Source organism: Pleurodeles waltl, chromosome 10 (assembly GCF_031143425.1).
Source record: "Pleurodeles waltl isolate 20211129_DDA chromosome 10, aPleWal1.hap1.20221129, whole genome shotgun sequence".
In the NCBI taxonomy this organism is placed as follows: domain Eukaryota; kingdom Metazoa; phylum Chordata; class Amphibia; order Caudata; family Salamandridae; genus Pleurodeles; species Pleurodeles waltl.
The window spans coordinates 896854292-896998470 of NC_090449.1; the positions used below are offsets into that span (position 1 = coordinate 896854292).

The window sequence follows — 144179 nt, forward strand, 5'->3', positions numbered from 1 at the left end:
CATTACAAGTTCATACGGACGAAACATACCATATCTACCACCTCTGTCTTAGAGGTTACATTTTATTAATGTAAAAAAAGAAATCCCCAGTTTTACCCTATGGAAGGGGTAGGCCTCTCAGTTGTGAGAAAGCACATTTGGGAGTGTTTCCCTGCTAGGACATGCACAACCCATACATGTCCTATTTTTTAATTACACAGCAACCTGACCTATGGGCTACTTAGGGCCTCTCCTATGGGTGACCAATGTTTAATAAAAGGGGAGTTTAAGGCTTGGCAATGGTTTTTAAATGCCAAGTCAACATGGCAATGGGACAGTGCCTTCAGGCTGCACTGGCAGGCCTGATACACATTTTAAGGTGCCACTTAGGTGGTTGGCACAATAAGTGCTGCAGGCCCACTAGTAGCATTTAATTTACAGGCCCTGTGTATATTGTATACCACTCTAAAAGTGACTTACATGCATTTAAACACTGCTTAGCAGTGGTAAAGTGCACAGAGTCCTAAGGCCAACAGAGCAAAAATCCAGAAAAAGTGGAGGAAAGCAGGCAAAAAGTTTGGAGGAAGACTACCCTAGGGCTGACAGGTCTAACATGTACCCCGCTCAGCTGAAAGTAGGTACATATACCCTACATCCTGGGAACTCTCATCACAAAGGTGGAAGAGCCTGGAAAGACCATCAGCATTAGTGTGGTCTGATTCAGGTCTATGTTCCACCCTGAAGTCTAGATCCTGTAAGAAGATGGACCACTTCAACAATTTTGGATTCTCACCCCTCATTTGTATTAGTCACCTGAGGGACCTGTGGTTGGTCTGAACCTTGAAGGGAGTCCCAAACAACATGTATGGTCTCAGCTTCTTCATTGCCCACACCTCAGCAATAGCTCTCCATAGCACTCCACCTCTGTTCCCTAAGAAGTAGCCGCCTTGAGATTAAAGCTACAGGTTGGTCCAGGCCCTCATCATTAAGCTTTGAAAGTACTGCCTCTAGACCATGCTCTGAAGCATCTGTCTGGACTATAAATTCTTTTGAAAAGTTAGGGGCCTTGAGTACAGGGGCTGTGCATAAGACCTGTTTTAGGAAGTTATAGGCTTACTGGCAGGCCTCTGTTCAGATCACCTTTCTAGGCAACTTCTTTGAGGTCAGCTCAACCAAGGGGGAGCAATGGTGTCATACCCCTTGACAAATCTCCTGTAATAACCTGTGAGACCTAAGAAGGCCCTCACCTCTGTCTGAGTTTTGAGGGGTTTTCAGGCCAGAATGGTCTCTATTTTGGCCTGGAGGGGCTGCACCGTACCCCCACCAACCACGCGTCCTAAGTACACCAATGACCCCTGCCCTTTCTGGCACTTACTGGCCTTGATTGTCAATTACAAAAACAACAAGGAGCCCTGGGAGTACACATTAAAACTCTAATCTCCTCACTCATCATATATATACATGCAACATTACCTTTCACTTATCACAATTCTTTTTTTACAAATACCAAATATATAGTTCTTTCATATACTTATAATTTATAAAGTCCCCCATCATATCACAACAAAAGAAACTAGAATAGAACCAAGTGCAAAAGAAGGTACAGTGATCGTGCTTTAGAAAAGAAATAGATTTTGCATCAAATAATTCCAGACAAAATTCTCTTATATGTATATGAAAGAAATATATATTTGGTATTTGTAAGTGAAAGGTAATGTTGTATGTGTTTATATGATGAGTGAGGAGATTGGAGTTTTAATTTGTACTCCAAGGGATCCCTGTTGTTTTTGTAATTAAGTTTTACCCAGACCCTTTGGGGTTTTATTGGGTTACCCTCTGTGGTTGGTAAAAGGCCTTGATAGTCAGGCCTGATCCTGCAGGGCCTGAAGCACTTCCTGAAGGTGGAAGAGGTGGTTCTTCCACCTGCTATTAAAGGCAGCTATATAATCTAAGTTGGCAGCACTGAAGGCCTCCATACCAGATAGTACTTGGTTTACCAGCCTCTGTAAGGTGGCAGGGGCATTCTTTAGAAGGCTGCCCTTTTCTCAGCCCTTTCATTTAGGAAGCTGCCAGTAGCCTGAGGTTAACTCAAAAGTGCTGAGGAACCTAGCAGTCCCTAACCCTTGAATGAGCTCATCAGCTCTAGGTATGGGGTGAGTATCAGTCTTGTTGACTGAGTTGAGCCCCCTGTAATCCAGGCAGAACCTGAGTTCTGCAGTAATGCCCAGAGAGGCAGCTTATTGTACCAGCACCACAGAACTGGGCCTGGGGCTACTGGAGGGATCATTCACCCCCAACTTCAACATCTTGAAGATGTCCTCTTTGATGTTTGCGCTTACTTTATCAGACAGCCTGTACATTTTATTTTTAATGGGGCACTGTCTCCTGTATCAATATCATAGGTACACAGGTGTGAAAGCACAGGAGTGAGGGAGAACAGAGAAGAAAACTGTCCCAATAACTGGCAACAGTCCCTCTGTTGCTCTGGGGTCAGGATAGGGGAACGATTCACACCTTCCACTGACCCATCTTGCTCTCTTGATTATAGGAGGTCGTCTTCCTCCCCATGATCTATCACCAACAGCATGTGACCTCAGGCATCTCATAGTAAAGTTTGAGACAGTTGATGTGAAGGACTCTTAAAGGGTGCCTGGGGGTCTTGAGGTCCAATAGGTAGGAGGCATACCCTGTTCCATCAACTATCTCAAAGGGCCCAGCCCAACGTCTTGGATGGCCCTGTGCACTACTGGCTCCAACAGCAACACTTTCTGTCCAGGGTGGAATTCCACAGAGGTAGTCTTGTGGTTGTACCACTGCTTTATCGCCCCCGCCTTGCCTCCAAGTTCTCAGAAGCCTTCTTCGAAGAGATTGGCTATCAGGTTCCTGAGAGTTAGCATGTATCTAACCACATCCTGGGGAGGTTTCAACGGGGCTTGCTCCCAACCCTCATTAACCAGACTGAGATGTCCCCTTACAGGGTGACCATACAGAAGTTCAAAGGGGCTGAATCCAAACCCCTGTTGTGGTACCTCCCTGTAAGCAAAGATCAGACAGTGCAAGAGGACATCCCACTTCTACCTCAGAGGGTCAGGTAGACCACCAGTCATGCCCTTCAGGGTCATGCTGAACCTCTCAACAAGCCCATTGATTTGTGGGTGATAAGGTGTATAGAACCTATTAGTGACTCCACACTCAGAGGTCTGGCCTCTGGATATCTTGTAGCATGGTTTACCAAGACCAGGATAAACCTGTTGCCAGAGACTGTCTTGGGTTCCACGGGCCCAGTGTTCATGCCCACCCTTTCAAAGGGGGTGCCAATGACAGGTAAGGGGAGCTTTCTGCTTCCTACCTTACTTTCCACTGGCCTGGCAGATCGCACAAGTCCTGCAGAATGTATCTGAGGATACTTTCACCCTGGCCCAGTAATTGTGGGGACAAGTCTTTCAAAGGTCTTGTCCTGCCAGGGGAATCTCATGGGCTAACTTTAATAGAAATGTCCTGCAGCATTAGGGAACAACTAGGGCTTTTGTTGCCCCATGCAAAGGTACCTAGGGTTCACTGTACAGGAGGTAATTCTCCCAACAAATGCTGTGCTCTCCAGAGGTTTCACCAGCTGCCTGGGCTTCAGCTTGCAATCTCACACCCTCCAGGATTGGGCATTCTTTCTGTGTTTGAAAGAACTCCTCCCTGGTAGGTCCCTCTTCTGCTTGCCATCCAGCAAGTCCAGACAGGTCACCAAGAGAGGCAATGTCCTCCTCAGTTGGTTCTGGGGTAGCCTCCTCTGGCGCCCCATCTATCACCTCTGGGAGATAAACAGGGGCTGGTTTCCCCCACCCTTCCCTCTTCTGGCAGTTATCTTGGCCATTTTTCCAGGCTCCAGACCCTTTTGACTCCCTTTCTGGGAAATAATGGACCTGGTGGTCACACATACCCACTCAGGCAACGCCACATTCCTGGGTGGGACCTGAGCTCCACTTCCTTTGGGGCAGTGTGCTCCAGGTTATTTTCTAGTAAACAGTCTGCAGGCATGGCGGGGTTCAAAGCAACTTTCAGAAGACATGAGACCCCCGGCCCCCACTCAAATGGAACTAGAGCCACAGGGTAGTGGCTTTCCCAGTTGTCTGCTACTACAACCTGCTGCAATTTATTGGGAATGACTTGCTCTGAGGACACCAGATGACACCTTACTTTAGTTATGCTGGCTCCTGTGTCCCTCTGAGTCTCTACCCTCTGCCCACTGATGGTGACCCATTGCCTATATTTTACAGTATTGGAAAGCATGTGGCCTTTGGGCACTATTTCTTTGTCACCCAGGGACACCAGGGTAAGTTCACTTACTTCCTCCTTACTAACTGGGGTCATCTCCTCCCCAAGAATTACACTTGCTAACCCTAGGGTGTTTACCTCCACTGGGAGGGTGTGCCCTCTTGGGACAATTTAAGTCACCCTTTTAGTGCCCATATTAATAACACTCATAGCACCTGGGGTTAGATTTGTTTTTACCTGAACAGCCTTTCTTGTGGTGGACAAATTGGGATGGGAACCCCTTCCCTTGAGAACTATTTTGGGGACCTTTATGGACTCCATTTTATCTCCCTCCGCTTTCTTATGGTGGGAACCTGACCACCCTTCTGGACTCTCTGATGCTGGCCAGAGGCCAGCCTCCTCAGAAAGCTTCCTGGGGTCAGCTAGCTTGCTATCTATCAGGTGATGGCACAGCTCTGTAAAACAGTGTTTGAGCATGTGCTTCCTCAGAATCAGGTTGTACAGTCCACTGAAATCATCCATGTTAGACCTGACAGCCTTAGTGTGGTCACCCCTAACTTTTTGCCTGTCTCCGTCCAATTTTTTGACACTGTTTTTGCTGGTTTTACGACTGCTAACCAGTGCTAAAGTGTATATGCTCTCTCCCTTAAAACATGGTGACATTGGTTCATACCCAATTGGCTTATTTAATCTACTTGAAAGTCCCCGGTAAAGTGCACTACAAGTGCCCAGGGCCTGTAGATTAAATGCTACTAGTGGGCCTGCAGCACTTGATTGTGCCACCCACATAAGTAGCCCCTTAACCATGCCTCAGGCCTGCCATCACAAGGCCTGTGTGTGCAGTTTCACTGCCACTTTGACTTGGAATTTAAAAGTTCTTGCCAAGTCTTAAACTCCTCTTTTCCTACATATAAGCCACCCCTAAGGTAGGCCATAGGTAACCCGTAGGGCAGGGTGCTATGTAGGTAAAAGGCAGGACATGTACCTGTGTAGTTTATATGTCCTGTGTAGAAAAGTACCATCTTTCTTGGCATGTTACCCCCCCAATTATATGTGTATGTCAGCATGTCTTTGCCTGTATCACTGGGATCTTGCAAGCCAAGGCCCCAGTGCTCATAGTTTGTGGCCTAAAAGTGTATACCTGTGTAGTGCCTAACTGTGTCACTGAGGCTCTGCTAATCAGAACTGCATTGCTCATGCTCTCTCTGCCTTTAAATTTGTCACTATAGGCTAGTGACTACATTTACCAATTCCAATTGGCATACTGGACCCCCCTTATAAGTTACTAGTATATGGTACCTAGATACCCAGGGCATTGGGGTTCCAGGAGATCCATATGGGCTGCAGCATTTTTTTTGCCACCCATAGGGAGCTCAGACATACCCTTAACAGGACTGCCATTCCAGCCTGCGTGAAATAATGCACACGTTATTTCACAGCCATTTTCACTGCAGTTAAGTAACTTATAAGTCGCCTATATTTTTAACCTTCACTTGCTGATGGTTAGGTGCAAAGTTACTAAGTGTGAGGACACCCTTGCAATAGCAAAGGTGCCCCATATAGTTCAGGGCCATTTCCCCGGACTTTGTGAGTGCGGGGACACCATTACACGTGTGCACTACATATAGGTCAATATCTATATGTAGCTTCCCAATGGTAACTCCGAAGATGGCCATGTATAGTGTCTAAGATCATGGAATTGTCCCTCCATTCCAAATCTAGTATTGGGGAGCCAATTCCATGCCTCCTGGGGGCTCCACTATGGACCCCCAGTACTACCAAACCAGCTCTCTGAGGCTTATACTGCAGCTACATATGCTGCTACCTCACAGACAGGGTTCTGCCCTCCTGGGGTCTGGGCAGCCCAGTCCCAGGAAGGCAGAACAAAGCATTTCCTCTGAGAGCAGGGTGTTACACCCTATCCTTTTGAAAATAGGTGTTACAGGGTGGGGAGGGGTAGCTTCCCCCAGACTCTGGAAATGCTTTGAAGGGCACAGAAGGTGCCCTCCTTGCATAAGCCAGTCTACACCGGTTTAGGGAACCCCGGTCCCAGCTCTGGCGCAAAACTGGACAAAGGAAAGGGGAGTGACCACTCCTCTGCCCATCACCACCCCAGGGGTGGTGCCCAGAGCTCCTCCAGTGTGTCTCAGACGTCTGCCATCTTGTTTTCAGAGGTTTGAGGACACTCTGGGGGCCTCTGAGTGGCCAGTGCCATCAGGTGACATCAGAGGCCCCTCCTGATAGGTGCATACCTGGCTAGGTAGTCAATCCTCCTCTGAGGGCTATTTAGGGTCTCTCCTGTGGGCTTCTCCTCAGATTATGACTTGCAAAAATCCACCAGGACTCCTTGACACCTCCAAAACTGCAATAAAGTTGCCAGAAGACTACCAGAGACATTGTAGCACCTAATCCTGTCGGCTTTCTCAACTGTTTCCTGGTGGTGCATGCTCTGGGGGCTGCCTGCACTGGAAGCCATGAAGAGGGTTGACGGAATTGTCCCCCTGCTCCAGCAGGCAACAAACTACAGCCTCACTGGTACTCTGAGTTCCCTCTCATCCTGATGAGTGTGGCCCCTGGTACACAGGTGGTGGACCCAAGTGACCCCGACTGTCCAGTGGTCCACCTGTCCAAATTTGGAAGAGGTAAGTCCTTGCTTCCCCACCCCAGACAGTAATCCTGTGCACCGGGTGATTGTGAGAAAGTAGCCTCTTTCTAGCCTTGTTACCCCCACTTTTGGCCTGTTGGTGAGTGTATGTCAGGATGTTTGTCACTGTTTTCACTGTCTCACTGGGATCCTGATGGCTAGGCCCCAGTGCTCATAGTGAAAACACTATGTTTTCAGTATGTTTGTTATGTGTCACTGGGACCCTGATAGTCAGGACCCCAGTGCTCATAAGGTTGTGGCCTATATGTATGTGTCACTGGGACCCTGTCACACAGGGCCCCAGTGCTCATAGGTGTGCATGTATGTGTTCCCTGTGTGGTGCCTAACTGTCTCACTGAGGCTCTGCTAATCAGAACCTCAGTGGATATGCTCTCTCATTTCTTTCCAAATTGTCACTAACAGGCTAGTGACCATTTTTACCAATTTACATTGGCTTACTGGAACACCCTTATAATTCCCTAGTATATGGTACTGAGGTACCCAGGGTATTGGGGTTCCAGGAGATCCCTATGGGCTGCAGCAATTCTTTTGCCACCCATAGGGAGCTCTGACAATTCTTACACAGGCCTGCCACTGCAGCCTGAGTGAAATAACGTCCACGTTATTTCACAGACATTTTACACTGCACTTAAGTAACTTTTAAGTCACCTATATGTCTAACCTTTACCTGGTAAAGGTTAGGTGCAAAGTTACTTAGTGTGAGGGCACCCTGGCACTAGCCAAGGTGCCCCCACATTGTTCAGAGCCAATTCCCTGAACTTTGTGAGTGCGGGGACACCATTACACGCGTGCACTACATATAGGTCACTACCTATATGTAGCTTCACCATGGTGACTCCGAATATGGCCATGTAACATGTCTATGATCATGGAATTGCCCCCTCTATGCCATCCTGGCATTGTTGGTACAATTCCATGATCCCAGTGGTCTGTAGCACAGACCCTGGTACTGCCAAACTGCCCTTCCTGGGGTTTCACTGCAGCTGCTGCTGCTGCCAACCCCTCAGACAGGCATCTGCCCTCCTGGGGTCCAGCCAGGCCTGGCCCAGGATGGCAGAACAAAGAACTTCCTCTGAGAGAGGGTGTGACACCCTCTCCCTTTGGAAAATGGTGTGAAGGCAGGGGAGGAGTAGCCTCCCCCAGCCTCTGGAAATGCTTTCTTGGGCACAGATGTGCCCAATTCTGCATAAGCCAGTCTACACCGGTTCAGGGACCCCTTAGCCCCTGCTCTGGCGCGAAACTGGACAAAGGAAAGGGGAGTGACCACTCCCCTGACCTGCACCTCCCCTGGGAGGTGTCCAGAGCTCCTCCAGTGTGCTCCAGACCTCTGCCATCTTGGAAACAGAGGTGCTGCTGGCACACTGGACTGCTCTGAGTGGCCAGTGCCACCAGGTGACGTCAGAGACTCCTTGTGATAGGCTCCTTCAGGTGTTAGTAGCCTCTCCTCTCTCCTAGGTAGCCAAACCCTCTTTTCTGGCTATTTAGGGTCTCTGTCTCTGGGGAAACTTTAGATAACGAATGCAAGAGCTCATCCGAGTTCCTCTGCATCTCCCTCTTCACCTTCTGATAAGGAAACGACCGCTGACCGCGCTGGAAGCCTGCAAACCTGCAACATAGTAGCAAAGACGACTACTGCAACTCTGTAACGCTGATCCTGCCGCCTTCTCGACTGTTTTCCTGCTTGTGCATGCTGTGGGGGTAGCCTGCCTCCTCTCTGCACCAGAAGCTCCGAAGAAATCTCCCGTGGGTCGACGGAATCTTCCCCCTGCAACCGCAGGCACCAAAAAGCTGCATTACCGGACCCTTGGGTCTCCTCTCAGCACGACGAGCGAGGTCCCTCGAATCCAGCGACTCTGTCCAAGTGACCCCCACAGTCCAGTGACTCTTCAGTCCAAGTTTGGTGGAGGTAAGTCCTTGCCTCACGTCGCTGGGCTGCATTGCTGGGAACCGCGACTTTGCAAGCTACTCCGGCCCCCGTGCACTTCTGGCGGAAATCCTTTGTGCACAGCCAAGCCTGGGTCCACGGCACTCTAACCTGCATTGCACGACTTTCTAAGTTGGTCTCCGGCGACGTGGGACTCCTTTGTGCAACTTCGGCGAGCACCGTTTCACGCATCCTCGTAGTGCCTGTTTCTGGCACTTCTCCGGGTGCTACCTGCTTCAGTGAGGGCTTTTTGTCTTGCTCGACGTCCCTTCTCTCTTCAGGTCCAATTTGCGACCTCCTGGTCCCTCCTGGGCCCCAGCAGCGTCCAAAAACGCCAAATGCACGATTTGCGCCTAGCAAGGCTTGTTGGCGTCCTTTCGGCGGGAACACACTTCTGCACGACTCTCCACGGCAAGAGGAATCCGTCCACCAAAGGGGAAGTCTCTAGCCCTTTTCGTTCTTGCAGAAACCTCAGCTTCTTCTGTCCAGTCGAAGCTTCTTTGCACCCGCAGCTGGCATTTCCTGGGCATCTGCCCATCTCCGACTTGCTTGTGACTTTTGGACTTGGTCCCCTTGTTCCACAGGTACCCTAGATTGGAAATCCACAGTTGTTGCATTGCTGGTTTGTGTCTTTCCTGCATTATTCCTCTAACACGACTACTTTGTCCTTAGGGGAACTTTAGTGCACTTTGCACTCACTTTTCAGGGTCTTGGGGAGGGTTATTTTTCTAACTCTCACTATTTTCTAATAGTCCCAGCGACCCTCTACAAGGTCACATAGGTTTGGGGTCCATTCGTGGTTCGCATTCCACTTTTGGAGTATATGGTTTGTGTTGCCCCTATCCCTATGTTTTCCCATTGCATCCTATTGTAACTATACATTGTTTGCACTGTTTTCTAAGACTATACTGCATATTTTTGCTATTGTGTATATATATCTTGTGTATATTTCCTATCCTCTCACTGAGGGTACACTCTAAGATACTTTGGCATATTGTCATAAAAATAAAGTACCTTTATTTTTAGTATAACTGTGTATTGTGTTTTCTTATGATATTGTGCATATGACACTAAGTGGTACTGTAGTAGCTTCACACGTCTCCTAGTTCAGCCTAAGCTGCTCTGCTAAGCTACCATTATCTATCAGCCTAAGCTGCTAGACACCCTATACACTAATAAGGGATAACTGGGCCTGGTGCAAGGTGCAAGTACCCCTTGGTACTCACTACAAGCCAGTCCAGCCTCCTACATTGGTTGTGCAGTGGTGGGATAAGTGCTTGAGACTACTTACCACTCTTGTCATTGTACTTTTCATAAGAGAAAAATATACAAAACAAGGTCAGTGTATATACACATAGCCAAAAAGTTTTGCATTTCCTCTTTTCACTCTTTTCTAAGTGCTGAAAACTACTCCTAAACTTTCAAAAAGTTCTTAAAAGTTTAAAAAGTTTTTTTCTATCTTTCCAAAAAGTTCTGAAAACTTTTTTCTCTTTTTCTATCACTTTAACTCTCTCTAAAAAATGTCTGGCACAGGCCAAATTGTTGATCAGTCCAAACTTGCATATGACAACCTTAGCTGGAAAAGAGCAAGGAGTCTCTGTATAGAGAGAGGTTTGAGTGTAGGGAAGAATCCTTCCTTGGAACTGTTACTTAACATGCTTAGAGAACAGGATAAGGCCATAGGTGCCCCATCTGTTGAAAAAGTACCTAATAGTTCCCAATCTGATTCAGGGACTCCCCCAGGAAAAGATTTAGGAAAGAAACTTCCTAGCCTGCCCATTACTAGACAGTCTAGCATAGATGGTAATGATGATGAGCCACACCATAGAAATAGTGTTGTCTCACATCATAGCAAAAGCATATATTCTCACCATACTGGTAGTAATGTTTCTGTAAGCCAAGCTGTTAGGGTGGCTCCTGTAAGGGACAGGTCTCCTTCTGTTCATTCCCATCATAGCTCTGTTTCTAGAAATGTCCCTCCCACCAACCCTGATGACAGAATGTTAGAGAGGGAACTCAATAAGTTGAGGGTGGAACAAACCAGACTGAAGCTTAAAAAGCAACAGCTGGATTTGGATAGACAGTCGTTTGAATTAGACAAGGAAAGACAGAAGTTGGGTTTAGATACCCATGGTGGCAGCAGCAGTATTCCCCATAGTCATCCTGCAAAAGAGCATGATTCCAGGAATCTGCACAAGATAGTTCCCCCTTATAAGGAGGGGGATGACATTAACAAGTGGTTTGCTGCACTTGAGAGGGCCTGTGTTGTACAGGATGTCCCTCAAAGGCAGTGGGCTGCTATCCTATGGCTATCATTTAGGGGAAAAGGTAGGGATAGGCTCCTTACTGTGAAAGAAAATGATGCTAATAATTTCCAAGTTCTTAAGAATGCACTCCTGGATGGTTATGGCTTAACCACTGAACAATACAGGATAAAGTTCAGAGAGACCAAAAAGGAGTCTTCACAAGACTGGGTTGATTTCATTGACCATTCAGTGAAGGCCTTGGAGGGGTGGTTACATGGCAGTAAAGTTACTGATTATGAAAGCCTGTATAACACAATCCTGAGAGAGCATATACTTAATAATTGTGTGTCTGATTTGTTGCACCAGTACCTGGTAGACTCTGATCTGACCTCTCCCCAAGAATTGGGAAAGAAGGCAGACAAATGGGTCAGAACAAGGGTGAACAGAAAAGTTCATACAGGGGGTGACAAAGATGGCAATAAGAAGAAAGATGGTGAAAAATCTCAAGATAAGCATGGGGATAAGGGTAAAACCAAAGATCCCACTTCAAATCTTAAACACTCTTCAGAGGGTGGGGATAAAACAAATTCTTCCTCTTCTTCCCAACCTGCACACATTAAAAAGCCTTGGTGCTTTGTGTGTAAAAACAGAGGCCATAGGCCAGGGGATAAGTCCTGTCCAGGTAAACCCCCTGAGCCTACCACCACTAATACATCAAGCTCTAGTGCCCCTAGCAGTAGTGGTACTAGTGGTGGGACTGCTGGCAACAGTCAAGCAAAGGGTGTAGTTGGGTTCACTTATGGGTCCATAGTGGAAACTGATGTAATCAGTCCCAAGACAGTTTCTGTCACACCTAGTGGCATTGGCCTTGCCACACTGGCTGCTTGTCCCCTTACAATGGATAAGTACAGGCAGACAGTTTCAATAAATGGTGTTGAGGCCTTGGCCTACAGGGACACAGGTGCCAGTTTCACTTTGGTGACTGAAAACCTAGTGCCTCCTGAACAACACATCATTGGACAACAGTATAAGATTATTGATGTCCATAACTCCACTAAGTTTCTTCCCTTAGCTATAATTCAGTTTAGTTGGGTTGGAGTTACTGGCCCTAAGCAGGTGGTGGTATCACCTAGCTTACCTGTAGACTGTCTCTTAGGTAATGACCTAGAGGCCTCAGGTTGGGCTGATGTAGAGTTTTATGCCCATGCAGCCATGCTGGGCATCCCTGAGGAATTGTTCCCTCTCATGTCTACTGCAATGAAAAAGCAAAGGAGAGAAGGCCTGAAAACTCAGGATCCCTCTCCATCAACAGGTAAAAAGGGTATCACAGTATCCCCTAACCACCCTACCATTCAGGATACCATTCCTGTGGTGGGAGAAACCTCTCCTGGGGTGGCACCTGTTCCAAGGGAATCATCAGCTGACATAGCTGGACTCCCTGAGGTAGAAGTACCTCTCTGTGGGATAACTAACATTGGTGACAAAAAGAGCACCATTTTAGTTAACATGGAGCATCCCTCCAACCCTCCCAGAGAAACTTTAGTGCAGAAACCCTGCACTGCCTCACAACACTTAGGACAGCATCCCTGCCCTAGTGTGGAGCTCATAGGACAGCATCCCTGCCCTGCTCCAACTCAAGAGAAACAGCATCCCTGTTCTCTCTTCCAGCCAAATGGACAAAGTTTTTGCCCAGCTATGGCTTTACTGAGACAGCATCCCTGTCTGGCATTTCCATCATTACAAATAGGTTCAGTGGATAATTCCCACTGCTCTAAACTAAAACTTACTGATAGAAACTCTGAAAATACATCTTCACATTGTTGCTTAGCTAAAAAACTTCAAACAGGGTGGTTTACATCCCCACAGGGAAGTAACCATATAGTGGATGATAAAGGGAGTAACCAGTCTATTGCAGAGCTACTCTCTACTTATCACCACTTAGACAATAAAGTCTCAACTGGCCAAGGTTAGCCTTATTGTCCTTCGTTTGGGGGGGGGTTGTGTGAGAAAGTAGCCTCTTTCTAGCCTTGTTACCCCCACTTTTGGCCTGTTTGTGAGTGTATGTCAGGATGTTTGTCACTGTTTTCACTGTCTCACTGGGATCCTGATGGCTAGGCCCCAGTGCTCATAGTGAAAACACTATGTTTTCAGTATGTTTGTTATGTGTCACTGGGACCCTGCTAGTCAGGACCCCAGTGCTCATAAGGTTGTGGCCTATATGTATGTGTCACTGGGACCCTGTCACACAGGGCCCCAGTGCTCATAGGTGTGCATGTATGTGTTCCCTGTGTGGTGCCTAACTGTCTCACTGAGGCTCTGCTAATCAGAACCTCAGTGGTTATGCTCTCTCATTTCTTTCCAAATTGTCACTAACAGGCTAGTGACCATTTTTACCAATTTACATTGGCTTACTGGAACACCCTTATAATTCCCTAGTATATGGTACTGAGGTACCCAGGGTATTGGGGTTCCAGGAGATCCCTATGGGCTGCAGCAATTCTTTTGCCACCCATAGGGAGCTCTGACAATTCTTACACAGGCCTGCCACTGCAGCCTGAGTGAAATAACGTCCACGTTATTTCACAGCCATTTTACACTGCACTTAAGTAACTTATAAGTCACCTATATGTCTAACCTTTACCTGGTAAAGGTTAGGTGCAAAGTTACTTAGTGTGAGGGCACCCTGGCACTAGCCAAGGTGCCCCCACATTGTTCAGAGCCAATTCCCTGAACTTTGTGAGTGCGGGGACACCATTACACGCGTGCACTACATATAGGTCACTACCTATATGTAGCTTCACCATGGTGACTCCGAATATGGCCATGTAACATGTCTATGATCATGGAATTGCCCCCTCTATGCCATGCTGGCATTGTTGGTACAATTCCATGATCCCAGTGGTCTGTAGCACAGACCCTGGTACTGCCAAACTGCCCTTCCTGGGGTTTCACTGCAGCTGCTGCTGCTGCCAACCCCTCAGACAGGCATCTGCCCTCCTGGGGTCCAGCCAGGCCTGGCCCAGGATGGCAGAACAAAGAACTTCCTCTGAGAGAGGGTGTGACACCCTCTCCCTTTGGAAAATGGTGTGAAGGCAGGGGAGGAGTAGCCTCCCCCAGCCTCTGGAAATGCTTTCTTGGGCACAGATGTGCCCAATTCTGCATAAGCCAGTCTACACCGGTTCAGGGACCCCTTAGCCCCTGCTCTGGCGCGAAACTGGACAAAGGAAAGGGGAGTGACCACTCCCCTGACCTGCACCTCCCCTGGGAGGTGTCCAGAGCTCCTCCAGTGTGCTCCAGACCTCTGCCATCTTGGAAACAGAGGTGCTGCTGGCACACTGGACTGCTCTGAGTGGCCAGTGCCACCAGGTGACGTCAGAGACTCCTTGTGATAGGCTCCTTCAGGTGTTAGTAGCCTCTCCTCTCTCCTAGGTAGCCAAACCCTCTTTTCTGGCTATTTAGGGTCTCTGTCTCTGGGGAAACTTTAGATAACGAATGCAAGAGCTCATCCGAGTTCCTCTGCATCTCCCTCTTCACCTTCTGATAAGGAAACGACCGCTGACCGCGCTGGAAGCCTGCAAACCTGCAACATAGTAGCAAAGACGACTACTGCAACTCTGTAACGCTGATCCTGCCGCCTTCTCGACTGTTTTCCTGCTTGTGCATGCTGTGGGGGTAGCCTGCCTCCTCTCTGCACCAGAAGCTCCGAAGAAATCTCCCGTGGGTCGACGGAATCTTCCCCCTGCAACCGCAGGCACCAAAAAGCTGCATTACCGGTCCCTTGGGTCTCCTCTCAGCACGACGAGCGAGGTCCCTCGAATCCAGCGACTCTGTCCAAGTGACCCCCACAGTCCAGTGACTCTTCAGTCCAAGTTTGGTGGAGGTAAGTCCTTGCCTCACCTCGCTGGGCTGCATTGCTGGGAACCGCGACTTTGCAAGCTACTCCGGCCCCCGTGCACTTCCGGCGGAAATCCTTTGTGCACAGCCAAGCCTGGGTCCACGGCACTCTAACCTGCATTGCACGACTTTCTAAGTTGGTCTCCGGCGACGTGGGACTCCTTTGTGCAACTTCGGTGAGCACCGTTTCACGCATCCTCGTAGTGCCTGTTTCTGGCACTTCTCCGGGTGCTACCTGCTTCAATGAGGGCTCTTTGTCTTGCTCGACGTCCCCTCTCTCTTCAGGTCCAATTTGCGACCTCCTGGTCCCTCCTGGGCCCCAGCAGCGTCCAAAAACGCCAAACGCACGATTTGCGCCTAGCAAGGCTTGTTGGCGTCTTTTCGGTGGGAAAACACTTCTGCACGACTTTCCACGACAAGAGGGATCAGTCCACCAAAGGGGAAGTCTCTAGCCCTTTTCGTTCCTGCAGAAACCTCAGCTTCTTCTGTCCAGTCGAAGCTTCTTTGCACCCGCAGCTGGCCTTTCCTGGGCATCTGCCCATCTCCGACTTGCTAGTGACTTTTGGACTTGGTCCCCTTGTTCCACAGGTACCCTAGATTGGAAATCCACAGTTGTTGCATTGCTGGTTTGTGTCTTTCCTGCATTATTCCTCTAACACGACTACTTTGTCCTTAGGGGAACTTTAGTGCACTTTGCACTCACTTTTCAGGGTCTTGGGGAGGGTTATTTTTCTAACTCTCACTATTTTCTAATAGTCCCAGCGACCCTCTACAAGGTCACATAGGTTTGGGGTCCATTCGTGGTTCGCATTCCACTTTTGGAGTATATGGTTTGTGTTGCCCCTATCCCTATGTTTTCCCATTGCATCCTATTGTAACTATACATTGTTTGCACTGTTTTCTAAGACTATACTGCATATTTTTGCTATTGTGTATATATAGCTTGTGTATATTTCCTATCCTCTCACTGAGGGTACACTCTAAGATACTTTGGCATATTGTCATAAAAATAAAGTACCTTTATTTTTAGTATAACTGTGTATTGTGTTTTCTTATGATATTGTGCATATGACACTAAGTGGTACTGTAGTAGCTTCACACGTCTCCTAGTTCAGCCTAAGCTGCTCTGCTAAGCTACCATTATCTATCAGCCTAAGCTGCTAGACACCCTATACACTAATAAGGGATAACTGGGCCTGGTGCAAGGTGCAAGTACCCCTTGGTACTCACTACAAGCCAGTCCAGCCTCCTACAGTGATCTGCAGCTGCAAGGGCTTCTGTGCACATTTCCAAGAAATCCTGCATGCACAGCCGAGCCTAGGTCCCCAGCACTCCGTCCTATGATGCTCAGCTCCCTGAGTTGGCTTCCGGTGTTGTGGGACCTCTCTTTGCAGTTTTGAGATGACTGCTGTGTTCAGTCTTCTTGAACCCATGTTCAAGGACTCCTGCAGGTGCTTCCCTCCTTTCAGTGGGCTCTCTGCGTTGCTGAGGGCCCCCTCTGTCTCCCCTCCTGAGTGGCGACATCCTGGTCCTTCCTGGGCCCAGGCAGCACCCTTGTTCTTTAACTATGACTCTTGCAGGTAGCAAGGCTTGTGTGCGGTATTTTGTCAAGGAAACAGCTCTAAATCCTCCAGCACACCATGGGACATCTTCTGCACAAAGCAGAACCTCCTTTTGTTGTTGCAAAACCAGCATCTTCTTCCATCTGGAGGCACTCATTTTGCACCTTCATCTGGGGTTTAGTGGGCTCCTGCCCCCCCTGGACACTTTAGCAACTCTTGGACTTGGTTGCCTTCCTTTACAGGGCTTCAGGTCCAGGAATCTGTCTTCAGTGCTTTGGAGTCTGTTGTGCTCCTTGCAAAAACCTTTATCACGACTTTAGAGTGTTTTGGATCGAATAGTAGTACTTTACTCCTGCTTTCCTGGGTCCTGGGGTGGGGTTTCCTTTACACCCTTGGTGTTTTCTCACACTCTCAGTGACCCTCTATACACTACACTTGCCTAGGGGTGCATTCATGGTTCGCATTCCACTTACTTAGTATATGGTTTGTGTTGCCCCTAGGCCTATTGCATCCTATTCTGTTTTACAGTGTTTGCACTACTTTCTGGCAGTTTTACTTACCTGATTTGGTAAGTTGTGTATATTTTGTAAATGTTACTTGCCTCCTAAGGGAGTATATCCTCTGAGATATTTTTGGCACATTGTCACTAAAATAAAGTACCTTTTTTCTTAGTAATTTGGGGCCAGATGTACAAACCTTTTTGCAAGTCGCAAACAGCAAATTTAGCTGTTTGCGACGTGCAAAAAGCACATCGCAATGCCCAATCCCCGTTTTGTGAGTTAGTAACCTGGTTACCGACTCACAAAATGGGACTGCGAGTCACAATTAGGAAGCGATGCTGTATTGTTTTGTGACCGCGAGAGCGGTCGCAAAGCAATCACAGTTACCACCAGTGTCACACTTGTGGTAACCCATTCGCAAAAGGGAAGGGGTCCCCATAGGACCCCTTCTCCTTTGTGAATGGCATGAAAAAATCAATCAATCAATCAAAGAGATTTATAGAGTGTGCTACTCACCCGTGAGGGTCTCAAGGCGCTTTGGGGGGAGGGGTTTAAGAGGGGGGTTCACTGTTCGAACAACCATGTCTTGAGGTTTTTTCTGAAGAGCAGGAGGTCTTTGGTTTTGCGGAGGTTGGTGGGGAGGGAGTTCCAGGTTTTGGGGGCGAGGTATGTGAAGGCCTTGCCTTCTGTAGTGGTGCATTGGATGTGGGGGACAGTGGCTAGTGCAAGGTCGGCAGACCGGAGGTTGCTGGTGGGAGTGTGGAAGTTCACTCTTTCGTTGAGGTAGGTTGGGCCGGTGTTGTGGACGGACTTGTGTGCATAGATGAGGATCTTGAAAGTGATTCTCTTGTCTATGGGGAGCCTGTGAAGGGATTTGAGATGTGGTGAGATTTGTTTGTGGCGGGGGAGGTTCAGGATGAGGCGTGCGGCTGTGTTCTGGATTCTCTGGAGTTTGCTTTTGAGTTTGAGTGTGGTGCCGGCGTAGAGGGCGTTACCGTAGTCTAGCCTGCTGCTGATGAGTGCGTGGATGACGGTCTTCCTGGTTTCTGAGGGAATCCATTTGAAGGACTTTTTCAGAGTGCAGAGTGTGTGGAAGCAGGAGGAGGTTACTGCGTTGATTTGCTGTGTCATGGAGAGTGAGGGGTCCAGGATGATGCTGAGGTTGCTGGCATTGTTTGTGGGGGTGGGGGCGGGACCTAGGGCGGTTGGCCACCAGGAGTCGTCCCATATGGTTTTGTTGGAGCTGAAGATGATGATTTCGGTTTTGTTGGAGTTAAGCTTGAGGTGGTTTGCTGTCATCCAGATGTCGAGGAGTGCAGCGTGTAGGTTGGTTTTGGCGGTGGTGGGGTTGCGGGTGAGCGAACGAAAATGTTTCATTTTTTCGTTTTGTAATGCATCTCGTTTTCCTTTAAGGAAAACGGGCTGCATTACAAAAAAAACTGCTTTATTTAAAAGCAGTCACAGACATGGTGGTCTGCTGTCTCCAGCAGGCCACCATCCCTGTGAGTGCTGCCACTCGCAAGGGGGTGGCAAATTGCGACCTACCTCATTAATATTAATGAGGTGGGCCTTTGCGACCCCCTTGCAAGTCGCAGAGGGTTCAGGGACACCATCCTACATTCTGGATTGCGACTCGCAAATTGCAAGTCGGTCTGACTCGCAATTTGCGAGTCGCAATCCAGATTTTTGCTACATCTGGCCCTATGAGTATTATCTTTCCTAGTATATAGTACCTATATAATGTAAGTGGTATTGCATGAGCTTTGCATGTCTCCTAGTTCAGCCTTGGCTGCTCTGCTTTAGCTACCTCTATCAGCCTAAGCTGCTAGAACACTACTACACTCTACTAATAGGGATAACTGGACCTGGTATAAGGTGCAAGTACCATTGGTACCCACTGCAAACCAGGCCAACCTCCTGCATCCTGGTAGTGTAGAACTCCTAAATTAGTTTTAAACTGTTGTGAGGCCTGCTCCTTTCATAGGCTAACATTAGGGCTGCCCTCATATACTGTTTGAGTGGTAGATTCTGATCTGAAAGGAGTAACAAGGTCATATTTAGTATGGCCAGAATGGTAATACAAAATCCTGCTGACTAGTGAAGTTGGATTTAATATTACGGTTTTAGAAATGCCACTTTTAGAAAGTGAGCATTTCTCTGCATTTAAATCCTTCTGTGCCTTACAATCCATGTCTGGCTAGGTTACTTGACAGTTCCCTTGTGCATTTCTCTCAGACAACCCCAAACACAGGATGCTTAGTCACACATGCACACATCTGCATACTGAATGGGTGTTCCTGGCCTGGGAGGGTAGAGGGCCTGAGGGTCTCCCCCACTTCAAAGGCACATATGATTATTTAAACAGGGCCTCTGATCCTACCAACTCAGACAGTTCTGGACAAGATACCACTGGTGAAGAAACTCTGAACAACAACCTGCAACCTGCCAAGAGGAACTGACTGGCTGCTCAAAGGACCCACTTGACTGCTTTTCTGTAAAGGACTGCTGTCCTGCTGTGGCCCTGCTGCCTTGCTGCCCTCTGGCTCTGCTGAGAAGTGCTCTCCAAGGGTTTGGATAGAGCTTGCCTCCTGTTCCTTGAAGTCTCAGGACCAAAAAGACGTCCTCCTGCAAAGAACTCCGTGTGTGGCAAAAATACTACACACAGTCTGCCAGAAATGATGCACAGACTGCATCGCAGTGTTAAAATCACAGCATGCCAAACAAGAACGACGCAGCCTGGCTCCCTGAGTGGAGAGCGACGCAGCACCAGCATTGCAACCGGAACTTTGACACACAGCCCACTAGATTGATACATAGCCAAGCGGGAACGACGCAGCCTGACTTCCTGTGAAAAGAATCAACGCATCGCCAGCCGTGCAAAATAAATTTCCCTGCATCACCCACCAGATCGATGCAGCTCTTGTGACTTTGTCCTGCATTCCCAGGATTTCTCCTCCTTGTCCCTGGGGCATCCAAATACCCTGCAACCCGCAGAGGATTCAAGACCGCATGCCGGAAATTGATGCAAAGCCTTCCATGCTTGGAAAATTATCAAAGCATCGTCTGTGTGCGCCCAGAGAAACCGACACACACCTCCCTGTTTTCCATGCATCTCCTTCTCTGTGGTCCCTTGTGGAGAAATTGAACACAAACCAGGTAAGTTGTGCTTGCAAGAGACACTTGTTGTTTTTTAAAGACTCTTTTTATCATTTTCTAAAGTGATATCTCACTGTGCTTATCAAATCTTGATCGCTTTGACCTGCATTTACTCAGATAAATATTCTATATTTTTCGAAACACTGTGTCATGTATTTTTGTGGTGTTCTACTGTGTTATTGAATGATTTATTGCACAAATACTTTACACATTGCTTTCTACGTTAAGCCTGACAGCTCAGTGCCAAGGTACCAGAGGGTGGGCACAGGATAATTTGGATTGTGTGTGACTTACCCTGACTAGAGTGAGGGTCCTTGCTTGGACGGGGGGTAACCTGACTGCCAACCAAAGACCCCATTTCTAACAATCCACCTCTCACCCAGTCCTTCAGTTCCTTGCAAGTATTAACCAGAAAGTCCACCGTAGTCTGTTTGGGAAGCTTGTGGCTGCCCCTGAACTTCTGTCTATACTTTTCAGGGCTCAACCCAAACTTAGAAAGAAGAATGGCCTTCATGGGGATATACGTAGCTGGTCCTCTACCTCTAGAGTCAGGAGTGTGTCCCTTACCTCTGGAGGCATGTATTTCTATAAGCAGCACCCCCTGTGCTCTTCTGGAACCATATGGGCCCTCATAGATAACTCAAAGCACTTATCTATATCATCCCCAGCCCAGAACACGGCACCAGGGAATGCGGACTCTCACCTCTCCAGTAGACACTGCTGATTTGCTGCCACCTTTGCTGCTGGACTCTGCTTGACTGGCTTTAATGTTTGTTGGAGGCTGGCCTGGCTTATAGTGGGTACTTTGTGGTACTTACACCTTGTGCCAGGTTCAGGTATACCTTATTAGTAGATTAGTAGTGTTCTAGCAGCTTAGGCTGATAGATGTAGCTATAGCAGAGCAGCTTAGGCTGAACTAGGAGACATGCACAGCTCCTACTATACCACATATATCATATAGCACTATATCATAAGAAAACACAATACTCAGAGTTACTAAAAATAAAGGTACTTTATTTTAGTGACAATATGCCAAAAGTATCTCAGAGGATACACTCCCTTACGATGTAAGTAATATACACAAATTATATGCACACAAACCAAAAACAGGTAAGTAACAGTTAGAAAAGTAGTGCAAACACTGTAGAATCTCAATAGAATGCAATAGGGAGAAATAGGCCTAGGGGCAACACAAACCATATACTCCAAAAGTGGAATGCGACCCCAGGCCTAGTGTAGTGTGTAGAGGGTTGCTGGGAGTGTAAGAAAACACTAAAGGTGTCCAATATACCTCACCCCAAGACCCTGAAAAGTAGGAGGAATTTACCCTACTACCCCAGAAAGACAGTAAAGTCGAGATAGGGGATTCTGCAAGGACAACAACTGCCAGCAAAACACGGAAGACGGATTCCTGAACCTGATGACCTGTAAAGGAAGGGGATCAAGTCCAAGAGTCACACAAGTGTCCAGGTAGGGCAGGAGCCCACTAAACCCCGGATGAAGGTGCAAAAGGGAAGCCTCTGGGTGGAAGAAGCCAAAGATTCTGCAACAACGGAAGGTGCAAGGAACTTCTCCTTTGGTCAGAAGAAATCCCATTGCGTGCTGGAGGATGCAGAGTTGTTTCCGTGCAGAAAGACCACAAACAAGCCTTGCTAGCTGCAAGAGTTGTGGTTAAGGAGTTTGGGTGCTGCTAAGGCCCAGGAAGGACCAGGAGGTCTCCCCTTGGAGGAGGAGACAGAGGGGGCACTCAGCAAATCAGAGAGCCCACACAGAAGCAGGCAGCGCCTGCAGATGTACTTGAACAGGCACTTAGAATATCTGAGGACATCGGTCGACTCAGAGTCACAATAGAGGGTCCCACAACGTCGGAGTCCAACTCAGCAAGCTGGACAATGCAGGACAGAGTCCTGGGGACCTAGGATAGGCTGTGCACGAAGGAAGTCTTGCAAAAGTGCACAGAAGCCCAAGCAGCTGCAGTTCACGCAGTACACAGGATTACTGTCTGGTGTGGGAACGCAAGGACTTACCTCCATCAAATTTGGACAGAAGGGCCACTGGACTGTGGGAGACACTTGGACCCAGCTCCTGTGTTCCAGGGACCACGCTCGTCAGGATGACAGGGGACCCAGAAGACCGGTGATGCAGAAGTTTGGTGCCTGCGGTGGCAGGTGGAAGATTCCGTCGACCCACAGGAAATTTCTTCTTGGCTTCCAGCGCAGGGTGAAGGCAGACAGCCCTCAGAGCATGCACCACCAGGAAACAGTTGAGAAAGCCGGCTGGATGAGGCGCTACAATGTTGCTGGTAGTCTTCTTGCTACTTTGTTGCAGTTATGCAGGCATCCTGGAGCAGTCAGCGGTCGATCCTTGCAGAAGTCGAAGAGGGAAGTGCAGAAGAACTCTGGTGAGCCCTTGCATTTGTTATTTGGTGAGATGCCCACAGGTGAGACCCTAAAAAGCCCACAGAGGAGGATTGGCTACTGAGAAAGGTAAGCACCCATCAGGAGGGGTCTCTGATGTCACGTGCTGGCACTGGCCCCTCAGAGCTGTCCATTGTGCCCTCACACCTCTGCATCCAAGATGGCAGAGGTCTGGGACACACTGGAGGAGCTATGGGCACCTCCCCTGGGAGGTGCAGGTCAGGGGAGTGGTCACTCCCCTTTCCTTTGTCCAGCTTTGTGCCAGAGCAGGGCTGGGGGATCCCTGAACCAGTGTGGACTGGCTTATGCAGAGAGGGCTCCATCTGTGCCCATCAAAGCATTTCCAGAGGCTGGGGGAGGCTACTCCTCCCCAGCCCTTCACACCAATTTACAAAGGGAGAGGGTGTAAAACCCTCTCTCAGAGGAAATCCTTTGTTCTTCCTTCCTGGGACCAGGTGGCCCAGGCCCCAGGGGGGCAGAAACCTGTCTGAGGGTTTGGCAGCAGCAGTAACTGCAGTGGAGACCCCGGAAAGTTAGCTTTGCAGTACCTTGACTATGTGCTGGAGACCCGGTGATGCATGGAATTGTCCCCCAATACCAGAATGGTATTGGGGGGACAATTCCATGATCCTAGACATGTTACATGGCCATGTTCGGAGTTACCATGGTGACTCTACATATAGGTAATGGTGTCCCCGCACTCACAAAGTCCGGGGAATTTGCCCTGAACAATGTGGGGGCCCCTTGGCTAGTGTCAGGGTGCCCACACACTAAGTAACTTTGCACCTAACCTTCACCACGTGAGGGTTAAACATATAGGTGACTTATAAGTTACTTAAGTGCAGTGAAAAATGGCTGTGAAATAACGTGGACGTTATTTCTCTCAGGCTGCAGTGGCAGTCCTGTGTAAGAATTGTCTTGTCGTAGTTTGGACTCTTGCTCTGAGCAAGACTGCTGGTCTCAGGATGACAGTACTTTCGTTTGTAGGTGACTAAGTTTCTTCCTACAACTAGTTGTAACTGTTGTCCAAACCTTACCGGCTTACTAGCAGTACCTCACCAGAAACACAATAGTAAAAGGTGATTTGTAGCAGTCGCTTACGCATGGACTCAAAGTAAGATCTCTCAGGGTTGTCGTGGTTAAACGGAAATTACCCTTTTCTCACAGATTTATTATGTCTCATCCAAACAAAGGCAATAACACAGATGCAGTAAAGTTATAATAGTTTTTATTCAACATAACTGCAATTTGTGATAAGTTGCAGGAACTGCAATGATTAAGATAATGAATATACCAAGCAATATTATTGTGAAGAAGAGAGTCATTGTTATAAAGACCCCCACCAATATGCAATATATGAGAAAAATATATGTATATGTATAAGATGGAATAAGCCCTAATACCCTAAGGAGAATAGGTCTAACCTCCTACCTAAAAGGAGAGCTGGGTTTGTTAAACCTAATCTGCCAAAGCCGTGTCCATGAGAGGAGCCCCCAACCCTCGTTACCTTGGAATGAGGTCTCTATCTCAGACTCCGCAGGGACACGAAGACTGGGTCAGCGTCAAGATGACTGCAGCATCAGTATCAGTGACGGTGGCGATGCCCTCTGGTCGGAATCCCTCTGATTATCTGTCTAAAAGTGTGTTGTATTTATACAGATCTACAAGGTCCCCTGACATAAGTGTTATCCATAACAATAGATAACAGGCATGCTTGGGACGGCAATTAATATCAACAATCCCTCGAAAGTATAGAGAGGGAAAATCCCTAATTGTGAATACCTACTGTATGTTTGTCTTTCGTGCTTGATCTTGACGCCTTGGCGCAGTGACACTGATAATAAAACCCATAACAAGTGGCCTAACTATAAACAAGGCCGCCATCTTAAAGGAAATAAATAATTAAATGGACTAAGACAGAGCAAGCTAAGTAGGTTAAAAGTCACTGGGTGACGGGGGCACGAGTTTACAAGCCTACGGCTAAGCTAACTCCTGTTAACCCGTTAAAACAAACTAGGATTCACTACAGTCTGAGCTCCCTATGGGTGGCAATAGAAATGCTGCAGCCCATATGGAGCTCCTGGAACCCTAATACCCTGGGTACCTAGGTACCATATACTAGGGAATTATAAGGGTGTTCCAGTGTGCCAATGCGAATTGGTAAAATTAGTCACTAGCCTGCAGTGACAATTTTAAAAGCAGAGAACGCATAAACACTGAAGTTCTGGGTAGCAGAGCCTCAGTGATACAGTTAGGCACCACACAGGGAACACAAATAGGCCACAAACTTATGAGTACTAGGGTCCTGGCTATCAGGATCCCAGTGACACATATCAAACATACTGACAACATAGGGTTTTCACTATGAGCACTGGCCCCTGGCTATCAGGATCCCAGTGAGACAGTAAAAACACCCTGACATATACTCACAAACATGCCAAAAGTGGGGGTAACAAGACTAGAAAGAGGCTACCTTCCTAGAATGTCAGGGTGTTTTTACTGTCTCACTGGGATCCTGCTAACTGGGATCCTGAGTGCTGCGACTCGCATGGGGGTCGCAAATTGTGACCCACCTCATTAATATTAATGAGGTGGGCCTTTGCGACCCCCTTGCGATTCGCAGATGGTGTCAGAGACACCATCCTGCATCCGCCATTGCAGACTCGCAATTTGCGAGCCGCAATGCCGGAATTTGCTACATCTGGCCCCAATTGTGAGGGCACCCTGGCACTAGCCAAGGTACCCCCCCATTGTTCAGGGCAATTTCCCCAGACTTTGTGAGTGCGGGGACACCAATACACGCGTGCACTACATATAGGTCAATACCTATATGTAGCGCCATCATGGTAACTCCGAACATGGCCATGTAACATGTCTAGGATCATGGAATTGTCACCCCAATACCTTTCTGGTATTGGGGGACTATTCCATGAATCCCCGGGTCTCCAGCATAGAGCCTGGGTACTGCCAAACTAACTTTCCGGGGTTTTCTCTGCAGCTACCGCTGCTGCCAACCCTCAGACAGGTTTCTGCCCCCCTGGGGCCTGGGCAGCCCAGTCCCTGGAAGGCAGAACAAAGTATTTTCTCTGAGAGAGGGAGTTACAACCTCTCCCTTTGGAAATAGGTGTGAAGGACCTGAGAGGAGTAGTCTCTCCTGACCTCTGGAAATGCTTTGAAGGGCACAGATGGTGCCCTCCTTGCATAAGTCAGACTGCACCGTTTCAGGGATCCCCCCAGCCCTGCTCTGGCACGAAACTGGACAAAGGAAAGGGGAGTGACCACTCCCCTGACCAGCACCTCCCAGGGGAGGTGCCCAGAGCTCCTCCAGTGTGTCCCAGACCTCTGCCATCTTGGATGCAGAGGTGTGAGGGCACAATGGACACCTATGAGTGGCCAGTGCCAGCAGGTGACGTCAGAGACCCCTCCTGATAGGTGCTTACCTTTCGCTGTAGCCAATCCTCCTCTGAGGGCTACTTAGGGTCTCTCCTGTGGGTATCTCACCAGATAACGAATGCAAGAGCTCACCAGAGTTCCTCTGCACTTCCCTCTTCCCCCATTGACTTCTGCCAAGGATCGACTGTTGACTGCTCCAGGACGCCTGCAAAACCGCAACAAAGTAGCAAGAAGACTACCAACAACATTGTATTGCCTCATCCTGCCGGCTTTCTCTACTGTTTCCTGGTGGTGCATGCTCTGAGGGCTGTCTTGCTTCACCCTGCACTGGAAGCCAAGAAGAAATCTCCTATGGGTCGATGGAATCTTCCCCCTGCCAACGCAGACACCAGACTTCTGGGTAACCGGTCCTCTGGGTCCCCTCTCATCCTGACGAGCATGGTCCCTGGAACACAGGAGCTGGGTCCAAGTGTCCCCGACAGTCCAGTGGCCCTTCTGTCCAAATTTGGTGGAGGTAAGTCCTTGCCTCCCCACGCCAGACAGTAATCCTGTGTACTGCGTGAACTACAGCTGCTAGGGCTTCTGTGCACTTTTGCAAGACTTCCTTTGTGCACAGCCTAGTCCAGGTCCCCAGAACTCCATCCTGCATTGCCCAACTCACTGAGTTAGACTCCGACTTCGTGGGACTCCCTTTTCTTGTACTGAGTTGACCGTCGTGCTCAGAACTTCTGAATGCCTGTTTAGGTGCTTCTGCTCGTGCTGCCTGCTTTTGCGTGATCTCTCTGTGTTGCTGAGTGCCCCCTCTGTCTCCTCTTGCAAGGGGCGACCTCCTGGTCCTTCCTGGGCCCTGGCAGCACCCAAAATCTTCAAACACGACTTGTAGCTAGCAAGGCTTGCTTGCAGTATTTCTGCGTGGAAACAACTCTGCACGCCGTGGGACATCTTCTGACCAAAGGAGAAGTTCCTGGCACCTTCCGTTGTTGTAGAATCTTTGGCTTCTTCCACCCGGAGGCAGCCCTTTTGCACCTTCATTCGTGGTTTAGTGGGCTCCTGCCCCCCTTGGACACTTGTGTGACTCTTGGACTTGGTCCCCTTCCTTGTAGGTCCTCAGGTCCAGGAATCTGTCTTCAGTGCTTTGCAGTCAGTTGTTGTTCTTGCAAAATCCCCTATCTTGACTTTACTGTCTTTCTGGGGTAGTAGGGTAACTTTACTCCTACTCTTCAGGGTCTTGTGGTGGGGTATCTTGGACACCCTTAGTGTTTTCTCACACTCCCAGTGACCCTCTACACACTACACTAGGCCTGGGGTCCATTCGTAGTTCGCATTCCACTTTTGGAGTACATGGTTTGTGCTGCCCCAAGGCCTATTTTCTCCTATTGCATTTTATTGTGTTCTTCAGTATTTGCACTACGTTTCTAACTGTGTACTTACCTGATTGTGGTGTGTGTGTATATTTTGTGTATATTACTTTCCTCCCATAGGCCTGGGGTCCATTCGTGATTCCCATTCCACTTTTGGAGTATATATTTTGTGTTTCCCCAAGGCCTATATCTACCTATTGCATCCTATTGTGTACATATAATGTGTGTATATTACTTACCTCCTAAGTGAGGGTATCCTCTGAGATACTTTTGGTAGATTGTCACTAAAATAAAGTACCTTTATTTTTAGTAACTCTGAGTATTGTGTTTTCTTATGATATAGTGCTAATTGATGTAAGTGGTATAGTAGGTGCTTTGCATGTCTCCTAGTTCAGCCTAAGCTGCTCTGCTATAGCTACCTCTGTCAGCCTAAGCTGCTAGAACACCTCTAATCTACTAATAAGGGATAACTGGACCTGGCACACGGTGTAAGTACCACAAGGTACCCACTATAAGCCAGGCCAGCCTCCTACACTGGGGTCTGGGCAGCTCCCAGCAGGCACCTTCCAAGACGACGCCCAGTACCCTGGGACTCCTCTCACAGCGACGAGCGTGCTCCTAGGGACACAGGGGGTGGAGATCATCGACGTAGACTATCCTGAGGTCCTGCTGGCTCAATTTGGAGGATGTAAGACCTTGCCTTGCCTGATAGCGATGGTACCCCTGTGTACTGCATCTTCTTCGCCTCCTGAGGCCTCTGTGCACTCTTTGCAAAATTCCTATGTGCGCAGCCTGGCCCAGGTCCTCAGCACTCCGTCCTGTGATGCTCAACTCACTGAGTTGTTCTCTGGCGCCGTGGGACCTTCTTTTGTTGTGCTGTATCAACTGCATTTTGCACCTCCTTTGAACCCGAATCTTGTGACTCCTGGGGGTGCTGGCTGGCATCCTGAGGGCTCTCTGTAGTGCTGAGAGCCCCCTCTTCTTCCTCACACAGAGTTGAGGCCCCCAGGTCCCTCCAGGGGTCCATCCAGCGCAAAATGTACTTTTGTTGTAGCCAAGGCTTGTTGGCGACTTCCAACACAAACTGTTATGTGGAACAATCTTCTTGCCGTGGGAACATCTTTTGCACTATGCAGGAACCCGCTGGCATCTTCCTAGGGTGTATTTCTGCAGTCTTCAACTAACTAGGGGCTCTTCTTTTGCACCTTCTTCTGGACTGGCAGGGGGTCCTGTCCTTCCTGGAACTTCTCTCGACTTCTGTACTTTGCAGGTCTTCAGGTCCAACAATCCAGCAATTGTTCTTTCTAGACTTGGTTGGCTGCTGCAAAATCCCCAAAACGAGGCGCAGTGTGTCCTAAGGAAACTTGCTGTACTTTACTCCTGCTTTTCTGGGCTCTGGGTGGGTTAATTTACTTACCTTTACGGTATTCTTACTCTCCCAGCGCTTCTGCACACACTCACTTGTCTAGGGGGGAATTTGTGATTCACATTCCACTTTCTTAGTATGTGGTTTATATTGCCCCTAGACCTATTATCTCCAATTGCATTCTATTGGATTTCCTACTGTTTGCATTGTCCTATGACTATTTACTCATCTAATATTGGTGTCTAGTGTATATATTGTGTATAATACTTACCTCCAGAAGGAGTATTGTCTCTAAGATATTTTTGGTACTGTGCCATCCAAATAAATACCTTTATTTTTGGTAACAGTGAGTATTGTCTTTAGGTATGTATAAGTACTGTGTACTATAAGTGGTATTGCAGGAGCTTTGCGCGTCTCCTAGTTCAGCCTAAGATGCTCTGCTTTAGCTACCTCTATCAGCCTAAGCTGCTAGAACACTACTACATTTCACTAATAAGGGATAACTAGTCTTGGTATAAGGTGTAAGTACCCAAGGTACCCACTACAAACCAGGCCAGCCTCCTACAATGAGTATTCCTGCTCTCCCACATGTTTTCATTGGCTCCACTCTCGAGCAACAGCTTTTTTCTCTCTCTATTTCCATTCACTTTTCACCCACTACCCCACCCCCACTGCCCACTGTTCTTTACCTTGTTGATGGCTGATGTTGACAGGTATGCACTCTGCACTTTCTTTTTATTATAATTTTTGATCTTCATCTCACCCTGCATCAAAGGAAGGATAGTTGTCCCATGCAGCGAATACCGAAACAACTCCTTTTAAATTGTTGCATGATTAATGTGAAATATGCAGTGGCTGCTTCTTGGTGTATTTTCTGACCATTATGTGTTAATGTGCCTTCTCCATATAATTCAGATTGTTTAGTTTCTAAGGTCCAAATGTATCAAAGGGTTTTACCCATTCTGTGTCTATGGGAAAATCGGACTCCTTATCTTTTTGGCTCTGAAGCCAAATAAGTAGACATATGCATGACTGAATGTAAAATCAATTAATACATTTAGTTGTGTGGGAATGTTTACCAAAAACAATGAAGAGATATGAATCCCTAGTAGGTAGTTATAGTTAGGACAAATTTTGTCTATAGACAGAGCGTTTTTTTTTTTTTACAAAACTTTTATGCCACTTGACGAATCATTGTGAAATTTTCAAAGCTTATACTTTAGTTGGTTCAGTTGCTTTGGGGGTGATCCGTCAAGCAGGTGCCGAGAAAATGGGGTTCCAAAACACTTTATCCCCATTCTATGTCAAATGGATTAAAACATTTTTTAACACAACTACACCCTGCACTGCTGGACAGAATTACACCTAATTTGGTAAAAAGCTAGCTCTTCGTCCAGAGAGCATGGTTTTTGTGATTTGCTGTAAATCCGTTCAGTAGTGTTTAGAGATATTAAAGGTAAAAAATATAGCTATCTAGGGATGCAGATCCTCAGTCAATTCAACTGTCCCCGTGCTGATATCTGATTGGCTGCCAAAGGTTCATCAAGGAAGTGCCGGCATACATCTGGGGACAAAGCTTCAGTTGCACTTCAGTTGAGTCGCAGACAAAAAAGAAAAAAAAGAAAAGGCGCCAGAGAAGGGTCACCCTGAGCCCCTAGCCTTGGTCTAGGGGTCCCTCACGGACCACGCAAAGGCTAAAAGGCATTTTTTTTTAATCTGTAGAATTTCCCAACATTTTCAAAAAAAGGACAGTCTCCCTCCACATTTTAATTAAAAATGTCCCTGAATGGGCCAGGTCTTGGGGAGATTGGGGAATTGAAAGAGGAGGAGGCGCACAGGGCCCCTCTCACAGGTCTTATATTAGCCCTGGGGACTACCACCTCCCTGGGAAAAATATTAATTTCAATTGGGGAGGCCTGTGCAGCCTCCACCACAGCCCAGGGGACCACCACCTCCCTGGGGCTAACTGTGAAGAGCATGCAGGGTGGTCCATGCCGCCCTGGAGACCGCTCCAGGGCAATTTAATTGATTGAAGGGGGCTGTTTGGTGCCCCCACAGCCCGAGAGACTGCCACTTCCCTGGGGCTGAAATTAAATCATGGAGGGGGTTCATTACTGATCCCTGGCCCCAGGCACAACCACCTTCCCAGGAAATGTATTCAATTAATGGGGGCGACATGGTGGCCCCCAGAGAGCGCCACGTCCCCAGGTCTGAAAGTAAACAATGAAGGGGGTCCGTCACACATTCTCAGATGAGGAACACCAACTCCTTGGGGCTATTTAAATGTTGGAAGGGGGCCATTAGCCACCACTTCAAGAGGCATTCCGGCATTAGGAGTCTCAGAAAAGTGGTGGAGTGGAATCTATGAAATTGCACTGCACCAGTTTCAGCATCATTTTTAAATACTGCCTAAGGTAAGTGTTTAAATGAGGCTCCCATTGTTTTCAGTGGGCCTCCTTTCACTTTGCAGGATTAGTGTCAAGTTTTGGATCAGGTCCTTTGCGGATGGGCTCAACTCAGAGATGTCCAGGTTGAAAAGCTTGATTTAAATTTGATTAAGGAAAGAGTGACATTTTCTAGCTAAAACCAATCTTTTGGTGGACCCAGCTAGGGAGGATGTCCACTTACATATTCTTTGAGTATGACTCCTCTATCATGTAAAAACATTTCTAGATAAGATATTCAGAAGACAGTCTTTGTACATTTTAAGGGACATATACAAGCTTTTGTTGGGGTTCTTCTTCATGCAAAATAGCAAGGTAAGTCAAGGTACATTTCTGGGATAGAACAGAACTTACCATTAACCAGAGTCCAAATAGAATTGAACTTTGTTTCAGTGAAGAGCTTCACTATTCAGTTTTGAATGATTTGGCCACTGTAGCCCATTGACAATTAGGGGAGTGAGTGTGAAGAAATATTATGAAGTCAAATACTTCATTCAACTAACAAGCATCTAAGGCTAATAGGGTGTGATCTCCAGAGGGGATAGAGGGAGGACTAAGCAATCAATGTCAGGAAAGTTAAGACTGACCTTGAGGAGAGAAACAAAATGGTCACTTAAGTAGCAATTGGTATTTTATTCCTAGCAGTGAATGAAAGTGTTGGAAGGTGGTTTATTAATAAATGCAGGTAGGTACGCACAGCTAGCAATAAGGCCACAATCACATATAAGGTCCAGTCAGAGTCTCTATAAATTAATCTTTGCTCAACCCTTGGTAGCTTGACTGCGAGGAGACAGGCTGTAAAGCATTTAAAAACACCAATACATTAAATAAGTGATACGCCACGCACGTCTTCACTATGCTGCCGCCACCATCCGCGCTCTCAACAATGGCCGTTCTCCTGATTGCCTTCAAGCCTCCCCGCAGACCACCCGCGGACTCTTCTCCTGACAGAATTGCACCTTTACCAGCCTCCACGTTAACAACCCACCCACCAAGGCAGGACGCAACCATCTCAGATGTATCCACCTCAACACCTGTTCTGTCCACAAGCACGCAGTAGAGGTTTGGAATCTACTCGACTCAGCCACCCCAGATGTTGCCTTCCTGACCGAGACCTGGATGAACCCCTCCTCAGCACCTGACATCACCATAGCCATCCCGGATGGCTGCAAGATCACCCATAGGGACCGCTCCAACAAACCAGGAGGATGCATCACCATCATCTACAAGAACACCAACGACCAACCCTGAAGACACCCTCAGCACCACCAAACGCCTGCACTTCCAAATCCACACTGACCCAAACACCACTGTCTGAGGGATCCTCGTCTACAGGCCACGACAGCAGTTCAGCCACTCCATTACCGACATCATCAGCACTCACGCTCTCACATCCACTGACTACATACTCTTCGGAGACTGAAACTTCCTCCTCGAGAACACCAACGACAACAACACCTCCACCCTGCTCGACAACCTCTTCAACCTCTGCCTCAAACAGCTCGTGTCAACACCAACCCACTCCCCAGGACGCACACTCGACCCTATTTTCTCTGCCAGCTATCACGTCTCTTTCAGCCACCCCACTGAACTCCACTGGACAGACCACCACTGCATCCACTTCTCCCTGAAGAAACCCACAACACACCACCACCTACAACGGATCCCCCACCGCAGTTGGAACAAGGTCACCGAAGACCAAATTATCGTGACCCTCTCCCAGAACCCACCCATCGACACCACCGACACTAATGCAGCTGCCCGCAACTTCAGGCAATGGGTCAACACCTGTGCCAATACTCTTGCCCCAATCAAGAATCCCTCCAATTGAAGCACCAACAGAAAGGCCTTCTGGTTTACTGCCGACCTCCACAAATCTAAGCAAAGTTGCTGAAAACTCAAGAGAAAATGGCGCCAAGATCAGATTCTGGACAACCACACAGCCTTCAAAAATGCCATCCATAGACACCACCAACTCATCCCAGCTGCCAAAAGAACCGCTTTCCAAGACCGAATCAACAACAACGCACACAGCCACAAGGAGCTCTTCAAAGTCGTGAAGGAACTCTCCAACCCCAACCCCAGCTCCAATGTCAATGACATCCCACAATCCGAAGACCTCTGTGACTCTCTAGCCTCCTACTTTCACTGCAAGACTGCAGACATCCATGACAGCTTCAGCACCCAGACCCCCCCGGCAACCACCAACACCACAGATTCACCTCCGACCAACCTCCTGCTCTACTGGACTCCCGTCAATGACACCGACACCATCAAAATCATGAACACCATCCACTTCGGCTCTCCATCTGACCCCTGCCCTCACCACATCCTCAACAAAGCAAGCTCCGTCATCGCACCCCAACTACGGAAGATCATCAACAGCTCCTTCGAGTCCGCCACTTTCCCGGAGAGCTGGAAACACGCTGAGATCAACGCCTTCCTCAAAAAACCCAAGACGGACCCAAAGGACCTCAAGAACATCCGGCCTATCTCCTTCCTCCCCTTCCAGGCAAAAGTCATTGAGAAGGCCGTCAACAGACAACTCACCCGCATCCTAGAGGAGAACCGCACCCTGAACCCTTCCCAATCCGGATTCCGCAGCAACCACAGCACCGAAACCGCCCTCATCGCCGCCCCCGCCGGCATCAGATCCATACTGGACAGCGGCTAAGCCGGTGCCCTCGTCCTCCTGGACCTCTCGGCCAGGTTCAACACCGTCTGCCGCCACACCATACACTCACACCTCAGCAATGCTGGAATCTGCGACAGAGCCCTGGTTTGGGTCACCTCCTTTCTCGCCGGCAGAACCCGGAGAGTGTGCATCACCCCATTCCGCTTGGAGACCACCGAAATCATCTGCGGCATACCCCAGGGTTTGTCCCTCAGCCCGACCCTCTTCAACTACTACATGGCCGGCTCGCTAACATCGCCGATCCCACAACCTCAACATCATCTCATACGCTGATGATACCCAGCTGATCCTTTCCCTCACCAAAGACTCCGCCAAGACCTACCTCCACGAAGGAATGAAGGCCATCGCCAAATGGATGAAGAGCAGCTGCCTCAAACTCAATTCCAACAAGATGGAAGTCCTTATCTTCGGCTCCCCCCCCTCCACATGGGATGACTTCTGGTGGCCTGCCGCTCTTTGAACCGCTCTGATTCCCACCGATCATGCACGGAAACTAGGATTCATCTTGGACCCCTCACTGTCCATGACCCAGCAAGTCAACGCCATCTCCTCCTCCTGCTTCAACACTCTCCACATTCTCCAAAAGATCTACAAATGGATACCCACCAAAACCAGAAGAACAGTCACCCAAGCCCTCATCAGCAGCAAACTGGACTACGGCAATGCCCGCTACGCAGGAACCATGGCCAAACTCCAGAAGAGGCTGCAACGCATCCAGAATGCCTCCGCACACCTCATCCTAGACATCTGCCACCACTGCCGCATCACAGACCACCTGAAAAACTTGCACTTGCTCCCAGTCAACAAGAGAATCACCTTTAAACTCCTCACCCACACTCACAAAGCACTGCACAGCACCTTGCCGTCAAAACGTGGAACACACTTCCCACCCACCCGCGCCAGACGAAGGACATCCTTACCTTCAGGAAACTTCTCAAGACCTGGCTGTTCGAGCAGCAGCAGCACCTCCCTCCCCCTCACCTTCTCCTCCCTCACCTCCTCAGCACCTTGAGCCCTCATGGGTGAGTAGTGCGCTTAACAAATCCCCTGATTGATTGATTGATTAATACAAACCGACACCAGTTTCTAAATATAGCTTATATTTCTATGAATAAAACAGATACCAAAACAAGTCCAATGTAGGGAACTGGAGTTATGAATTTGTAAAGAATAGATCAAACAATGTGCTTTTTAGTGCCTAAAAAAATCAGTGCCAACTGAGGACATCTGCCCACACTTGACTGGTACCAAGTCACAATTTGAGGCTGACCGCAATGGAGCCCAACTCGGATATACGGAGCAGGAGGCCTCAGTCAAAGTTTTACCTTCGGACTTATTCATTTTTCTGGAGCTCTTCCTCTCCTTTTGGGGTGATGCTCCTCATCAGCCCAGGATTCTATACAACGTCATCGACTTGGCTAAGTGTGAGCTCCCGGTCAACTCCTGGAAGTCTCATTGTCGGGAAAAAGCTCTGGAGTTTGTGCGGGGTGAACCTGAAATTCAGGCAGGGTTGTGGCTTGCCTCTCCTCAACAGGTCAGTCACCTTATGCAGCCTTTTTCCAAAATTGCCCCACAATTCTGGGTCTCCTTCTAGAAGTTCTCCTTTGGGTCTCCAGTGGTCCACAACACCAACCCACGGGTCTAGAAACTCTGAGATGGCCCTTGAGATGTTGGGACTACATTTCCCAGAATGCACCTGGCAAAAAGTCCACTTGAAGCTGGACAGCTGGGTCCTTGTTGGTGCGGAAGTTGCAGGTGACGCTCTTCTAAACTATTGCTTTCAGGGAGTCCACTCCTTCACTTCTGGAAGTCAGGACTTGGTCTGAGCTGTAGTTCCTCACTGTGTAGCAGGTGCAGTCAAGCAGAGTGCAGTGTTTTGTGGTTCAGACCAGGGCTCCTGCAGGGCAGTCCTTCTTCCCTTTGTAGTTGCAGACAGTGATCTGAGTTACTGGGCTACTCTCCCATACTTATTCAGTGTTATTGGGCTGACAAGCAGGGGGCACCCCTGGCCAATGGGGTGCCGGCTGTCACACTCTGGGGTAACGACTTCCTGTGAAGTGTGGCAAAAATCAATCCCAAAAGCACTATTCTTTCAAAATCCAAAATGGAGAAAGTCTTGCCTTGGCGTTAACCTATGGCTAAGCCAATCCACTGGTGTGGCCTAATTTCCATAACGTTCCCCTTCCAGCCCCTCTGCTAATCTATTTACTGGGATCCCGTCCAGCTGGGGTGGCAGGACTTGAGAGTGATTCTGGGTCTTGTCCTAACTATGATCTCTACCCACCAGATGTATCTTTGTCTCAATGCAGGCCACTTCACACCTCATTAAGGGACTGATTTAGGTCTTGTGAGAGAGAAATACTCAATCACAAACAGGACGGATATTCCGGCTGCCGTATTACAATCCCATTATCTCCTTTGAAGATCGTAATATAGTGGATGGGATATCCGTCATGTTTGTGACAGAGTATCACCTATGCCAAGACCTAAATGAGACCTTAAGGCAGCTTGGCCCAGCCTGGCAGAGGCTGGCCAATCAAAGAAGAACTGCTGGAAGGCTGGATGTTGGTTCATCAGAAAAGCGAGTTCTATTGCTTCTTTTCTGTGGTAGTTGTAAGAAATTTAACAGTTACAAGTTGTTGGATGTATTCTATCATTTTAAGTCTAATAATGACAGTTATAGCTCTTTCCTAGCACTAATTATACTTTAATAATGTATTCCCATTTTAAACTATGGAGCTCATGTACTACAATGGGGAAAACTAAATTGGTGTTTTTTTCGTTCACCAAGGCATATAAAACACATTTCATAATGTTCCTGCTTATTGTTACAAGGCACCCTGTCCCTGGGGCACCTAGAGGAGACCTTAGGGGTGACATATATGCTGAATGGAATAAGGTAGTTTGAAACTTTGGAAGCACTTTAATTCCAAAGTCGAATTTGTATATAAATTTACTTTAAAATCAGCCTGCTAACAAGGCTGGCTTTTAAAGTGACAGCAGGGCACACAGCAGTGCACACTAAGTGCATTAAATCTGCTGGGCCTCTAAACCTACACACCCTACTAAATACTAGGAATGTACAGGTAGGTTGTCATGCCAGTTATAATTATGACTACTTTGCATATACCTTTAATCAGAGACCAGGCCCTGGGTCTGGTTAGCAGAGCTCAGGGCACCCTCAGAGTCAGGAAACCAGCATATAGTAGTCAAAAGTGGGGGCAAAAAGTGGGGGGACACAGCAAAAAGCTCTGGTTTCTCAAACATAGATTATGAGGTGGCCCTGGAAGAAGAGTCTAAGTGCTACCAAAAATATGTGGTCTCCCAAGTTGATGCTGGTCAGCAATCAAGCTTGTCCTGCATGCTTTAGTAAAATTCAGCAAACAAAGAGAGACGGTTGGAAAGACCCAGTGAAATGTCTCAAAAGAAGCCATGAAATATGACAGGGTGGGAGTGTGTTACTAGGACAGGTAAGAATGGATGGCAAGTATGAGAATGAAGCAGAGGTATCCAGACGTGGATGAAGAGGTTGTGCAAGTAAGTAGCAGTGCAAAATAAAGTTAAAAAACAAATATATTTAATCACTAAAAAGTGAAGGAAACAGGAGCTGCCATGTGAACGTAGTTAAATTGAGGTAAGGGAGTCTCTAAATGCCTGATCTAAGCATAAGTGCACAGGCAAATTACTTTCGTGAAATCTGTGCATTTTATATTGTCAAGTAGTCATGTTTTTCTTTTCTGGTATGATCAGAAATACAATAATGCTTATTTCAGTTCTTGCCATAAAATCCCACATGAGAATCAATGATTTCTAAGTATGGGATTAAGCAAATGGTCAGAAGATATCCTCTTTTGTATTAATGAATGCAGTTGGTCTTTGAGGGGCACATGGTTTGCTGCTGCAGGAAATAACACTCTCATATCTTGTGACATACTATGATGTATTTAAATATGTATTGAGTAGCAGATCACAGCTATTGGGACTTCCAATCTAGCCCTAAGGAAGGGGCAGTTTCTAAAGTAAATCGAACAAAACATATGTCACTACATCCGGCATAATTCAGACAGAATGATTGAAATAGTTTATCCAGAGAGAAGTCCTTGCTGCAAGAGACTTTTAGACACTAAGGCTGGTTAAGTGTGGTGGGTTTGGGGAAGCTAGTGAATCCTTTCCAATGATTTTGCTGCAGAAAATGTATGCTTAATCCCTAACAAATAACAATCCCGGAAAGTAGAAAAACACACACCATCCCACGTACATTAGCTGCTAATGCAATTGATTACTTAAGAAAACAGGGGGGTAGAAAGAGAAAAATAATACCATGTCTGTTTGTTTTTAGATTTAATTCCTTCTTTGACGAATAATCTGTTATTCCTTATGCATAAGTGCTTTTTCCACAGGGAACAACAAATATAGACACGAAAGTCACACCTGAGGTTTCCTAGTTGAAAAGGGAACAAAAGTTAGTGAAACAGGCACCTTTTAAGTTATCCTCACTTGAGCGTATTGGCAAGATTGAATCTGATAAAGTGGTCATTTGATCTATGGTGTGGTGTTCTGGGAGGACTCAGAGGTGATGCTTCCAGTATAAATGTAGGTGCCCTGCATTGATGGATTCACCAAGAGTTGGAACAGAGTATTGCTGCCAAATACTCAATATCATCTCATCTCTCAGTCATGAAGATTGCTGTGGTGTTCCTGCTACTGGGCGTTAGCACTTGCTATGGTAACTAACTTATATTTTATAGAGTGCTTTGTAATGGTAATTAAACGATGGTCTGCATTTAATTGTCTGTTAATGTGTTAACTGGCACCTTCTTTCACCTCCCACGCCTGCAGTTCCTAACAGAGTAGATTTATTGAACTTCCAAGGAAGTGGCGTCATGCAAGTTGAATGATGGGAATTTGAAACATAGTAAGCGGGGGATACTGAGATTCACACCACCCATAGCATTACATGTTCACCAGTACAGCTCCCTGTAGTTCAGGCTTGCTGCCAGTGTCTGGTGCATTGGGGGTGAACTGTCAAGGGTTGCGCCCAGAGAGAAAGGGTTCCACATGCTGCAGGTATTTGGAGGAGAAGGTTTGCAGTTTATTTCCCATTTCCAGGAGTTACTTTCTAAATTTCAAACAGGCAGCAGATTTTCTTGAAACCTGTCAGAAAATGACGGCACAGTATAATTATCATAACTGCATCCAGACCGGAACAGACTGTGTTTGTCCGTATTCTGCAGCGTTCTGTTTAGAGGTGACGCAATGCACCAAGAAACATATATCACAGCCTGGGGAGAGTTATTCCAAGTAGACAGTTCTTTGGTGAAGTCTGTCCGAAGGCGGCAGTCAGGATTAGTATACATTTCTAAGCCCGTGCAGACATTTTAAGCCTAGCTCCTTGCCCTGACGCCACCAATAGCAAATAAGAGGGAGATCAAGGGCAAAAGGTAGGATGAGAAGTCAAACGTCCGATGTCAGGGATTAGAAGGTGTGTGATGTCACTTTATATCTAGTATTTTGGTGAATCGATATCCACGAAAGGGTTGCATGTGTTCATGAAGAAAGTATTTAGTATTGAAAGGGCTAATGGCAGATTCATAACTAACTTGCTTAGAAACCCAATAAACATAAGGCCCCAAAAAGGCACATATACCAATTTCTGAGCCAATAAATTTGAATCTGATTATATGACGAAAGGTCCACATGCTCTATAAAGCCAAACCTCCAATATACTGAATTGATTATTACTAATTCTATAGGGATGCTAAAGTGATCCTAGAACTGATAATGGATAGTATATCCATGGCGAACAGCTGCTTTTATCATTAGGCTTACTTCTTACCCCTCAAGCTTGTTATTAACTCTCGCAGCCCTTGTTACACAGGATTTCACTGAAAGTGGAGTTTCCAACTGAGTTCCATGTTACCAATTTCAAACAAATTCAATAATATTTTATGGACAATAAACAGGAATAATTCCAAAAATGTTGTTGTACTTTATGGAATCAAAACGAATGATCTGCATGCACAGTGTCCATTCCCCGATAATTATGATATGAACTGTAGTTCAGAAGCAAATCACTCAAATGATCTCCTACAGAATATGTTATCACTACAGGCTCTATAGAAGTATCACTTCTATTCAATCATGCATCCTTTTTACATTTAGAATAGCTTTAGCAGCTAACTGTTACATACATTGTTTTCAAAATAATGTGTGTGTTATAAAGAATGTTTTAAGCCGACCAACTGATGTTATGACTTGACCTCTAATGCTTTTAGAAGGATAATGCTGTTTATATTCTGGACCAATGTGTGTATATAAAGATTGATACATCAATTCTAAAAGTAAGTGAGTGAATGTGTGAAAAGAAAAATATATTTTGTTGACTACACAAATCTATTTGCGTTCGAGTATTTGAACAATACCAGTAGCAACACATTGTAGACTGAAGTCTTGTGTTTATATTTTTGTTCTAGGTTTTGTTCGCCAACATGGTGGTCATGATTATGTTAATCAAACCGAGGATAGTACAGTTCATAGCATAAAGTGTCTTGTAATAATGACTGAGGTCCTCAAAGTAAATGCATGCACTAAAAATTAAAATCTAATCAAAATCATATTAGAAGGAAATCACTGAAATGATCTCTTACAAGTTATTGTGTCACTGTTGGTAACACAGAAGTAGCTCTGTGATCCAGTTACACATGCTTTGTGCACTTAGTACAATGTTTTCAGCTGAATGTTAAGTCTTTAGAATAGTAAATTTGGTGTTCAGTCATTCCTAAACCCATAAAGTGGAAATGGAGAGATTGAAGAATAGTGTCAGAATCCCATATTTTTTAATGTAGTGTGGGATAGTTCATAGATTTTATGTCTGGCCAATGGAGATGCTCTGTTGTATAATTTAGGCTCATTCTATTTGGACATAACAATCTTATGGCCAATATGGCAATTACCCACTTGTCCTACTAAGTAATCTTTGGTCATTACTGGTAATGACCAAAGATTACTTAGAGGTGTTGGACTTTTATAACTTTACTGCTTCAACGTGATCTTGATATTGAACAATGTATTGTCTGTATTGTTTTAAAGTATATCCAAAGCAGTATCTGAGACAGTGTAGATGAAAGGAAAATATATAACGTGCTTGCAAAAAATGTAATTGGCTTTATCCCACACTGCAGCATATTTCTGAGAGAGGCACTTACACGCTTTTATTATTGTTTCAGGTCATGTACGCCCACCCAGTGGTGGTAATGTCCCCAACACAAACTGTCTTGAAACAATTCTGGTAAGTTCCACCATTTAAAAGGTGTTGCTGATAGCAATACTTGAAAAAAGTAAACATTTTAAATTAGTGTATTGTGTGTACTAATTTGTAGCTTCTATCAGGATCAATTTTTGTGAGATTTTAAGTTCTGAACTGTTCGAGAGATCATTTTATAAGTAGCTCCATGCAAAGAAGGGAGTGTTCAGCGAAGCCTATAAAGTGCTATCACATTTGCTAAGAGTAACTTCAATGAATAACATTCACTGAAAATGAGGATATGTGTCCTAATACAACATTCTCAAAAGTGAGATTTTGATGTAGATGTCCATATAAAGTGTAAACCCTTTAAAAGTTTTAGGAAGGACGTATTTTACCTAATGTGTCACATATGCTTGCTTCATATAGGAAATGTCACTGTTTAATTTTGAATTCTGTTGTATATTGAAATTCTAATAAAAAAAGTTTATGAAAAAAGGTGTAGTCGGGATATGCTACAAAGATGCACACAGAGACACTTAAGCATCATATTAACACACATTGACACATTAACTCCATCCCCAATAATGTTATTCAGACATTCATAATTTAGACATCAGAATGATGCATTAGTGATGATCCTTGGATTTAACATCAAAGACTACGTTATATAGTATGGCACTATGCATCCCTATGGGACCCAGTAGAGAAATCCATATAGACCAGATGACTAATGCATGATAAATAAACTACTTTTACATATTTTTTTTTAATTCTCTTTTAGAAAGAAGATGTGAAAAACCTTCTGGCTGCCCTACAAAACCTTTTCTGCTCTTACAAAAACTGCAAGGTAAAGATATTCTCTTCTCACATTTTGATTCATAGTTACTGTTCACTATTTCCATGAACAGCTCCTCTGGAACTGTGCTGTCTCCACTCAGAGGTTTCAGCGTCTCTGGGGACATTTACATATATATATATATATATATATATATATATATCACTGTCTCTCTGAGGAAATGCTTCCCACAGAGGAATCCACACTACATGTCATTACCTTTCTCTGTAATGGTTGTTAGTCTTCCATGATAGCCCTGTCTGGAATACCTAACTTACAATGAAAGAACCACATCAGTGCCCACTTCCTGAGTGCTCCTTCCCACATCCGGTATTCTTTCAATATTGAATAATCAAATGTTTCTTGGTGCCTAAGTAATTCCTCTGACAATAATAATCATTATCGTAAGCTCATTAATTAGTGATGTGTTACATCACTGAGTTGATTCCTTTTCATAAAAAAATGTTGTGTGCATTTTAGTTCAACAGCTTGAATTACATCTTGTCCATTCAAACTTCTGTCATCCCAAGAGAAAAAAATGGAGTACCCTTAGCACACTGGATTCTATTACTAATTGTTATTTCAGCCCTATAAAATGCTAGACTGGCAGGATTAGCAATTAGTAACAACCCTGATTAGTATAATTACCTCTGGCATTCTTTCAGCCAAAATTCCAAAATCACATCACTGCTTTCAGATGAGTTATCCTGATATCTATGCCTTATCACTTTCCACATGAACAAAATTCCACCTAGTATGCTCAAAAATTTATTCAGTTCTATTCAATTCTACTCAACGGTGAATAATTGTCTTCACATAAGTCTCCCTTGTGAAGTCTCCTTTCAAAGCACCAAGTGCTCCAAAACCATGGACTTTCATTTTAGGGGTTGGAGTCCACAAGTCTGACCTACACTGAATTATGTGTCACTTTGTGTAACCTCTGCCAAATTATTTTCCATGCTGTGTCCCCTATATCTCACTGTTTACCACCTGGAGTTCCTTTCACCACTCTTCATCCTCTGTTCCTTTTGTGTGCCCTGAAACTCACTGCATAGCTGGGTGTGCCAGATACCTTATCGCTAACCACATTTAGTGCCTTGCATCTCAATTCTGGCCATTCTGTGTGTTCTACACCCCATTGCACACAATTCCAGTTTTCCCACAGTAGGGCGTCTCCCACTTTATGTACTCTAAAAACCAGTGCCTTAGAAATGATGTACCCTAGCAGTCAAAAACAATAATTGTTTGGACCCTACAACTCAGTGGCTGTAACTCTGTGCCCCTCTACCAGAATGTGTTTCCTACAACTAAACATACGGATCCATTAATCTGTTTACTCTGTTCACAATGTGAACTACATTATTTAACATATGTATAGTTATTCACAAATCTGTAAAACACTGATGTTAGTGTGAATCAGATAGTATACCCTGCATATCCGAGCGAACCAATGGATGCCTGACACTTCACCATTTTAAAATCAATTTATGAATCCAATAGCAAATGTTATTATTTTGAGCTCATGAATGATAACCAACTGTGAACCCTCCTCAGAACCCAGAACTGATTAAAAAACTCTTTAACTGTTTCTGTGGAGGGTTGGCAAGATTTTCCCTATTAATTCATAACAGTAAAACATGTTGATGACCTTATATAAAATGAAATAATACAAACATATTCACAACTATGATCGCTTTAAAGAATTGATGTTCAGAATTTATTGTGAATAGCCACAAAAGAACCACAGGCGCTTTGCTTCGTAATTAAATTTGCAATACTTTTGCTACAGACGAAATGATCATTCTTTAATGCGAGAAGCTGTACTAAGGGCCCCAATTCCCATCATTCTTTGCCAGGCACCTGAGGAGGTGAGCCCTCCAGCGCGATATAATACAATTGACATCTCTGCAACCCATGATGTGAGAAGCTGCACAGTTGGGCTCCAAGCCCCACCACCCTTTGCCAATGACTATATTGCTATTGTGTAGGAAAGTTGCCTCGTTCTACCTTGGCTACCCCCACTTTTGGCCTGTTTGTCAGTGTGTTTGACTGTGTCTACTGGGATCCTGCTAACCAGGACCTCTGTAGTGATGCTCTCTCCCCTAAATGTAGTTGTTGGTAACTGGTATCACTGTATTTCACCCACAATTGGCACACTGGTGTCCCATTAGAAGTCCCTAGTGCATGGTGCCGAGGTACCCAGGGCATTGGTGTTCCAGGGGATCCCAATGGGCTACTGCATATATTTTGTCACCAATAAAGAGCCCAAGCAAAGGGTTCTGCAAGACTGCCACTGCAGCCTGCGGCCTGCGTGAAAAGGTGCAAACACCCTTTCTCTGCCACTTTTCACTACACAAGGTTACTTATAAGTCACCCCTATGGCAGGCCTTCCAGCCCAGAGGGCAGGGTGCAAAGTACCTGTGTGTGAGGGTACCCCAACACTAGCAGAGATGCCCCCACGAACTCCAGGTCCATTTTCTAGGACTTTATGAGTTCCGGGACGCCACTTTACACATGTACTGTTGGAATCATACCCCAAGGCTTTTGCAAGCTTTGGTTGTATGACTCCATGCACTCTGGGAGTGCCTTAGAGGATTCCCAATATTGCCATTACAGCCTTCTGAGGGATTCCAGGCAGCCCAAGATACTGCCACCTCCCAGACAGGTTTCTCCCCTCCTGTTGCTTGAGAAGCTCGAGCCCAGGAAGGAAGAACAAAGGATTTCCTTTGGGAGAGGGGTGTTACACCCTTTCCCTTTGAAAATATGTGTTGCAGGCAGTGGAGAAATATCCTCCCAGGCCACTGGAAATGCTTTGAATGGCACACTTGGTGCCCTCCTTGCATAAACCAGTCTACACCGGTTCAGGGACACCGAGTCCCTGCTCTGGCGCGAAACTGGGCAAAGGAAAGGAGAGTGACCACTCCCCTGTCCATCACATCCCGGGATGGTGCTTAGACCTTCTCCAGAGGGTCCCTGGGTTTTGTCATCTTGGAATCAAGATTGACAGGGAACTCTGGGAGCATCTGATTGGCCAGTGCCAGCAGGTGACGTCAGAGCCCCATCCTGATAGGTGGTCACTCAGCTAGGTGACCAATCCTCCTTTCAGGGCTATTTAGGGTCTGCCCTTTGGGTGTTTTCAGATTCGGATTGCAAGACTCCAGCAGGTATCCTTTGCTCCCTCTACTTCTGACTGAAGAAACTGCATCTGGACTCTTCAGGACCCTACAAGCTGCAACAAAGAAGCAAGACGCCTTCTGCAACATTGGATCTCTGGGGTCTTTCAGCAACTGCAACATTTCCCTAGTCGTGCATCCTCTGAGGACAGTTCGTCTTCAGCCTGCATAAGAAGGAATCTCCCTTGGAGTGAAGGAGTCATTCCCCTGCTTCTGCAGGCACCAACTGCCATGACAACCGGCTGCCTGTATCCCCTCCCCTGCTGAGCTGCATGGATCCTGCATCACAGGTTGTAGACTGAATTGGTCCCGACCGTCCTCTATTCCAACTGTCCAACTTGGGTGAAGGTAAGCCCTTTCCTGACCACGTAGGACAGTACCCCCATGCACTGTGTCATTTGCAGCTGCCAACGCTCCTTGGTATTCTTCCTTCAAGATCTTTGTACAACTTGAAGCTCCAGCCCCAGCACTCCTTCCTGCGACACACAGCTCCCTGAGTGTTTCTCTGGCGGCGTGGGAGCCTTTTTTGTGGTGCTGCATGGGCCTCATCTGTGACTTTCTTGTACCAGTCCTGTGGGACTTCTGTGGGTGCTGCCTGGTCTTCTGTGGACTCTCTGTGTTGTTGAGGGCCCCCTCTGACTCCCTCTCCTGGGTGGAGTCCAACTGGTCCTTCCTGGTCCACTCACAGCAAGCTTTGAGTGTGCTAAAGCTTGTTTGCGGACTCCGATGACACAAACCTGACGGCAATCCTCCATCAGGCTTTGGACATCACCTGCAGCCTCCAGGAAACCAACTTCATCTTCTTGGGTGCAGTGCTGACTCTTCTTTTCACCGGTGGTTCACCTTTTGCCGATTCATCCAGGTTGGTACAGTCTCCTGCCCTTCCTGGACTTTCCTGTGGTTCTTGGACTTGGTCCCCATTTTCCACAGGTCCTTTGGTCCAGGAATCCACTATTGGTGGCTTGCAGTTTCTTCTGGGTTTTGCAATATTCTTCTTTACTTCTCTGTGTGTTCTGGGAAACTGTGATTTACTCCTGTTTTCCTGGTCGCTGGGTTGGGTCGTGGTACTTACCTTTGGCCTTTCCTAGTACTCCCAGCTCCCCTCTACACACTACACTTTCCTAGGTGGGGGACTGACTTGTGCATTCCACTTTCTTAGTATATGGTTTGTGCTACCCCAGGCCCATTTCTAACTATTGTGATTTTCACTATTTGATTTGTTTTCTAACAATTGTTTTGGCCTATTTCTGCATACTAGTGTATATATTTGTGTATTACTTAGGAGAGTATAGACTCTATGGTATTTTTGGTATTTGTGCCACCAAAATAAAGTACCCTTATTTTTGTAACACTGAGTGTTCTCTTTCATGTGTGTAAGTACTAAGTGTTAAAACAGTGGTATTGCATGAGCTTTGCACGTCTCCTATATAAGGCTTGGCTGCTCATCCACAACTACCTCTAGAGAGCCTGTTTTTTAGACACTGACTACACTACACCAATAAGGGATTTCTGGACCTGGTATAAGGTGTAAATACCATAAGTACCCACTGCACACCAGGCCAGCCTCCTACACATTGATGCACCTGCAGTGCCATGGCTACACCTGTACAAAAGGCAGGGTCAAGGGCCTGCCTGCCCCTGTCAAAGCCAGGATAAGGGAGCGCAGGGGGGGAGGGATAGCTCCCTTGAATGTGTTATTACATCTACTTAACAATGGATGATATTTGCTCCATAAGGTACTGTTTGATTCCCCCACCTCTACTATAACAGGTTTCTTCCCCTAAATCTGTGTTCTTGGTGCAGTTTCTGTGATTGTGACTGTAACTGGTTCTGCAGCTACGGTAAAAAGCAAAACAACCTTCACCCTCAGGAAAAAGACAAATAAACACAATGCAGAACAATCTGTAGCGGAGGTTATAGATAATTTACTCAAGGAGGCAGAATGGTTGTTGAATGAGCATTGTGTGATGGCTGACAAAGATATTTGAAAATTAGAGTCCCCAAAGCCCTTCCATCTCAACCTCTAACTAAGCAAACCTTGACAGAACTAGCCCATGACAAATGATTACAACCAGTCTACAGAGGGCCCAAAGACAATTTAATCAGATGTGGAGGCTGTCTATCTCTAGTCCCATACATCGTTTGTACTAACAGGTTTTCACCTTTGCAGAATGAAGAGTGCAAAAAACCCACAGTTAAGGATTCTGCCCCATGCCAAAACTACATACTCTAGTCCTCCATAGAAGTTGGAGAACTTGACAAGCCTTTAGAAAAAAAAGAGCTGACTTAAAGCAAACTATGGTGATGTTGATTTATTTATTTTGTAGTCAGACCCCAGGCTTAATATTGAATGTCCAATCTACAATTGATATCAGTAATAGCAAATGCCTTAATACTTCTGTGCCTAGTATAGATAGAGCTTTACATAGCCAGAGAATGATGACTGAGAAAGCTAGCACAGCAGAACATGTGCTTTATACAAATGAGAGAGGAATAGTGGGTAGCATCAATACCAAACATGATACTTGAATTAGATGCTAACAATGAAAAGTCTCTGGTGATGGAAATGGTAGAAATGTATCAAATATTTATGACCCCTCAGGGCACAACTGCATTACACACCTATAAACCCATTGAAATGGCCCATGATCGCTAAGACCCATTTTTTTATGCACTAATAATGAAAGGATCTTGAGGAATGTTAACAGTTTTAATTGAGATTTATCTCCCCTCATTTGGATTCACACACCTAGAGCTAGCAATGCCTCTGAGAGTGAGGTCTATATTATTAAGGCCCTTAAGCAAGTTTAGTTGAAGAATGAGGTTTTCTATCATTTAATCGGACATAATTGGTGTGAAACACTATCCACACCCTAGTGGAGGTTGGGATTATATCAAGATGAACCTTGCCTACCCTAGATTAGCTAAGGGATTAGTCACGCGTGGCCTGAGGACCGATCCTGCAATTTAAAATGGCCACCAAAAGTGACAAACTCCCTCACCAAAGAATGCTTTGAAACACTCATGTCCAACTGCTGACACCGTAGAACAGGTCCCAGGTGGAGCACACTGACTTATAAGGAAGGGGATTACCACATCTAATTATGTCCATATCTAATGTATTAGCCGTACCGCAGTTGGGAAGTACGTACTATTAATGATTTATTTCAAGGAAATCAATCCTGTGACTCGAAAATGGTGTCTAAATTAATGGGTAACTCTTCTACACCCTTAGCCTCAGATTATTGCACCCCATGCTGACCATGTGGTATGTCCAAGTTTATATTTTGAGATTAAATATATTTATAACCCCTCAACCATTAACGGTACTCCTTTTGTTCAGTCTAGTGTGGGCAACGTTGATACTGTTGATATTATGCTGGATAATAAAGTGAGCAGATTAAAAGCCATAGTGGTCTCTCAATGTGTAAAACCTAGAAACATCATTATGATAAACTGGAACGTTGTCAGTTTAAAATCAAAACGGTTACATTAAGATTGAGGACATTTTACATCACTATGATAAGATGGAACGTTGTCGGCTTACAATCAAAACTGTCACATAAAGATTGAGAACATTTTACAAGTAGCTTTGTTTTCTGTTTATTCTATGAACTATGAGCTACTGATAGTGCTTATAGGTTGGACTATGGAAACTTCCAAGTTGCAGATGAATATTCAAGTGCAGCCAGGTTTCTGGTGGTTTGGGCATGTGTCTGAGAAACTCCCTACATTGTGATATCTGGAAACGTTTACTGCTCTTCAGAGATACTGGGAAGAAGAGAATTAATAAAGACAGCTGGATTACACAAAGAAAAGCTCTGTGGGTGGCTAAGATACTTTGGGATATACTTCATGGACAAATTGGTGCAAAAAGCCAAGGATAAAAATTCTAAGCAGTTCTTGCATCTGGACACCCATGGAGGCAAGAGGGGCATAATAAGCAAGAGGCATTTGTGCTAGCTGGTAAGCCGTTGGCTCACTTCAGAGCGCTTTACTCCAAGGAATATTAAGAATTTTCTTGCTCCATCTTCTGTGGGCAATCCTCTGATCAATCACCATCTAACACTAAACAAATACTTAATTTTTCCCTAGCTGACAATGCAGCAGCCCTCATGGCCCACAAAACATGGTCTCACAAAGATCTAGGAAACTATCAACCCACCAGTTTAATAGACAACGTGCAAAACATACTCTGCAAGCAGGTCTGGATAAGCCTATATCCTGAATCTCTGTGTACTCAATGATAAGCCACCTCCAAGCAGGCTTTAGATCAAAAACTAGCATGATAGACCAGGCCTTCTTAATTCAACTGATTAGGTGTAAGACCGTGAATATGGGGAAGGGTAGCCTATACATCATCTTTGTTGATTTGCAAGCGGTATTTGATACAGTCCAAATGGCCAAGCTTTGGCAGGTTCATAGTGATATGGAGATTCTGCTAGACATGGTAACTAGGTGGTTATACACTGGCAACTTCGCATGGGCCTGTAGTGACCCTAATAGAGAACTTGCAAAGAAAATAGAAATCAATCAAGGGGTCCAACAGGGTTGTGTTTTGGCACCAACAATATCCGCCTCTCAAAATGACTCTACAATGATGGATGGACTGAAAATCCAAGCATTATTTTTTGTTGATGATAGAATTTTGATTTCAAAAACACAGAAAGGCCTCCTTACTTTGATTGAGAGATTTAGCCAGTTTTGTGGGACTAATGGCTCTGAATTAAATGCCTTAAAAATGAAACTAATGACTTTTAATGTTAAGGATGCACGCAAGTAGATAATACGAATGGGTACTAATTATAGGAAAATTCAACAACTTTGGTTAACCAGGTATAGGACTGTCTGTTAAGGACAGGTGGGGTGAGCAAATTGAGAAAACAGGTGTTGTTTAAAGCGTAGGGCAACCGCCATTGTCAAGTTCTTTAGGGATTGTAAAAATTACCCAGAACCCCCCATACTAAAGGTTTGTAGAGCTCAGGCTGTTAGTCCTGTGATTAATTGATCCGAAATGTGGGGCCATTGTGGAGTTGAAGCTCTTTTACCACCAGAGAGTTCCTTTATGCATTCCTTACTAAGGCTCCCACAGAGCTGTCCTCTCTTCCACTTGCATTTAGACCTAGGTGTTCAGGAGATAAATGAACACACCAGATTGAAACCCGACTTGTACTGGATTTAAGTGTGGTCTATCAAAATACTAGCTCACCACAGAGCTAGACTTCGCAATGTGATCAGTAGAACCCAGGTGTTAAATATCCCCTGGCTAAAGTACATACAAGATTGGATAAATAATCTAGCCTTGAGAGAGCCATGGGAGATTCTAACCTCCATTACCCCTAGTACACGCCTAATTATAAAAAAAATATTTTAGAAGATGTCCTGAACAGAAGAGTGAACACTCCATCTTGGGGGAGTTTAACGGACACTTTTATAAATATGAAGGTTGATTTTTATTTTGAGGAATTCCTAGATTTGTTTTTATCACCTCTATCTAGGAAATTGCACATCCAGTTAAGGCAGGGTACACTTCCTCTGGCCTCTCTCACAATATATTGGTGAAACCTAAAGTTTAGCCAAGGTACATGCTCTGCTTGTAATTTAGGTCAAGAAAATGTTGAACCCATTCTTTCTTTTTTTGACCTGTGTATAGCTATCTGCAGTTAAAATGTATTAAATGCTTATCGTTGTCATTTTGGCTTAAGCAGTATTGGGAGTCCTTGAGGGTTGTAGAGCAAATACAATCCCAATGATTGTGATCCATGACTTCAGCTTTTTCTATACTGCATGGTTGGTAAGAATAAAGCCCTTGGAGGCACATATTTACAACCCCCTGCTCAACCATGGAGTCACCTTTTTGGACGCTCCGGCAGCACAGACTGTGATCCATATCTATGAAGCCATGCAAAACCACTTTGCTTGGCTTTGTCTGGCCTCATAGATACTGGAGTAAGGCAAGGAAGCACAAGTCACTGCTTGCCTTAATCTGCACCAGGGGGGCGTTAAATGAGCGTTGCATTGTGTTTTTCCACACAACTTCCATGGGTTTTGATGCATTCCCTGATTTTACAAGGACATAAACCTGGGAATATGTCAAAATCTTCCACCTCCCCAGGGCAGGCGTAATGAGAAGATATATTTTATTTCTTGTTGTTGTTTCTTCTTTCTATGTGTGCTACATTCTGCAGCACAAAGAGAAGTGATGATTTCTTTTTGAAAAGCAAGGAGGACCTTGCACTGTGATAGAGATTGGGAATGTCAGCATTGGATGTTTTTTTAATTCATTTTAATCTAGTATTTCCCACCTGTCTTTTATCTGTATTGAATTCTATGTTGCTGATGAATCTGTGAAATTCAAACTGGCAAATTAATAAATATACTGGGATCAAACTTACATTTGCTTTAAATAATATTAAACTTTTTTTTCCTAATTAATATTTATTGCAGTGGTGTAGCATTAGTCCCTACAGCCTCTGCAGTTGCGGGGGGAGGCAAGATCCATCATGCCCAGGGTGTAACAAAAGCCGGTTAAACCTGAATATTTCTAAGATATATAAGGCTAAGGGGCCCCTCATCACATTCTGCAGCGGGCTCTATCATTTTGTGTTACACCACTAATATACTGCAGAAGCATGAATAAGTATCCAGTCTCTACCTTTACGTTTGCTTGATAGATTTTTAACCTTTTTAAGCAAGTATTGTCTTATAATTATTTGGGGAGACTTCAATGTGTCATTTGAACCATGTGTGCTGGTAACAGATTTAGCAAAGGATGAGGATTCCTATTGGGGCATCCTGGAATTAACTGCACCTCTGAAGACAGAACTTAACAGGTCAGCACTGCTACTTGTTGAGCTCACAATATTATATGGTCTATGGGCTTACAACGGCCATTTCCCCTCAGAGAGGCACATATAGTTGCAATATTATTTTTTACTTCTTGATGTATGCCTAAGGCAAGAAATGGTTGACATGATGGTCACATGAAAGTGGCCATAACCCTGGGTCCTCCATTTAACTGAATCTTTGATTGATGATTTATCATACACTGGGAACTCTGGAGGCAATGAATAAGTTATCAATAACAATAGAAGGAATGTAAAGTGGGTGGATATAGATGGCACCCCAATGGTCATTATATCATTCTATGAACTTGTAATTTACATTGCGTCCCTCTACCATGCTTGTGTAGGCACAATAACCTGAAATAACGTTTTTGAAAGATATCAGAACAGGGACAGTAGTAGTTTGATTGTGACTGTTGGACAACTAAGAGCCTATTGGTTACTGCTATTAAGCAGGGGAGGGGGCAAAGATAAATAGGAACTAACAGGAAAGGCTTACAAAAAAATGTCAAAGGAGCAATGTTCACATACATACAAAAATATGTTGAAACATTTTGGTTCACAATAAATGCAGTGGGGGGCATAAGAATGCTATGAGATAAGAAGTTCCTACCCCGTGAAAAGAATGGGTTGTGCATCTTAAAGCTCTTTATAGTGATTATTTAGAAGCGGACACTCATAATGCTCAAATAGAATTTCTTTATGGCCAGCAAAAGAACACTTTTACCTTTGCTATTACTTTGACATGTTCTGAAATGTTATCAGTTGTTACCTTATTTAAATGCCCTCTCAAATACCATAGGAACAGGTGGTCTGGTACCAAACTCATGGAAGAGTGCAAAAATAGTACTACCAATTTTTATACAAGGATGTTGTAATATACCTGGCAACTAGCAATCAATCAGTTTGATTGATAATATGCAGTAGATATTCTTCAAGCCTGTTCTCAATAGGCTCATAAACTGGATTAGTGAAAACGAGATTTTGAATTCATACTAGGCCAGATTTAGACCAAAGACAAGTATGGTTGAATAGATCTTTTGCTTCATTTTGGACTAAATGAAGGACTGTGGACATTGGCCTGAGCACCTTATATGTTGCTTCTTCGATTTACAGGCAGCTTTTAACATGGTCATGGGCCCAGAGTTAAACTATGGAGGGTACCTGCAGAGATAGAAGTTTCTTCAGACTTGTTGGATTTTGTAAGAAGGATTTACACAGACAATTATGCTCTGGTCCGGCAAAATCAATCAATCAATGAATCAATCATGACATTTGTAAAGCACAGCGATATCACCCCTAAGGGTATTAGGGTGCTGAGGGTGCCATGCCTCTGTCAAAAATCCACGTCTTGAGTCTCCTTTTGAAGTCTGCCAGGGAGGGAGCTTTTCAGAGGAGTGGGAGCAGGCTATTGCAGGACTTGGCTGCTGTGTAGGAGAAGGAGCTGCCTCTGCTGCAGCTGCAATGGATGCAGGGGGTTTGTGAGAGGTTTGGCAAGGTGGAGCTTAGTTGTCTTGCTAGGACGTAGAAGTGGTTGATGTGGGATGAATAGGTTGTGGAGATCTTTGTATGCAAGTGTAAGGATTTTAAATTGGCATCTCTTCTGGATGGGGAGCCAGTGGAGGTTCCTGAGGTGTGGGGTGATGCGTCAGTGCTTGGGGAGGTTGAGGATGAGCCTGCCTGCAGTGCTCTGAAGAGTCTGGAGTTTTAAGCAGCTGGGAGGACACTTGAGTGTAGAGAGCATTGCCATACTTGAGGTGGCTGATGACCAGGGCATGCATGACTGCCTTTTTGGTATATGTAGGGATCCATATGAAGACTCAGCGGATCATATGGAAGATGTAGAAGAAGAAGGAGGCGACTTAGTTTACTTGTAGATTCATGGATAGTTGGCAGTCTAGGATGATGTTGAGGCTTCATGCGGGGTCTGATGGAGATCACATTGGTCGGAATTCTGCTGCCCGCCAGTTGTGGTCCCATATGGAGGTGTTCTTTACAAAGATCAGGAATTCTGTTTTGTTGGTGTTTAGTTTGAGTGAACTGTTTTTGATCCATGTTTCTACGTTGGTCATGGCATTGCGGAAGTTGGATTTGGCGCTGTGGGGGGTCTTCGATGAGTGAGATTATTGGAGTATTGTCATAGAAGGAGACTATATTGAATCCTTACGATCTGACTATGTCTGTGAAGGAGGTCATGTAGTTGTTGAAGAGGGTTGGGCTGAGAGAGGATCCCGGGGTACACCACAGGTGATTTATTTTGGGTGTAGAAGTGAAGGAAAGAAGGTGGATGCTCTGCATGAGGCCTGAGAGAAAAGAGGTGACCCACTTAAGGGAATTCCATTGAATGCCTATGTTGTGGAGTCTGTTGAGGAGAGTGTTGTTGGAGAGTGTATTGAACACTGCAGAGAGGTCAAGAAAGATCAGAGATTCTGGCTCTCCTTGGTCAAGGAGGGTCCTGATATCGTCTGTGGTGTCAATCAGTGCAATCTTCGTGTTTTGGTTGGCCTTAAATCCTGATTGTGAGGTGTCGAGAAGGTGGTTTCATTCAAGGTAGTCGGTCAGCTGTAGGATGATGGCTTTCTCAAGCACATTGGCCGAGAAGTGAAATAGGGAGCTCAGTCTGTAGTTTTTGATGTTGCTGGGGTCATCAGAGGGTTTCTTTAGGATGGGACTGACTTCTGCATGCTTCCATTCGTCCGGGAAGGTTGACGTGGAGATGGATGTGTTGAGGATAGGGGTTGGTTCCTTGCTAATAGCAATGGCTCTGAGGTTGAAAATCCATTGTGCTTTTTTTGCTGTCTTGATATGGTGGTGGTAGTTGTTGAAGGTTGCCTTGTAGGTGACTCTGTTGGAGGGGACGTTGGTCACGTGCATTGTTTCTCAAGTTGGTGGAAGTCACATGTGGAGATTTGAAGTGTACCATCTCACTGGCTTGGCTGTATTGTTGGGTTTAGTTGGTTTCATTGGGGCGACTCTGTTGGAATAGTTGGTGGTCCGAGAGGAGAGGTTTTTGACAGCCTAGTTGGGATGGAGGTATTCCATGGGCTTGGGTTTAGTGGTGCCTACGGCCTGTGCCCATCGGGTCTTAGTTACCTTGTCACAGCTTAGGTGGGGGTGCTAAGGTGCTTTGAGGTGGTGTTCTGGGAAATGGAGATGGTGAAGCAGATGATAACGTGGTCGGTCCTGGTGAATTCAGTCACATGGGTGAAAATGATCTCTTGCTAGAAGTGAAGATGGCATCCAGTGTGTATCCGGCTTTGTGCCTGGGTTTGGTGAAAAGTTGGGTGAGGCCAATGTTGCTGAGGTTCTTCATGAGGGAAGTGGAGTTGGTGTCGCTGGGATTGTTAAGCTGGAAATTGAGATCGTCCAATAGGAAGCACTGAAGGGAGTCAATGGTGAGGTAGGCAGTGAGGTTGGCAATGGAGTTGCAGAAGGCTGGGCGTGGTCCTGGTCGCCTGTATGCGAGGCTGCCTCACCCCCTGGTGTTAGTATCAGTCTGCAGTTAGATCGTCGTCGGTGATGGTGCATTGGATGGTTTCCTTGAAGATGATGGCGATGCTCCCGCCATGTTTGTTGGTGCGATCTCGGTGTACTATGTTATAGCCATCAGGGGTAGCAGTGGCAATGTCTGGGTCTGAGGAGAATGATTGCCATGTTTCATAGATGAAGGCGATGTTCGGGTCGTTGGTGGTGATGGTGTCCCAGATTTACATGGTGTGTTTACATAAGGAGCAGGCTTTCAGCAGGATGAAGTGGAGTTGTGCTTGGTTGTTTGTAGTCTTCTGTGTAGGTGCAGTGCAGGTGTTAGTGAGTACAGGTGGGTCCGTGTTCCAGAAGAAACAACAAACTGTCCAAAAGGATAGATGTTAGAAGGGCTGATTTTAGCTTTTACCCATATCCTCTTCATTAGTTTACTCTCTGATGATGATTCTTTATTAATATGTAGATCCCAGAAAGGGCTTCAAATTTTGGTACAGAGGTTTGCCACTTACAGTAGCAATGATGTCTTGCAGATTAACACACCGAAGACTAAATTTAATCCCCATAGAAATTTCAGAACTAAAACGAGGCTGAGAGCGATCTTTTTGGAGAAAGTGATGGTGTTCGATTATGTTGACATCACACTTTCCGAATCTCAAACATGGCCTGCGCAAATTTAGAAAAGCACATTGATACTGAAACATAGAGGATATGCAATAGTCAGGTTTGCAAAGCACACAACAACTTTCACTGTGTTTTTGTCTCTCAAGATTATAGAGCAAAGGCAGTTAATTCTGCCATGTATGGTTCATATTTATGGTGGCATAGTGCTGCAGAGTCCCTCGGGAAAACCCAAAAATTATTTTGTGAGATACTGGTTGAAACTTCCCCATAACTCCCCACTAACTCCCCGCTATTGCCATTGTGATTAGACTGGGACTTAAAAACAATAGATAGAGATGCTAATTTAAGGCACATTTTATATTGGTTTCAAATCTTGTGAGTAAAGAGATAGAACCATATAGGCAGCGGCTGTATGACGTCATTTCAAAACCACAAGAGCTCAAGATACTTTGGCTGATGCACATAAAAATAGTTTAGAAAATCTTGGGTTGAGTGAGTCTTCGACTTCATCTATTACATCCAGAGCCTACAACATTGTGAAAGAGAGGTTCTGGTACTTGGTCTCTGAGAAACAACAGACCTCCCTACCACTAGGCAGATAGACTAATTGTTTTCTATCTCAGAAATGTGACTATATATTCAAAGCATTTTTGGATTATATAAATTCTTCCTCATCCAGAACTTGGTACATAAAGTTTAGATTTGGCATCCTTCTCATAGTATCCTTTATGTGTATGTTGATGCCCTCTGAATTTCAGTGTACCCTGTGTCCTGTTTTCCACCAATTTGAGAAAACAGAGGGACATGTTTTAAGGTTTTTTTGCATGGACTATACAAGGCCAAGATCTAGATGGGTTAAGCCACTTTGCCTGGTGCTGGAATTTAGGAACTACCAAGATGCTATAAGAACATGTATGTGTGATCAAGTCTGTGTGCGGCTTTATTCCATCTCAAATATTCTACATGCGGCTTGGCAAACAAGAGCCAAAGTATTACAGTTATGATAATAATTAAATATTGAACTCAATGTATAGATACTAAATTGATAATTTTGAAAATGATTTTACTCAGCAAATTGAATGTCATTTTATATTGAATGTAAATATGTGATTTTATATGTGTCATGTATGGCTCATTCTTTGATGCTTTTCCTGTCACATGTGTGTTTTACTACTGATATTATCCATTGAGTGTGCCACTGCTGGAGTCAGGGAATGATGCCCCTCTTGGAGATACTGGAACGCCTCTACCTTTAGGGTAGAGATGCAAGCAGGCAGTCAGTATTGTGGCCCTTTATGAGTAAAATATCCTAACTGCAGCCTTCTCGTCTCACTCAGACATGAACTGTATATGCTATTTGTAACCAGTTTCTGAACATTTCCCCCAGACCAATGAATGCAGCCTGGAAGAATGGACACAACTTTTAGCTGAAGTCAAAGAAACCATGGTACAGTGTTGCTGAATTAATATTTTATTAACTGCTATATTTTTGGATGTGTTTGAGGGTAATCTTCTACTGCCAATAAAGGAACATAATTTCAGTGTATTGTAATATTGAAATAGTACATCAATGAAAGTTTTACAGTCTTTGATCTTTTAAAGTCGACTCAGTAATGACAGCTTTGTATTTATTGTTTTAGTTATTCACAACATACAGCATATAACATATGCAATTTTCCAATACTGGCTTATTTTCAATGTTTATGGTTATAAGAATATTTTGCATTGTTTTATTATTTCCAGAAAGACACTGGATGTGTGGTTGATCACCTTCTGTTAGGCGGAAATCCAACAGTGGTAAGTTCTTAATTTTTAGCTTGTTCTGTTGTCTGATTCCAGAATTACCGTTCACATCTTATCCCTGATTCAGAGATATGTTCCTAATCCAAATTGTCTGTCTTCAGTAACATCTCCCCTGAGCACCTCAGGACAATACTTAGTGGCTATCTCTGGGGATGTCTCACATCAGTACAGTTCTTGTTGTCTGTCTCTGGTTATGCCTCCCCTGAGAGTCTCAGAACAATACTTGAATGTTTGTCTCTGTGATGTCTCCAACAAGGACCTTAGTTCAGGACTTAGTGGGCATATTTGAAGGGGGGTGGGATACTCTTGAAGATTTTATCATCACTCCAGTGTAGCTCTTTGATAACACTAATGAGGCAGTACCAGCTATGTGCAGATGAAAAGCCTATCTCCCTACCCCAAAAAGTTTAACCCCAGGGTTAGGTCAGCTACAACATTACTCTAGCTTTACCTTCGGGCATAACCTGATGTAATGGAGTGGGTATGATATACCAAGCAAAGTAAATGTTTACTCACACATCCTGATGAAAATGGCACAACAATCAAGCACTTTGTGCAAATATTGGCCTAATTTTAGATTTTGGTGGTTGGGTTATTCTGTCACAGCGGTGACGGATATGCCTTCAACCAAAATATAAATCCCATTTATGTCCTTGAGTTTTATCTTTCGGCAGATGGGATATCCGTCACCCTTGTGATGGAGTAACCCATCCTATGAAATCTAAACCAGGACCATTGTCTGATTTTTTTCTTTTGAGCCTAGTACTGGGTAAAGTGACTATAAGGAAACTGAACATGTGCTTGATGTTCCTGGAGGTTTTTCGCCTGTCTACCAAGATGGTTTCCAGTGAAAATAGCAATGTGTTGATTGTCATTAGACTTTTTTAAATCTTCTGAACTCTTTCAAATAGTTCAGCAGGATCAGGTTGTCATATTGTTGTGGTCAGTGCTTAGGATCATTTAGATTTTTTGAGTGGAGGGTCTCTATGAAAGACGCCAGGCTGATACGTCTCCCTGTTTTTCATGTTAGTAAAAGCCAACATTTTGTCCATCATATTTTTTGCCATGGTCATAAGGTGAGCCCAAGCAGTGCTAAATGAAGATAGCTAACTGATCTGTTAAAAAGTTAAACCGCAGAAGTATTTTCCCACTTACACAGTGGTAAATGGGTGTTTGACACTGGAAATTTAAAAGAGTGTTCCGCCTTTCGCTGGAAATGTAGCAGAATGTGCTGATGTAGCTAAGCTAAACAACAAAACATAGCACAGTGGCATAACCCAAATCCAAATTGGCAACACAACTGACACATAAAGGGATCAGAACAATACAACAGTCAAAGGTGAATACAACACAGTAAAACACATCAAAAATACAATGTCATGCTAGAGGAACAAAACACAGCAGCACAAACAACAAAATAACAAATCATCATCATTAGAACATGCAGCACAACAGATATGTACAAATATTCTTCTCACACAGTACCAGCAATAGAAATGTGTTTTATAAGACAGGGATAAAAGGTGTTTGCACCAAGAACTTCCAGAAATATTTTCACGGACATTTAATAGACCAGGCCAGAAATGCTTTGTGATGCATCCCTATGTGTTTCATTTGTGAGTCTAATGCACTTTTAATCTTTTTGGATTTGAGGACAATCCAGGCTCAAATCATTAACAGTTTGTCTGTTTTCTTCTAGGAGAAAATTGCAGCCAAAGTTGGAAAGGCTCTGCAACAACTTCGTGACCCTGTCAGAAATCTTCTGGTAATGCTAATTCAGTTGGGGTGAATTGGTGTTATATGCCTTTTTCAATGTATTGTGTGACACACTCACATAAACACACCATTTCAGGAGTCTTTGAAATACAAGGTCCATCTTAAGCAAACAATATACAAACAAAGTTAAAGAGAAGGCAGGCCCCGTCCCTGGAAACCCATTGTAAAGGCACAGATTGTTGACTCATAATATAAATATATATAGTATATGTCTAAGGTTTCTCCAGAATGAGCACGCATGGGCTGTCTACAGGACCACCTCCCTCATCACTAACCTTTTAACTTCCTAATAAAGATATATCTCCACTAAATACCAGTGCAAACATGCTAGCATTCTCGACTGTACTGTGTAAGCGAAGAAAGGCTCCCTTAAAATACCACGGTGTTCCTTGAAAATGAAACCATAAGGGTTTTGAAGTCTCATTAGAAGTCACTCAAAAATATAATACCATTAACACATTGAAAATGGAAGACATCCATAGCTCCATATTAAGGAATGCTATCAGTTCAAATACATGGCCAGATTTAGAGTTTGGCGGATGAGTTACTCTGCCACAAACCTGAGGGATATCCTGTCCACTGTGTTACAATGTCCATAGGATATAATGGAATCGTAATACAGCAGAATCCTTCACGTTTGTTACGGAGTAACCCCATCTGCCAAACTCTATACCCTATGTCCTTGTCCAGACATATGTCCATACAATTGCTCCTCATAATCTCTCTCAAGATGAAAATTCAACCCCACTGAAGTCTCTTTCACTCATCCATCATGCCAGGTAATAACCCTTATCCTTCAAGTTTTCTTCATTTGGAGTCAGCAGATTTATTGTTTTGGGGTGAAACCTTCTAAAACTGTATTTTTCACACTGATAGATACATGGTGCACATGCATGACTTTGTCTTGAGGCCTTAGTGATATGCCGTGCCTCACAAATCAGCAAAAAATTAAAATGGAGTAAGTAAGCCTATGCAATTTTCCCAGAGGTGGCTGATCCTTGCAACTTTGTCCACACTAAAAAAATGGTTACTAATACAGGGTATTCTGAACCCGTTGACATACTTGATACCATTCATGACCAAGAATCAGAACCTATGCTGATCTACATATGGTGACTCTGTATTTAGAGTGGCATAGTGAACAATAATATGGTGAACTGGAATGAGTCCCAACATAATTACCAGTGGCTGAGTTTAAATCAAACATACTACTTCTTATTTTTTCGTTTCTCCCATTTAAATGTCCGACCATTTTCAGTTTTTAAAAAGTGCTTATATTTTCTGCTTGAAATAGGGCTACACAAACTAAAAAGATTTATAAGATGGAATATGACCCACCCTGTGTGTGCGCAGAAATCCTTTCCATTTCTCAGAGTTAGACAATATTAATTTCAGTGTAATTGGAGAAGTAAATGGAGAACCACAAATGGAAGATAAAATGAGGTCTGCCTGAACTGATTTATGTGGAGGTGGCCACCAAGGTGATGCCAGTCTTTGCCAACCTCCCTCAGATTTCACTTTTAAGCTATGGTTGTTGTAAGAAATTGCCTCTTTTGACCTGGCAGACCCCCATTTTATGCGTGGAGAATGATGTGATTTCAAACTGTGAGTGCCCTGGGCACCTGCTAAACAGATTCCCAAGGACAGATTTCTTTTCCCAACATTGGACTATGATTGACACTTCAGCCACCTTTGTAAGTCCCTTGTGAATGGTACACCTAGTACCTAGTACATGGGTCCTGAAGAGGGCCCCCCACAGAGCTGCACCACCAATTGTGCCACTCTGAGAGGTCCCACACCAGTCTTATACAGACTGCAATTGCAAGTGTATAACAATGTGTAACCAAAGTTGCAGACTTGACGTGGCACTCACCAAGAGTGCAATGCCCAATAACAATGCATGCAATATAGGTAACTCACCCCTCTGGCAGGCCTTGCAGCTCTAAAGGCAGGGTGCACTATAAAGCATGTGAGGGCATATGTGTGCATGAGCAAATATGTCCCTACTGTGTCTTTGCTAATTCTTAGACATAGTAAGTGTACAGGGAAGCCATAGCAAAAATCATGTGCAGGACACTGGTCATTACAAGTTCCCCAGCTACATGATGGCATCTCTGAACCCTGGGTTTTTTGGTATCAAACAACTCAGAATAATAAACCCACACTGATGTCAGTGTTGGATTTATTATAAAATGTACCCTGAGGGCACCTTAGAGGTGCCTCCTGCAAAACCTAACAGCCCTGGCATGGTTGCTGACTGGCCCTAACTAGTCTGCCACAACCAGACATGATTTCGGACTCCTGGGATGAAAGGTTTTTGCTCTCAGGAACCAGAACACAAAGCCTTTCATGGGAGGAGGTGTTGCACCTCCTCTCCCAAGCAGGCACTCAGGCATTTTGCGGCAGCGGGCAGCTTTAAAGGCGATGCTGCATTTGAAATCTGATATCTGCCTCTGCTGCTAGTAGTAGGTGGCCACCCAATGGTTTTACCCCCACTTTAGCTTGGAAAATCAGCTGGGACCATAGCCAGAATATGAGGAGTAGCCATCCTCAGCCTGCACCACCCCTCAGGTGTGGCAGGTGAGGTGACCACTCCATTTCATTTTCCTCCATTTTGGATATCAGGAAAATATCAAATAAGGGTTATGGATGTGACCCCCTCTCACAGGAAGTAGTCACTTAGTGGGTGTAGCAACCCTATGGTAGGTGGCCCATTGGCCACTACTAGGTACTCCCCCTAACACACCCTAAATACATTATTTAGAGTGCATCCTTGGAGCAAGACCTCATATTTGCTGGACAGAAAGAAGACCAGTACAATGAGGATCCAACGCACAAGAACTGAAGCCCTGCTGCACAAAAAAAGACACCAGACCCTGCTTGCTGCTCCAAGGACTCGACTATTGCCACTGAGGTTTCGCCAGGAAAGCAGAGGGACTCTCCAAAACCCCAGAGCACCTCCAGCCTTCTAAAAATCACCAAGAACCTGGCACTCAGTGAAAGTTTCACTCCATGCACCCAGCAGGTAAGGAAATCACAAATTCCGGTAAAGTGGCCATCTTCTGACCAATGACTCAGAGCCAGCAGCCAAGCCAAATTCCGTACAACAGCCCTTGAGGGCAAGATCTGCCATTATGCCAAGTTTGGTGGCACTGTAACTATCCTGGGCTGTGGCATACCACTATCCGTGGTACCAGACCCCCACCATTGAACACCCAGAAGCAAAGTCCCCTCTAAACTCCCAAAAGCCCAGACGCAAGCACCCGTTGAGGGACTTCAGGACACCCAAGAACCAACCCCAAAGTGTCCCTGCTGACCTGCAGTCCACCCTCCAAGTGACCTGCTCCTGACTCCAAGGACTCCAAGATTCACGACTCATAGCTGACCTATCTGCACTGCATCTGTCTTCCCTGGCCTTTGCATCAACAAACCAGCTGTGCTGTAGGGGTCCTTAACCCCTTGTGATCTCCAGCCTCCAAGGGGCTCCGCTAGACTTATCTTTAAGTCCATCTTTGCAGTGGCCGCCATCTCCTTTGGGCGCCATCTCTAAGACCGTTAGCCAGCTGCTGCTTCTGTTTGAAACGGGAACTGCCGGATGTTCTCTGGCTGGCCCTTTGGACAATTTGATGACCTCAACCTAAAACTAGAAGGTGATTTTTGTGAGAGCATTGCCTGATTTTCTATGCATTTTTAAAGTTGTTCCCATTGATTCCTATTGAGCTTAATTGAGCACAGAAATGCAACATTTTCTAAACTTTGAAAAATCATAACTAAAAAAGTACTTACCTTATATTGGTGTCCTTGGTCTTGAAATATTTTTAAAAACCTGTATCATTTTTTAAAATTGGCCTCAAGTTATTCTTCCGAGTGTGATACTGTACAACAAATGCTTAGCACATCTCCTGGATTATCCTAACTGCTCACCCACACTACATCTAAAACAGAGCATTAGGTGGTCTGCTTTTTTGTCTCTGGATGCCAAAGTGGGGTTGCAAGGACTCTCTGCACATGTCATGTCTTTTTTGTATGCTATATAGAGAGCCGGCCTCCTACAATTGTGATGTACTAGATGCCTTGATAAAGCAATGCATCTGAAGCCTGAGCAAGAACCTCTTGGAAGTTCTTGACAAGTTTTGACCAACCTGAATTGATATGGCAATCAAAGCCTATATACTTGAAGCAGCAAATCTTGAAAATATTGAAAATACATAATATGTAGAAGTGTCCGGATGGCGGCCCTCAGCAGCCCTGACGAAGTCCTTATGAGAACAAATTTTCTCGCAGGATGAAACACGTGTTGGCTGTGTTTGCTGCATGAACAGTTGCTGTACTTCTACATATTATGTATTTTCAATATTTTCAAGATTTGCTGCTTCAAGTATATAGGCTTTGATTGCCATATAAACTGTAAATACAAGAAGGACTATTGAACGGACTTGTTTTTCATATGTAACAACTGGCATTGTTCAAATGAAGATTATACACAATACCATGGATTCATGAGTGCCCTGACTTCTTTTCTCTAGCATTGCGAGTTTCCTTGGAAACATTGGAGGATTTGGGAAGATCCTTCTGCCAGGAGCACCGTGCCGCATACTAGTAGCAATGTTACTTTGGGACACACTGTGAGCGCCCTGATCCTATGACTTTCTTCCTAAGTTCTTTTGCTTTTGTCAACCTGAATTGATACTATAAGGAAGTTTGAGTCCACAACTTCTCTTGGCCCTTTGGTTGATGGAACAGCCTGAATAGGTGTGTGGAGTCCACAATAATGGCCACCTCAGTAGAGGTCGGACAATATGGCATGCTACACCTGGAGACTTAGAGTGGCGGGTAGGAGACTATAAAGGCTGAAGTGACTACTTTATACTTGCCGCATTAGTACAATGCTAGCAATGACTCCTGTCTTGTCCCAACATTTCTATTGTCTTTCTTATGCTCCTGCAACGGAAGAGTAAGTGCATGCCTTCCAAATGTGTCACATTGGGTTACGTCTTAATTGTTCTCTCCACTATATTTTATCTTTTCACATTATGGCTTCTTATACATAGCTCTGGTGTGTTGCCGGACCACAGTTAAGTTATATGAGTGCACTTTTATGATTCTGAAGGGGAGAAACTGGGAGGCAAAGTCATTGCTAACAGACATGCTAGCAGCGAGGTTAATGTGTTTGCGTAGGTTATAAATATAGCAATTTCATGGTATTCATGTTTTCCAGTCCTTTATAGATGGTCCCACTGACACAGCAATACATTTCCACAGTGATACACACCACCCACTCTAGTTACCAGCATCAGCATGCAAAGAGCTGTTCCATGGTTCTATGAAGGTGTAGATGGACCCATGGCAACACAAATTGCTGGAACAGCCCTTGTATTGAACTTCGGCAGCGATGGTTCTACTGACAAGCTTGTGCCTCATCTTTTAAGGCCTGGCATTAGCCAAAACCTTTCAAGTTTATCAAATTTATGTGCATAAATAATGAAGCTTTTGTACAAAGTTGGAGTATAAATTGATGAGGGTGACTACCCACCTCAAACAAAAATTCACAATCCTTGCCAGGATGACCTGCTGGAGTCACTACATAAACCTAAGCCTAGCCCGGTGGGAACATTGCAATATGACCGGGGGGAGGTAGCCTGTATGATGGCTGCCTCCTCCCCACAGCTTTGGCGGTCGGAGCTGTAATGAGGCCCTTAGTCTATCAAATGTAAGTCAGAAATCTTTAGTGGGGCAAGACAGCAGGATATGGCCAAAAGGGGCTCCACAATGTCAGATTGCTGTTGGACGAGGTCCCAGTGAAGTGTTGACTTTTGGCTGGAAAGTTCTGAGCAGTTGTTCAGACTTAGTTTCTTTTCTTTGGACTTGGATTCCTCCAGCAGGGTAAGGCTGTAGGCTGTTGCCGAAGAGGGCCCCGCAATGCCAGATACATTCCAATCGAGGTCCTGCTGAATCAGATTAGAGGTCAGCTTTATAACCCTAAAAGACCACATATTTGTCCTGGGTACACAAGACAGCATGTCCAGCCCTTCATTAAACTTTTCAGGTAACAGACAGCAGGTTTAGACCCTTGTATTTCCACAGGTATAGTAGTGCCTTTCAACATCTTCGTCCAGCAGTGCCTGGCAACAGTCTTTTGGTAGGGTGATTCCTGGCCCCGCCCCTAATGAATAGGGCAAACGTTCACATGGGTAAGCAACATTTCCTGTCTGCCCTCCTGCAGACAATCCCACAGTGCCCCTCTCTGCATAAATTCAAGATGGTGAAACCCTTCTCCCCTTGTGCAGAGCCTGTGTGCCCACCACATTGGTGTGGCAATGGCATTGAACAAAACCTCCTCTGTTATCACTCTAAACCAGTTCTGAGGACAGCTCCCCTCCCCATGTGATTGGAGCCTGCCTTGCTGGGGGAGCCAAGAAGCACCCTGCCCAAGTTCCAGCTATTCGTTGCCTGTGATAGAGTGGGTATTTTTAGAGTTTATCAAGTTCCTGGCCACAGCCTACTGGCTATTCTGTTGAGGAAACAACATCTCCCATACCCAAGGCTTTTGCCTCTGCTCTGAGGACAGTTTCCCCACATCATCAAAAGGGTATTCAACTGCTAGGTGACAGATGGAGCTCATGCAGACTTACTCCCAGAGATATTAGGCAGGGTAAAATGTAACTTTCTAAAAGTACCTTTACCTCAATAATTAATCAAAAACAATTTTACCATTAAATTGCATTTTTCATAACTATTAAAATGAGTCCTTGAATTAGATTTCTGGCTGCTTCCTAACTGAAAGCATCATTTTTAAATGTAATGTTATAAGGTTAACCACTGTATTATTTTGGAGTAGTCAGCCTTGCCACAGTGAAAATAGCTTTTGGGACCTTTTTATCCTTTAATATTTAACTTTTACCTGTAATACTTTTAATACCACAACATCTGCCTTATAAGGCTTACTAAAGGGGACATGTAAGTATTTAAAAGGAAGGTTTTGACCTGACAAATGTGGTTATGTTGACAGATCAAATTTGCAGTTTTAAAACTCTTTTTTGTACTATCACTGTAGTAGATGGCACAAAAGTTACGGTAGCCCAGTAGTGACATTTAACTTACAAGATATTGGTACACTTTGCACCAAATACTACAGTCTTACGGGTAAGTTAAATGTGCCAATTACGAGCATACCAATTTAATCATGTTGAATGAGGGAGCACAGGCACTAAACCACTCATTTACACGGGGTAAAGTGCACAGAGTTCTACAGCCAGAAAACACAGATAAGGCAAAAATCTGGGAAAACATGATGCAAAAGGTAGTCATATAGGAGGTTTCAGTAATCTCTCATCATCTGTTCATTATTCACATTTTTAGGGTGCCCACCAGAAGGTCAGCCAACTTCAGCCATTGATTTGCCTCTCTGTGAGTGACAACATTCTAATCTTGCACAATGTGCACATACCCAAAAAATAGTCCACTTCTACAGTATTACAAAACCATTCCTGAACATTAGCAACACCAAACATTTGACATGTAGCACCAGACCTACTGACTTTACCAATGCTTGCTCATTTTGTAAATTGGATGGTAGCAATGAAGCCTGTACCAGGCAACATAGAGATCCAGGGTCACCAGGTCAGTCAAAGGAAGTAGACAAAAAAACAACCATGATCATAACTAAACAAAATGGCCCAAAAACATTTTCCCTTACCTGTTGTTTGACTAATGAATATTCTTAAACTGGCTTCTCTGACTTTCACAGAATTTTACCTTATTCACTTTGTCTTGGTCATTAGTATCTCCTGCAGCCAGTATAGTTTTTTTGTGTACCTCTGTCCGTCTAAAAACATTGCTATTTTGAGTGTATGCTCTGTCTTTTTGAGCTGGCCTTATGACCCCTTGTAGGAAAGTACCATCTTGCCTGGCATGTTACCCCCATATTTCACTGTATATATGTTGTTTTAGTTGTATGTGTCACTAGGACCCTGCCAGCCAGGGCCCCAGTGCTCATAAGTGTGCCCTGTATGTGTTCCCTGTGTGATGACTAACTGTCTCACTGAGGCTCTGCTAACCAGAACCTCAGTGGTTATGCTCTCTCTTTGCTTTCCAAATTGTCACTAACAGGCTAGTGACCAATTTCACCAATTCACATTGGCATCATGGAACACCCTTATAATTCCCTAGTATATGGTACTGAGATACCCAGGGTATTGGGGTTCCAGGAGATCCATATGGGCTGCAGCCTTTCTTTTGCCACCCATAGGAAGCTCTGACAATTCTTACACAGGCCTGCCATTGCAGCCTGAGTGAAATAACGTCCACGTTATTTCACAGCCATTTACCACTGCACTTAAGTAACTTATAAGTCACCTATATGTCTAACCTTTACCTGGTAAAGGTTGGGTGCTAAGTTACTTAGTGTGTGGGCATCCTGGCACTAGCCAAGGTGCCCCCACATCGTTCCGGTCAAATTCCCTCGGACTTTGTGAGTGCGGGGACACCATTACACGCGTGCACTATACATAGGTCACTACCTATGTATAGCGTCACAATGGTAACTCCGAACATGGCCATGTAACATGTCTAAGATCATGGAATTGTCACCCCAATGCCATTCTGGCATCGGGAAGACAATTCCATGATCCCCCGAGCCTCTAGCACAGACCCGGGTACTGCCAAACTGCCTTTCCCGGGTTGTCACTGCAGCTGCTGCTGCTGCCAACCCCTAAGAGAGGTGTCTGCCCTCCTGGGGTCCAGCCAGGCTTGGCCCAGGAAGGCAGAACAAAGGACTTCCCCAGAGAGAGGGTGTTACACCCTCTCCCTTTGGAAAAAGGTGTCAGGGCTGGGGAGGAGTAGCCTCCCCCAGCCTCTGGAAATGCTTTGATGGGCACAGATGGTGCCCATCTCTGCATAAGCCAGTCTACACCGGTTCAGGGATCCGCCAGCCCTACTCTGGTGCGAAACTGGACAAAGGAAAGGGGAGTGACCGCTCCCCTGACCTGCACCTCCCCTGGGAGGTGCCCAGAGCTCCTCCAGTGTGCTCCAGACCTCTGCCATCTTGGAAACAGAGGTGCTGCTGGCACACTGGACTGCTCTGAGTGACTAGTGCCAGCAGGTGACGTCAGAGACTCCTTCTGATAGGCTCTTACCTGTGTTGCTAGCCTATCCTCCTTCCTAGGTAGCCAAACCTCCTTTTCTGGCTATTTAGGGTCTCTGCTTTGGGGAATTCTTTAGATAACGAATGCAAGAGCTCATCAGAGTTCCTCTGCATCTCTCTCTTCACCTTCTGCCAAGGAATCGACCGCTGACTGCTCTGGACGCCTGCAAAACTGCAACAAAGTAGCAAAGACGACTACTGCAACCTTGTATCGCTGATCCGGCCACCTTCTCGACTGTTTTCCTGGTGGTGCATGCTGTGGGAGTAGTCTGCCTCCTCTCTGCACTAGAAGCTCCGAAGAAATCTTCCCCCTGCAACCGCAGGCACCAAAAGACTGCATCACCGGTCCTCTGGGTCCCATCTCAGCATGACGAGCGTGGTCCCTGGAACTCAGCAACTCTGTCCAAGTGACTCCCACAGTCCAGTGACTCTTCAGTCTAAGTTTGGTGGAGGTAAGTCCTTGCCTCCCCATGCTAGACTGCATTGCTGGGTACGGCATGATTTGCAGCTGCTCCGGCTCCTGTGCACTCTTCCAGGATTTCCTTTGTGCACAGCCAAGCCTGGGTCCCCGACACTCTAATCTGCAGTGCACGACCTCCTGAGTTGTCCTCCGGCGTCGTGGGATCTTCTTTTGTGACTTCGGGTGAGCTCCAGTTCACTCCTCTTCGTAGTGCCTGTTCCGGCACTTCTGTAGGTGCTGCCTGTTTCTGAGAGGGCTCCTTGTCTTGCTGGGCGCCCCCTCTGTCTCCTCACGCAATTGGCGACTTCCTGGTCCCTCCTGGGCCACAGCAGCACCCAAAAACCCTAACCGCAACCTTTGCAGCTAGCAAGGCTTGTTTGCGGTCTTTCTGCATGGGAACTCCTCTGCAAGCTTCTTCACGATATGGGACATCCATCCTCCAAAGGGGAAGTTCCTAGTCCTCTTTGTTCTTGCAGAAACCACAGCTTCTACCATCTGGTGGCAGCTTCTTTGCAACCTCAGCTGGCATTTCCTGGGCATCTGCCCACTCCCGACTTGATCGTGACTCTTGGACTTGGTCCCCTTGTTCCACAGGTACTCTCATCTGGAAATCCATCGTTGTTGCATTGCTGGTGTTGGTCTTCCTTGCAGAATTCCCCTATCACGACTTATGTGCTCTCTGGGGAACTTAGGTGCACTTTACACCTACTTTTCAGGGTTTTGGCGTGGGCTATTTTTCTAACCCTCGCTGTTTTCTTACAGTCCCAGCGACCCTCTACAAGCTCACATAGGTTTGGGGTCCATTTGTGGTTCGCATTCCACTTCTAGACTATATGGTTTGTGTTGCCCCTAAAGCTATGTGATCTCATTGCAATTTATTGTCACTGTACATTGCTTGCATTGCTTTCTATTGCTATTACTGCATATTTTTGGCATTGTGTACATATCTCTTGTGTATATTTGCTATCTTCATACTGAGGGTACTCAGTGAGATACTTTTGGCATATTGTCATAAAAATAAAGTACCTTTATTTTTAGTATATCTGTGTATTGTGTTTTCTTATGATATTGTGCATATGACACCAGTGGTATAGCGGGAGCTTTGCATGTCTCCTAGTTCAGCCTAAGCTGCTCTGCTAAGCTACCCTTTTCTATCAGCCAAAGCTGCTAGACACCTCTTCTACACTAATAAGGGATACCTGGACCTGGTGCAGAGTGTAAGTACCCCTTGGTACTCACTACAAACCAGGCCAGCTTCTTACACCCCTCCTCCCCACTAGCTCTGATTCAGTATCTAAAGTTATGTAGGATTCTTAATGTGTTCCAACTTGAGATTTGGGATATTTCCCATTACTCACATTGAATATTTCACAAACTAGACTATTTTCAGGCTAAACCAGTTCTACCACTCACACACGCTGCTATGGAACTATGGAAAACTCCCAACTACTGATGAAACTTTGAATTGTATGCTGCCCAGTTCATTTTTTGGGCACCACATTTTCTACTCTTGTCCTTCTGTCTCCCTTCTACTTCCACCTGCATAGATCATGTGGCATATAGAGCGGTATCCTGTCTATGCCAGCAGTGGCACGTCATGTTTACAGCTCTGCAATTTATAGCTCATATGTTTTTTTTGCGTTAACATTCAACCGTCTGATATGTGATATTGCTTCCATCTTAATATCATCTTGCCATTTTCTAATTGTTCAAACTTAAACTGCTTTGGAATACTGAGAAAAAGCAAGATGCATTATTTTGAAATAATTTCTTGAGAACTTTGAATTAAATGAAAGGTTTTCCAATTTTTTGTTAAAAATCATTTCTCCCATTTACAAAATGAAACATTATATGATCATTTTTTATTAAAAAAATTAATTCCAGGGAAGAACTTAAAGACTGCAACCCCGTAGAAAACAGGGTACTCTTTGAAGGGATGGCCTCTAAGACTGTGCTGTATACTTACTGCACATTCAGAAATAATTGACCTGACAATCTCTACCCCCTCAGGTTCAAGATGGGGGCTGAACTGGGACCGATGAAAGACAAAGACCGGGAAGCAGTCCTAATGCGTCATCAGGAAGTGATAATAGAAAAAATCGTGAGACTTAGGCTACTGAGGTTCTGCACAGAGTCTATTATCACAAACACTGGTTGTGTAAGATGGGGAGGGCACAGGCTCCAAATTATTTATAATGTAAGAATGGGAGGGGTAATTTTATCTTACCGTTGGGGAATGCTGCCGTAATAAATCATACCGGAAGACATTAACCTCAATGTTGACCTGCGTTGTGGGGATACAGGTCCCTCACACCTCCCACTTCCTTATATTAGGTATACCCAATGCTGTGGACCTACCCAGGATACAGCATCTTTTCAGCACACTAGGTTTTTGCCCTGGCAAAATGAGACATAGCCAGAAGATGGGGCAGGACATCTCTTTCACTGACTTAGTGAGCAATGGGCATGAGACAATATACAGCACACTATATAGAGATGGAGACAGCAGTCTATAGTGCATCAAGCTTACAGAATAAAACGGTGTGGGGACCCTGGAGAGCTATTTTGATCTAGACTAGTATTCCAAAACATATCGAAAAACCCTGATGGGGAGCGATATCCCCCTATGGGAGGAAGACCCCTCAGTGCCTCTCGGACAATGACTTGAAGATTGCTGTGGATGGAGCAGGAGAGGAGGGCCTGTCGTCGGCTAGACCATATCCTTTTGTCACTGTCTATTGAGGCTATATATTACTTCAAAGCAGGATTGCTTCTGTACTTTTATCCAATGTGTGATGATTGTACATGTCATGGTGGTTAAGTTTTTACTGCTGTAACAAGGCAAAAACCAAATAAAACAGATTAAAACAATAAATGGTTGGAAAGCAATGCATTTTGGTATTCTGTCAAAAACACATCTCACTGTGATTGCCTTTCTACTTTTCAGAAAAACCTTAAAATTGAGGAACCAGTTTTTGATCTGCTGTGTGAACTACTGGTAAGTCGCTCCTCTTTTGATTTATCTGATGGTTTCCTAAAAGGAAAGAACATTGGCCTGTCACTTACTTTATATCAGATACCTAGGATGTGTGTTTCATCAGCTATAAGGGTTCTGAACTTCTCTGGCCTATTTATTGTAGTCCTTCTTGTTCAAAACGTTCTGCAGCAGCTAAAGCTTGTGTTTCTGTGCTGGGAAGCCACCTTAAAATAAATTACAGTTAAACCACTCACCTACTTGTCTGGATTTGTATTACAAGTGAATGATGGAATGTCCTCTGACATACACTAAAGACAGTAGTACTTAACTATGATTGTACTTTAGTAAATAATGCATTATCTTATGATAGCACCAAGTCTCATTGCACTCAGGACGGAAGAAAAACCAAGGGCTAGTAAGGCATGCCCTTCATCACAAGGAGCTCTATCCGAAGTCAAAACAGAGTAATTCCACTATATGTGTTATGTATTATATGAACAACAGTAAATTTCGGCCGCCACAGGACTAATCACACTATATCATGTGCAGAAGGCTTACATCTTCTAGCCAATAAAGAAGGCATGTGTTAAGGTCTAGGTGAGAGATCTGATGCATCAGACAAATTAATTGTCTTCATGATAAATGATTATTTTGTTGTCAAGCTACGGATACGTTACCAAAAGGAGGTTTCTTGGAGTCATGACTGCAGAAATATTGGGTGAATATTTGTGCCAATGTTCCAAGACAATGAACAGCTCACTAGTTCTGATCTTCTTGTAGACAATGACCCTTGTTGACAAAACATCCAACTTGGAAGCTGTAGCCATCATGTTGTCTTTTTGATCTATGATCTGGGATAATTTGTTGTATTGTATGCATTCCTCTCCTTTAGAACATTTTCTGCAACACATTTTCTCCCATCATTAATCACCCTTGCATGCTTTAGACATGTGGAGGTCTTTGCTGGATTTTGGACACATAGTGGAATATAGTTTTTTTGGGGTGGGCATTCTGTACCTACAATACAGCATACATCATTTTAGTTGGCAATTACATTATTAATCAACATTTTATGGCAAGACCCAGAAGCTAACATTATGCAAGTTTAATGCTTTTCTAATAAACAACTTGCTACATTCACAACTGGTTTTAAGTAAAATGTCCTAAAAGTCACATAATTTGACCAATTAACACCATGCAGAATATCTTGCAATGAACCTCCCATCATGAAAGCCATAGATGCAGCCTCTTCTCTCACTGAGTGTGCATCAAACACACTAATGGCCACGACTTGCTCTACTCATTATCTGTTTCACCGATTTTGCAAGCATTGGAGAAGAAACTGCTTTAAGTAACTCATACACTCCATGTGGTCTCATCTGCGCCCTTCTCTTTCATACTTCTTTACACACTTAATCACATATAAAGTCTCTTCGTCTTCAAAAAAAGGATGTAATATTGAATATTAATTTATTTTTATTCTTTTAGTTAGATAGTAACACATACCCTCCGGTGAATACATTCTACTTGTTATATCAAGCACTTTCACATCAGTAAGCCTTTGAAATGAAACCAAGCACAACAAAATTTTCAATTATGTGGATACATCTTCTAGGGGCAACAACTCATTTGACTCACAACCAATCAGAAATTCAAAAATTTTAGACACATCTCATACTGAGTTATACTGATAAACTGGAGGCTTTGCTGGTCTTATACTTCTCATCAACTTACGTACTACTATATCTTGTCCTACAGAAGATCCATTAACCAACTGATGTCCTGCAGCAATTGATGATCTAAACACATTCACTGTTCTATGAGACAAGCCATCCTCAAGCTTCTCTGCCAAACAGTTTAGCACCTCCACTGAAGACACTGAATTGGGATCACAGTCTCTCTCCATGCTCCAGCAAACCTATTTTGGTATGCCAATCTATATATCATTCTTGTACCAGGAGCCCATGATTCCTTAGTAAGTGATGAAACCTGGTCTGAAAGACATGGCACTACCCATACTCTCCGGAAATTCTCCATGACACTAACCTCAACTGATGTGAGATTACTAGCTCACAAAACCCTCCTGCAGGACCCTTTAGGAGGGCTGGAAAGCACAGTAACATATTTAGAACATCCACTGACACCTTCAGCAGAATAGGGTACCATACCTGAGCTCTCCAGAGTGGAGTTATGTAAGCAATATTCTTCTAGTAGAAAAGAAAGGCAAAGGCATGATACCAGTTATAAATCTGAGACATCTGAATGATTGGGTAGAGTACCATCATTTCAAGATGGAAGGGATGCATATGCTGAGAGATGTTTTACAGACAGGAGATTGGCTGACTCGTCTGGGTCTGAAGGATGCTTATCTGATAGTCCCAATTTGGAACCACATAAAAAAATGCCTACTGTTCAAGTGGAATGGAAAGATCTGAAAGTTTGTCAGTCTTCTTTTTGGGCTATCTTCTACTCCATGGTCTTTTACAAAGGTGCTTTGCTTCCTGGTGACGTACTTAAGAGAATGAGGTGTGCATCTGCTGATTTATTTGGACAATATTTTAATAATGGATCAGGACAGCTTAAACGTGGAAGTCAAGTGAGGATGGCTGTGCAGTTGTTGGAGGATCTAGGTTTGCAGTGAACAAACAGAAGGCGTGTCTGACTATGAACCAGGAATCACTGTTTTTATGATTTTTGGTGGGTACAGTGGAGGGTCAGTTGAACCTACCCAAGGAAAAATAAAAAAAAAATAAGAAAAGAAAAGAGATTCCAAAAGTGTTCAGTTTGGATATGATTTCATGAAAAATGTTAGTGAGAATAGTAGGTCTGATGTCTTCCATGATTCAAGCTATTTTTCCTGAACCATATCTGTAGAGGCATCCTCTATCCCTGGAGAACTCAACTTTGGGTGTTTCTCCATGGATTGCAGTGGGCCGTATTGAGGTATGTTAGATCGTCAGCTATATTAGTGGGTGCACAAAGAGACCCTGTATTGTTTTTCAGACCATTTCCCTCTGGTGAGTGAAGTCCAGTCCTGGACAATTTAACTATCAACTTAAGAACATTAAGGGTTGAACATGCCTTGTTGGAGAATAAATATTGGGCAGGGAATGAAAAGGTACATTTTTTGCCATGAGGAGTCATCTCTGTAAAGGCCATTACCAGCTCTGCGACCACTCTGAAAATTGCTCTACCGTTCCATGCCTCCATATTTTTCAACTACCATCTGAGCACATCCCTCACCTCTGATTTCATACCCTTTCTTAAATGTACCACTTATAATTTCTTAAGAGCGCAGTAATTCAAAGGAGCAGGTTAAATAGCCTGAATTGTAGATAACAAAAGGTCACCCTCACAAGCATACATCCTCAAAAAAATCTAATCATGTTTTAAAACGTTCTGAATTTCTTTCCTTATCCTTTCTTAGCTTTTCTTTTAGTAACTTCAAAACCCTTTCTACAACATTCACTGGAAATTCTGGAAACTGAGGTGGTCATTTTGAATTTTGTGGGCGGTGGAGGCAGCCCTCCAAACTCAACCCACCACCTGACTGCTAGTGCTGCCAGGACACCGCCTGCCCTATTCCAAGTTCACCACAGGGACGGCAGACATGAAAACAGGGTTTCCGGCCACCGGGCCTGCGGTGAAGTGGGGTGGCACTAATGTGGCAGTGCAGGGGGTGCAGCAGCACCCGTCGCGCATTTCACTGCCAGTAATTCGGGTATTGAAATGCGCAATGAGGTTGTGCATGCGGGGCCCTGCACTGCCCATGCCAAGTGCATGGGCAGTGCAGGGACCCGTAGGGGCCCCTGGCACTCCCATTCCACCAGCTTTTCCACTGCAATGTAAACCGCCATGGAAAGGCTGGTGGCTGGGGACTCGAAATTCAGAGCAGTGCTGCCCTGGGGGATTACAACCTTCGGAAACGCCAGGCTGACTGCAATCTGGTGGTGTCGGCAGTTGACCAGTGGCAGCTCAGCCTCGATCAGAATAGGGCAGACCGGACCGCCATGGTCTCAGGTCCGCCAGACCCGCAATGACTCCCTGAGTCTCCTGTCATGGTACTAAACAAGATTTTTTCCTGTTGACCACAAAATCTAATGATTCTAGAAACTGACAGCCATCTGCGCAGCCATCTGAGTATGTTCCTTCACCTTGATCAAAATATCTTTTAGATACATAATCAATCAAATCCTTCTCTCAGATAAGATGCTTCAAGACATAAAATTGTTATGAAACACCACGGGGCAGACAATAGACCAAACGAAGGCAAACTAATTTCCAAGTCTTTCCACCTGAACATAAGGTACTTCTGGTGAAGTTCCCAAATCAGAACCATCCAATAAGCATATTTCAGATCCAGTCGTGTCATCCAATCTGCTTGTAGAATGCCCCTTAACATATGCATACCTTCGATTGGTGATGCACCACTCAGTCGTTGGGACTGCTCAAGTTTATCACCAGTCTCATTCCCTTGTCTTTCTTTTCCACTAAGAAAATATTGCTTACAAAACCTTGTTTCTGGCTCAGCTCAACCCTACCTGTTCTGGACTGAACTGAACTGAACTTCCTTGGGAACCCAACTTTGAACTGGTTCCTCTGAAAATCCATGCAATAACCTTGCACCATAAGTAACACCACTGGGTCTTTGGTCACTCAAAATCAGTTGTGATAAAACTGGGCACGTCTGCTGACCAATTTTACAGAGATAACAGTAAGGGCTAAACTTACCTGATCCTCTGTTCCGATGATAGCTATCCCCTCCACATCCTCTTGGATGCTGACATTGTGGGTAGAAGGTTGATTTCCAAGAACTATTTATGGGTCCATATCCAGAGGTAAATGATGCTCTCATATTTCGCAATCCTCAGATCAAAAACAACCCCTTGTTCTTCCAGCCCCACTAAAAAACATGATCCTGAAATACTTTCTTGATATCCCTCTGTGACTTTTGGATAGAGGAATAGGCTCCTACAAACTTAGACATAGCTTTAATGAATTTGTCTCCAAATAAAAGCCCCTTTGCTGAAGGACCTGCCTCATTATTCACCAAACCTACCAATTTGGGTTCTATAAGCAGTATGCCTTTCCTCCATTCCATAGAGAGGGCAGTATTTTCGTTTCCTAAAAAACATACCACCCCCTAAGACCGATTGAGGAAGATCCTCAATGTCCACCATTTGATTATTAATATGTGCCTCTTCAACAATATCAAAAATCTTTGTCAGTGGTCCAACAACATCTGAAAGGCAGTGCTGGCACATTTTCAGTCCTTTATCTTAACCCCAAATGCAGGTTATGCCCCTCTTTGCCAAAAAAAGCCAAGATTTTAGGATCCAATGTAGGAGTCACCAAAACTTTATCCTCTAAACAAGGTCTAGGACGTTCCAAACTTAACCTGACCTCATTAGGATTTTTTTTCTCATTCAAGCATGCAGATAGTTTCCAACATGTTCCAGAGAGGACCACTCTAGTGAAGGAGGATGCCTTACAGTATAAGGAAAGGAACAAAGATTGAATCAAACATGAGATTAAATAAACCGTCACTAGAAGCATCTTTCCCCGTTTTCATTTGCCTCCTTAATTGTAACTACATATCACTCTCTGACTCAACTGATTCAAAATTAGAAGAGCAGCTTATTTCAACTTCGGCACTACCCGAAGATTTGTCACAATGTACCATCTTATGTTTATGACCTTTCTTCTTATTTTTAGTTTCTCTGCTTGGGCCTTTATATTGCCTCCTGTGTGTGTCCTCAACACTCTCTTGGCTCATGTAAGCACAACTTCCATGTTCTGCCAATATAGTTTTCCTTTTTTAAGATTATGAAAACTCCTCAAACAGGTGTTTTCTCTTTCTTGACACCTTTCCTTGCTTAATATTGTGGGTGGTCTTACCTGCAGACCAACATTTTTCCACTTGAGGGGTGACTTTATAACATGACATCATAGCCTCAATTTGTTTCTTCATTTCTGAAATTAAGTCTAAGGAGACTTCTCTAAAGCAATCTTTAACTTGTCTTTCAGCATTGTCTCCTCATCTGCGTAAAACCTGTCCTCACTCATAATGCCAAATTCAAATTATTCTAATAATAACTTTAATCTAATATCTAAATATCTCTGCAAGCATAATACCAGCTTTTCTCAAATCTATTGAGTTAAAATCCTGAACACCCACTGGCAGTTCTACTAGATGCAACAGATCTCATTCCATTAGTAGTAACTGCCATTTATAAATGTCATCTTAAAACTCCATGTTTTTCCAGAAAGACATCCAGAGTTTCCTAATCTTTAAATATGGCTGCCCTAAATGATCTTTAGCCAATGAAATGGAATCTACTCTAATAGATTTCACTTTCAAAGTCTAAACATTTAGTTTGAGTGCATTAAAGAAAAAGTGTGGGATGCAACTCATAATGGCTTTTGAAATCTACTCACTAACATCCTAGCGGCAAAACTCTCACTCAACATCCAAGCGGCAAGAGAAGGAAAATGCCAACTGCACTTTCTTCCCAGTCATAACCAACCACGAGGAATAGTGCATATAATTATTTCCGGCGAGATTCAAGAGCCACAGAAACCTACGTGGCTTGCAGGAGGACAGAATTCAAGAGACATTGTCATAAGTCAAAGAGTCCCCTCCGCAAGCTCTCAACATGGCAAAGACAGCACAGTCAGCACGTATTTAGCATAACACTGGTCTGCGTGAGGTCACTCCACAATGAACCGTCCCAACGGATAAAACATGAAACACAGTAAATATCAGAAAACGTCAGCACTTTAGAAACATAGAAACAAATAAAACATCCTATATGTCCATGCCTATAGAAATCGAGAAACATTTATAAAACATACAATGAACCATTTAAAAGGATTAAATGAATTCTGTGATGAAATGACTGCACCTTGAACATAATACTAATAAAACATAACATATAGATAGAAAATATTAATTAAGTAATCACTCAATCTATTTACCATTCACACCCCACTCATAGCACTTAACTGCCAGAGCAGCAGCAAAAAAGAAAACTGAGGATTGGGGGGTTCTCTGGCTTTGTTATATTGGAATTCTAAGGTCTATATTCTCTGAAGGAGCTGCTGTGAGTGGTGGCAATAGAGAAATATGCATAATGTTAGCCTCCGGGTCTTGCCATAAAATTGTCATTCAAATGTTGCTTCTGTCCACCACAGACTAACGCTTGGGGTAAGAGATCAGCCCAATTGAGTAACTGGCTTTACTTTATGCAAGCGATGACAATTTTCTTGTGAACCATGGGCATATCTGCCATACAAATAGCCCCTTTCAGTTCTAGGGCCAGTTGGAAAATGTGTACTTTTCTTTTTAAAATATTTTTTCTTTTAAAATATTTACTTCTTTTATTTATTTTTTTGATGACCTGGAAGCTCCACAGACATTCCTAACAGGCTCTCACTGCCTCTTTCAGTGCACACACCCATTTACTACTTCTGGATATGAGCATCAAAGCACAGACCTTTCCGCTATTTCTTGAAAGTAAAGTATTTAAAAATTAAAGTCAGAAATCTTTGAATGTTTTTTCCATATAGTACAGTAAAAACCATTCCAAGAAGTGTTCCCCTAAGAGCAGATGCAACAAACATTTGCTGCCTTCTTTCAATGTTTTTGTCATACTTTATTATTTTATACGATTCCACAATGGCCAATGCTGTGCTTCCAATGCATCGGACATCTTCAAACAATGAAGTAATAATAAAGTAATGACATGGAACAAGTATTTGAACAGGACTTCTCCATGATGCTTAACAATAAAAAGTGGCCTGTGTGAAATTAATGTTAATGTTAATGTGACATATTCAAAGCATCTTGAACATACTCTGTGGTACGCTGCAGTAAGCCCATCTAGCACGTAACAAACATGTTTAGCTGTTTTAATCAATCACTTTCCATTTAAGTTAATGGTCTCCTGGACTTTCTCTCACAATTATATGAGTTTCTTTCCATTAATGATGTTATCTATACAGTGGGTTTAACATTTCCACAGCAAAGCTCAAAACCAAAGTTTTAAAACATTTCATTACTCATAGAAAGCCTACATAATGTATTTCTGCTATAGATGTTTTTCCATCTTAGTGATGTCTAGTTGAGCCATATATAGGGGGGAGTTTAGAATTATTCATATTTGATGTGTTCATCAGAATTTGAATGCTGTGTGGTTACCTTAATCATGACAATTTACATTTCTAACTATATTGTAACTGCATTTTCCTCTCCAGGGTGATCTTTTGTTAAAGGTTGGAGAGCTTCTGGTAAGGCCAAGTGAACTGTAATTTTGGTACATGCACAATATCATATCAATATCTTGGATAATATGTATTCTGTACAAGTGAAGAATTTGCAAAGTTACCTCCTGAATACAATGTACAACAAAAATATCAGAGTTGCTTTTTTTTTCCAAAGCAAGACGTCATATGATTCTGTAAGACATAATTGTAAAAATACAGTTGCATTACATAAACAATACATGTGATCATTGGATGCTACAGAACATTTTTCTTCTTTTCAGTACAGTCACAATGTAATTGTTTTTTTTAGACCAACCTCACTGACGAGCTAAATCTCGGGGTAAGTCATTTAACTTGTTTCTCATGTTGCATGGTTACCTCAAATAAAAATAAAATACAAGCTTTCATTGTAATCAAAATATCAGCTCATTTACTTATAATGAGCTTTCCAGACAGACAACAGTCTGGAAAGATAGGGGTGACACACACAGTGGGTCCTCTGACTTGAGACAGTGCTAAAGACATCTCATTGCCTCTCTCCCTCTGTCATCTTGCATTCTCCAGTCTCATCTTCCCTCCATCACAGTTTCTATATCTCTCCCCCATGAACCTCCCCTTCCTCTAGTGTTTAATACTTTCTCACTCAGTGTGCTCGTTCTCTACAGTCTCATCTTCCCAGCTAGACAAACTCACATACATTTTATCTGGCCTTTATTTCAATTCTCAAATATCTTTACAAGGTAGAAGTGATATTTAAGTGACTGAATTTCTTATTTTTATGAAGTAACTAGCCTCAAATATAAAATTATATTACCCATGTTTACCTTTTGTGCTATCAATCTCAATAGTAGGTCACCTTTTTGATGTTAAACTAAAATCTATAGGATTTGTATATATTTTCCTTACATAATAACATTGATTATCATAATGAAGATGAGGATGATGCTATAATTATTCATATTTTCTGACTTCATATTTAATGATTGACTTTCTCCTTGTCAACACTATGGACCCAGTATTTTTGGGACTATTGTGAAACATTCTTAAGCAAGACATATTTCCTTGCTGCAGAAAGTCCTATAACTCTTTTAAGCTTATAAAAAACTTTATAAACCCTTTTTCCTTCTTCTAAAACGTGATATTCTAAAGAGGTCTTCATGGGATCTGAATCTGACTGTGTTGCTAAGGTTATATTTACACTTTAATGGTGAGGAAGTGCCTCAGGTAGTAGAACACTGTAATGATGAGTGTATATACAACAATACTTGATTAATGACCAACTTCTCCGATGACAGATCTCTAACTCTTCTCCATACAGATTGTAAGTGTTGTTTGAAGGCAGTGGACAAGTGTTGTATTTGATGAGAAGTACAACACTATCCACCATCAATTCTATCATCTCTACAATTAGGTACTTGCTCTGTAAATAATTAGTCAGATTCTCACACTAACACAGCCAGGATTAGAAACACTCAATACAAGAACAATTCAAACCCCAGCAGCACTGAATCATTCTTTCATTTTTTCCAGCTCATTACTATTGAGCTGGATACTTACCAAATCTAATATTCAAACACATTAAGACATTTCACAATGGAGGTGTCTTTATCATCATTATTATACTGAATTTAACATCTATTTGAGTAGTCAGTCACACACACTACACCATAGTATTCAACTAAAACACACAGCTGGATCTCAGCTTTCACATTGTGAATTAATATGAATGAGAACCAGAATGATTTCACCCTCGGCTGGTTGATAATGTTTTTCATGTATTGCATTTTGCTGAAAAATACTTCTCTTTAATAATAAGGCATTTTCTTTTCAATACAAGGGCATCACTGGTGGCCTTCTCGGTAGTGGTGGCATTCTCAGTGGCGGTGGCCTTCTTGGCAAATGAATCAAGGTAACGCCAACCTCTGGTTTCTATACATTCATCCTTCATGATGATGTCAACCCTGCAACGCACCTCTTACCACAGGGGCTGTCACAGTTCAACTCCTTTGTGTGATGAACAGGTGGTACAAAAAAAGGCATCAGCTTAAGCCATGGACCTAATATAAATGCAAATCTTCAGGAAATACTGTACTTTTCTTCAGTAATTCCAAAGACAATAATAGGAATGTCTTCACATCACCACCTTCAAATAAGGAGACTCAGAGACTAAAAACAAATACAAGGGTTTTAAAAAGTGGGTCTCTAGTTGGCAGAGGTATGCACCCTGTCTGCGTAGGGAACACAATCCTAGTCTGGGTAAGTCACAACACAACCTAAATTATCCTGTGCTTACCCTCCGATAGCTTGGCACAGAGCAGGCATGCTTAACTTAGAAGGCATTGTGTAAAGTATTTGTGGAATAACTCATTCAGTAACACAGTGAAAACACCTCAAAAAGTACTCCAAACAATAGATAATATTTATCTAAATAAAATAAGACCAGAACGACAATAATTAAATATGCATAAGTCAAGATATCACTTTCTGAAGGTTTAGATGAGCCTCAGTTCTTAAGAATCAGTGGGTGTATCCTTTTAACACAAAGTACCTGGAATTCCTCTAAAACTATGACGCAGAGGGCTACAGAGGAGAAGATGTGTCGGAAAGTTAATAGATGCGTTGGTTCTTCCGGCACTGTGAAGGTGATGCGTCATTTCTATTCATGCAGCGAGATAATGCGCCGATTTCTGGGAGGTCAGCCTGGGTTCCTCACTGCAATAACGGGATATTTTGACCCACAGTGGCGATGCCTGGAAAATCCAACATGTGCTGTGGATGAGTAACAGGTGCTGCATCGATCAGGCAGGCGATGCAGCGATTTTTCAGCTGCAAGACAGACGCTGTGCCAATTCTGCAGGTGTTGCCTTAAATTTTTCTGGTGTTGCATCAGTTTTTCCGGCACTGTGAAATTTCTCCTTCAGATGAAGTATTTGATGGTCCTGGGACTTTAGAAAAATGGGGCAAGCTCAGTCCAGGCCCTTGTGGAACACTTGTGGGAGGAAGGCAGAGCCAGGGGCCAGCAGGCAGCAGGGCAACAAGCAGCAGAGTAATCCTTCCAGAAAAGCAGTCCAGATAAGGCCTTTGGGCAGCACTGCATTCCCTATGACAGAGACAAGTTGTGAGTCCAGAAGTGGGTGATTTTAGGGGGTCACAGACCCTGTATATATACCCAAAGGTGCCTTTGAAGTGGAGGAGATTTCCAAGAGTGGTTCTGAAGTGCACAAGTTCCTCTTTCAACCCAGTCCTGTCTGCCAGGTTATCTGTGGGGGGTTATTAATCCTTTGTGTGTTGTCAGGCCACTAGAGTTTAAAGTGCAATTGAGAGCCCCTCCACCCTTCCTGCCTTAGAAGACCCATCCGTATGCAGTTAAGAGCAGATGCAGCTGAGTGGCTGCGTTTATGGCTGACTGAGTGGAATGCACAAGGGGGGCTGTCAACCAGCACAGACCAGGCGTGGATTGGAGATAGGCAGTAAGGCACAGAGAGCAGTATGTGCAGAGAAATGCCTACTTCGTAAAAGTGGCATTTCTAAAATAGTAATGTTAAATCCACCATCACCAGTCCGCAGGATTTCTGACTGCCATTCCAACCATACCAAACATGACAATGCCACTCCTTTCAAATCAGAAATTACAACTTAAAAGTATATAAGGAAATTTACAAGCTGTCCCATGAGAGGAGCAGGTTTCACAGTAGTGAAATCTGATTTTTGTAGCATTTCACTACCTGGACAAGTAAAACGTCCAAGTACATGTTCTGCCTTTACTTAAATAACACTCTGCCATGTGGGCTTCCTAGGGCCTACCGTAGGTGTGATTTGTATGTAATAAAAAGGGAGTTTCAGGCTTGGAAAGTAGTTTTAAAAACCATATCAAAGAGACAGTGAAACTGCACACAAAGCCCTTATAATGGCAGGCCTGTGGCATGGTTAAGGGGCTACTTAAGTAGGCTGGCACAATCAGTGCTGTAGGCCCACTAGCAGCATTTAATTGACAGGCCCTGGGCACATGTAGTACACTGTACTAGGGACTTACAAGTAAAGTAAATATGCCAACTGCATATGAGTCATTGTGACCATGTTTTAGGGAGAGAGCACATGCACTTTAGCACTGGATAGCAGTGGTAAAGTCCCCTGAGTTATGAAGCCAACAAAAACGATGTCAGAAAAAGAGGAGGAGGAAGGCAAAAATGTTGGGGTGACCCTTCAGAGAGGGCCATTTTCTGACAAAGGGCACCCCACGTAATTGCTCCATCTACAAATGCACGTGATATCTTCATGAACCCTTTATAAACCCAGGTAATGGTGTCAGGGCCACATGTAGAAACAATGGTGTACTCCCTGAGTACTCACTGCCTAATTAGAAGAGCAGTTTACAACAAAACATAATTTATGCAATATGTAAATCTGTGCAGTAATTCTAAAACATTTAATTTGGCACCTAACCTATGCTTGTGGCACTTATGCAGTGCGTCAATACCTACCTTTGGCTTGAACATAGACAGTTGACAAACTAATTTCTGTAATCCTCCAAGCATTTGACTTACAAAATGTTTTAATTAGCACTGTGTTGAATTATAATATTTATAACATATAACACAGAGAACAACACAATTCTTTCGAATTTCTAATCAGTCAGTATGTGTATTTCTTTAACAACTCTCCTTCCCAGGCATAAAAGTTACTTTCACTTGGACAAAGCGTTGTTCATTAGCCCTCTCGCTGGCACTGCTATACCTGGTTAGCCTTTCCTTCAATACAGATTAGGATCATGCTGTTTAGGGGTTCTTAGCATGTGCCTGCACCACACCTTATAGCTTTAGCATGTACAGGCTCAAAGGTTACAAGTCACAGTGTTGCATCACCATACCGTGGCATGGAGGGAAGTGAAGTTGTTTTCTCCTCAGTGAAAGATTACTTAGTGGTCTCTAGATAGGCAGACCCAAATGACAGTCTTTGGAAAACATTAAGGCCCATATTTAAGAAAAAGTGGTGCATCAGATCAGATACACCACGTTTACCGCGCCCCCCTATCAGCACCTAATGACACCATGGTTGAGCTGTATTTAATATATGCTGTACCATGGTGATCATTAGCGCAATAGCATCAACATTTTTGACACTATTGTGGTGCTTTGCTACATTAGCGTAATTTTTTTTTAATCTAGTTTGGCAAAGTGCAAGGAGGCCCATAAGTTTCTATGGGAGCATCATTTTAACACCTGCTTTGAGCAGGTGTTAAAAATGACGTCAAAAGTGACGCAGTGAAGTCCATAAAATTTTGCTGTGGCATTTATGCGTGCCTTCTAGCTCAGGAAGGCTCCTTAAATTCTATGAGGTGCTGGATGCAAAATACATGTTGGGATTAACCAAGCCATGAAAATCAAGATGAGTAAGGATATGCATGTTATTTTAGTAGTGCTGTCCTGCGTTACCCAGCATCGGGGAGGCTTTACATCGGTACAGCATGGACATTCCTGTCCATCTGCCCATGTATTCTGATGGACACCCATGTTTACTTAGCTCAGTAAACATGGGTTTGAAGCAATATAGTGCACCTGCCCGTGGCTGCCGTAATGAGGAGAAACATCTTTATTTGCACTTGTTACTTCCTCTTTGAATATGTGCAAATGTGTTCTGGCACATAAGCCTCCAACAATAGCTTTTATGCAATAAGGTATACCTTGTTACATACAACTACACTGACTACAACTCAGGTACTCTTGCTTCATTGCACTAAGCAGTGCACCAGCATCATAGAAAAGCAGAAATATGCTATATCTTAGTAGACATTGCACATTCCTGCTCTCTTTCTCTTGTGACAGGCCTCTTTGAAATTAATAAAGTTCCTGAGCGTCCCTAACTGTCTTCCTGCAGGGAAAAGAAAACCACCGCTAGGCACCCATGCCAGTGTCTCTCCTCTATGAGAAGTTTTCACACCACATTCAGGCCAAGTACAATCTGTACAATTGAACATATGTAATGACATTTTACTTCACCATTAGATTGGATTTTTATTAAATATACAAAATAATCTTTGAACGTCTTTGAATGAAGTTTATAGCTGGTGCAGATCAACAGGTACATATAAAAGTGTATCCTATATAGTTTGACTATCCCAAGTGCTTGTAACAGTCTCACCAGGGACAATGTCAGTTTAGGCCAAACAAAGGGGGACAAGGAGGTTTTAAGGGGGAGGGTCTATCCTCCTTGAAGCTACAGTAAACATATTTAGAGATCCAAACTAGAAGGGTAAACTTCCACTGAAAAAAGTTTTTTGTTAGAAAAACCCTTACCCACCAAGGTTACCCCATGGTGGCATGCTTCATCATTGGGTTTCCTCCCCTTCTGCTGCAGAAAGAGGTGCGCTGTGAGCGATGGAATATGTGGGAGCACTGTTGGTATCAACAAGGTGAAATGCTAGGAAAGGAAAGAGAGGTGGGGCCTTGGTAAGTTAAAAATACTACCCTCTGGATGATACTACTAATTTAATATGTCTCACAGTATTGTTAGGAGGGTGGGTATATTATGTACCTGTCCTCCTTAGTGGTCTACATGTTTCGGAGTTTACTCCTAAACTCCTCATCAGGACCAAAGTGATCTCCCCAGTATCACTCCTTGTGCGCCTACCACTAATGGAAGTACTATTACTATTCACTGTGGTAAGGTGACATTTACAATTAAATTAAGTACTACCTATCAGCATCAATGTTCTGCTGGGCAAATCTGTGGAAGAAAGAGGGAAAAATAAAATACGTAAATGCATCTCTCAGGGGTGTGGTGCCCTTGTCACCATCATCCAGCCAAATGGCACCAGTAAATATACATAAAAACGAATAACAAGACGTACTACATAACACTACAAAACACTTAAAACATGTGAGGCACATCTAAGAAAACACACGTTGTGCATGTGTGACCTACTTTCAATGTTTATGGTAATGGCATCATAGGTCCTCCGGGAGAGGGGATGTGCTTGTAGTCACGCTCAGAAAAATATATATAAATAAAAATAAATTAATATGCGGTGAAAGTCAGACCCAACAAGCGTGTTGCTACCATTGTAGGTGTTCTAGAGCATAGTACACATTTACTTCTTCAAAGCGATACTACCGCCAATAACTTACTTCTCACCTCACTGCGGCCTTAATTCTACCGCAATCCCTGTAGGGATACAGTATTTGTAATGGAGAACTACTTGCGCGTCCAGGCTTGTCGGCGTGTAAAAGACTAGACCGACGACCTTCAAAGATGGCGGTCGTCTGTGGCCTAAGGAAGGACTGTGAGGGCCCCGACATATGGGTGCCCCTCCAGATGCCTGCATTGATATGGTATCACTTAACTTAAAAAAGGTCACACAACAAGGCCAGAAAAAAAGGGTGGGTGGGTCAGGGGAGAGAGTATGTGGGAAAGGAAAGAAAAATGAAGAAAAATTACAGAAAGAAAAAGGGAGAAAAAAAGGGAAAAAAGAGGAGAGAGGGAAAAAAGAGAAAGGGGAAGGGAGAAAAGAGTGAGGGAGAAAGAGGGAGGATTATACAACATAAGAAAAATATACATGCAAGAAAATAATTTCTCTAGTTAGGGCTGAATAAAAGGGTCGAGAAGTGTCTTAATGGTAATTGAGGAATCCAAATGAGTTAAGTCCACATATGGTGTTGGACATCTAGGTGTCTTGCTCAAGTAGGGGGAACAGTTATTAATGTTGCATTAGTTGTCCCCATGGGATGTTTTCATTGAGACCATGTTAATGAGTGCGAGTAGTTTGAAGACCCAGCGTTGTTCCATTTTAAGAAAGAAGGACTTAAACTTATACACCTATCCTCTTTCTTGAGTATTTTGGTATTTAGTCTGTTATAAATATACATCATACTCATTGATGGATTGATTGAGCTCCTCTAAGGGTTATTTGAGAGCCCCTGTTGACATAGATGCTTTCAGGCGAACCTCAATGGTGAGGATTTCGATTTTTAGCTCCTCTGCAAGCCGCGTGGCCGTTTTTATAATCAAAATCAACCAATTGCGAGTGCAATGCCATGATATAAGTGACCAATCACCAAACGGGGTTGATGATGCTAGGATCCTCTCAACCTGAAATTCACCCTAACGAAGAGCAAAGAACAACTGGTTTTCCTTGACCTAAACATTATAGCAACGAATGGCACTCTAAAAACCACTAACCATGAGAAACCAACAGCCAAGAACTATTTGCTATTACTTGACAGTGCATACCCACGCCATCTGAGAGAGAATCTCCCATTTGGCCAGTTCATCAGACTCAGAGAAACTGTTCCAAGGTATCCGATTACAACCAGCAAGCTCAGAACCTGGCATCCAAATTGGAGTCTAGGAGCTACCCCCCAAGAATCATCAGCCATGCTATGAAACAAGCATGCAACAACAACAGGCAGGCCCTTTTGGACACCCCCCCCCCTTCGAAAGAGAAAGGAGAAATGCCCATATGTATCACCACATTTAATGTAGCCTCCAATCTGGTACATAAGATTATTAACAAACATTGATGCATTCTGAACAGCGGCCGCCTGAACCTTCCCAAACCTATGTTTTCCCAAAGACATGGCAAAATCATAAAGGACATTCTGGTACACACCCAACTATGCCAACCCAAGAGAGGGTTGAATACCACCAACCTCCTACCACCACCCACAGGACATTATCCATCTGGCAACTGTAGTGTATGCCGTTTGACACGTGCAACCAAGAGGGTCACTTTCAATAAAGACTCCACATGGGATATCAGAGGTTTTAACAATTGATACACCCAAGGAGTAGTTTCTATGATTACATACCCATGCAATCTGCATTACATTGGAATGACTACCCGCAAAGCAAAGATTCGCATAGGGGAACATCGCAGTAACTTAAGGTGTGGCCGCGCTATGACAAAAATGTCCTCCCATTACATCGCTAGCGCCCACACAGTAGATGATTACCAACGGGTCAATCTCGACATCACAAGGAGGTTACGTCTGAGTCCTTCCTTCTTGAAAGGGAACAACGCTGGGTCTTCAAATGACGCACTCATCAACATGGTCTCAACAAAAACATCCCATGGGGACAACTAATGCAACATTAATAACTGTTCCCCCTACTTGAGGAAGACAACTAAATGTCGAACACCATATTTGGACTTAACTCATTTGGACTCCTCAATCACCATTAAGACACTTCTCTACCCTTTTTTTCAGCCCTAACTATGGACATTTTTTTCTTGCATATATATTTTTCTTATGTCCTCACTCTTTTTCCCCCTTCCCCCTTCTCTTTTTTTTGACCTCTCCTTTTTTTCCCTTCATTTATTCTTCTGTAATTTTCCTTCATTTTTCTTTCCTTTCCCACATACCCTCTCCCCTGCCCCCCCCTTTTTTTCCTGCCTCGGTGAGGAGTAGGTTACTGGCGGGAGTGTCGCTTTGAAGAAGTAAGAGTGCACTATGCTCTAGACCACCTGCAGTGGTAACAATCTGCTCGTTGGGTCTGACTTCCATTGCATATTTATTTATTTTTATTGATATATATTTTCCAGTGTGTGACAATAAATGAAGGATCTATGTTTATGATAAAGAATTGAGTAGTTAATCAAGGAATCATCTGAGTTAGTATGATGCTGAGTTAAATAGTTCATCCTTAGGCCATTCTTAAGAACAATCCTATTAGGCTCTCACTTTACTAGAGAATTGCTTACCATTTCCAGTCATCGAAATGACAGGTAGTGAAGGTCTACACCGCCATCAGATATAGGTGCTTGTAGTAAAGTTAAGTAGTTGACAGTTTTTTAGTATAATCTATTTGCTTGAACCTGTCTGATATACCTTGTACATTACCTAGTACCTAGGAATGATTTTTTATTGTTATTGGTTTCTGTTGTTATGAATACAATAATGATCAAGTAAGTATTCAATATAAGGTCAGGCATATACCAATAAGTTACATTAAGTCCTATCAATGTAGGCAATCAGAGAACAGCATACAGTATCCTCCCGGAGGACCTATGATGCCATTAGCATAAACACTGAAAGTAGGTCACGCATGCACAACGTGTATTTTATTAAAGGGGCCTCATGTTTTTTAAGTGTTTGTAGTGTTTCTTATATGTAGTACGTCTTGTATTCGTTTTTATGTATAGTTACTGGTGGCATTCGGCTGAGTGATGGTGACAATGGCACCACACCCCAGAGAGATGCAATTACGTCTTTTATTTTTCCCTCTTTCTTCCACAGATTTGCCCAGCAGAACATTGACACTGATGGGTAGTATTTAATTTAATTGTATATGTCACCTTACCACAGTGAATAGTAATAATACTTCCATTAGTGGTAGGCGCACGAGGAGTGATTCTAGGGAGATCACTTTGGTCCTGATGAGGAGTTTAGGGGTAAACTCTGAAACATGTAGAACACTAAGGAGGACAGGTACATAATATACCCACTCTATTAACACCCCTTTTTAATCATACCACCCCTGTGAGACATAATTAATAGTATCATCCAGAGGGTAGTATTTTTGACTTACCAAGGACCCACCACTCCTATCTTTTTCTAGCATTTCACATCGTTCATACCAACAGTGCTCCCACGTATTCTGTCGCTCGCAGCATGCCTCGTTCTGCAGCAGAATGGGAGGAAACCCAATGATGAAGCATGCCACCAAGGGTAACTCTGGTGGGTCAGGGTTTTTCTAACAAAAAAACTTTTTTTCTATGGAAATTTACCCTTCTGGGTTGGGTCTCTAAATATGTTTAATGTCAGTTTTAGGCCTAGTCAGTGATAGAACATGCCATTTCTACTGTGTCAGAATTTTCACCATTAACTATTATGCACCCTACCTTGTGAGCAGCAAGGTTTGCTCAGGAGTAATTTGTTTAATATTTGATATCAGGTTTTCCTAACCTGTCAAAATGTTTATTTATTTCACAGACTAGACTCCCCTACACTACTCCAGTTGCTTCCAGATTGCTAGAAAAGCTTTACATATTTGTCAATCAAGATATGACACATAACCAGTGCTTCTTTGAAAATAATCGGGCATGGGCATTTGTACAATTTAAGGGTGATTATAAACACATTTTGAAAAGCTCCTCTTTTTCAACACTTGACAGAATTATACAAAATAATATTGTTTTTACATTTTCTGTATATACTTCAGAATACATTGTCTGGGATGTTTTTTTACTTGAGCCCAACCACAATTCTCTGTACTCTGTGGGGTAGAGGTCCATATAGGATCGTAAGAACGTAAGATTGTGGCAGGGCCTTACCAGTTAGGCACGCTTAGTAGTGTGCATCCAAGTTGATGGTAGTGAACAATAGTCATTCTCAACACAACATGAACACTCTCTCTTGTTCAATTGACACTCATTAGGTGACAACGGATATTTAAATGCCATATATGGTAAAAAGATGGTGGTCCATAATCACTGCCCACACACCAGTGGTTTGGGATTGGGAAATGGAAATGGTCAAATTAGAATGAACAGTATTCCAACTAGTAACTAGTTCAGCCTATTCAACCTTAAAGACATGGAAGCATGTGGGAAGTGGGACATGTATAGGATCTCCAAACTCAAAGATGTCTGTGCTAGTCATCTATGATTTTATTTAATCAACTATGCAATTTATTAGTGCTACTCAAGTCCCCAGCAATTAGGTAACTGCAGCTAGGACATGCTTTGAGAAAGTGCACTCATTGAAATAGCAACATCCCAAATACGTTCTCAACACAAATATGGTGTTGGCTGACAACAAAGGAAATGTCCTAGATATACAAACTGCTAGTTCATAACTCATCCCACAAAATAAGTCTCCTGAGGACTCAATGGCAGAAAGGCCTGACCAATTTAAATATGCAAAGGGGAGTGGCACAATTTTACCCAAGTGATGGAGCAATCGAACGTGGACTCAGACAGGTGCAACAGAAAATTGTTCATAGGGATTTACTGCACACTCACACAGATATGTTTGGGAAGACAAATGATGATCTATGCTCTAAGGTTAGGTGAGCATTTTTTTGCCAAAATGTGGTAGTACTATAGGAGTAAGGTGTTTTGTGGTAAAGTGAAAAAAACACCTTCCAATCAAACCCCACAAAAATATATTCAACTGTTGTGTGATAGGACCGTTGGTTGCATATTGAGGCATTGTCAAGATAACAACTAGAATTGAATTAAAATGTTTTGATAAAACATGGCTGCTACGGAAAAAATACAATTGATTAGCATATAGAGGTATTACTGATGTTTGGGTGAACTCTCACCGCTGTAATTGGAATTAATGTGAGAGATGCTTTATCACTGTTGCATTTGATACTGTATGCTGTTCTCTGATTGCCTACATTGATAGGACTTAATGTAACTTATTGGTATATGCCTGACCTTATATTGAATACTTACTTGATCATTATTGTATTCATAACAACAGAAACCAATAACAATAAAAAATCATTCCTAGGTACTAGGTAATGTACAAGGTATATCAGACGGGTTCAAGCAAATAGATTATACTAAAAAACTGTCAACTACTTAACTTTACTACAAGCACCTATATCTGATGGCTGTTTAGACCTTCACTACCTGTCATTTCGATGACTGGAAATGGTAAGCAATTCTCTAGTAAAGTGAGAGCCTAATAGGATTGTTCATAAGAATGGCCTAAGGATGAACTATTTAACTCAGCATCATACTAACTCAGATGATTCCTTGATTAACTACTCAATTCTTTATCATAAACATAGATCCTTCATTTATTGTAACCTGGTTAAATTCCAAAACTCCAACTCATTTAGCAACACAACCACATGCATGCAGTTTGTACAATTATACAAACTATAAAGCAGTTACTTTAATACATGAGTGAAGGTTTGTGAACTCTCATCATCAGCCTCAGTTCAACTTCATTTTCACTCAGTAACTGAACTATCTTCACTATCCTCAGTGAACTGCTCAGTATTTATGGTTGTTTTCTCTTTCCAGGGAGCACAGTCTCTGGTCTGTGCACCAGTAGAAGGATTCTGATGATGGCTGCCTGATCCTTCTCTCTTCTACATTTCTATTCAAGAGATTGCCTTCTATTCAAGTGCACATCATGCATATTGTTCACTTTGAATGTTGTATTATCCTGCTGTGTTTTGTGCCAATACGTCAATAAAGTAGCAAAAGCATACTAAATACTTTCTCATCCAAGTTACTGTGCCCCCTCTACAAAGGTTACAATGTTCATTAATTAGGTCAGAAGAATACTGTCTTAAGTAGAAAAGAGTTCTGGAGTGCATTGGTAACACTTCTATTTACAGCACATATAAAATGAATGTGTGGTATGAAGATCTACAGGAAGAACAATTTTTATTACATTATTATTATTATTGCAGATAGTTGTAGGCTGTAATATTCTGACTCAATGCAAACCTTTCCTTAATGAGTTGTTTTGGCTGTAAGATGACATCTTTATCATAGGATTGGAGATCCTTCTTGGCACGTATGACACTTTTAATTTCAGTAGGTAAATGCCAAATCTGTTAATTGCGTGTGTATTTTTGCAAGTACATCACACATAAGGCCTGATGTCTGATGCTCTTTTGCTGTCTGAGGACATGGAACCCACAAAGTCATAGGCTCTGTGAGCAGAAAAGAAAAGTACGGAAGGTATCTTAGAGCTCGTTCATTCAGTTTTGCTTCTCATTTTGAATTATAAAGAGGTGGGGATACGAAAGAATACCAATCCTCCTTTGGAATCCCAGTGAAATGTATCAATAGTTTCTAACAGGGAGGAAGCAACAGTAGGGGAAGTAGGTAGTGGTTGGGATGACTACAGCCTGCTCCCCTAAAGTGTTCCCAAATGGGAAACAGTTTTTTTTAAATCAATACGTGTCATTTTAGTAGACAAATGTAACATTAAAAATGTTTCATATGTTAAAGAAGTCTCTTGCAGGACACCATCCCTACATTCACATGGCTTTACAGGCGGCTGAAATTGTGATCTTCCTGGTTAATATGGAGTTTGCAATGTGACTTCTTTGTTCATTGGTCACATGTCAAATTGCTTTGCAGTTCACAAACCAGCTGGCTTAAAATTTGGACATCCTGGTTCGCAAATAGGGATTAGCACATTAGGCACGTAATGACAAGCAAAGAAGCATCTCTGGCAGTGATTTCTTTTGACAGCGAAGCAAAAACGAGTATTAGGTCCAATGTTAAACAAGTCATTCAGAAATACTTGGGAGGACCCACCTTAAAAAAGCGTAAATGGACTGATGGGTTTTGAGGACTGCCTCAATTATACTAAACCAACAGACATGTACCTAGGAAATGGGTGCCGTCCACTGAGTAGCTCGATCCTTTTTCTATGAAAACGGAGATAAGAGAAATTTTAAAACCCTAAAGATAGGAAACAAAACAATGCGTATTAGTAACTTAGCGAACTATTTTGTTTCTCACACAGACTGTAAGAAAACTAGGAAGGCATTTAAAGTTGAAATAAAATACCTTTGACACTATCCTGGGAAAATATTAGATAAGGCACAAATGGAATCTTCAGAAGAGCTTAAATTGCAATAACAATACACAAGAACCTTACATATAGTTCCATGAACTGTCACACTTTAAAGAAAGGAATGATTGATGCCTTCTGACATTAAAACACATCCCTGTGTTGTACTTTAATTTCCTTTACCTATTTCTTTCTCTCTTTGTCTTTCTTGCACTCTCTCTTTCTCTCACATGTGCTCTTCTAAACCTCACAAATATGTTCTCTATATCATAGAGAGTGAATATGTTGTGGCAATTTGACATCAAAGGACCAGATTCATTAGATCTAGATGTGGGGCCACTCATGACAAAATTCAATCCGAATAACAGTAGAGCACAAAACAACAACTGTACGTCTGAGTAGGAGAAAATGGCTTTGAAGCTGCAACTATCATCGTACATGTCTAAACAACTGTCAGCATCCACTGTTCAAACGTTTTGTTGGGATAGTTAGATAAAGCTATGAAATATGAGGTTGTAGCCGTTAAGATGACCTATATGTACTGAGGGGTGTAGGCCCTGCCCCTACTTTCCTCAACAGAGGTGTAGCACAGCTAATGTGACTCATGGTGGTGAACTAAAACCTAATCACCAGTAATACAATGACAAACAATTGAGACACTTGTTAGAGCATTGTCACTAAGATACTTAGATCACACTTTACATCAATCTATCAAGTCAATTCCTGCACATATTTATCTCAGTTTTTGACTAGTCTGCAGCCACAAGTGGGGGACAAACCTAGTACCATTTCAGAGCAATACAGTATACTTTTGAAATAGCTGTAGGCTCCACCAAGTAGGTATCACTCACTTTCTTACTTAATCATAGCACTGCCCACATTTATTTATGTATTTAGACATTATAGTGGTCATTACAAGTGTGGTGGTCAGACCGCCAGGGAACTGCCAGCACCACAAGGATCTTGGATCCCGGCAGTCTGGAGGTGGCAGAGATCCAAAACCTCTAGGGCAGCGCTGCCCTGGGGATTATGACCTCGTTCTCTGCCAGCCTTTTCATGGCAGTAACACCGCCATGAAAAGGCTGATGGGGAGCACGTACAGGGGGCCCCCTGCCGAGCACCATCGCTGTGTTCACTGTCTGCTGTACAGACAGTTAACATAGTGAGGGTACTGGTGCACCTGGCTTGGTACAGTATTGCCGCTGGCTTGATCCTGAGCCGGTGACAATGCTGTTGTCTGTGCCCCACTAGGCCAGTGGGCGGAAACATAGGTTTCTGCCCTCCGACCTAGCAGGAATCTCTTAATGACTACGATGGAGAGGTCACCGCGTAGGTTGCAGCCACTCCGTTGGGAGTTTGGTGGACTGACTTTTCCGTCCGTCAAACTCGTAATGACCCCCATATGTTAATGATATATGAGTAATTAATTTAAATATTTATATCACAACTTAATAACTTACTCCTCATCTAAGTAAGCCTAGCTAATTAAAGTAGAAATACATTAATTTAGTATTGTAGGGAGAGATTGCAATTAAGTACTAAGTCCAAATTGTGGGTAAAGAGGACATTGCTTATAATGGCCACACACTTGAAAGGCATATGAATAATCTTCATTTGTCGTAATGTTTGTCTGCTGAAATTGGTCATCGAAGTAGAAAGGGATTTGGCACCCCCCATTGGTCAGCTATCATTGAATATGATCTGGATATTACTCAAAACTGGTTTTGTATGAAGAATATGAACAAGTAGAGCTCACCTTCCATTGATGATATACCACATTCTTCTGAATCAAAATGGCACAAGGTTTCTTGTTGAAATCCTCTGATGCTGTAAGTGATGCAGAACACTGAGAAATGTGAATTTGACAAGCATGAGCTTAGGTTTGTTTGCCATTTCCTTTCCTAGCAAGGAATACAGGTGGAGCCATGAGACACGTGGAAATACCTCTTCATCAGTAGATGAGTTAGACCTCAGATCATTTCTGGGTATGGCAAGCTATTTTTCTCACCACAAGAACTCTGTTCACACCCTAAACAAAGCAAAAACAACAAGTGATGGACGGAATGCTGAACATTGTCAAACACTCACCCCCAGTCATAGATCTGGGTTTAATCCATTGTTCTTTTGCTTACCATGCCACCCCAGTTTGGACCCAGCCATATGCAAATCAGTCTTGACCCTGTTCCTCATGGAAACAGTCCAGCCCGAACTGCCAAGCCAGGTCCTCACTGGACCGGAAACAAGCATCCTGGGACCGGTTTTGGGGTTTCACCCCTCATCAGCCAGGCTAGCTTGAATCCAGTGGCATGGGAAGCACGGGACCCACGTCTGGGCATACCGTTCCCACTTAGGGCGACAAAGCAAAAACAACAAGTGATGGACGGAATGCTGAACATTGTCAAACACTCACCCCCAGTCATAGATCTGGGTTTAATCCATCGTTCTTTTGCTTACCATGCCATCCCAGTTTGGACCCATGGAACAGTCTAGCCCGAACTTCCAAGCCAGGTCCTCACTGGACCGGAAACAAGCATCCTGGGACCGGTTTCGGGGTTTCACCCCTCATCAGCCAGGCTAGCTTGAATCCAGTGGCATGGGAAGCACGGGACCCACGTCTGGGCATACCCTTCCCACTTAGGGCGACAAAGCAAAAACAACAAGTGATGGACGGAATGCTGAACATTGTCAAACACTCACCCCCAGTCATAGATCTGGGTTTAATCCATTGTTTTTTTGCTTACCATGCCACCCCAGTTTGGACCCAGCCATATGCAAATCAGTCTTGACCCTGTTCCTCATGGGAACAGTCCAGCCCGAACTGCCAAGCCAGGTCTTCACTGGGCCGGAAACAAGCATCCTGGGACCGGTTTCGGGGTTTCACCCCTAATCAGCCAGGCTAGCTTGAATCCAGTGGCATGGGAAGCACGGGACCCACGTCTGGGCATACCCTTCCCACTTAGGGCGACAAAGCAAAAAGAACAAGTGATGGACGGAATGCTGAACATTGTCAAACACTCACCCCCAGTCATAGATCTGGGTTTAATCCATCGTTCTTTTGCTTACCATGCCACCCCAGTTTGGACCCAGCCATATGCAAATCAGTCTTGACCCTGTTCCTCATGGGAACAGTCCAGCCCGAACTGCCAAGCCAGGTCCTCACTGGACCGGAAACAAGCATCCTGGGACCGGTTTCGGGGTTTCACCCCTCATCAGCCAGGCTAGCTTGAATCCAGTGGCATGGGAAGCACGGGACCCACGTCTGGGCATACCCTTCCCACTTAGGGTGACAAAGCAAAAACAACAAGTGATGGACGGAATGCTGAACATTGTCAAACACTCACCCCCAGTCACACCCACCCACACCCTTAACAAGACATAGCATTCAACAGGTCATGCAAATGTTAACTGGCATCAGAAGACCTGAGATGGTCTTCTCGCAGGCTATGATTAAAATTTGACTCTCATCTTTGCACAGAACTCATAGAAAATGTCAGTGCAGTGGGTTTAGTTACCAACGTTTTTCAACGCATGCCCAGTGAGGAGTGAGTAAGGAAAGTGATGTTGTATCCGGTCAGTTAAAATGTTTATTCGTGGCCCACCCCATTAAACAATCACATAATACATAATTTGTACATTTTTATATAAAACATAATATAGAAAATCAATATAACATAATACTTGAATAGCATTAAAATTAAAGTACTATTGATGTTACACAATTCCCTATTAACTGCTGCTTTGTTTAAACAATCAGAGGCAGACAACTGGTGATGCTTCCACAGACGCACATCTCTGCATTCAGGTTGAGAAATTATATAGAACATTTTTATCTTTCTAGCATATGCTAGAATAATGAAATCCATTATGAACTAATAAATACTACTAAACAAATAGAACGTAATTGATAAAACGGTTATGCTGTGACATAGACATAAGAAATTTGGGCAAGCCAACAACGATGGTTTCACTAGAATCTCAAAATTCTTAAAGCAGGTGCATATTGTAGCACCTCAATCTGACTTCATAGAGGGACAACTGATTTTCTGCTCTAGATTTTAAACTGTACAGAAAAACAATACATGTTCTACAGTCCCAATTATATTTCTTCACACTAGATTTTAATCGATGATAGAGTCTTCTGTAGCCTCTTTGCTATGAAATCCATTTAAGGAAAGAATTCCATCCCTTAATTTATCATATAGCTATTTAGCCAAGGGTGGGTGGTGGTACAAGGTCCAGGCATTGTGGATTTAAACTCTGAGAATGTAAAAGTAAAACTTCCTGACTAGGAGCAACACAGCACAAACCGTTCTCCAAAACATGAAGCCAATATTTATATTTTATTAGATCATTTGCTATCTGTGTAGCTTCCATTGGGGTTGTATATAAGGCTGCCAGACCTAAAAAGCTTATCCGTGCTTTGACAAATTTCTACCCAGGAACTTTGTAAGTGGAATTCACAGCAATGACCTCCTCTAATGCCATTCCATAAGAAAAAATAATTCTGTGTACCAGATTCACCTCCAGTAGAGCTGAGGTCTCCCATATCCATCTGAAGAGGTATGAGGTACTCTGGTCAAATCAACCATAGACCTGAGAAATGTTTTTTCTATTTTTACCAGATTATGCACCTTAGAGTGCCCCCTGAGCTCTACATCATATAAGGTCTACCCCCAATGCTTGTACATCCTATAGCTGTAGTAGAACTGAGACTGATTTTGCTAGGGTAATTTTAGGAGGTCTTACAGTCCGCCAGCTATGTTGTTGCAATATAGGCATGATCTCGCTAATCCAAGACATTGTATCACTAACTCTTTCGAACTATACCCCTACATGTTTAAGTTTGAGGGTGTCCCAAGATTTTCTTCTGTGTGTGGAAGACCATGAATTTGGTCTTAGCTGTGTTCACTTCAAACCCTCAATGCCTGCAGAAGTCTTTATATCAATGTAAAAAGACCTGTAAAACCAATACTTGGAGATCAATAGTGTATCATCTGCAAATAGGAATGCACAAGTATTATGAAGGGTACAATTTTGTCAGAGAAACCTATCTCCTTTAAAACTAGCCAAAATGTTTCTTGCTGTATCAGGTCAAAAGCAAACCTAAGGCGTCCTTTGCCATGTACCAGAGTTTTACAGTATAACAGCATAAATCTAAACATTTGATCAAACATGTTTTTTTCTAAAACCAGTTTGTAGGTCTGACAGGATGCCATACTCCTCCGTCCAGTCTCATAGTTTATCTAGTATTTGTCTACAAAAAGACTTTGGAGACTATTTATAAACCTGAGAAGTCAATATTTGCCTGGACTGTTCCTCTGTCCCTTTTCATAATTAGAATAATCTCTGCACCTAGACCATGTGGTAGGAAGTTTAGTACTATTTAAGGTTCTATTAGACAATGTGTTCACCTAAGTGCTTCATATTTATATGTCTGAAGGAAAGAAATATCCTGTTATCTTATCAAGACCAGGTGCCAATGCCTTTGATTGCTTGTAGGGTATCTGCTAGGGTTATTTCCAAAGGTTTTCTTTGTTTAGAGACATAAGATCAACTTGAGTCATTTGTCACTACCTGGGTGATCATTTGAAAGATATAGACCAGTAAAATGGTCAAGGCTCTTTCAGTCACTATGTGCTACTAAGTGCAAAGATAGCTTGTTTTTGTGTCCTTGGCTGCATTTACCCTATTATTATGATCCGATTCCCTTTTTGCTGTCATCAAAGTGTTTTCATTTAGATAACTTGCATTTATGAAACAGTCACCATTTGTTGTCCAAATTGCAGCCGTCTTATATATCATCATATCCAGATCTGCATTCCTTACCTTTCTAAGAGATTATTTTAGAACCTTAATAACCATATCATGACCAGACTGTTTTTGCCACAATTTGTCTAGGCCCTCCTTTTGTACATCCTAGATATTGTTTCTGGATAAAGGCCCCCCAATTGATTTCTAATCTGTTATTTGAGATACAGAGTGCCCTTTCTAGCATTATAGTGTCTGAGATTTTGCTGTGCAGAAGAGTGCCTTTAATAGTCAGACTAAGGACATTCTGGTCGCTATCATGTGGCTCGATAATAGCCATATCATTATGGCCAGCAAAAGGTAGTCTAACTCACTAGTATGGCTAGATCTATTATAAGTATGTTTTCCAACAGTGTCAGAGCAGCTTTGACTATTGAAAGGCCTAAGTCCCTACAAAAGTGTTAGGGCATTTAGCTGAATGGCAGGTGGTGACCATTGTTTATTAAAAGGGATTTGTAGTTCGGGAATTCATCCTCCTCTGCAGTGTTTGAAAAGTCTCCAGTTTCCAGTGGATTATAAGCTTTATTGAAATCTCCGGCTACAATCAGTAAGTCCTAGCGTTAATATTATCAGCGTGTGTTTCTTGCTGACTGATTGTTACAAAGCTTTTGTTACCCCTAGGCGAGCGACTATATAAACTAGAAATGTAGTATATTTGGACATCACATGTATTGGTACTGATGCCCAGGATGTCATATGATTCAAAGTCTGAAGATCTGAATAATTCTAGCAATGCAACGCTAGCTAATATATTTTGGTCCCAATAAGACGCATCCCTTAAAAAGGGCGTTTCTGCTATAGTTCCTAAATGCAGAGTGAAAAATCACTTTGAGATACCAGGAAAATGCATAAATCAAATTTGTCAATAAAATGAGATCATTCAGCGTTAGACAGATTCAATTGTAATCCTGCTAAATTCCAAGATAATATCTACCCTTGGTGTAATTCACTAGAAAAAAAATCAAGCAGTTCAGCTACATAACTAGAACCTAACTTATTACATTCTGGACCTAGATCAACAATCAAATAGATATTATCTTCAGCACTACAGCTATTTGTAGAAACTTTACTTGTGCTTCTAGGCACCTCTTTATCTGTCATTTTCAATTGATGTCCTACATTTTCCATGGCTTCTCAAGCAAGTCAATCGACATCTTTAAAAACAGAGTCCTCACTTAATGAATATTTTTCTGTAGAGCCACAGACGTTTGTCAAGGGGAGCACATACTGCTCCAAGGGTGGATAACTATACTTAAATTGGAGGGCGGTGTCCATTACAGGGAGCGTGAAAGGTCTAGGACACCAGATCATCAATTGTTTCTCATCTGTTGACAACAAATCAATGTAATGGTACTCACCTTGTAAAATATGTCGATTTCTTTTCAAAATATTAAACCACACCTCCGAGTGACAGTGACCAACATTCCTTTTGCTAGCTTAGGGACATTAATCATGCACAATGGTCTACTGCTGGCCCCACCATTCTTTTGATAAAGTCAGTTATAAAGGTCTGGGTTTTCCCTTGGTACTTTTGCACCCCTCCTCACTCCCTCCTGTAGGAAAGTACCATCTTTCTTGGCATGTTACCCCCATTTGTATCTGTATTTCAGTATATTTTTTGCCTGTCTCACTGGGATCCTGCTAGTCAGGATCCCAATGCGCATAGTTTATGACCTAATGCGTGTGTCTGTATAGTGCGTAACTGTATCACTAAGGCTCTGCTAATCCGAAACTCAGTGCTTATGCTCTCTCTGCTTTTAAATGTGTCAGTGTAGGCTAGTGACTTCATCTACCAATTTCAATTGGCACACTGGACCCCCTTATAAGTCCCTAGTATATGGTACCTTTATACCCAGGGCATTGGGGTTCCAGGAGATCCTCATGGGCTGCAGCATTTCTTTTGCCACCCATAAGGAGCTCAGACAAACCCTTTCACAGGACTGCCACTGCATCCTGTGTGAAATAACACACACGTTATTTCACAACCATTTTCACTGCACTAATGTAACTTATAAGTCACCTATATGTCTAACCGTCACTTGCTGAAGGTTAAGTGCAAAGTTATTAAGTGTGAGGGCACCCATGCACTAGCAAAGGTACTCCCACATAGTTCAGGGCCATTTCCCGGGACTTTGTGAGTGCGGGAAGCCATTACACGCGTGCACTACATATAGGTCAATACCTATATGTAGCTTCACAACGGTAACGCCGAATATGGCCATGTAAGGTGTCTAAGATCATGGAATTTTCCCACAATTCCAAATCCGGTATCGGGGAGCCAATTCCATGCATCCTGGGAGTTCCACTATGGACCCCCAGTACTGCCATTCCAGCTCTCTGAGGCTTGCACTGCAGCTACAGCTGCTGCCACCTCACAGACAGGGTTCTGCCCTCCTGGGGTCTGAGCAGCTCAGTCTCTGGAAGGCAGAACAAAGCATTTCCTTTGGGAGCAGGGTGTTACACCCTCTCCCTTTGGAAATAGGTATTACAGGCTGGGGAGGGGTAGCCTCCCCCAGCCTCTGGAAATGCTTTGAAGGGCACAGATGGTACCCTCCTTGCATAAGCCAGTCTACACCGGTTCAGGGACCCCTTGTCCCCTGCTCTGGCGTGAAGCTGGACAAAGGAAAGGGGAGTGACCACTCCCCTGTCCATCACCACCCTAGGTGTGGTGCCCAGAGCTCCTCCAGTGTGTACCAGACTTCAATCATCTTGCTTTGCAAGGTGTGGGGGCACTCTAGTGGGCTCTGAGTGGTCAGTAGCCAATCCCCCTCTCAGGGCTATTTAGGGTCTCTCCTGTGGGTTCTTCTCAGATTCTACTTTCCAGCAGGAATCCTCTGCAACCACTACTTCAACCTCTGACCTCGGATTGACTGCAAACTGCTCCAGGAACCGCTGTAACAGCAATAAAGTATCCACAAGGGATACTTTTCTTCTTCAACTTCAGCTCCAGTCAGCAACTGCAACAGTTTCCATGGTGTGCACGCTCTGAGGATTCCCTGTCTTAACTCTGCACCAGAAGGACCGAAGAAATCTCCGGTGGGGTGACGGAGTCACTCCCCTACTCACACAGGCACCTTCTAAGTCGACGACTGGTTCTCTTGGACTCCTCTCACAGTGACGAGCATTCTCCTTGGAACACAGTGGGTAGACCCCATCGACACAGACTGTCCTGAGGTCCTGCTGACATAATTTGGAGGCGGTAAGACCTTGCCTTCCTTGAGAGCGACAGTACCCCATGCACTGTGTCTTCTTCACCTCCTGAGGCCTCTGTGCACTATTTGCAAAATTCCTTCATGCACAGCCTGGTCCAGGTCCCCAGCACTCTATCCTGTGACACTCAACTCGCTGAGTTGACCTCAGGCGGCATGGGACCCTTCTTTGCAGTGCTGCACCACCCGCGTTTTGTACCTCCTTTGTCCCCGTGTCCTGAGACTCCTGTGGTCTCCGCTGCCGGGTGTCCTAAGGGCTCTCTCATGTGCTGAGAGCCCCCTCTTCCTCCTCACAGAGTTGAGGCCCCCAGGTCCCTCCTGGGTCCAGCAAGCGCCATTTTGATGCAAAACACAACTTTGTCATAACAAAGGCTTGTTGGTGACTTCCAACTCAAAATCACATCTGCAACAATCTTCACGTCGTGGGACATCCATTGCATCATGCAGGAATCCGCTGGTATCTTCCTAGGGTGCATTTCTGCAGTCTTTATCAAACCGGGGACTCTTCTTTTGTACCCTCTTCTGGGTTCAAAGGGGCTCCTGCCCTTCCTGGAACTTCTTTCGACTTCTGGACTTGGTCCCCTTCTTTTGCATGTCTTCAGGTCCAGGAATCCAGCAGTTGTTGTTTGCAGACTTGGTTGGTTATTGCAATAATTCCAATCACGAGGGGTAGTGTGTCCTAAGGAAACTTGCAGTATTTTACTCCTGCTTTTTGGGCTCTGGGGTGGGGTAATTTAATTACCTTTACTGTCTTCTTACTCTCCCAGTGAGTCTGCACACACTACACTTGTCTAGGGGGGAATTCGTGGTTCGCATTCCATTTTATTAGTATATGGTTTGTGTTGCCCCTAGACATATTTTCTCCCTTTGCATTCTATAGCATTTCCTATTCTTATGTCTCATTACTTACCTTATTTTTGGTATCTAGTGTATATATTGTGTATAATACTTACCGCCAGAAGGAGTATTGCCTCTAAGGTATTTGTGGTACTGTGTCACCCAAATAAACTACCTTTATTTCTGGTAACACTGAGTATTGTCTTCACTTGTGTATCAGTACTGTGTAACTATGATAGTATTGCATGAGCTTTGCATGTCTCCTAGTTCAGCCTAAGCTGCTCTGCTACAGCTACCTCTATCAGCCTAAACTGCTAGAACCCTACTACTTCAATAATAGGGGATAACTGGACCTGGTATAAGTTGTAAGTACCCAAGGTACCCACTACAAACCTTGCGAGGTTCCTACACCTCCCCCCCACACACACACAAACATACACAGGTTAGATTATACCATTTTCAGGGGCATACATTATACGAGAAGCAGGGAGCATGAGAGGGGCCTAGGGGCAGTGTAAAAGAAGAGGAATGCGGCTTGAGTTCTAACAGAAAAACACAATATTTTGTTAAATAACCAATATATTTGAGGACTTTCAATACAGAGAGGAAGGCACGTGTGCGTTTTTGTCTGTGTGTATGTACAAATTTGTGGTGAACTTCGACAAACATCTCACTATACCCAACTGAAAGCACTTGTACCCAACTATTCAGAAAATACATTTATTAGGGAGGTGTAACAACCCAAATGCCCCCCTGATCATTTGTAGCTATTTCTATTATTCCGCATGGAGTCTTCTTGGCCCGGTCTTGCTAATGTCTTCATGGGGGTGTTTTGCCTCGGGTTGGCTGATTCCGTACTGTCAACATACCTTTATTGCATCTCTCCCACAAACTCCTACCTTGATTGTTTTTGGTCATCTGAAATCTCCATTTGTTATCCGGAGCTTAATGAAGGGAGAGAGAGCCTACTCTAACCCCATCGCCTGCTTCCATGCAGTAGGTTTTTCACAATTATACTTTACAATCAAGCTCTACTAGTGATTTACAATCTCTCCAAAGCCGAAATGCCGCCACCAATAAAAGGAAGGAAATATTACTGTAAGAGTATGGTTTCAATTGTTTTTACAAATTGTGATGGGACATATTCATGCTGATTGCATACTCTGATACTCCTTGCATCTGAAAACCTTACATTCTTGATTATCAGAGGAATACCTTAATATTGTGGCACAACTGGGGATCCCAGCAAAAATATTGACAGCAAAAATTATAGTACAGACAAAAAAAAGATCACACATTCCAGAAGGTTTGCCAAGTAACGAGTTAAAGAGACAAAGATGTGCCATTGAAGTCAAATGATCAAGTGTTCATTCAAAAGAACTGAAATCATTCAGATTACTGACATACTGTTATCAATATTTGATGGGGTCAGTCTTACTATGGATGACATCGGCAGCAAGTCATTTTCATTTAGCACAGAAGAGTGATTGCTACTCAATCAATTAATCAGAGAATTTGTAAAGCGCACTACCTACCCATGAGGGTCTCAAGGCACTAAAAAACAAAACAAAATAAAGACATGCTTGATTTGCCACAGGTCTAGCAAGCACCAGTATCCGAAGCCACTGAAAATGTCCCTACGTTCATGTACTGCTTAAATGTCTCTGGCAACAGACTCCCATGGACCTCTCCACTCAGAAAATTACTTTCTTGTAATTTCTTTGATCCTTCTAGTGCTATTTCCAGGTTATTTCTTTCACAAACATTTTTTCTCCTATCATCTTAAACTCCCTACTCTAAAATAACAAATCTGAGGAATAATTTCCAACATTCCAGTCACCCTTCTCTCAATTGGCACGCTGAGAAGAAAGAGATATTACAACAACAGCAATGTGTTTCTCCAGAAAGTATTACTAGCAAGAAAAAAGTGATGACGAACAGTGGTGGACATAACTCATGTCGTTTTTCAGTGGCATAACTGCTGAATAAAGTACTGCAAAGACTATGGAAGATTACTCAGAATTATGCAAGCAGCATAACCCAGCATTTAGTGCAAAATGCATTGTTGCATCCAAAATTGACTCAGGGATACATTTTGCACCAAGAAAATAGAGCTAAATGCAACAAAACATGAACAGCGGCAGCCCGAGGTTGCTGGTGATCTATTTCTGCACTCTTGTGTTAGGCAATTATGCCCCAAATTACCCTGAATGACAAGAACGGATGTAATCATGTCAGAGTAATGCAAAATTACCCAAATTACTCAATACTCTGACATTATTAAAAATCGTCCAGGCATCAAGACGACTTTTAGAATGCAGACGCCAAAAATGTAACCCTATACTTCGCTCTATATCCCCTGGTATCTATCTATTTTATCACCACTTCAACAACAATACCCCACAACCTACCCTGACAACACAGCCATACTCAGACACTGTCACTCATATTGTGTTCTATCCCTCCCGCCATACTAACCTTCCACTTAATTCTGCAACTAAAATGATCATATCTAAAACTGGATCCCTGTTTCAAATATATACTCCAATATCCAAGCCTCTAAACCAGTATCTACCATTTCAATTGTTTACATGAAATAATCCATATTTTCCACCTTAAGCCTGCTTGCAAATGAATTGTCCCTGTCATAGAATGTGAATCTTCTTCCCACATCTCAAGAGAGCGACAAAATAGATTAGACCTTTGCTCCTGCTATTGACCACGATTCTAGACTATTTTGCTTCCTAGCATTCACCCCTACCTCTTAGTTGTCATTTTTTGTTAAGGATGGGCAATGACTCTGAGGCAAAGCTTCCCATCATCCAAGGAAACACCCAGCCACCTGGTTAGGATATGGAGGAAAGCCTGCATCCCAGGAAAAAGAGGGAATAGACAAAACATGTCAAGTACCATGTTTAAGTCTGGTGATGCAGCTTCTCGGGAAAGAATAGGCAGGCAGTAACAAAGAATGACTCACACAGAACTCTTGATTAGGACAAAATCACACATTGTACTAAAAGAGTGTATAAACATACACAATTTATGCTCATTGGTGAATTACCGAAGAAAATGGTAAACCTATGGCGATAACTTCAATAAGGGTGAAGGAGGCTAGATGATGTAGAATGAATGCCACATGTAAATAGTGGCAGGACTGGAGGTTTTAGCCAAAACAATCTAAACATTTAAAATCTGAAACTAAAGTATAAGTAAACGCAATATCAAGAATAAACTAAGAGACATGACCAAGCAATGTAAACACAAATTTCATTAACAAAAATATTGCTACCCATCATTTAAAACAAATTTTGAAAAAATAGCAGCTTCTTTCTTACTCTAAACAATATATAGATATATAGATATATTAATGTATATATATATATATATATATATATATATATATCCGGAAGTAATATGACTCGGGATTATTGAAATGTATGTTACCAATAAGGATGGATGCAAAACTTTTGCAATATTGTAAATTGTATGTTCATCTAATTAATTATTGCTAGAAAGTCACCACAGGCTCTCTCTTTCGTGCAAGTACCAAAATGTATACCATGTTAATAGAATCCAGTTTGGTCCTTTCTTGTTGTTGTTCACTATGATGCAGAGGACGAAATGTGAAAAGGAAGAGGCAATATGGAGCCACTATCGTGATCAATGTTCCAGAGGGACCGAAACGCGTAGATGCAGAATGACTAAATAAATAAAGATTTTTTGCAGACCTCTGGTGTACTGTGAGTGCCGCTTCATTTACCCGTACGAAGTAACACGCATTCACATTGAAAACAATAATCTTGCCTTGCGCGTTTCGGGCTACCAAGCCCTTGATCACAGGCTAGTTGAAAGGAATTGTGACCACCATGGCGGAGTACTGATTTTATCTGCCATTTGCCTTTATTGCCCTCCAGTGGGCCTCCCAGATGAGTTTGTTTTACAGCATGATGGGATCAGTAGTTCTGTTGTGTGGATTATACCCCTCCATTGGGGACTCTGTGCCAAACAATGTCCAGTCACAATGTCACATGTTGGATTGTTTTAAAACTTTTCTCGCCAAATCTAATGTTCCATTATTTGGTCATTTTCATTTCAGCACCAAATCGGACCCACATATGACAGTTACCGTAGTGGTGCAATCTTCGCGGCTGGATTACCGTTTTATATTCGCATATATATATATATATATATATATATATTCACAGAAAAAAAACTTTACAGAGACACTATAGCTAGGAAATAGAATTCAAAACACCATATAAATTCACTTAAAAAAACGAAGGTTACAGAGGTGTTATAGTTAGACTCATAATTTAAATGTACAAAACCATAGAGATTCAGCTGTTAGAGTTATTTCAAGTAACTATAACTCTTGCTCTAAGGTAACTATGACTCATCACGCACCGTTTTCTCATCAATAATGGTACTACAAATGTCACAGTGATATTATCACTGATGTTATAAAAGATGTCATGAGTGCAGCAATATCTGGGGTAACTGGCACTGCATAGCAAGGGACCCGAGTCATAGTTAACTTAGAGCACAAGTTATAGTTACTTGAAAAAACACTTGAAATAGTTACCTTAGAGAACACGTTATAGTCATTTGAAATAACTCTAACTATAACAGCCTTCTCTGAGCATCTCAGGAGGTATCAGGAGCCAGCCCTAGTGGGAAGCAGTGCCTAGGGCCATATATGGCTCCAGGAGGGGGGCTGTGCGGTCCCAATTCTTTGCTTAGTACAGGCTAGCCCCACGGAGTTGGCCCCCCTCCTTCATTTTAACTAACTTATTGGGCCTGGAGAGGTAGTGGTCCCCAGGGTCTGGGGGTCTACATCGCCCCCCTTTTTATAATTCAATGTAGCCCCAGGGCACCCCTGTACTTTTTCATTATGTAGCCCCAGAAAGGTAGTGGTCCCCATAGTCCGGGGGTCCACGTGGCCCTGTGCATATTTATGAATAAATTCCTGGGGAAGTGGTTATACCAGGGGCCCTGGGAGGGGGTCTGCTCAGCCCCTGAATATTTATCACAAGTAACCCCGGGGAGGTGGTGGCCCCTGTGGCTTTTTAGAGCCTTATGTTGTGGGCCCCGTGTGCCCCTTCCTAATTTTTTATAAGGGAGTATGCCCTCAGGGACGTGGTCCATCCTCAGGAAAAAGAAAAAACAATCACCCACCCTCCAAATGTCACTGAAATTCAAGTTAAGGATGTCCTACAGGACTTAAGAGAAGCAAGCACAAGGTCGCAACAACCCACAGGAACTATACTAAATAAGATAATTCTTCATATTTCTGAAGAAGTAGCTGAGCAACTCCCTGACTTAGAAAACCTAAAAAGGCCAATAATTAGAACAAAGAGAATCACTAAAGAAACACCAAAAGTCCCCAAAACATATGAAAACACACACATGCCTCAACTATTAAAACAAACACATAACCAATATTTACTACTTAATGGCAATACAAATAATAACAAAACAATCATTCTCTATGCATCTAACAATAATGTAAATATGCTAACACAATGTAACAAATGGATGATGGATGGCATATTTAAATCATGCTGTGAGAAAGTAGCCTCTTTCTAGCATGGTTACCCCCATTTGTGGCCTGTTTGTGAGTGTTTGTCACTGTGTTTTTACTGTCTCACTGGGATCTTGCTAGCCAGGACCCTAGTGCTCACAGCTTAAAACCTATTTGTCAGTGTGGTTTGCCTGTCTCACTGAGATCCTGCTAGCCAGGACCCCAGTGCTCATAGTTTGTGGCCTATGTGTGTTGTCAGTATGCTTGACAGTGTCACTGAAGTTCTGCTAATCAAAATTCCAGTGCTTATATTCTCTCTACTTACCAAATTTGTCACTACAGTTTACCGAATCCATTATCCAATTCTGATTGGCACACTGGACCCCCATTATAAGTCCCTAGTATATGGTGGCTAGGTACCCAGGGCATTGGGGTTCCAGGAGATCCTTATTGGCTGCAGCATTTCTTTTGCCACCCATAAGGAGCTCATACAAACCTTTCATCAGGACTGCCACTGCAACCTGAATGAAATAGTGCACACACTATTTCACAGCCATTTTTCACTGCACCAGGTAACTTATAAGTCACCAGCATGTCTAACCTTCATTTACCGAAGGATAGGTCAATGTTACTGTGTGAGGGGACCCTTGCACAAAGGTGCCCCCACGCAATCCAGGGCTAATTCTCCAGACTTCGTGAGTGTGGGGACACCATTATAAGTGTGTACTACATATATGTCAATATTTATATGTAGCTTCACAATGGTGACTCTGAATTTGGCCATGTGAGGTGTCTAAGATCATGGAAATAACCCCCAGTACAAATATGGTATTAGGGGCCAATCCCATGCATCCTGAGGGCTCCACCATAGACCCCCGGTACTGTCAAACCAGCTCTCCGAGGTTTTCACTGCAGCCCTAAATGATGCCCCCTCACAGACTTGTTTCTGCCCTCCTGGGGATTGAGGAGCTCAATCCCAGGAAGGCAGAACAATGCACTTCCTTTAGGAGAGGGGTGTTACACCCTCTCCCACTGGAAATAGGTGTTACAGGCATGGGAGAGGTATCCTCCCAGAGCCTCTGGAAATGCTTCGATAGGCACACACAGGTTCAGGGACCCCCAATCCCCACTCTGACATGAAACTGGACAAACAAAAGTGGAGTGACCACTCCCCTGTCCATCATTGTAAGTTGCAGTCCTGGTTTGTAGTGGGTACCAGAGGTACTTACACCTTACACCAGGTCCAGTGAGCCACCTAAGTGAAATATAGGCAGTCTCTAGCAGCTTAGGCTGTCTAGCGGTAGCTGTAGCAGAGCAGCCAAGGCTGAACTAGGAGACATGCAAAGCTCTTGCAATATCACTATAGCCACACAGCACTTATACACAAGAAAAGACAATACTCAGTGTTACCAAACATAAAGCTACTTTATTTTAGTGACACAAGGCCCAAAATCTCTTAGAGGCAATACTCCTTCTGGAGGTAAGTATTATACACAATAGATGCACTAGTAACCAAAATCAGGTAAGTAAACAGTCATAGAATAGTGCAAACAGTAGAAAATACAGTAGATTGCAATGAGCATAGGGGCAACACAAACCATATACTAAAATAGTGGAATATGAATCAGAAATCCCCCCCTAGGCAAGTGTAGTGTGTAGAGGGGGGCTGGGAGTGCCAGAAAACACCAAAGGTAAGTAATGTACCCTACCCCAGAGCTGAAGAAAGCAGGAGTAAAGTAAAGTAAGTTTCCTCAGGTCACACTATAAGTCATGATAAGAGATTTTGCAAAAACCAAGCAAGACTGCAAACAGCAAACAATGGATTCCTGGCCTGAAGGCCTGTGAAGAGAGGAGACCAAGTTCAGAAGTTGAAGAAGAGTCCAGGAAGGACAGAAGCCCCTGCCAACCTAGAAGATGGTGCAAAAGTGGATACTCCGGTAAGAAGAAGAGTATAGAAGAGCACCAAAGAAGATGGCTGCAGGTTCCTGCTTTGTGCAGGTGATGTCCCAAGTTTAGTTGTTGGATGCAGGCTACGTCCCTAGATTCCGCCAACAAGCCTTGGTTCACTCAAGTACACGGTTTGCGTCAAAATGGAGCGACATGGACCCAGGAGGGACCTGGGGGCCTCAACCCAGACTGAGGAGACCGATGGGGCTCTCAGCACTTCAGAGAGCCCACAAAAGACCAGGCAGCACCCATGGTAGTCTAAGAACACGGGACAAGGACGATGCAAAGTGCTGTCATCACAGCACTAAAAAGGAAGGTCCCACGCTGCCAGAGAACAACTCAGCGAGTTGTGCATCGCAGGATGGTGTGCTGGGGATCTAGGCTACACTGTGCATGAAGGATTTTTGGAAGATGTGCACAGAAGCCCAAGGAACTGGAGAAGCTGCAATACACAAGGGTACTGTCTCAGCACGGGGAGACAAGCTCTTACCTCCACCAAATTTGGACATTTGGACCTTAGAACAGTCTGGATTACGTCTGTCTAGAACCTGTGTCATCGCAGAGTGAAGACAGGCAGTCCTCAGAGTGTGCACACCTTGGAAACTGTTGCAAATGCTGTCTGGAACTGAAGTTGCAGGTCACAGGAGTCGTCTTGGATACTTTGTTGCAGTTACAGCAGTTCCTGGAGCAGTCCGCGGTTGATCCGACGGACAGAAGCTGAAGCAGAGGATGCATAGGAGTCCTGGAGGAATTTTGCAAACCGAATCTGAGGAAACACCCAGAGGAGAGACCCTAAGTAGCCCTGAGAGGGGGATTGGCTAACTACCCAGGTGTGCACCTATCAGGAGGGGTCTCTGATGTCACCTGCTGGCACTGGCCACTAAGAGGTCTCCAGAGGGTCCCCACACCTTGGAATCCAAGATGGCAAATGCCAGGGACACTCTGGAAGAGCTCTGGGCACCACCCCTGAGGTGGTGATGGACAGGGGAGTGGTCGCTCCCCTTTCCTATGTCCAGTTTCGCACCAAAGCAGGGACTGCTGATCCCTGGACTGGTGTAGACTGGCTTATGCAAGGAGGGCACCATCTGTGACTTTCAAAGCATTTCCAGAGGCTCTGGTAGGCCACACCCACCCAAGCCTGTAACACCTATTTCCAAAGGGAGAGGATGTAACACCCTCATCGCAAAAGGAAATGCATTCTTCTGCCTTCCTGGGATTGAGGTACTGGGCAGAAACTGGTCTGTGAGGGGGCAGCAACTGGGGGCTGCAGTGAAAACCTCAGAAATCTGGTTTGGCACTACAGGGGTTCCAGGGTAGAGCCCCGAGATGTATGGGATTTACCCCCCTAATACCAGATTTGGAATGAGGGGTCAATTCAATTATCTTAGACACCTCACATGGCCATATTCAGAGTTACCATTTTGAAGCTACATATATGTATTGACAGATATGTAGTGCACGCGTATAATGGTATCCGAGCACTCACAAAGTCAGGGGAATTGGCCCTGGACAATGTGGGGGCACCTTTGATAGTGCAAGGGTGCCCTCATACACAGTAACATTGCACCTAGCCTTAATTAAATGAAGGTTAGACATACTGGTGACTTATAAGTTACTCAGGTGCAGTGAACATGGCTGTGAAATAGTGTGTGCACTATTTCACTCACGCTGCAGTGGCAGCCCCGGAGAAAGGTTTGTCTCAGCTCCTTATGGCTGGCAAAAGAAATGCTGCAGCCCATAAGGATCTCCTGGAGCCCCAATGCCCTTGGTACCTAGGAACCATATCCTAGGGAGTCAATCGGGGGGGTTCCAGTGTGCCAATGAGAATTGGAATATGGAGTTACTAAAGTGTAGTGACTAATTTGGAGTAGAAAGAGCAGAAGCACTGGAGTTATGGTTAGCAGAACTTCAGTGACACAGTTAAGCATACTGACAACATACACATAGGCCACAAACTATGAGCACTGGGGTCCTGGCTAGCAGGATTTCAGTGAGACAGGCAAATCACACTGACAAATAGGTTTTGAACTATGAGTACTGGGGTCCTGGCTAGCGGGATCCCAGTGAGGCAATAAAAACACACTGACAAACACTCACAAACAGGCCAAAAAAGGGGTGTAACCATGCTAGAAAGAGGCTACTTTCTCACACTACATGAGAGAGGACTCTCAGTAGACAAAAATCCCTCTTCTCTACTAGCATATTCAGGTATGGGGGAATGGTGTCCTAACACTGCTGTGCTCTTTTATAGTACTTTACTGGCGTAGGTAGAAATTCCAACACTTAGCATTCTGACACTATTGTGGGACTTTTCTTATGTTTCACTTTCTTTGTCACTGCTCAGCTATTCTTATGTTTCATTATCCCTATTATTGAAGTACATGTTTTTTATCTAGAACGCAGTTGATTCAATAAAATACATTGAACCAATTCCTGCTTCTGTCTGTCTTTACATGTGTGAGATGAATGTAACTGAGAGAAAAGGATACGATCTGTTCCACCATGATTTCCCTGAGAAATGAGAATGTCATGTGCACAGGTGCCACAAATCACCGCCACTTTCAGGTGCTAGTGAGCTAATGCCAGCTGGCCGAAAGGGTTAGTCTGACACTTGTCACACAGTGTGGGATTGGACTCCGTTGCCCACAATCCAGCAGTTTCATTGGTACAATGAGAGCCAACATGACAAAGGTTCTGCCTTTTTCCCTCTCCTCCACACTCCACGCTCCAATCTTTTGTTCTGATACCACCAATTGTTTTCATTTTAGAAATCAAGGGCAGCCTTTGGAATTCTAAAATGTACAATGGACTGCTGCAACTATTTGCCATTGTTACATCAATAAAAAGCATCACAGTGTCATGGGCCCAGCAAGAGAGGCGTAAATGAGGAGTGGAAGGAGTTATGAGTTTCTGAAAACTAAAGAGGTGTTGGCCCAGGAGTTCCTGGAAGGTATGAGTCAGATCAATATTAACACAGTCCAGCATCTTAATAAACAATCATAAATCCACAAACATATGTGTGTTTAATTTGAAAAATAAATGGCCATGTGCTTGATCTCCTATGCCATCTTCATTAGTTGCCTGGGCATAAACAGATTATTTTTAGATTTAGACTTTAGTTGCTGCTGTCTGTAGGCCACACCTTCTATTTCCAATATACACATTGGCCCAGTTTTACTGACACTGCACAAGGTTAGTGTTACTTTTTAAATGCAGCCCTGGCACCATGTTTTAGGGTGATATTTAATTTCCAGCACAAATCAGGATTTGATTTGGGAATTTGGACAAAGTAATGCAAAGTAGTGCTTTGCTCTGCTATACCACTACTTTGCATCAAAGGGGGCATTCCATCCATGCTCCAATGCAACAACCTATTGGTTTTCATGCAATTCTCTATCTACTAACAATTGTAGACAGGTATTTGCGTAAATAACGTACATCCCCTTTGACAGGTGTAACAGGAGATTAATGTTTTAATTTCTCTTTACTTTTCAAACTTTGCAAGTGTGCTGAATTGTGTAGCACAAATTGGGAAAAGCATATTATTTTTGTGCTGGAAGGCTCAGATGCCAGTAGAAAACCTATGCTTGACAGAAAGCACACACCTTTGCACAATGATGCATGGCTGTATGGGAACCTAAAGTAGTAGATACAGTGTTGTATTTCTCCTTCCCTTTGACTCAATGCAACTTTGGTTGCTGTTATGGTTTGCTTCAAAAGTTAGTCATATACCCCCACGTTTCGATGTCTTTGTTATTTATTTCAGGTCTGTGCTCATGATTCACTTTCGTCCCTTTTCTTGTGTCTGTCCCGCTCAGAAGCATTTTGGTCTCATACCCTTCTAACTGGATTAGTTGTATTGTTCCACTTCTCATAGTGAGGACACTACATTTTCCATACGCATTTAGCATGCCATGAGAGTTGATGAGTGTTCTTGCTCTCCCACCTGTTTTCATTGACTGCACTCCCGGGCAACAGTTTTTTTCTCTCTCTATTTCCATTTACTTTTCACCCACTACCCCACCCCCACCCCCACTGCCCACTGTTCTTTACCTTGTTGATAGATGATGTTGACAGATATGCACTCTTCACTTTTTTTTTTATTATAATTTTTGATCTTTATCTCACCCTGCATCAAAGGAAGGATAGATGTCCCATGCAGCGAATACCGAAACAAGTCCTTTTAACTTGTTGCATGATTAATATGAAATATGCAGAGGCTGTTCTTGGTGTTTTTTCCGAGGATTATGTGTTATTGTGCCTTCTTCATATAATTCAGATTGTATAGTTTCTAAAGTCCAAATATATCAAAGTGTTTTGCCCATTCTGTGTCTATGAGAAAATCGGACTCCTTATCTTTCTGGCTCTGAAAGCAAATAAGTAGATATATACACAACTGACTGGAAAAGCAATTAAGACATAAACATTTTAGTTGTGTGAAAATGTTTACCAAAAACAAGAAGAGATATGAATCGCCAGTAGGTAGTTATAGCTAGGACCATTTGTGTCTATAGCTAGAGCGTTTGTTTAAAAAAAAAAAACTTTGACGCCACTTGACGAATCGTTGTGAGATTTTCAAAACTTTAGTTGGTTCAGTTGCTTTGGGGGTGACCTGTCAATCAGGGGCTGAGAAAATGGGGTTCCAACAACACTTTACCCCCATTCTATGTCAAAGGGAATTATTTTTTTTTAAGCACATCTACAACTTGAACTGCAGGACGGAATTACACCAAATTTGGTTAAAAGCTAGCTCTTGGTGCAGAGAGCATACCTTTTGTGATTTTCTGTAAATCTGTTAAGTAGCTTTAGAGATATTGAAGACAAAAAATATGGCGATCTAGGGATGGAGATCCTCAGTGAATCCAACTGTCCCTGTGCTGATATCTGATTGGCTGCCAAAGGTTCAACAAGGAAGTGCCGGCATACATCTTGGGACTAAGCTTCAGTTGAGTCCCAGACAAAAAGTTGAAAAAAGAAAAGGCACCAGAGAAGGGTCACCTTGAGCCCCTAGCCTTGGTCTACGGGTCCCTCACAGACACTGCAAAGGCTAAAAGGTATTTTTTTTAATGTCAGGAAAATCTGTAGAATTTCCCAATATGTACACAAAAAGGACAGTCTCTAGTCCCTTTTTAATAAAAATGTCCCTGAATGGGCCAGGTCTTGGGGAGATTGGGGGATTGAAAGAGGAGGGGGTATACAGGCCCCTTTCCCATGTCTTATATTAGCCCTGGGGACGACCACCTCCCTGGGAAAAAATATTAATTTCAATTGGGGAGCCCTGTGCATCCTCCACCAAAGCCGAGGGGACCACCACCTCCCTGGGGCTAACTGTGAAGAGCATTGTAGGAAAGTACTATTTTGCCTGGCATATAACCCTCATTTTTACTTGTGTGTCAGTTTGTTCTTGCCTGTGTCACTAGGATCCTGCTAGCCAGGACCCCAGTGCTCATAGTTTGTGGCCTATTCGTGTTCCGTGTGTGGTGCCTAACTGTATCACTGAGGCTCTGCTAACCAGAACCTCAGTGTTTATGCTCTCACTGCTTTTACAATTGTCACTGCAGGCTAGTGAGCATTTTCACCAATTCTGATTTGCACACTGGAACACCCTTATAATTCCCTAGTGTATGGTACCTAGGTACCCAGGGTATTGGGGTTCCAGGAAATCCCTATGGGCTGCAGCATTTCTTTTGCCACCCATAGGGAGCTCTGACAATTCTTACACAGGACTGCCACTGCAGCCTGAGTGAAATAACGTCCACTTTATTTCAAAGCCATTTTACACTGCACTTAAGTAACTTAAAAGTCACCTATATGTCTAACCCTCACTAAGTGAAGGTTAGGTGCAAAGTTACTTAGTGTGAGGGCACCCTGGCACTAGCCAAGGTGCCCCCACATTGTTCAGGGCAATTTCCCCAGACTTTGTGAGTGCGGGGACACCATTACACGTGTGCACTACATATAGGTCAGTACCTGTAAAGAAATGGCTCCCTGTTGCAGTTACCCCCCACTTTTTGCCTGATACTGATGCTGACTTGACTGAGAAGTGTGCTGGGACCCTGCTAACCAGGCCCCAGCACCAGTGTTCCTTCACCTAAAATGTACCATTGTATCCACAATTGGCCCACCCTGGCATTCAGATAAGTCCCTTGTAACTGGTACTTCTAGTACCAAGGGCCCTGATGCCAAGGAAGGTCTCTAAGGGCTGCAGCATGTCTTATGCCACCCTAGAGACCCCTAACTCAGCACAGACACACTGCTTACAAGCCTGTGTGTGCTGGTGAGAACAAAATGAGTAAGTCGACATGGCACTCCCCTCAGGGTGCCATGCCAGCCTCTCACTGCCTATGCAGTATAGGTAAGACACCCCTCTAGCAGGCCTTACAGCCCTAAGGCAGGGTGCACTATACCACAGGTGAGGGTACCAGTGCATGAGCATGGTACCCCTACAGTGTCTAAATAAAACCTTAGACATTGTAAGTGCAGGGTAGCCATAAGAGTATATGGTCTGGGAGTTTGTCAAACACGAACTCCACAGCACCATAATGGCTACACTGAAAACTGGGAAGTTTGGTATCAAACTTCTCAGCACAATAAATGCACACTGAGGCCAGTGTACATTTTATTGTAAAATACACCCCAGAGGGCACCTTAGAGGTGCCCCCTGAAACTTAACCGACTATCTGTGTAGGCTGACTAGTTTTAGCAGCCTGCCACAAACCGAGACATGTTGCTGGCCCCATGGGGAGAGTGCCTTTGTCACTCTGAGGCCAGTAACAAAGCCTGCACTGGGTGGAGATGCTAACACCTCCCCCAGGCAGGAATTGTCACACCTGGCGGTGAGCCTCAAAGGCTCACCTCCTTTGTGCCAACCCAGCAGGACACTCCAGCTAGTGGAGTTGCCCGCCCCCTCCGGCCAGGCCCCACTTTTGGCGGCAAGGCCGGAGAAAATAATGAGAAAAACAAGGAGGAGTCACTGGCCAGTCAGGACAGCCCCTAAGGTGTCCTGAGCTGAGGTGACTCTAACTTTTAGAAATCCTCCATCTTGCAGATGGAGGATTCCCCCAATAGGGTTAGGATTGTGACCCCCTCCCCTTGGGAGGAGGCACAAAGAGGGTGTACCCACCCTCAGGGCTAGTAGCCATTGGCTACTAACCCCCCAGACCTAAACACGCCCTTAAATTTAGTATTTAAGGGCTACCCTGAACCCTAGAAAATTAGATTCCTGCAACTACAAGAAGAAGGACTGCCTAGCTGAAAACCCCTGCAGCGGAAGACCAGAAGACGACAACTGCCTTGGCTCCAGAAACTCACCGGCCTGTCTCCTGCCTTCCAAAGATCCTGCTCCAGCGACGCCTTCCAAAGGGACCAGCGACCTCGACATCCTCTGAGGACTGCCCCTGCTTCGAAAAGACAAGAAACTCCTGAGGACAGCGGACCTGCTCCAAGAAAAGCTGCAACTTCGTTTCCAGCAGCTTTAAAGAACCCTGCAAGCTCCCCGCAAGAAGCGTGAGACTTGCAACACTGCACCCGGCGACCCCGACTCGGCTGGTGGCGATCCAACACCTCAGGAGGGTCCCCAGGACTACTCTGATACTGTGAGTACCAGAACCTGTCCCCCCTGAGCCCCCACAGCGCCGCCTGCAGAGGGAATCCCGAGGCTTCCCCTGACCGCGACTCTTTGAACCTAAAGTCCCGACGCCTGGGAGAGACCCTGCACCCGCAGCCCCCAGGACCTGAAGGACCGGACTTTCACGGGAGAAGTGATCCCCAGGAGTCCCTCTCCCTTACCCAAGTGGAGGTTTCCCCGAGGAATCCCCCCCTTGCCTGCCTGCAGCGCTGAAGAGATCCCGAGATCTCTCATAGACTAACATTGCGAACCCGACGCCTGTTCCTACACTGCACCCGGCCGCCCCCGCGCTGCTGAGGGTGAAATTTCTGTGTGGACTGGTGTCCCCCCCGGTGCCCTACAAAACCCCCCTGGTCTGCCCTCCGAAGACGCGGGTACTTACCTGCAAGCAGACCGGAACCGGGGCACCCCCTTCTCTCCATTCTAGCCTATGTGTTTTGGGCACCACTTTGAACTCTGCACCTGACCGGCCCTGAGCTGCTGGTGTGGTGACTTTGGGGTTGCTCTGAACCCCCAACGGTGGGCTACCTTGGACCAAGAACTAAGCCCTGTAAGTGTCTTACTTACCTGGTTAACCTAACAAATACTTACCTCCCCTAGGAACTGTGAAAATTGCACTGTGTCCACTTTTAAAACAGCTATTTGTCAATAACTTGTAAAGTATACATGCAATTTTTATGCTTTAAAGTTCCTAAAGTACTTACCTGCAATACCTTTCGAATGAGATATTACATGTAGAATTTGAACCTGTGGTTCTTAAAATAAACTAAGAAAAGATATTTTTCTATAACAAAACCTATTGGCTGGATTTGTCTCTGAGTGTGTGTACCTCATTTATTGTCTATGTGTATGTACAACAAATGCTTAACACTACTCCTTGGATAAGCCTACTGCTCGACCACACTACCACAAAATAGAGCATTAGTATTATCTATTTTTACCACTATTTTACCTCTAAGGGGAACCCTTGGACTCTGTGCATGCTATTCCTTACTTTGAAATAGCACATACAGAGCCAACTTCCTACATTGGTGGATCAGCGGTGGGGTACAAGACTTTGCATTTGCTGGACTACTCAGCCAATACCTGATCACACGACAAATTCCAAAATTGTCATTAGAAATTGATTTTTGCAATTTGAAAAGTTTTCTAAATTCTTAAAAGTCCTGCTAGGGCCTTGTGTGTTAAGTCCCTGTTTAGCATTTCTTTTAGAGTTTAAAAGTTTGTAAAAGTTTGAATTAGATTCTAGAACCAGTTGTAGATTATTAAAAAGTATTCCAACTTTTAGAAACAAAATGTCTAGCACAGATGTGACTGTGGTGGAACTCGACACCACACCTTACCTCCATCTTAAGATGAGGGAGCTAAGGTCACTCTGTAAAATAAAGAAAATAACAATGGGCCCCAAACCTACCAAAATACAGCTCCAGGAGCTTTTGGCAGAGTTTGAAAAGGCCAACCCCTCTGAGGGTGGCAACTCAGAGGAAGAGGATAGTGACTTGGAGGACAATTCCCCCCTACCAGTCCTATCTAGGGAGAACAGGGTCCCTCAAACCCTGACTCCAAAAATAATAGTCAGAGATGCTGGTTCCCTCACAGGAGAGACCAACACCTCTGAAATCACTGAGGATAACTCCAGTGAAGATGACCCCCTGTTAGCCAGGATGGTCAAAAGATTGGCTTTGGAAAAGCAGCTCCTAGCCATAGAAAGGGAAAGAAAAGAGATGGGCCTAGGTCCCATCAATGGTGGCAGCAACTTAAATAGGGTCAGAGATTCTCCTGACATCCTAAAAATCCCCAAAGGGATTGTAACAAAATATGAAGATGGTGATGACATCACCAAATGGTTCACAGCTTTTGAGAGGGCTTGTGTAACCAGAAAAGTGAACAGATCTCACTGGGGTGCTCTCCTTTGGGAAATGTTCACTGGAAAGTGTAGGGATAGACTCCTCACACTCTCTGGAAAAGATGCAGAATCTTATGACCTCATGAAGGGTACCCTGATTGAGGGCTTTGGATTCTCCACTGAGGAGTATAGAATTAGATTCAGGGGGGCTCAAAAATCCTCGAGCCAGACCTGGGTGGACTTTGTAGACTACTCAGTAAAAACACTAGATGGTTGGTTAACTGGAAATGAAGTGTGTGACTATGTTGGGCTTTATAATTTGTTTATGAAAGAACACATTTTAAGTAACTGCTTCAATGAAAAGTTGCATCAGTATCTGGTAGACCTAGGTCCAATTTCTCCCCAAGAATTGGGAAAGAAGGCAGACCACTGGGTCAAGACTAGGGTAACCAAAACTTCCACTGGGGGTGACCAAAAGAAAGGGGTTACAAAAACTCCCCAGGAGAAAGTGGGTGACACTAGAAACAAAGAAAAAGAGTCCTCTGTAGGCCCCCAAAAACCAGAACAGGTGGGTGGGCCCCAAGACACAACCCAAAACAAAGGTGGGTACCAGGGTAAGAACTGGGATGCCACTAAGGCATGGTGCCACAACTGTAAACAGTCTGGGCACCACACCAAGGACACTTCTTGTCCCAAAAACAAACCCCAGAACAAAATTCCAGGGGTAACCAGTGTAGCCATGGGAGATGACTCCTCAGATGAGGAGGTCTTCATAGCCTTCAACTGGAAACAGGGCCCAACAGGTGAGTTGGAGATTCCAGAGGGAAGCAGACACTTCCACCACCTACTGGTGAATGGAATCCCAACCACTGCCCTGAGAGACACTTGTGCCAGTCACACTATTGTGCATGACAGGCTGGTGCTCTCAAACCAGTACATCCCAGGTGAGACTGCCAGGGTAAGAGTTAGCCTAGACAGGGTCACTAAGAGGCCTGTGGCTTTAGTGCCCATAGAAGTGGGTGGCACTCTTAGCTGGAGAAGGGTAGTAGTCAGTACAGACCTCCCCCTTGATTGTCTCCTTGGAAATGACTACCCAGAGGTTAGTCAGAGCCCAAGAGAGGAACTGGTCCAGTGCCAGTCCTCTCCCAAGGATTCTGGAAGTCCTGCCTCTGCAGTAAATGCAAGCAGGCCCCAGAAGAAGAAGAAAAGAAAACAGAGTAGGAAGGGTGGACAACCTTTAGCCAAGGTTACAGCAAGCCAAGGAGATTCTGCTCCAGTAGGGGAGAACTCCAAAAATGGCCCTGATAAAGTCCAACCTGACCCACAAGAAGTCCTGGCTAGTCAGGCAACTGTTAAACCTGAGTGGGTGGCTCCTCAGCTAACAGAAGAAAGAGTGGAAGAAGGGTGTTTACTACAAGATGTGGTAACCCCCCACTCTAATACAGCAGACAGGCAACCTGAACCCAAAGAAGCCTGTAACTTAGCCCCTTCCCTTTTAGGTGAAGAGCTAAAGGTGTGGTTCTGGGCACTGACAGCTGTCAGTGGCCTTTGCTGGGTGTTAGCCTTTATGGCTGCACTATCCTTAGCATGGTGGTCTGACCCCATGCCAAATAGCAAGTTAGGCCCCCTGACCCTAGTGGTCATGGTGGGGTTACTCCAGCTCTGGGTAACCTCTTTGGGTAAGCTAGGGGTAACCCTGGCCAAGATAAGGTTAGCAGAGGTGGATACCTCTAAGACCAAAATAGACAGAATGGGTGGAGACATTGAAGAGGCAGACAAGAGGCAATTCAGACTAGGTCCTATCACTGTGGAAGTGGGTCAGTTCCCCAAAGGGAATGACCTGAACAGAAGGATGTAAGGCAGAGTAGGCCCTGCAACTAACCAGCCTATTTCTCCTACTCTTCCTCGCCTGACAGACTAGGAAGACTCTCCCAGCTTGGGCTGAGTCTCCTGGCCTGTAGGCTGGGGGGGGCTTGTGTAAAGAAATGGCTCCCTGTTGCAGTTACCCCCCACTTTTTGCCTGATACTGATGCTGACTTGACTGAGAAGTGTGCTGGGACCCTGCTAACCAGGCCCCAGCACCAGTGTTCCTTCACCTAAAATGTACCATTGTATCCACAATTGGCCCACCCTGGCATTCAGATAAGTCCCTTGTAACTGGTACTTCTAGTACCAAGGGCCCTGATGCCAAGGAAGGTCTCTAAGGGCTGCAGCATGTCTTATGCCACCCTAGAGACCCCTCACTCAGCACAGACACACTGCTTACAAGCCTGTGTGTGCTGGTGAGAACAAAATGAGTAAGTCGACATGGCACTCCCCTCAGGGTGCCATGCCAGCCTCTCACTGCCTATGCAGTATAGGTAAGACACCCCTCTAGCAGGCCTTACAGCCCTAAGGCAGGGTGCACTATACCACAGGTGAGGGTACCAGTGCATGAGCATGGTACCCCTACAGTGTCTAAATAAAACCTTAGACATTGTAAGTGCAGGGTAGCCATAAGAGTATATGGTCTGGGAGTTTGTCAAACACGAACTCCACAGCACCATAATGGCTACACTGAAAACTGGGAAGTTTGGTATCAAACTTCTCAGCACAATAAATGCACACTGAGGCCAGTGTACATTTTATTGTAAAATACACCCCAGAGGGCACCTTAGAGGTGCCCCCTGAAACTTAACCGACTATCTGTGTAGGCTGACTAGTTTTAGCAGCCTGCCACAAACCGAGACATGTTGCTGGCCCCATGGGGAGAGTGCCTTTGTCACTCTGAGGCCAGTAACAAAGCCTGCACTGGGTGGAGATGCTAACACCTCCCCCAGGCAGGAATTGTCACACCTGGCGGTGAGCCTCAAAGGCTCACCTCCTTTGTGCCAACCCAGCAGGACACTCCAGCTAGTGGAGTTGCCCGCCCCCTCCGGCCAGGCCCCACTTTTGGCGGCAAGGCCGGAGAAAATAATGAGAAAAACAAGGAGGAGTCACTGGCCAGTCAGGACAGCCCCTAAGGTGTCCTGAGCTGAGGTGACTCTAACTTTTAGAAATCCTCCATCTTGCAGATGGAGGATTCCCCCAATAGGGTTAGGATTGTGACCCCCTCCCCTTGGGAGGAGGCACAAAGAGGGTGTACCCACCCTCAGGGCTAGTAGCCATTGGCTACTAACCCCCCAGACCTAAACACGCCCTTAAATTTAGTATTTAAGGGCTACCCTGAACCCTAGAAAATTAGATTCCTGCAACTACAAGAAGAAGGACTGCCTAGCTGAAAACCCCTGCAGCGGAAGACCAGAAGACGACAACTGCCTTGGCTCCAGAAACTCACCGGCCTGTCTCCTGCCTTCCAAAGATCCTGCTCCAGCGACGCCTTCCAAAGGGACCAGCGACCTCGACATCCTCTGAGGACTGCCCCTGCTTCGAAAAGACAAGAAACTCCCGAGGACAGCGGACCTGCTCCAAGAAAAGCTGCAACTTCGTTTCCAGCAGCTTTAAAGAACCCTGCAAGCTCCCCGCAAGAAGCGTGAGACTTGCAACACTGCACCCGGCGACCCCGACTCGGCTGGTGGCGATCCAACACCTCAGGAGGGTCCCCAGGACTACTCTGATACTGTGAGTACCAGAACCTGTCCCCCCTGAGCCCCCACAGCGCCGCCTGCAGAGGGAATCCCGAGGCTTCCCCTGACCGCGACTCTTTGAACCTAAAGTCCCGACGCCTGGGAGAGACCCTGCACCCGCAGCCCCCAGGACCTGAAGGACCGGACTTTCACGGGAGAAGTGATCCCCAGGAGTCCCTCTCCCTTACCCAAGTGGAGGTTTCCCCGAGGAATCCCCCCCTTGCCTGCCTGCAGCGCTGAAGAGATCCCGAGATCTCTCATAGACTAACATTGCGAACCCGACGCCTGTTCCTACACTGCACCCGGCCGCCCCCGCGCTGCTGAGGGTGAAATTTCTGTGTGGACTGGTGTCCCCCCCGGTGCCCTACAAAACCCCCCTGGTCTGCCCTCCGAAGACGCGGGTACTTACCTGCAAGCAGACCGGAACCGGGGCACCCCCTTCTCTCCATTCTAGCCTATGTGTTTTGGGCACCACTTTGAACTCTGCACCTGACCGGCCCTGAGCTGCTGGTGTGGTGACTTTGGGGTTGCTCTGAACCCCCAACGGTGGGCTACCTTGGACCAAGAACTAAGCCCTGTAAGTGTCTTACTTACCTGGTTAACCTAACAAATACTTACCTCCCCTAGGAACTGTGAAAATTGCACTGTGTCCACTTTTAAAACAGCTATTTGTCAATAACTTGTAAAGTATACATGCAATTTTTATGCTTTAAAGTTCCTAAAGTACTTACCTGCAATACCTTTCGAATGAGATATTACATGTAGAATTTGAACCTGTGGTTCTTAAAATGAACTAAGAAAAGATATTTTTCTATAACAAAACCTATTGGCTGGATTTGTCTCTGAGTGTGTGTACCTCATTTATTGTCTATGTGTATGTACAACAAATGCTTAACACTACTCCTTGGATAAGCCTACTGCTCGACCACACTACCACAAAATAGAGCATTAGTATTATCTATTTTTACCACTATTTTACCTCTAAGGGGAACCCTTGGACTCTGTGCATGCTATTCCTTACTTTGAAATAGCACATACAGAGCCAACTTCCTACAGTACCTAAATGTAGCTTCACAATGGTAACTCCAAAAATGGCCATGTTACATGTCTAAGATCATGGAATTGCCCCCCATGCCAAATCTGGTATTTGGGTGCCAATCCCATGCATCCCCGGGGCTCCACCATGGACCCAGGGGACTACCAAACTAGCTCTCTGGGGTTTTCTCTGCAGCTACCGCTGCTGCCAACCCTCAGACACGTTTCTGCCCTCCTGGGGTCTGGGCATCCCAGTCCCAGGAATGCAGAACAACGGATTTCCTCTGAGAGAGGGTGTTACACCGTCTCCCTTTGGAAATAGGTGTTAAGGGCTGGGGAGGAGTAGCCTCCCCCAGCCTCTGGAAATGCTTTGATGGACACAGATGGTGCCCTCCTTGCATATGCCAGTCTACACAAGTTCAGGGATCCCCCAGCCCCAGTTCTGGTGCGAAACTGGACAAAGGAAAGGGGAGCGACCACTCCCCTGTCCTTCTCCACCCCAGGGGTGGTGCCCATAGCTCCTTCAGTGCGTCCCAGACCTCTGCCATCTTGAATGCAGAGGTGTGAGGGCACAGTGGAGGCCTCTGAGTGGCCAGTGCTAGCAGGTGATGTCAGAGACCCCTCCTGATAGGTGCTCACCTGGTTAGGTGGCCAATCCTCCTCTGAGGGCTATTTAGGGTCTCTCCTGTGGGTTTTTCGGCAGATAACGAATGCAAGAGCTCACCAGAGTTCCACTGCATCTCTCTCTTCAACTTCTACCAAGGATCGACCGCTGACTGCTCTAGGACGCCTACAAAACTGCAACAAAGTAGCAAGGCGACTACCAGCAACATTGTAGCGCCTAATCCTGCCAGCTTTCTCGACTGTTTTCTGGTGGTGCATGCTCTGAGGGCTGTCTGCCTTCACCCTGCACTGGAAGCCAAGAAGAAATCTCCCGCGGGTTGACGAAATCTTCCCCCGCTAACACAGGCACCAAACTTCTAAATAACAGGTACTCTGGGTCCCCTCTCATCTTGACGAGCATGGTCTTTGAAACACAGGAGCTGGATCCAAGTGATCCCGACTGTCCCGTGGTCCTTCTGTCCAACTTTGTTCGAGGTAAGTCCTTGTGTCCCCACGCCAGACAGTAATCCTGTATATTGCGTGATCTGCAGCAGCTAGGGCTTCTGTGCACTTTTGCAAGAGTTTCTTCATGCACAGCACAGTCCAGATCCCCAGCACTCCGTCCTGCATTGCTCAACTCGCTGAGTTGACCACCGGCTTAGTGGGACCCTCTTTTGTTGTGTTGAGACGACTGTCATGCTCCGATTTCTTAATTGCCTGTTCAAGTGCTTCTCCGGGTGCTGCCTGCTTCTGCATGGGCTCCCTCTGTTGCTGAATGGCCCCTCTGTCTCCTTCTCCAAGGGGCAACCTCCTGGTTCTTCCTGGGCCCTGGCATCACCCATTATCTTTCACCATGGCTCTTGCAGCTAGCAAGGCTTGTTTGTGGTCTTTCTGCATGGAAACAACTCTGCATCCTCCAGCCCGCTGTGGGACATCTTCTGACCAAAGGAGAAGTTCCTGTCACCTTCTGTTGTTGCAGAATCTTTGGCTTCTTCCACCCAGAGGCAGCCCTTTTGCACCTTCATCCGGGGTTTTGTGGGCTCCTGCCCCCCCGGACACTTGCGTGACTCTTGGACTTAGTCCCCTTCCTTTGCAGGTCCTCAGGTCCAAGAATCCTTCTTCAGTGCTTTGCAGTCAGTTGTTGCCTTTGCAGAATACCCTATCTCGACTTTACTGTCTTTCTGGGGTAGTAGGGTAACTTTAATCCTACTTTTCAGGGTCTTGGGGTGGTGTATCTTGGACACCCATAGTGTTTTCTTACACTCCCAGCAAACCTCTACACACTACACTAGGCCTGGGGTCCATTCATGGTTTGCATTCCACTTTTGGAGTATATGGTTTGTGTTGCCCCTAGGCCTACTGTCTCCTATTGCATCCTATTGTATTCTACAGTGTTTGCACTACTTTTCTAACTGTTTACTTACCTGATTTTGGTTTGTGTGTATATTTTGTTTATTTTACTTACCTCCTAAGGGAGTATATCCTCTGAGATACTTTTGGCATATTGTCATTAAAATAAAGTACCTTTATTTTTAGTGACTGAGTATTGTTTTTCTTATGATATAGTGATAAATGATATAAGTTGTATAGTAGGAGCTTTGCATGTCTCTTAGTTCAGCCTAGGCTGCTCTGCTACAGTCTACCTCTATCAGCCTAAGCTGCTAGAACACTACTAATCTACTAATGAGGAATAACTGGACCTGGCACAAGGTGTAAGTACCATTAGGTACCCAATATAAGTCAGGCCAGCCTCCTACAAGCATGTGGGGGGTCCATGCAGCCCTGGAGACCGCCACCTCTCCAGAGCAATTTAATCAATTGAAGGGGGGGCGTTTGGTGCCCCCACAGCCCCCGAGATTGCCACCTCCCTGGGGCTGAAATTAAATAAAGAACGGGGTTCATCACTGGTCCCTGGCTCCACAACCACCTTCCCGGGAAAATGTATTCAATTAATGGGGGCTTGATGGTGGCCCCATAGTCCCAGAGAGCTCCACCTCCCCAGGGCTGAAATCAAACAATGAAGGGGGTCTGTCACACATCCCCAGCCCCAGGACCACCACCTCCTTGGGGCTATTTAAATGTTGGACAGGGGCCATTAGCATCCCCCCTTCAAGTATGCAAGGGAAGCGTTCTGGCATTAGGAGGCCCAGAAAAGTGGTGGAGTGGTATCTATGAAATTCCACTGCACCATTTCCAGCTTCATTTTTAACGACAGCCGCCTAAGCTAGGTGTTTAAATGAGGCTACCATTGTTTTCAGTGGGACTCCTTTCACTTTGCAGGATTAGCATCAAGCTTTTTTATCAGATCCTTTGCGGATGGGCTCAACTCAGAGATGTCCAGGTTCAAAAGCTTGATTTAAATTTGATTAAGGAAAGAGTGACATTGTCATCTGAAACCAATATTTTGGTGGACCCAGCTAGGGAGGAGGTCCACTTACATATTCTTTGAGTATGACTCCTCCTCCATGTAAGAACATTTCTAGATAAGATATTCAGGAGAAAGTCTTTGTACATTGTAAGGGATATATACAGGCCTTTGTTGGGGTTCTTCTTCATGCAAAATAGAAAGGTAAGTGAAGGTACATTTCTGGGATAGAACAGAACTTACCACTAACCAAATAGAGTTCAACTTTGTTTCAGTGAAGAGTTTCAATATTCAGTTTTAAATTATTTGGCCAATGTAGCCCGTTGCCAATAAGGGGAGTGAGTGTGGAGAAATAATATGAAGTCAAATACTTATTCAACTACAAGCATCTAAGGCTGATGGGGCATGATCTCCAGAGGGGATAGAGGGAGGACTAAGCAATCAATGTCAGGAAAGTTAAGACTGACCTTGAGGAGAGAAACAAAGTGGTCACTGAAGTAGCAATTGGTATTTTATTCCTAGCAGTGAAAGATAGTTTTGGAAGATGGTTTATTAGTAAATGCAGGTACGAACGCACAGCTAGCAATAAGTCCAGAATCACATATAAGGTCCAGTCAGTGTCTCTATAAATGAATCGTTGCTCATCCATTGGTAGCTTGACTGTGTGGAGACAGGCTGGAAAGCCTTTAAAAACACCAATACATTAAATAAGTGACACAGCACTCACGTCTTCACTACGATGCGCCACCCTCCGCGTCCTCAACACCGGTCATTCTCCTGCCTGCCTTCAAGACTCCCTGCAGACCACCTGTGGACCCATCTCCTGTCAGAACTGCACCTTCCCCAGCCTCCACGCCAACGACCCACCCACCAAGGCAGGAGGCAACCATCCCATATGTATCCTCCTCAACATCCGCTCAGTCCACAAGCACACAGTAGAGGTATGCAATTTACTCGACTCACCCTCCCCAGACATTGCCTTCCTGACCGAGACCTGGATGAACCCCTCCTAAGTGCCTGACATCGCCATAGCAATCCCAGACGGCTACAAGATCAGCCACAGGGACCGCTCCAACAAACCAGGAGGAGGCATCATCATTATCCACAAGAACACCCTCAGGATCATGACCAACACCGAAGACACCCTCAGCACCGCCGAACCCCTGCACTTCCAAATCCACACTGACCCAAACACCACCCTCCGAAAGACCCCCGTCTACAGGCCCCCCGGCCCACACCAGCAGTTCAGCGACACCATTACCGACATCATCCGCACACACGCTCTCGCATCCACTGACTACATACTCCTCGGAGACTTAAACTTCCAACTCAAGAACACCAACAGCAACAATACCGCCATCCTGCTTGACAAACTCTCCAACCTCGGCCTCAAACAGCTCGTCACAACACCAACCCACTCCGCAGGACATATACTCGACCCTGTCTTCTCGGCCAGAAATCACGTCTCTTTCAGCCACACCACGGAACTCCACTAGACAGAAAACCGCTGCATCCACGTCTCCTTCAAAAAACCCACAACACCACCACCTACAACTGATCCCCCACTGCAGTTGGAACAAGGTCACTGAAGACCAACTTATTGCGACCCTCTCACAGAGTCCACCCATCGACACCACCAACACTGATGTAGCTGCCCGCAACTTCAGGCAATGGGTCAACACCTGTGACAATACTCTCACCCCAATCAAGAATCCCTCCAATAGACGCAGTGACAGAAAGGCCTTCTGGTTTACCGCCGACCTCCATGAATCTAAGCAAAGCTGCAGAAGACTCAAAAGAAAGTGGCGCCAAGATCAGACTCTGGACAACCACACAGCCTTCAAGAACGCCATCCGCAGACACCACCAACTAATCCGAGCCACCGAAAGAACCACCTTCAAGGACCTAATACAACAATGCACACAGCCACAAGGAGCTCTTCAAAGTCGTGAAGGAACTCTCCAACCCCAGTTCAAACGTCAATGACATCCCACCATCCCAAGACCTCCGCAACTCCCTACCCTCCTACTTCCACTGCAAGATTGCAGACATCCACAACAGCTTCAGCACCCAGATCCCCCCGGCAACCACCAACACCACAGATTCACCTCTGACCAACCTCCTGCTCTCCTGGACTTCGGTCAACGACAACTACACCATCGAAATCATGAACACCATCCACCCTGGCTCTCCATCAGACCCCTGCCCTCACCACATCCTCAACAAAGCAAGTTTCATCATAGCACTCCTACTACGGAAGATCATCAACAGCTCCTTTGAGTCCGCCACCTTCCCGGAGAGCTGGAAACACGTTGATATCAAAGCCCTCCTCAAAAAACCCAAGGTGAACCCAAAGGACCTCAAGAACTTCTGGCCTATCTCCCTGCTCCCCTTCCCGGCAAAAGTCATTGAGAAGGCCGTCAACAGACAACTGACCCGCTTCCAAGAGGAGAACCGCACCCTGGACCCTTCCCAATCTGGATTCCGCAGCAACCACAGCACCAAAACTACCCTCATCGCCGCCACCGACGACATCAGATCCATAGTGGACAGCGGCTAAACTACGCTACTCATCCTTCTGGACCTCTCGGCTGCCGTCGACACCGTCTGCCACCATAACCTACGCTCACGCCTCAACAATGCTGGAATCCACGACAGACCCCTGGACTGTGTCACCTCCTTTCTCACCGGCAGAACCCAGAGAGTCCGCCTCCCCCCATTCCGCTCAGAGGCCACCAAAATCATCTGCAGCATACCCCAGGGTTCGTCCCTCAGCCTGACCCTCTTCAACATCTACATGGCCTCACCCGCTACCATCGCCCGATCCTACAACCTCAACATCATCTCATATTCCGACAACACCCAGCTGATCCTCTCCCTCACCAAGGACTCCGCCAAGACCTACCTCCGCGAAGGAATGAAGGGCATCGCCGAATGGATGAAGAGCAGCTGCCTTAAACTCAATTCTGACAAGATGGAAGTCCTCATCTTCTGCTCCACCCCCTCCACATGGGATGACTTCTGGTGGCCTGCCACTCTCGGAACCGCTCAGAAGCAAGCAAGCATTCATCTTGGACCCTTCACTATCCATGACCCAACAAGTCAACGCCATCTGCTCCTCCTGCTTCAACACCCTCCGCATCCTCCGAAAGGTCTACAAATGGATACCCACCGAAACCAGAAGAACAGTCACCCAAGCCCTCGTAAGCAGCAAACTGGACTATGGCAATGCCCTCTACGCAGGAACCACGGACAAACTCCAGAAGAGGCTGCAACACATCCAGAATGCCTCCGCACACCTCATCCTGGACATCCCCTGCCACTGCCACATCACAGACCACTTGAAAAACCTGCACTGGCTCACAGTCAACAAGAGAATCACCTTCAAACTCTTCACCCACGCTCACAAATCACTACACAACACCAGACCAAAATACCTCAACAGACGCCTCTCCTTCTACAACTGACCTTGCATCTCTGCTCCGCCGACCTCGTGCCTCGCAACCGTCCCACGCGTCCGCAGTACTACAAACGGTGGTAGGTCATTCTCACACCTCACTGCCAAAACGTGGAACACTCTTCCTACCCACCTGCGCCAGACCAAAGACCTCCTTACCTTCAGGAAACTTCTCAAGACCTGGCTGTTCGAGCAGTAGCAGCTCCTTCCTCCCCTTAACTTTCTCCCCCCTCACCTCCTCAGCGCCTTGAAACCCTCACGGGTGAGTAGTGTGCTTTACAAATCCCCTGATTGATTGATTGATTGATTAATACAAACCGACACTAGGTTATAAAAATAGCTTATATTTCTATGAATAAAAGGACACCAAAACAACACAAATCCAATGTAGGGAAATGGAGTTAAGAATTTGTAAAGAATAGATCAAACAATGTGCTTTCTGTTGCCTAAAAAACAATAGTGCCAACTGAGGATATCCGGCCACACTTGACCAGTACCAAGACACAATTTGAGGCTGACCACAATGGGGCCCAACTCGGATATACCGAGCAGGAGGCCTCAGTCAAAGTTTTACCTTGGGACTTAATTATTTTTCTAAAGCTCTTCCTCTCCTTTTGGGGTGAGGCTCCTCATCAGCCCAGGATTCTATACAACGTCATCAACTTGGCTCAGCATGAGCTCCAGGTCAACTCCTGGAAGTCTCATTGTCGGGAAAAAGCTCTGGAGTTTCAGCGGATGAACCTGAAATTCAGGCAGGGTTGGGGTTCAAAGTCGGAGGCTTCACTCTCCTCAACAGGTCGGTCACATTATGCAGTTCTTTTCCAAAATTGCCCCACACTTCTGGGTCTCCTTCTAGAAGTTCTCTTTTGGGTGTACAGTGGTCCACAACAGCAATCCAAGGGTCTAGAAACTCTGAGATGGCCCTTGAGATGTTAGGACTACATTTTCCAGAATGCACCTGGAAAATCCTTAAAAGTCCAGTTGAAGCTGGTCAGCTGGGTCCTTGTTGGTGGGGATGTTGCAGATGACGCTCTTTTAAACTGTTGCTTTTAGCGAGTCCACTCCTTCACTTCTGGAAGTCAGGACATTGCCTGAGCTGTAGTTCCCCAGTGTGTAGAAGGTGCAGTCAAGCAGAGTGCGGTGTTTTGTGGTTCAGACCAGGGTTCCAGCAGGGCAGTCCTTCTTCCCTTTGTAGTTGCAGACAGTGATCTGAGTTACTGGGCTACTCTCCCATATTTATTCAGTGTTATTGGGCTGACAAGCAGGGGGCACCCCTGACCAATCTGATGCAGTCTGCCATACTCTGGGGTGACCACTTCCTGTTAAGTGTGGCAACAATCAGTCCCAGAAAACACTATTCTTTAAAAAAATGAAAATGGCGAAAGTCTTGCCTTGGCGTTAACCTCTGGCTAAGCCAATGCACTGGTGTGCCCTAATTTCCTTAACATTCCCCTTCCAGCCCCTCTGCTAATCTAATTACTAAAATCCCGTGCAGCTGGGGTGGCAGGACTTGGTGGGTGAGCCTGGGTCTTGTCCCAACTGTTATCTCTACCCACCAGATGTATGTTTGTCTCAATGCAGACCACTTCACACCTCATTAAGGGACTGATTTAGGTCTTGGCAGAGAAAAATACTCCATCACAAACATGACGGATATCTCGGCTGCCGTATTACAATCCCATTATCTCCTTAGAAGATCGTAATATGGTGGATGGGATATCCGTAATGTTTGTGACAGAGTAGTACCTCCGCCAAGACCTAAATGAGACCTTAAGGCAGCTTGGCCCAGCCTGGCAGAGGCTGGCCAAGCAAAGAAGAGCTTTTGGAATGCTGGTTGTTGGCTCATCAGAAAAGCGATTTCTATTGCTTCTTTTCTGTGGTAGTTGTAAGAAATCTAACAGTTACAAGTTGTTGGATGTATTCTATCATTTTAAGTCTAATAATGACAGTTATAACTCTTTCCTAGCACTAATCATACTTTAATAATGTATTCCCATGTTAAACTATGGAGCACAAGTACTACAATGGGGAAAACGAAATTGGTGTTTTTTCTTTCACCAGGATATATAAAACATATTTTATAATGTACCTGCTTATAGTTACAAGGTACCAAGAGTAGACCTTAGGCGTGACATATATGCTGAAATAAGGGAATTTGAGACTTTGGAAGTACTTTAATTCCAAAGTCAAATTTGTATATAAATGTACTTTAAAAGCAGCCTGCTAAGCAGGGTTGCCTTTTAAAGTGATAGCAGGGCACACAGCAGTGCACACTAAGTGCTTTAAATCAGCTGGGCCTCTAAACCTACATGCCCTACTATATACTAGGAATGTACAGGTAGGTTGTCATGCCAATATTAACTATGACTACTTTGCATATACGTTTATTCAGAGACCAGGCCCTGGGTCCGGTTAGCAGAGCCCAGGGCATCCTCAGAGTCAGGAAACCAGCATCTAGTAGTCAAAAGTGGGGGCACAAAGTGGGGGGAAACTGCAAAATGCCCTGGTTTCTCACACATAGATTATGAGGTGGCCCTGGAAGAAGAGTCTAAGGGCCAGATGTAGCAACCAGTGTACATGTCGCAAACTGCAAAAAACGCAGTTTGCGACATGCAAAACGGCCATCGCGATGCAGATTCACATTTGTCGAGTCGGTACCGAACGCAAAATGTGAATCCGACTCGCAAATAGGAAGGGGTGTTCCCTCACTATTTGCGACCGCATCGCCATGCTGAGCTGCTTTGTGACCGCGAAAGCGGTCGCAAACCAACTCGCAGTTACCACCCACTTGAAGTGGGTGGTAACGCATTCGCAAACGGGAAGCGGTCCCCATGGGACCCCTTCCCCTTTGTGAATGTCGCTGAAAATAGTTTTTCAGAGCAGGCAGTGGTCCAATGGACCACTGCCTACTCTGAAAAAATGAAACCAAATGGTTTCATTATTTTTTTGAAGTGCAACTCGTTTTCCTTTAAGGAAAACGGGCTGCAATTCAAAAAAAAAAAACTGCTTTATTAAACAAAGCAGTCACAGACATGGAGGTCTGCTGTCTCCAGCAGGCCACCATCCCTGTGAGTGCAGGGACTCGCAATGGGGTCAAAATTTGCGACCCACCTCATTAATATTCATGAGGTGGGTCTTTGCGACCCCATAGCGAGTCGCAGAAGGTGTCTGAGACACCTTTCTGCATACTATTTGGCGAGTTGCAATTTGCGAGTCGGTATGATTCACAATTTGCAAGTCGCAAATTTTGTTTTTGCTACATCTGGCCCTAAGTGCTACCAAAAATATGTGGTCTCCCAAGTTGATGCTGGTCAGCAATCAAGCCTGTCCTGCATGCTATAGTGGAACTCAGCAAACAAAGAGAGAAGGTTGGAAAGACCCAGTGAAATGTCTCAAAAGAAGCCATGAAAGATGGCAGGGTGGGAGTGTGTTGCTTGGACAGGTAAGAATGGATTGCAAGTATGAGAATGAAGCAGAGGTATCCAGACATGGATGAAGAGGTTGTGCAAGTAGGTAGCAGTGCAAAATAAAGTTAAAAAACAAATATATTTATTCACTAAAAAGTGAAGGAAATAGGAGCTGCCATGTAAAATTAGTTTAGTGAAAACTGTGCATTTTCTATTGTCAATTAGGAATGTTTTTCTTTTCTGGTACGATGAGAAATGCAATAATGCTTATTTCAGTTCTTGCCATAAAATCCCACATGAGAATCAATGATTTCTAAGTATGAGATTGGGGAAATGGTCAGAAGGTATGCTGTTCTGTATTAATGAATGCAGTTGATCTTTGAAGGGCCCATGGTTTGCTGCTGCAGAAATAACACTCTCATATCTTGTGTCATACTAAGATGTATTTAAATATGTATTAAGTAGCATATCACAGCTAATGGAGCTTCCAATCCAGCCCTAAGGAAGGGGGCAGTTTCTAAAGTAAATCCAACAAAACACGTCACCACATTTGGCATAATTCAGACAGAATGATTGAAAGGTTATCCAGAGAGAAGTCCTTGCTGCAAGAGACTTTTAGACACTAAGGCTTGTTAAGTGTGGTGGGTTTGGGGCAGCTAGCAAATCCTTTCCAATGATTTTGCTGCAGAAAATGTATGCTTAATCCCTAACAAATAACAATCCCGGAAAGTAGAAAAACACACACCATCCCACATACAATAGCATGATATGTGTGCACATAACAACAAACTTGCATCACTATTGTTGATTCCACCAGATGTGACCCCCTCATCAACCCAGCGTCAGAAATACGTGGACAAGTATGACCTGATACCTAAGCAATTGATTACTTAAGAACACGGGTAGAAACAGAAAAATAATACCATGTCTGTTTGTTTTTAGATTTAATGCCCTCTTTGACGAATAATCTGTTATTCCTTATGCAGAAGTGCTCTTTCCACAATGAACAACAAATATAGACCCGAAAGTCACACCTGGGGTTTCCTAGTTGAAAAGGGAACAAAAGTGAGTGAAACAGGCACCTTTTAAGTTATCCTAACTTGAGCGCATTGGCAAGATTGGATCTGATAAAGTGGTCATTTGATCTGTGGTGTGATGTCCTGGGAGGACTCCGAGGCGATGCTTCCAGTATAAATGTAGGTGCCCTGCATTGATGGATTCACCAAGAGTTGGAACAGAGTATTGCTGACAAATACTCAATACCATCCCATCTTTCAGTCATGAAGGTCGCTGTGGTGTTCCTGCTGGTGGGTGTTAGCACTTGCTATGGTAACTAACTTATATTTTACAGAGTGCTTTGTAATGTCAATTAAAGGATGGTCTGCATTTAATTGTCTGTTAGTGTGTTAACTGGCACCTTCTTTCACCTCCCACGCCTGCAGCTCCTAACAGAGTAGATCAATTGAACGCCCAAGGAAGTGGCATCATGCAAATTGAATGATGGCAATTCCAAACATAGTAAGCAGGGGATACCGAGATTCACACCCCCATAGCATTACATTTTCACCATTACAGCTCCCTGTAGTTCAGGCTTGCTGCCAGTGTCTGGTGCACTGGGGGTGCACCGTCGAGGGTTGCGCCCCGAGAGAAAGGGTTCCATGTGCAGCAGGTATTTGGAGGAGAAGGTTTGCAGATTGCTTCCCATTTCCAGGAGTTACATCCTAAATTTCAAACAGGCATCAGAGTTTCTTGAAACCTGTCAGAAAATGATGGCACGGTATAATGATCATAACAGCATCCAGACCAGAACAGACTGTGTATTTCCGTACTCTGCAGCGTTCTGTTAAGAGGTGACGCAATGCACCAAGAAACGTATATCACAGCCTGGGGAGAATTAGTTCAAGTAAACAGTTCTATGGTGAAGTCTGTCCGAAGGTGGCAGTCAGGATTAATATACATTTCTAAGCCCGTACAGACATTTTAAGCCTAGCTCCTTGCCCTGACGCCACCAATAGCAAATAAGAGGGAGACCAAGAACAAAAGGTAGGATGAGAAGTCAAAACTCCAATGTCAGGGATTAGAAGGTGTGTGATGTTACTTTACATCTAGTATTTTGGTGAATCGATATCCACGAACGGTTGCATGTGTTCATGAAGAAATTATATAGTGCGGGTCTGGAGTATTGAAAGGGCTAATGGCAGATTCATAACTAACTAGCATAGAAACCCAATAAACATGAGGCCCCAAAAAGGCACATATACCAATTTCTGACCAAATACATTCGAATGGGATTATATGAAGAAGGGTCCACGTGCTCTATAAAGCTATTTTTTGCAATATATTAAATTGATTATTACTAATACTATAAGGATGCTATGGTGGTCCTAGAACTGATAATGGATAGTATATCCATGGCGAGCAGCTGCTTTTATCATTAGGCTTACTTCTTACCCCTCAAGCTTGTTATTAGCTCTCTCAACCCTCGTTACACAGGATTTCACTGAAAGTGGGTTTTCCAACTGAGTTCCTTGTTACCAATTTCAAACAAATTCAATAATATGTTATGGACAATAAACAGGAATAATTCCCAAAATGTCGTTGTACTTTATGGAATCAAAACAAATGATCTGCATGCACAGTGTCCATTCCCCAACAATTATGATATGAATTGTAGTTCAGAAGCAAATCACTCAAATGATCTCCTACAGAATATGTCATCACTACCGGCTCTATAGAAGTATCACTTCTGTTCAATCATGCATCCTTTTTGTATTTAGAATAGTTTTTAGCAGCTAACTGTTACATTCATTGTCTTCAAAATAATGTTTGTGTTATTAAGAATGTTTTAAGCCTACCAAATGAAGTTATGACTTTACCTTTAATGATTTTAGAAGGATAATGTCATTGCTTTTGGAGTTCTTGGCTGGCCTGAAGGTTTTTACTGGCCTTTTTCATGTACTCAGCCATTCTGGAACTTAGACCAAGTACACAGTCCACAATGTCTTGCTTTGGAGCTTTTAAAGGTTGTTCCCAACCCTCCTTTACAAGAGCAAGGGGACCTCTTACAGGGTGCCCAAAGAGAAGTTCAGAGTGGCTAAAGCCCACTCCTTTTTGGGGTACTTCCCTACAAGTAAAAAGGAGGCATGACAACAGGACATCCCATCTCCTTCTGAGTTTTTCAGGGAGTCCCATAATCATACATTTGAGAGGTTTATTAAACCTCTCAACCAGACCATTTGTATGTGGATGATAGGGAGTAGTGAACTAGTAAGTTACACCACACTCCTTCCACATAGCTTTGAGGTATGCAGACATGAAGTTACTACCTCTGTCTGACATCACTTCCTTAGGGAAACCCACTCTGGAAAAGATTCCCAGGAGGGCTTTTGCAACTGCAGGAGCTGTAGTGGTCCTTAAGGGAATTGCTTCAGGATACCTAGTGGCATGGCCCACTACCACAAGGATAAACCTACTGCCTGAAGCTGTTGGAGGGTCAAGGGGGCCAACTATGTCAAACCCTACCCTTTCAAATGTCACCCCAACCATTGGCAGTGGAATTAAGGGGGCCTTAGGTGTCCCACCAGTCTTACCACTGGGTTGGCAGCTCACACAGGAGCGACAAAACTCCTTAGTGTCCTGTGACATGTGTGGCCAGTGAAACAATGCAACAAGTCTGTCCCAAGTTTTACTCTGGCCTAACTGCCCAGCCAAAGGAATATCATGTGCCAAGGTCAGAAGAAACTCCCTATACTGCAAAGGGATGACCAATCTCCTGGCAGCTCCAGGTTTAGGGTCTCTTGACTCAGTGTAGATGACGTTATCTTCCACATAGACCCTGTGTCTATCAGTGATATCCCCATTCTGCTGTGCGACAGCTTGCTGTCTTCAACCCTCTAGTGTGGGACAGATCTGCTGTGCCACACTCAGCTCTTCCCTAGTAGGCCCGCCTGCACGCAAAAGCTCAGCAGTGTCTGCTGCCAGCTCATCTGGTGTAGGTTCGGCACAGGGAGAGGATTCCTCTTCCTAAAAAGGGGAATCTTCTGGAGAGGGAGGGATAGTGGGCAAGAATTTACCCTTTCTACCCCTAGCTTTTGGGAGCACTTGGTCCATTGTTCCAGGATCCAAGCCTCCCTGTCCTCTTTGCTTCTGGGCCTGAGCCCTTGTGATATACCCTGGCATGCCCAGCATTGCTCCAACTCCACTTCAGCCCAAGCTGATGTCTCAAAATCAGTGACTAGTAAGCAGTCTACAGGTAAATCAGTGGCTACCACAACTTCCTTTGGACCAGTACCCCCCCCCCCGCCCCAGTTGAGATTCACAACATCCATGTGGTGGCTAAGAGTGTTGTTATGAGCATCAGTCACTTGGTACTGCTGATCAAGTAGGTGTTGATCAGGGTGAATACGTTTCTCAATCACCATAGTGACACTGGCTCCTGTATCCCTGTAGGCCTCAACACAATGTATTAGGGGAAGTTGCTTGTACTTACCCATATTAAGGGGACAAGCAACCAAGGTGGCAAAGTCAATACCACCATCAGAGACTAAGATAGCGTCTGTGGTCTCCCTAACAAGACCAACCCCAAATACATTACCAATGGTGAGCCCAGCTACACCCTTTGATTGGCTATTTGTAGTAGACTTCCCACCACCTCTGCTATTACTAGGGGCACTAGAGGACGCAGTTGAGGTTGTGGTAGTGGGAGCCTTGGTGTTTTTCTTTGGCAAGGTGGAATCACTTGCCCAATGGCCTTTACTCTTACATAAATAACACCATGGCTTCTTTGGAATGTGGGAAGAGGATTTGGACCCACCTCCCCCAGAGGATATTTGTGGGCCTGATGAAGACTAACAATGTTTTTTTATCTTTGTCCCCACCCTTGACAGAAGACTTAGAATTCTTCTTCTTGCCATCTATTTCACCACCTGTATGAACTTTTCTGTTCACTCTTGTTCTGGTCCATTTGTTTGCCTTCTTTCCCAATTCTTGGGGAGAGGTCAGATCTGAGTCTACCAAGTACTGATGTTACAAGTCAGACATACAATTATTCAAAATATGCTCTCTCAGGATAAGATTATATAGGCTTTCATAGTCAGTCACCTTACTGCCATGTAACCATCCCTCCCAGGCCTTCACTGAACAGTCTACAAAGTCTGTCCCGTTTTGAGAGGTCTCTTTTCTAGTATCTCTCAACTTTATCCTGTACTGTTCAGTGGTTAAGCCAAATCCATCTAAGAGTGCATCTTTCGAAACTTTCTAGTTGTTGGCATCACTTTCTCTGACAGCAAGGAGTCTATCCCTACCCTTACCAGTGAAAGACAACCACAAGATAGCAGCCCACTGCCTTTGAGGGACCAACTGTACCATACAGGCCCTCTCAAGTGCAGCAAACCACTTGTTTATGTCATCCCCTCCTTGTAAGGGGGGACAATGTTGTGCAGATTTCTTGAATCTTGTTCTTTTACAGGATCACTATCAAGAATACTGCTAATGCCACCATGGGGAACTAACCCCAATTTCTGCCTTTCCCTCTCTACATCTAGAGATTTCCTGTCTAAGGCCAACTGCTGCTGTCTCAGCTTCAGTCTGGCCTCTTCCAACCTCAGCTTTCTGTGTTCCCTCTCTAGGGTGTTGTCCTCAGGGTGGGAGGCTTGGGAATTCTGAGACATAGTGGAAATATGGGAATGTGCAGAAGTGGACCTGTCTCTAACTACCTGAACCCTAGTTACCTGGCCTTTTGAAATGAAAGGTGCCCTACTAGTGTGTGACCCCTCTCACTACCAGTGTTACTAGGTGGTTTCTCAGCTGACAGGTCTTTGGAGGAACCCTCCCCATAGTCCTCAGGGCCCTCCCCTGAATCTTGTTGGTACCCTCCTTCTCTACCTCCTGATCCTGGGATGGGCCAGACTGGTTCTGGTCACTTTCTAGGAGAAGGCTAAGGAGAAGATCTTTGGTAGGGTTCTTACCAATGCTTAAACCTCTTTCTATGCAGAGACCCCTCAAACTTTTAAAGTTTAAACTACCATAGGTTGCCTGAACAACTGTGGGAGTGAGCTCTACTGCAGAAATAGTTGTAAGAAAGAGTTTAAGATAGAGAGAAAAAAGTTTTTAGAAACTTTTACAGAAAAGAGGAAAACCTTTCAAACTTTTCAAAACTTTTCAAAGCTTTTTAGAAACTTTTTTGAAAGTCTTTTGAAAGAGAGTTAAACTGTTAAGGTTAACTGTGTATATTTTTAAGTATTTGCAATATGTTTTTCTTATGAAAAGCTCTAATGACAAAGTGGTAAAGCAGATACAAGTACGTATCCCACCGCTGCACCACCAATGTCGGAGGCTAGCCTGGCTTATATTGGGTATCTGATGGTACTTACACCTTGCGCCATGTCCAGCAATCCCTTATTAGTAGATTAGTAGTGTTCTAGTAGCTTAGGCTGATAGAGGTAGCTCTCCTAGTTCAGCTTAGGCTGAACTAGGAGACATGCAAAGCTCCTACTATACCACCTATATCAAATAGCACTATATCAGAAGAATCACAATACTCAGAGATACTAAAAATAAAGGTACTTTATCTTAGTGACAATGTGACAAAGATATCTCAGAGGATATACTCTCTTAGGAGGTAAGTAAAATACACAAAATATACACACAAACCAAAATCAGGTAAGTAAACAGTTAGAAAAGTAGTGCAAACACTGTAGAATACAAGAGGATGCAATAGGCCAAGGGGCAACACAAATCATATACTAAGAAAGTGGAATGGAACCACTTAGGGACCCCAGGCCTAGTGTAGTGTGTAGAGGGTCGCTGGGAGTATAAGAAAACACTAAGGGTGTCCAAGATACCCCATCCCAAGAGCCTGAAAAGTAGGAGTAAAGTGACCATACTTCCCCAGAAACACACTAAAGTCGTGATAGGAGATTCAGCAAAGACCACAATTGACTCCAAAGCACTGAAGATGGATTCCTGGACCTGAGGACCTGTAAAGGAAGGGGACCAAGAAACAAGAGTCTCAAAAGTGTCCTGGGTGGGGTGGGGCAGGAGCCCACTAAACCCAGGATGAAGGTACAAAATGTCTGCCTCCAGGTGGAAGAAGCTGAAGATTCTGCAACAGTGGAAGATACCAGAAACTTCTCCTTTGCACAGAAGATGTCCCACGGAGTGCTGGAGGATACAGAATTGTTTCATTGTGGAAAGACTGCAAACAAGCCTTGTTAGCTGCAAAGGCCGCGGTTGAAGAAAAAGGGTGCTGCCCGGGCCCAGGAAGGACCAGGAGGTCGCCACTTGGAAGAGAAGACAGAGTGTTCCCTCAGCAACACAGAGAGCCCACACACAAGAAGGCAGCACCCGCAGAAGTACTTGAGCATGGGTTCAAGAAAACTGAGCACAGTGGTCATCTCAACACTACAAAAGAGGGTCCCACAAAGCCAGTGCTCAACTCAGCAAGTTGAGAAATGCAGGACATAGTGCTGGGGACCTGGGCTAGACTCTGCACAAAGGATTCCTTGCAAAAGTGCACAGAAGCCCTAGCAGCTGCAGTTTTTGTAGTTCACAGGACTACTGTCTGGCGAGGGGAGGCAAGGACTTACCTCCTCCAAATTTGGACAGATGGACCACTGGACTATCAGGGTCACTTGGACCCACCACCTGTGTTCCAGGGACCACGCTCGTCATGATGAGAGGGGACCCAGAGGACCGGTGAAGCTGAAGTTTGGTGCCTAAATTAGCAGTGGGAAGATTCCGTCAACCCATTGGATATTTCTTCTAGGCTTCCAGTGCAGGGTGAAGGCAGACAGCCCCCAGAGCATGCACCACCAGGAAACAGTCAAGAAAGCCGGCAGGATTAGGGTCTAAAATGTCGCTGGTAGTCTTCTTGCTACTTTGTTGCAGTTTTGCTGGCGTCCTGGAGGAGTCAGAAGTCGATCCTTG

At 44.4% G+C, this 144179-nt stretch overlaps 1 protein-coding gene across 1 annotated transcript; it reads left to right on the forward strand.

Moving 5' to 3' along the window:
- The first annotated feature begins 38474 nt into the window (after positions 1-38474).
- LOC138260833 (ranaspumin-like) lies at positions 38475-93662 on the forward strand. Its single transcript, XM_069209258.1, has 11 exons — positions 38475-38594; positions 41095-41156; positions 41896-41961; positions 57459-57518; positions 57815-57868; positions 59574-59639; positions 72200-72250; positions 80486-80518; positions 80805-80834; positions 82332-82403; positions 93474-93662. The coding sequence occupies exons 1-10, from the start codon at positions 38546-38548 to the stop codon at positions 82395-82397; spliced, it is 537 nt and encodes a 178-aa protein (XP_069065359.1). The 5' UTR covers positions 38475-38545; the 3' UTR covers positions 82398-82403; positions 93474-93662.
- Positions 93663-144179: the final 50517 nt, after the last annotated feature.

Bases quoted from the DNA above. Each gene is read 5' to 3' on its own strand.
- LOC138260833 (XM_069209258.1), top strand. From the start codon at position 38,546: ATGAAGATTGCTGTGGTGTTCCTGCTACTGGGCGTTAGCACTTGCTAT. The intron at 57,519-57,814 runs GTACAGTGTTGC...TATTATTTCCAG, and splicing joins CTGAAGTCAAAGAAACCATG to AAAGACACTGGATGTGTGGT. The intron at 80,835-82,331 runs GTAAGTCATTTA...TTTCAATACAAG, and splicing joins CTGACGAGCTAAATCTCGGG to GGCATCACTGGTGGCCTTCT.